The sequence below is a fragment of the Saccopteryx leptura genome, chromosome 3 (genome assembly GCF_036850995.1).
Source record: "Saccopteryx leptura isolate mSacLep1 chromosome 3, mSacLep1_pri_phased_curated, whole genome shotgun sequence".
Classification (NCBI taxonomy): domain Eukaryota; kingdom Metazoa; phylum Chordata; class Mammalia; order Chiroptera; family Emballonuridae; genus Saccopteryx; species Saccopteryx leptura.
The window spans coordinates 6,948,303-7,092,481 of NC_089505.1; the positions used below are offsets into that span (position 1 = coordinate 6,948,303).

The following is a 144,179-nucleotide window of genomic DNA, read 5'->3' on the forward strand; positions in this document are numbered from 1 at the left end:
TCTTTTTCTGTAATTTCAGGTGTAATCTCATCTTCTGTTTCTATTACGATTTCATATTCTGGAAAAAGGAAGTTGTGGTCTGGAACTGTATTGTCGAAATTATCTGAAAAAAAAAAGGGTAAATAGCATCATTAGTAATAATTTAGTTTTGTACATGGTCTAATAATGTCCAATTTAAAAAATAGATTCCATTTAGTAACTGTTCCCCCTAGTAAATTAATATATAGAGCTTCAGCATCTTAGGTTATAGTTCATAAATTAAATGCCTCCTATAGGATATAACTATTATAAGTGAGCAAGATCTAACAGTTCTTATATACAGGTGTAGCTACCAAACTTTTGAAAGGTATTATTGCTTTTCTAATTTTAACTTTTCTTCTTAAAATAAAACATCTGGGTTGATGCTATGAAACTGAGTTGTAGATTAAAAAAAAAAAAAAAAAATGATGTACTGGCCCTGCCCAGTTGGCTCAGAGGTAGAGCATCGGCCCAGCATGTGGAAGTCCCAGATTCGATTTCCTGCCAGGGCACACAGGAGAAGTGCCCATCTGCTTCTCCACCCTTTTCCCTCTCCTTTCTCTCTCTCTCTTCCCCTCCCGAAGCCCAGGCTCCATGGGAGCAAAGTTGGCCTGGGCGCTGAGGATGGCTCCATGGCCTCCACCTCAAGTGCTAGAATGGCTCTGGTTGCAGCGGAGCAACGGCCTAGATGGGCAGAGCATCACCCCCTGGTGAGCATGCGGGGTGGATTCTATTCAGGCGCATGCGGGAGTCTTTCTGTCTGCACTCTCCCCATCCCCCAACCCCCGGCTTCTCACTTCAAAAAAATACAAAAAAGGGAAAAAGTACTCAGCTCTGACTGGTTGGCTCAGTGGATAGAACATCGGCCCTGTTTATGGACATTCCGGGTTCGATTCTCCATCAGGGCACAAGAGAGAAGTGACCATCTGCTTCTCTCTCCTGTCTCTCCCTCTTCCCCTCCCGCAACCAGTGGCTCCATTAGTTCAAGCATAGCTGGGCAGAGGATAGCTCCATTGGTACAGAGGGGAGCCTCAGGCACTAAAACTAGCTTGGTTGATTGGAGCACTGGCCCCAGACTGGATCCAGGTGAGGGTACAAGTGGGAGTCTCACTATCCCCCTCCTCTCATTTAAAAAAAATAAAAACAGAGAAATAAGATGGACTCACCTGACTGTCTACAAGCCTGCTTATGTCCTGCTCTCCAGTCCATTGTCTGGTGCTCCTTACTGCAGTAATGCACCTGGTGACAGCCAGAGCAGATCTTGGGGCCTAAGCAACCACAAACCCTGCACAGATGAGCCCCAGACTTGAGCTGCAGGCGCACAGATTCACCTGTCTCGGGAGGAGGATCCTCAGAAGGTGGCTCATGGGAGTAAAAGTTGTTTTTCCTGGGTAGTTGATTTCTAAAAACTAAGAAAAAAGAGAAGGAGCGATATGTCAATTCAAATATTTGAATCTCCATTCCACAAAGGACTGAAAAAACTTTAGTCTCTTTAAAAAAAATAGAAGGGCCCTGGCCGGTTGGCTCAGTGGTAGAGCGTCGGCCTGGTGTGCAGGAGTCCCGGGTTCGATTCCTGGCCAGGGCACACAGGAGAAGCGCCCATCTGCTTCTCCACCCCTCCCCCTCTCCTTCCTCTCTGTCTCTCTCTTCCCCTCCTGCAGCGGAGGCTCCATTGGTGCCAAGTTTGCCCGGGCGCTGAGGATGGCTCTGTGGCCTCTGCCTCAGGTGCTAGAGTGGCTCTGGTCGCAACAGAGCATCACCCCAGATGGGCAGAGCATCAACCCCTGGTGGACGTGCGGGGTGGATCCCGGTCAGGCGCATGCAGGAGTCTGTCTGACTGCCTCCCCGTTTCCAGCTTCAGAAAAATACAAAAACAAAAATAATAAATAAAATAATAAAACATAGAAGGCAGTTTTTTGCTATCAGTGAGTGAGCTTATTTTCTGAAAGAAAACTTTTTAAAAAATGGGAAAGAAAATCTTGAGACCCACAACCTGCTGTAGCAAAACCAGCTAGAGTATATGGACATTCTCCACGCCAAAGTTCAAAATTAAAGGAGTCTTTCATTCCAAGGCGGTGACCTCGCAGAGACCGAGGTCAGTCAAATCATGCGGCCCCTAACAGTTAGCTTTTAAATACAGAATTACAAACTGATTGGGGTACAGGGAGGAAGGGAAGCTTAGCAGTACAACAAAGCGATGAAACAAAGTCTTTTACAATGTTTATCTATAAGATTAGTTCAGGGAGAAACATTCTGGGAACGTCTGCAACCTCGCAGAACTAGCCCAAGGCCACAGCCTGGGAAAGCGGCCTCAAGGCCAGGGGCAGGCCGAGTCATTTCTGCCGAAAGTCTCTGTTTCAGAGAGAGTGCATTCTGCGGCTTTATCTCAAACCGAGTTCGCTCTTCAAGCTTGTCTGAACAAGTCATTCAAGCAGTTTTCCGAAACCGACCATTTCTAACGAGCGAACAGAAGCACCAGCACCGAGTGCCCAGCCGGGAGGAAGAGGCCGGAGGGTGCGCGGTGACGGGGACGCCCCTCTGTCCCGCGCCGGGCGGGCCAGGCGGCCGCACTCACCGCGGAGGCCCGCGCAGCACGGCGGCGCGCGGCAGCAGAAGAGGAACAGGCCCCGGTGGAAGGCGTCGGCGCGGCCGGGCAGGGGCGCGTACAGCTGGAGCACGAAAGCCAGCGGGCGGCCGCACAGCGCGCACGCCAACTTCGAGGGCCCGGGCAGCCCGGCCTCGCCCAGCCACGCCGGCCGCCCGCCCACCTTGCTGGGGAACTGCTCGCTGCGCAGCCGCCACGGCGGCGCTGCCTCCACGAAGCCCAGCTCCGCCAGCGCGGTGCGCTCGGCCGCCATGCCGCGAGGCGGACTGCCGCACCCCGCCGCCAGCCGGAAGAAGGGCGACGCGTAGGCCCGCCTGCCAGAGGCGATTGGACAAGAAGGGCATGAGGCGTGGCCAGCTTCCGGTCTCGTGACCGGGGCGGGGTGCGCGTCTCCACGCACCCCAGTGTGCTGGTTCTGAGCAGGTGGGAGCCTCAGGACATGGAACTGATGCAGAACGCCGGTTCTGTGAGGCTGTGCGCCGGGCCGCGGGTGCGGCCGGGACAGCTACTGAAAGCTTCCGTGATATTCGCCTTGCGAATGTTAGGAATGGGAGGAGGACAAGAGCGCGGTTAAGACGGGTTGCGGACGACACTCGCCATGGCAGGGGAAGGAGGGGTTAGGTCTTAGAGTCAAAGGGTAAAGGTGAGGGTTCAGAGCTAAGGGCAGGCCTTTAGGGGTAGGGGTTAGTGGTTAAGAGTTATGGTTGGGGGCAGGAGTCCTGGTCAGGTGGCCCAGTTGGTTACATCGGTCTCCCAATGTGCTGAGGTTGTGGGTTCCATCCAGGGTCAGGGTACATGCAAGAACCAACCAATGACAGCATGAACCAGTGGAACAACAAATAGATGTCTCCCTCCCTCCCTCCCTCTCTCTCTCTCTCTCTCTCTCTCTCTCTCTCAAATCAATAGGTGAAAAAAAAATTGTTTTAAGTTGGGTCACACTTTGGTGTCAAGGGCTCTCAGGTCCTGCGAGGCTTCCTCCTGCTGTCTTGCTCTTGGCTGCCTGTTGGTCACATAAGTGTGTAAATATGATATGTTGCTTCCTTATACTTTGCATTGGTTGTGGGGGACAGGCTGTAAGCAGGCAGGGTCATTATAGCTTAAGGCTTAGTTTTAAGACTAAGCCAGTGACCTTTCCCACCCTTTTAATAGTAAGATCTTTTCAAAACTAAGCTTTTCCCCACGCCCTTGATTGTTGCATGATGTTGGGTGGTGCACTCTTAGGAGGAATCCCATTATACCTCAGATAAGTGACTTTGTATCAGAGACTTCTTGTTTGTATATTGGACTAAAGTTTTTTTATTTCTACACTGTAAAATGGGTCAGAGGAGCCCATGCAGGAGGAGAACAGAGAAAGGCCACGTGGAGGAGAGGAGGAGCAGCCAAGATGGTGGAGTGCTAGAGGAGAAGCCGGTTTGTGCAGAGCTTGTGCAAAGAGAAGGAGATGGGAAACAGGTGAATAAGGCTGGTGAGGTACAAACCTTTGATTTTAAGAAGCTCGGATAAGTCAGTGGCTTTGGAAGCCCTGAAAGGGAAGTGTTTTCCCACTGTGTGTATTCCTTGCCTGCTGGGTGCAAGCTAGGATTAAAGCTAATGGTCCATCAGTTCTTGGCTCTGTTGTTTCATTACCGTCTGTCCGAATCAAATGCAAACCTGCACGGGCCAGGCGTCTATGATGGTGGCTGTGGCTACTGGCTTTACACTGCCTCATAGAGTGGGTTGTTGATGGGGAAACCCAGAATTGTGTCTCTGCAGCTGCAGGAGTCTCTCATTTCTGGGGCTGTTCCCACTGTGGTCAGAGTTGGTGAGTCAGGAGCTCCAGGCCACATAATGTGGGAGCATGAAACTGCCTCTTCTGCCTGCCCCGCTGTCTCTTCATCTCTCTGGGCTTCATTTTGCATATCTTGAGGGAAAAGAAACCAGAAGAATGTAGAAGAGGGATCCTGCCATGTCTGGGGTCTTACGGTCTACCCCGTGACCTCATTGTTCAGGACTGAGGGAACAAGGGCAGGTAGAGAAGTTTAAAAAAAATAACAAACCACAGCTGTGTACCTTGGTTATCAGTTCCTTGAAATGAACTTGCAGCTCCAGAGAGAAGAAGAATAAGTCAAGGAGACACCCTCAGACCTCCTCTCTTACCCCCTCACCTCCCAGGAAATGAAAGTCATGTAGGCCTACAAACAAGAAAGCCATAGGAATCAGGCATTTGTCATGTGAAAGCTAAAGCTGTAAACGTATATAAGATGTAAGAAATCTAACTTCAGGAAACTCGTGTTTTGTTGCCTCTTTTGGGTTCACGCTGCTCCACCAGCTAAATAAATCCTACTTCCTTCATCAACTTGTCTGGGCGTCTTTGTCCTCCTTTGATTCCTGCTACAATCTGTGAATGGGGTTAAGTTGTGGAACATGTTTCATGCCATTAAGGTGAGACATCCAAAACCAATGAACTTGTGTTCTGAACCTGAGTTATTGGCAACTACAGTCATTTGTATGGGAGGAGAGATTTACCATTTTTTCTGGTTCTTCTCAGGATTAAGAAAACGTGACCAAACTCCCAACAGAACCCACAGGCCCCTCCTGGCTATTGTCATCCTGGTATCTCAGATGGGTTGGTTCGGATGCTTTGGACTCTGTTCCAGTGTTCAAGTGTTTGCAATTCTGCAGGGTCTCTATGGCTTGCTCTGGAGTACATTACAAAGTATTGCACATAGTAGGTGTTATATATATGAATCAGTTAGCTTTTGCCATGTAACAAATCATTCCCAAACAAACTGTGGAAACAACAGGCATCTCTCTAGCTCTTTTGGCAGCAAGGAGGGAAAGGAGGAATATGGGTTAGTATGTGTGAGGTCCGTTGGTAATGAAGGAGAGTCACGTGGGGAACCAGGCCTAGGAACATTGGCTAGAACCGCCCACACCCATGCCCGCCAAAACAAATCTCCCAGGAACACTTTGAAAAAGAACAACTGTCCGTCAGCCAATGAAATTTTGCCATGTCATATCAACCCAACCACCCTACCCACGCTATAAATTACCCCCAAACGGGAGGCAGTATGACTTCTCTGGCCCCCGTCTGTTGGACCAGAGAACCTCGTCTGGGAAGCGCTCTACTTTTGCTATTCCACACTTGGTGGCTATGCCCTTCTTTCTTCCTCAGCGGGGAAAATACCTTACAGTATGGACTGGGTGGATCTCAGGGCTGGCTTGTCCCCATTGGCCTCCCTTACAGGTTTGGCAATTGGCTTGCTCTCACCTGGAGAGTTGATGGAGGGGAGTAAGCCATGTGTCTGTCATCTTCCAGCAGGAAGGTCCAGTTGGCACAGTGTCACTTCTGCCACATGCTATTGGCCAAAGTCACATGGCCAGGACAGATTCAGGGTGGGAAGGAGCTACTTGCAATAGTGGGCTTTTTCCCCCCTAGTGGGCTGGTGTCCCAGTAGAGCCCGAGCTGTATCTCGATCAGGCGTCCCGGATTCAAATTCCCCACATCGGAGGAAAGACATGATTGACCCACAAGTCAGTTGTAAGAATCACGCAGTTTATTACAAATCCTTTTGGTGTTCCTGGGTACAGCTTAAGGGGACCCCGTCGGCATGCTCCTCTCCACTGTCCTTGGTCAGAGCAGCGTGGAGTCAGTTCACGTTCCATGTTGGAGTCTGGGTGACTACCGCAGCAGGGGGCCCTCAGCTTTAGTACCTTTTTTGGCCAGTGCCTTCTAACAGGTGTCAATCTACAAGATTACCATGTCAACCCACCTTCTAACAGGAGTGCAGGACGGTGATGGGCAGGATGGAAGGTGCTGGGCCAGATGGCGCAGGGTGAAAGGCAAGGGGCGGTGCAGATGGCAGGGCAGTGCCGGCTTGGGGCGTGGACTCTGAGGAGCAGGGTCATTGGGGAGGGGTAAACTGCGTTGGGCGGGGACCTTGAGGGCAGGAGACCGCCCTGTGGGGGTCAATCCCTGGAAAGGTGCTCCAGCCTCGCCTTAGACAGGAGCTTCCTCCCCGGAGAGGGGCTAACTCCCTGGAGAGGGTCTCAACCCCTAGGGTTTAGTGACCTTCCAAGTGAGGGAGCCCTCCCTCTGTAGAGTGGCTCTGGTTCCATGGAGGGGTGGCCCCTCCCTGCAGATGTTTAGTGAGGGGAGGGAGCCTCCCCCCACCCCCAGGTCTCCCTTGTGAATTTAAGCAACGTCCAAACTTGTAGAATGTTTATGAGTTTATTTGAGCCAAACTGGCGACAGTTGCTAGTAATCCGAGTCTCAGCAGATTGAAAAATTGACCTGGGGCCCTGGCCGGTTGGCTCAGCGGTAGAGCGTTGGCCTGGCTTGCAGGGGACCCGGGTTCGATTCCCGGCCAGGGCACATAGGAGAGGCACCCATTTGCTTCTCCACCCCCTCCCTCCTTCCTCTCTGTCTCTCTCTTCCCCTCCTGCAGCCGAGGCTTCATTGGAGCAAAAGATGGCCCAGGCTCTGGGGATGGCTCCTTGGCCTCTGCCCCAGGCACTGGAGTGGCTCTGGTCGCTGTAGAGCAACGCCCCAGAGGGGCAGAGCATCGCCCCCTGGTGGGCAGAACCTCGCCCCTGGTGGGCATGCCGGGTGGATCCCGGTCGGGCTCATGCGGGAGTCTGTCTGACTGTCTCTCCCCGTTTCCAGCTTCAGAAAAATACAAAAAAAGAAAAAGAAAAAAAGAAAAATTGACCTGGAAAATGGAATTTTGTCCCATATTTTGTACATCAGAATCAAAGCAGACAAAAGGAGGTTACATGAAAGTGATTGCTGATAGATTAGTAAATCTGAGAACAAGAATGCAAAGCAGGAAAATCTGTGGGACTGGTTAAGTGTAAAAATGAATATAATAAAATTTCTTTTACGTGGGCAGTAATAAGATAGCTAACAATGACCATGATAATAATAACAATGGGGGTGGTTGGCTTCTGTTCTGGTGATATGCTTGCTCTGAGGGCTGCAGGAAAATATTACCCTTACATTTCAAAGGTGTGCTATTGTTAGGTAGGATAGACAGGCATTGGGGCAGAAAAACAGGAGGAGGAACAAAGGGGGTTTTATCTCACCTACTGAAGGAGGGGGGTCAGCAGTTATACGGTCTGCCAGAACAAAATCCCCAGATATCCAAATGGCCTTGAAACGCTGTACGTTACAGTATTAGCAAAAAGGAAACCTGGAAGTTACAGTTAAAAAATATATGATCTCTCGCCTGACCTGTGGTGGCGCAGTGGATAAAGCGTCCACTTGGAAATGCTGAGGTTGCCGGTTCGAAACCCTGGGCTTGCCTGGTCAAGGCACATATGGGAGTTGATGCTTCCAGCTCCTCCCCTCATCTCTCTCTCTCTGTCTCTCCCTCTCCTCTCTAAAATGAATAAATAAAAAATTAAAAATATATATATGATCTCTAAGATGGCAACAGGTAGAGGTGCTCAGACTAGCTGAGTTGCCCACTTGTGCCTTCTGCCAAGTGCACAGCTTTGCTTAATAAACTGCTTGCCCTGGCCGGTTGGCTCAGCGGTAGAGCGTCGGCCTAGTGTGCGGAGGACCCGGGTTCGATTCCCGGCCAGGGCACACAGGAGAAGTGCCCATTTGCTTCTCCACCCCTCTGCCGCGCCTTCCTCTCTGTCTCTCTCTTCCCCTCCCGCAGCCAAGGCTCCATTGGAGCAAAAATGGCCCGGGCGCTGGGGATGGCTCTCTGGCCTCTACCTCAGGCACTAGAGTGGCTCTGGTTGCAACATGGCAACGCCCAGGATGGGCAGAGCATCGCCCCCTGGTGGGCAGAGCATCGCCCCATGGTGGGCGTGCCGGGTGGATCCCGGTCGGGTGCATGCGGGAGTCTGTCTGACTGTCTCTCCCTGTTTCCAGCTTCAGAAAATGCAAAAAAAAATAAATAAATAAACTGCTTGCTTGGTGTAAAGCCGGTAGCCACGGACACCATCACAGCCGCCTGGCCCATGTAGATTCGCATTTGATATGGACAGACGGTAATGAAACAACGAAGCCAAGAACTGGTAGCCCATCATCTTTATCCTGGCTTGCACTCAGCGGGCAAGAAATACAGTGAGAAAACACTTCCCTTTCCATTCAGGGCTCCCAAAGCCACTGACTTATTCGAGTTTCCTAAAATCAAAGGTTTCTACCTCACCAGCCTTATTCACCTCTGTTCCCCATCTCCTTCTCTCTGCACAAACTGGCTTCTCCTTCAGCACTCCGCCATCTTAGCTGCTTCTCCTCTCCTCCACATGGCCTTTCTCTGCTCTCCTCTAGCATGGGCTTCTCCTAGAACGTAATCACCCTTCCCCAGAACAACGTGATCTCTCTTCCTTTTAAAACTTTTTGGCGCGCCCTGGCCGGTTGGCTCAGTGGTAGAGCATTGGCCTGGCATGCAGGAGACCCAGGTTCAATTCCCAGCCAGGGCACACAGGAGAAGCTCCCATCTGCTTCTCCACCCCTCCCCCTCTCCTTCCTCTCTGTCTCTCTCTTCCCCTCCTGCAGCCAAGGCTCCATTGGAGCAAAGTCGGCCCCAGCGCTGAGGACGGCTCCATGGCCTCTGCCTCAGATGCTAGAATGGCTCTGGTTGCCACAGAGCATCGCCCCCTGGTGGGCATGCCAGGTGGATCCCGGTCAGGCACATGCAGGAGTCTGTCTGACTGCCTCCCCGTTTCCAACTTCAGAAAAATACCAAAAAAAAACAAACCTTTTGATGCGAAAGCCCTCCCCCAACACACATTAACATAATCACGCCCATCCCAAGCAAGGAGGGCAACTAATATTATCACCTGAGTGATGGGTTTCCACGTGGGCAGCACCATCTTTTTTTTTTTTTAAGATTTTTTTTTAATTTTATTTATTCATTTTAGAGAGGAGAGAGAGGGAGAGAGAGAGAGAGAGGGAGAGAGAGAGGAGAGAGAGACAGAGAGAGAAGGTGGAGAGGAGCTGGAAGCATCAACTCCCATATGTGCCTTGACCAGGCAAGCCCAGGGTTTCGAACCGGCGACCTCAGCATTTCCAGGTCGAGGCTTTATTCACTGCGCCACCACAGGTCAGGCGGCAGCACCATCTTTAACAAAGTGAGCATAATATATTTTATCTGCCCAACACTTGGCTTGGACACTGCACCCTGTCTCTCGCCTGAGTTCTTTCTCACCTGAGAAGCCCCCTTGGACCTGTGTTTTCTCTGGTGTCATTATCAGGTACGTTATTGTAGATGCAAAACACAACAGACCGGCCCAATTAAAGTAAGCCTTTGACCTTTGTTAGAGAAAAATACCTCCCTAGGAAATGACTACCCACCATGAACTGCTTTTAGTTAGAAAGTTTTAATTTCAGACCATCCTGTGTGGTTATTTTAGGTCTCTGAGTTAGTAAGGCCACCATGCAAGCCTCCCTGGAGCTTGTCAGGTTCATCTGTGGCCCCTTTTTTGTCCACATCCTCCTCAGAGAGACGCTGGCTTCCTAGAGAAGTGCTCCCCTGTCCCTGTAGAGCCCAAGCTTTACCTCGATCAGGCATCCTGATTCAACTTTGCATGCAGTGAGACACTCCTGCCTAACAGAAGGGCTGGCAGCCTCTTTGAGACTATTCTTGAGGGGGCTATGAGGGTTCTACTTATTGGTACTAAGACCAATGATCACCAGAGGAAAGACACAATCAACACACAAGTGAGTTGTAAGAATCACACAGGCAGTTTATTACTCACAGATCCTATGTCATGCCTGGGTATAGCTTAATGGGGCCCCATCAGCATGCTAGTTTCAGCTATCCTTGGTTAGAGCGGCCAGTGTGGAGATTGTCCACATTCAACGTTGGATTCTGGGCGAATAAATGCAGCTGGGGGCCCCTTGGCTTTAGCACCCTTTCTGGCATACACCTTCTAACAGGTGTTAATCTCCAGGATTATCACATCAAGGCACTTTTGGGGATTTCCTCACAGGGAGCTCTTTTTAATGGGATTCTATGTAATTACCACATCAAGCCACTTTTAGGGAGTTCCTTGCAGGGAGCTCTTTTTATCTATATATAATTTCACACACACACACTAAGTGGATCCTGCGAAAAGGGCATGATCTTGTCTATCATATCCCTATACACTAGATTAGCTCCCACCCAGGGGGTGTAGCCTTATTCCCTTGCTTTAGTGGCTTTTAATATTATATCCAAACATTTCTATATATCTTCTATAGTTTCTATATTTCTATATATTTAATCACTATAATATTATATTACTGTAACATTCTACCACTTGATCCTGGTGAGCTATAAGCTTTCTAGCATCTGGTGCCTGTCCAGTAATGTTTGTTGTGTTCATATTGGCAGGAAGGTACATATTGGTGGGAAAGAGAGGGAAGAGAGTTGGACACTGTATTTTTTTTTTTATCTGAAGCTGGAAACAGGGAGAGACGGTCAGACAGACTCCCACATGCGCCCGACCGGGATCCACCCAGCACGCCCACCAGGGGGCGATGCTCTGCCCACCAGGGGGCGATGCTCTGTCAAGACCAGAGCCACTCCAGTGCCTGGGGAGCCTCGCTGCGGGAGGGGAAGAGAGAGACAGAGAGGAAGGAGAGGGGGAGGGGTGGAGAAGCAGATGGGCACCTCTCCTGTGTGCCCTGGCCGGGAATCGAACCCAGGACTTCTACACGCCAGGCCGACGCTCTACCACTGAGCCAACCAGCCAGGGCCGGACACTGTATTTTATGAAACTCGGAATGCCTGCTCCAGTGAGAAGCCTCAAGGTTCCATTTAGTCTAATCTGATAGAAGGCTCCAGTATTCATAGCCTTGATGGTGTATTAGAATAAACCATTCGCAAATCCTGTTTCTCATTCATTTGCAAATGCCTTTCTCTTCTTTGACCCCTCCCCTCCCCTCACAGGCAACTGGGCCTTTCTTCCCTCGTTTCCTCCCCTCTCCTCAGAGCTCTAATCTTTTTGACTCCTCTGACCACGTGACACCACCACAAGCACTTCAACCTCCTCCTCCTCCTGCAGATTCTGACCCTCCTTCTTTTCCATCCAGCTGTTCACACTGTCCATCCGTCTGCTTCCTCTCTTCCTCCCCTCTATGCTGACAACTCCCTGGCATCTCGAAAAGCTTAAAAAATTGCCTGACCAGGTGGTGGTGCAGTGGATAGAGCGTCAGACTGAGATGCAGAGGACTCAGGTTTGAGACCCCGAGGTCGCCAGCTTGAGTGTGGACTCATCTGGTTTGAGCAAAAAGCTCACCACCTTGGACCCAAGGTCGCTGGCTCGAGCAAGGGGTTACTCCATCTGCTGAAGGCTCGCGGTCAAGGCACATATGAGAAAGCAATCAATGAACAACTGATGTCTCACAACAAAAAACTGATGACTGATGCTTCTCCTCTCTCTCCATTCCTGTCTGTCCCTGTCTATCCCTCTCTCTGACTCTCTCTCTTTGTCCCTGTAAAAAAAAAAAAAGAAAATCTTAAAAAGGTAGAGTTGTTTATTAAGCTGTGTAAGTAATCTCTTTTGTCTCTTTGTCAGAAAATATCTCTAATATAATTTTTTTTTAATTTATTTATTTTTTACAGAGACAGTGAGAGAGAGTGAGTCAGAGAGAGGAATAGACAGGGACAGACAGACAGGAAAGGAGAGAGATGAGAAGCAACAATCATTAGTTTTTCATTGCACGTTGCAACACCTTAGTTGTTCATTGATTGCTTTCTCATATGTGCCTTGACCGTGGACCTTCAGCAGACCGAGTAGTAACCCCTTGCTTGAGCCAGCGACCTTGGGTCCAAGCTGGTGAGCTTTTTGCTCAAACTAGATGAGCCCACACTCAAGCTGGCGACCTCAAGGTCTCAAACCTGGGTCCTCCACATCCCAGTCCGATGCTCTATCCACTGCGCCACCACCTGGTCAGGCATCTAATATAATTTTAAGAAGTTTTATTTATTTATTTTTTATTTTATTTTTTTGTATTTTTCTTAATTTGGAAATGGGGAGGCAGTCAGACAGACTCCCATATGTGCCCGACCAGGATTCACCCAGCATGCCCACCAGGGGGCGATGCTCTGCCCATCTGAGGCGTTGCTCTGTTGCATCCAGAGCCACTCTAGCGCCTGAGGCAGAGGCCACAGAGCCATCCTCAGTGCCCGGGCCAACTTTGCTCCAATGGAGCCTTGGCTGCAGGAGGGGAAGAGAAAGACAGAGAGGAAGGAGAGGGGGAGGGGTGGAGAAGCAGATGGGCGCTTCTCCTGTGTGCCCTGGCCAGAAATCGAACCCGGGACTCCCACACACGAGGCCGATGCTCTACCACTGAGCCAACCGGCCAGGGCCTAATATAGTTTTAATTGAAACAAGTAAAGCATGCTTATTTAAATTTCTTAATTTATAATTTGTATGTAAAATTTTTGTTTAATGTGTAACTGTCTGTTTCTAAGACCTTAAACCAATAATTGCCCACCTCTTAAATCAAGGCTTACTCATCCCCATGGACTCTCCCTGCAATACCCCCATCCTTCCTGTTCAAAAACCTTCAGGAGCTTATCGCCTCGTACAAGACTTATGGCTAATCAATGAGGCGGTAGTTCCTCTCCATCCAGTAGCCCCTAATCTCTACAAGTTACTGTCACACATTTCCTCAAACACACTCACTTCATGCTCCTAGACCTCAAGAATGCCTTCTTTACCATTCCTCTAGACCTGGACTCTTGGACTGACCCGGACAAAATGCAGCCCAGCAACTTACGTGGACTGTCTTACCCCAGGAGTTCAGAAACAGCCCACACCTGTTTGGACAGGCACTAGCTCAGGATTTAGCAGCGTGCAATCTGGAAACTAGTACTCTCTTACAATATGTAAATAAACTACTCCTCTGCAGCCCCTCCCTGCCTGCCTCAAGGAGACACACCACCACCCTTCTTAACTTTCTCGCCATGAAAGGATATCACATCTTTTCTGCTAAGGCTCAACTTCGCTCTTAGTCTGTAGTCTATCTGGGCATTGCCTTAACCCCCACCACCTGAGGTCTCACCCTAGATCGAACTCAGACTGTCTGCAGTCTCCAACCACCTACCACCACAGATCAAATCCTTTCTCTCCTTGGTCCAATAGGCTTCTTTAGACACTGGATTCCCAATTTTTTTCTCTTAGTCAAACCCCTCAATGAGATCTCCTGAGCATGGCTTTTAAGGTTTATAATAACCAAGAGGAACAGGAAAAGGCAGACAGCCCAAAAGAGATCAGGCAAAATACCAGATCTTGGTGGCTGCTCTTAAAGTCTCCAATGCCCCTAATGGGCCTCATAAGACTCCACCAGACTCCTGCTTCAAGTGTGGAAAAGAAGGTCATTGGGCACAAAGCCTGTCCAGCTTCTCAGCCCCGCCAAGGCCTTGTCCTCACTGTGGGAAGAGGGACACTGGAAGGTAGACTGCCCCCTCGCTCCTCTGGGGGGGGGGGTCAGTCTCTTCAAGCCCTACCCCAGCCACCTGTGACCTATCACCATCAAAGAGCCTAGGGTAGCCATCCAAGTAGCAGGTAAGCCAATCTCATTTCTTATAGACACAGGGGCCACTTACTCTGCCTTGCCCAAATACTCGGGTCCTGCTCGTCCCTTAAAGATTTCTGCTGTGGGTGTTGATGGTCTTATTTCCTCCCTATTGGCCACAGATCCACTGCCTTGTCTGATACATGGCGTCTTCTTTGCACATTCTTTTCTCCTCCTGCCTCGATACTCTATGCCTATTTTAGGCCGGGACCTACTCTCCAAATTCAGAGTCTCTCTCTCTCCTTTCACCTCCCAGCCTCAGAGTCGGCCGTGTTACTGCTTCTCGGTCAGCCAGATTCGCCCAATTCTGTTATAAATTTACCTCTATCACTGTTGGGCAGATAAAATGTATTATGCTCACTTTGTTAAAAATAGGCGCTGCCCACGTGAGGCTGTCGCCCAGGTGATATTAATATGTGTTGAGAATCCTTGTAGCCTGGGGCTTGGTTTTGGGATTAAGCCTTTCCCACCCTTTTTGATGTGAGGTGGTACAATCCAATCATGCCTCAGAGAAGTGACTTTGTATTAGAGACTTCCCTATTTTGTATATTGGATTAAAGGTTTGGATTTCTACACTATAAAATGGGGGCAGAACAGGAGCTTGCTCTCTTGGTTCCTGAGATTAGGCATTAGAGGAGACAGCAGAGAACAGAGAACAGAGAAAGGCCACGTGGAAGAGGCCAGGAGAAGCAGCCAAGATGGCGGAGTGTTGAGTGAGAAGCCAGTTTGTGCAGAGTTTGTGCAGGGAGAAGGAAGGAGATGGGGAACAGAGGTGAATAAGTCTGGTGAGATAGAAACCTTTGATTCTAGGAAACTCGGATAAGTCAGTAGCTTTGTGAGCACTGAATGTGAGTGGGTTTTGGAGCCCAGTGTGTGTTTTTACTTGCCTGCCGGGTGCAAGCTAGAATTAAAGCTAATGGCCCACCAGTTCTTGGCTCCGTTGTTTCTTTGCCGACTGTCCGAATCCAATGCGAACCTGCATGGGCCAGGCGGCTGCTGTGATGGTGGCCCTGGCTGCTGGCTTTACAGTGAGGAATGTTGATGGGAGGGGGTAAGATGTCCAGACAAATAACCTCCAGAGAAACAAGTGACTAGGACGCTGCCAGGTGGGGGAGGGGAGGAGGGGAGACAGTGGGGGAAGGAGTGCAGCTCTGGTGGGAGGTGAGAGAAGGGCCCAGGCTGGGCCAGGTGAGGGGTGTAGTGTAGGCGGAGGTGGAAGCCGGGCCGGACCGCATCACTTCGGGGCTGGAGAAACCCGGGGTGAGAAGGGAAAGGGCTGTGGCCTGTGTTTGGAAGGAGGATGGGGCTGCTGTGAGGGGCGCTATGAAGAGGTGGGTAAGGGAGGGGGGGTGCGTGCCTATGGTAGAGTAAGGTGCAATAAGAGAGGACTGAGGCTTTCAGAACAGAGAGCCTGGGTGCGACGAGGTCATGGAGAGAGAGAGAGAAAGAAAGAGAGAGAGAGAGAGAGAGAGAGAGAGAGAGAGAGGGAGGGAGAAAGCGCCGGAGGAAGGGGAATGGCATGAGAGCCACAACCGTGGGGCTGCCCAGTGATGTGTCTGGGCTCCCGTTTCCTCCGCAGAGAGGAAGAGACTGCAGGGTCCAGCAGCATCAGTCGCCGCCAATTCCAGTAGCCAGGCCTTCAGCTTTTTTTTTAAAAAAAAAAAACATGTTTATTGATGAGAGAGAGAGAGATTTGTTGTTCCATTTACATAAGCATTTACTGGTCGCCGCAGTTGGAGGACTCGGATGTGACATGACAGGACCCCCCAGTCTCGGGTGGGACCCCTGACCCCAATCACAGGGTCAGATCTGATGTGTCAGGGCTCCGTACCACACATCAGACCCCTGGCCACACTCAGAGGGGGCAGAGCCGATGTGACCGGACTCTCCACGCTGTCTGACTGTGAGCGGAACCCCACGCACACTCTGGTGCATGCCGCCAGGAACGCTCTTCTCTGCTGCCATCTAGTGTGCACCTTGGGAACAGCGCCCGTTTACCGAGCATCTGCCGTTGTCATGTTGCAGGGACACAGTGAATGTCCAAGGCACCTCCCATCACCCCCAGCTCTGGATGTCTGTGTCTCCATAATGGTAGGAACTAAAGCACATGGGAGAAAGCTCATCACTCTGTCAGGTGGGACTCTTCTTCACAGAGACAAAATCCAAAGCTCACATGACCCCCTCCAGGTGGGGCCCCTCACCACAGTCAGAAGACCCAGTACTGCCATACCATGACTCCTGTGGTAGGACCCCCTTCTTACATCACAGGGTCCAGAGCCAATGTGACCAAACTCAGACCCTCTACTCTCTCAGTTGTGACCCTTTCACAATGTCAAATGATGCAGATGTGATTCAGAGAGTCATGAGTTTTCTGTATTGAGTCCCGGCTGATCCTTACATTGTAAGGATCTGGTTGAGATCCTGCATCTGTCGTGTGGAAACTTGGGTTCGTTGTCTGGCTCCATGTCTGGAGATTGGCTGTGGGGTCTCAGTTACAGATGTGGATTCAGTCTGCAGCATCTGTGGTTGAATCTGTGTGGAGCAGTGTGGCATCTGTGTGGGGCCCATGCACAGCTCTACCCATAAGATGTAATGCGGGGCATCTGGTGTCCAAGTTCTTGTGTCAGTCTCTGGTGTCTGGCATTTGGGTTCCAGGGTCTGACTTGGGTCTGGAGAACAGTGTTTGGTTTGGTGCCTGGGGCCCAGGGTCCTACTTTTGGTTTAGGGGTCTATTGTTTGGATGGAGGGAATGTAGGGCCTATGTCTGGGGTCCTGAGTTTATCTGTGGCCTCTGTCTGGTGTCTGTCAGTAACGGTTGTTGTGTTTTCATAGACAGGTAGCTGGCTATTGGTGGAGAAAGACAGGTAAGGAACTTGCACATTATATTTTATAAATCTAGGAAAGCCTGTTTTAGGAAGAAGCTTCAACATTTTATTTAGCTTAAGCTTAATCAGCACAACTGGCTTCTTCTTCAGCATTCACCATCTTGGCTGCTTCTCCTCTCCTCCACGTGGCCTTTATCTACTCTCCTCTGTGCTCTCCTCTCTAATGCTAATCTCAGGAAATGAGAGGGAGCAAGCTCCCGGTCTGCCCCACTTTATAGTGTAGAAACCAAAACCTTTAATTCAATATACAAACAAGGAAGTCTCTGATGCAAAGTCACTTATCTGAGGCATAATTGGATTCCTCAGGAGAGTGCACCACCCCACATCAAAAAGGGTGGGAAAGGCTTAGTTCCAAAACCAAGCCCCAGGCTACAAGGATCCTACCTGCCCACAGCCTGCCCCCAGCACACATTAATATAATCACGCCCATCCCAAGCAAGAAGGGCAACCAATACCATCACCTGGGTGACGGCCTTCCATGTGGGCACCGCCATCTTTAACAAAGTGAGCTTAATATATTTTATCTGCCCAACACTGGACCATCAGGTTTTGTGCAGGTTTTCCTAAAAACATAAAAAACTTGAAAAAAGTACAATATTCAACAGAAGGCTGCAAGGAGTACTTGGATTGCTCGATTTGTCCAGGATACTGTGAGTGCGCACTCTTCTGGCCCATCTGGGACCATTGGTTCTGGAATTTGAACTGAGTTAGAATCAGTCTTTAGTTCAAATATCTGTGAAATGGAGATAACAATTGTCCCTGTCTCATTCGGCAAATGGGAGCAATAGATAAGGTGTGAGGCATGTGAGGGTCTTAAAGTAGGAATTATCAACAGGTCTGGATTCTCATTTAATGCTGTGGGCAATGCCGTTGTCTAATTTTTTCCCTTTTTTTTTTTTCTTGAATCCAGATAGGGGAAGGGAGAGAGAGAGAGAGAGTACAGCATCAATCTGTTCCTGTATGTGCTCCAGCCAAGGATTGAACCAGCCACCTCTGCATCTTGGCACAATGCTCCAATCAACCGGGCCATCCAGCCAGGGTGGATGCTGCTCTGTTTTGCACATATTTGGATCAACATCACAGTGGCCCTGTCTAGGAAAAAAACCCACAACTATGTTTTTTGTGTTTTTTTTTCCATCTGTTGAAACAATATCATTTTTATTGCACTAGGAAATTTGTATCAAGTGGTAGGTTAAGATTTTTTTTTAAGTAAGAATTTAATGTGCTTGCAGACCCCAAACCAAATACTCCTGCAGTTAATTCTCATTCAGAGCTAATCAGGCATACCCCGTCAGCCCACAGGCAGTGACCCATGTGTACTTGAGTTAACCTTAAAATACTCCCTAGTGTAAAGCCAGTGGCCACGGCCACTATCACAGCCACCTGGCCTATGCAGGTTCGCATTGGATTCAGACAGTCGGTAAAGAAACAACGGAGCCAAGAACTGGTGGGCCATTAGCTTTAATTCTAGCTTTCACCCGGCGGGCAAGTAAAAACACACACTGGGCTCCAAAACCCACTCACATTCAGTGCTCACAAAGCAACTGACTTATCCGAGTTTCCTAGAATCAATTGTTTCTAGCTCACCACACTTATTCACCTCTGTTCCCCATCTCCTTCCTTCTCTCTGCACAAACTCTGCACTAACTGGCTTCTCACTCAACACTCCGCCATCTTGGCTGCTTCTCCTCTCCTCCACGTGGCCTTTCTCTGCTCTCTGCTCTCTAATGCTAATCTCAGGAACTAAGGAGAGCAAGCTCCTATTCTGCCCCTATTTTATAGTGTAGAAATCCAAACCTTTAATTCAATATACACAGTAGGGAATTCTCTAATACAAAGTCACCTATCTGAGTCAAGATGGGATTGTACCACCCCACATCAAAGAGGGTGGGAAAGGCTTAATCCCAAAACCAAGGCTATAAGGCTTCTACCTGCCCACAGCCCGCCTCGAACACATTAATATCACCTGGGTGACGGCCTCCACGTGGGCAGCGCCATCTTTAACAAAGTGAACATAATATATTTTATCTGCCCAACACCTGGCTTCACACCTACGTTTAATCTGAGGCAATACGAGGGAGCTCTGTACTATAGACAAGCCTCTGGCCACAGGTTAAGAAGCTGACTTTGAACCTCAGCTCTGTAGCCTACCGTAAATCCTGAACCTCTCCGAGCTGAGCTTCGATATAAGAAGAGGGACTTCATAACTCATGTTCTAAGTTTTGATATGGCAACCCCAAAATGCACTGTCTAGGGACCTGGTGCCGAGTGGACCTCAACAGCTACGAGGGAAAGTATGCATGAGTGAGCGGTCAGCTGAGTGCTCTGGGGCCTGAGCCTCGCAGGCTGTGTAACGAGCACCGTGAGCTTAGCGGACCTAAGAGGGGACCTTGGGGCCTGTGCTTCCCTGGGCCTGGGTGGCTTCCCCTGTGCCGACCCAGCCGGCCAGGTCATAGGGCGGTGGAAGAACCAAAGGCAAAAAGGCTTAGTAATCTGTGGACTCGATATAAATATAAGGTAATGTTATGTCATTTCAGAAACAAGATCACCCGAGACACGTCTCCGGTGATATGTAGATATGCACACGCGTCCCCTGTGCTCCTGCCTGTCCTCCCACACGGCCACTCCCTCTGCCCCCCACCCCCGTGGCCCGTCTCCCACTCCCTCTGCCCCCCCCGTGGCCCGTCTCCCACTCCCTCTGCCCCCCACCCCCGTGGCCCGTCTCCCACTCCCTCTGCCCCCCACCCCCGTGGCCCATCTCCCACTCCCTCTGCCCCCCACCCCCGTGGCCCATCTCCCACTCCCTCTGCCCCCCACCCCCACCCCCGTGGCCCGTCTCCCACTCCCTCTGCCCCCCACCCCCACCCCCGTGGCCCGTCTCCCACTCCCTCTGCCCCCCACCCCCACCCCCGTGGCCCGTCTCCCACTCCCTCTGCCCCCCACCCCCCCACCCCCGTGGCCCGTCTCCCACTCCCTCTGCCCCCCCACCCCCGTGGCCCGTCTCCCACTCCCTCTGCCCCCCACCCCGTGGCCAGTCTCCCACTCCCTCTGCCCCCCACCCCCGTGGCCACCCACCCCCGTGGCCATCTCCCACTCCCTCTGCCCCCCACCCCCCCCCCCCCGTGGCCCGTCTCCCACTCCCTCTGCCCCCCACCCCCCACCTCCGTGGCCCGTCTCCCACTCCCTCTGCCCCCCACCCCCCACCGCCGTGGCCCGTCTCCCACTCCCTCTGCCCCCCACCCCCCGGTGGCCCGTCTCCCACTCCCTCTGCCCCCCAACCCCCACCCCCGTGGCCCGTCTCCCACTCCCTCTGCCCCCCACCCCCGTGGCCCGTCTCCCACTCCCTCTGCCCCCCCACCCCCGTGGCCCGTCTCCCACTCCCTCTGCCCCCCACCCCCGTGGCCCGTCTCCCACTCCCTCTGCCCCCCCCCCCCCCCCCCGTGGCCCGTCTCCCACTCCCTCTGCCCCCCACCCCCGTGGCCCGTCTCCCACTCCCTCTGCCCCCCCCACCCTCACCCCCGTGGCCCGTCTCCCACTCCCTCTGCCCCCCAACCCCCCCCCCCCCCGTGGCCCGTCTCCCACTCCCTCTGCCCCCCACCCCCACCCCCGTGGCCCGTCTCCCACTCCCTCTGCCCCCCACCCCCGTGGCCCATCTCCCACTCCCTCTGCCCCCCACCCCCACCCCCGTGGCCCGTCTCCCACTCCCTCTGCCCCCCACCCCCACCCCCGTGGCCCGTCTCCCACTCCCTCTGCCCCCCACCCCCGTGGCCCGTCTCCCACTACCTCTTCCCCCCCCCCCCGTGGCCCATCTCCCACTCCCTCTGCCCCCCCACCCCCCGTGGCCCGTCTCCCACTCCCTCTGCCCCCCACCCCCCACCCCCGTGGCCCGTCTCCCACTCCCTCTGCCCCCCCACCCCCGTGGCCCGTCTCCCACTCCCTCTGCCCCCCCACCCCCGTGGCCCGTCTCCCACTCCCTCTGCCCCCCCACCCCCGTGGCCCGTCTCCCACTCCCTCTGCCCCCCACCCCCGTGGCCCGTCTCCCACTCCCTCTGCCCCCCACCCCCGTGGCCCGTCTCCCACTCCCTCTGCCCCCCAACCCCCACCCCCGTGGCCCGTCCCCCACTCCCTCTGCCCCCCACCCCCGTGGCCCGTCTCCCACTCCCTCTGCCCCCCCACCCCCGTGGCCCGTCTCCCACTCCCTCTGCCCCCCACCCCCGTGGCCCGTCTCCCACTCCCTCTGCCCCCCCACCCCCACCCCCGTGGCCCGTCTCCCACTCCCTCTGCCCCCCACCCCCCACCCCCCCCGTGGCCCGTCTCCCACTCCCTCTGCCCCCCACCCCCACCCCCGTGGCCCGTCTCCCACTCCCTCTGCCCCCCACCCCCACCCCATGGCCCGTCTCCCACTCCCTCTGCCCCCCACCCCCGTGGCCCGTCTCCCACTACCTCTTCCCCCCCACCCCCGTGGCCCGTCTCCCACTCCCTCTGCCCCCCCACCCCCGAGGCCCGTCTCCCACTACCTCTTCCCCCCCATCCCCGTGGCCCATCTCCCACTCCCTCTGCCCCCCCACCCCCGTGGCCCATCTCCCACTCCCTCTGCCCCCCCCCCCCCACCCCCGTGGCCCGTCTCCCACTCCCTCTGCCCCCCACCCCCCACCCCCGTGGCCCGTCTCCCACTCCCTCTGCCCCCCACCCCGTGGCCCGTCTCCCCCTCCCTCTGCCCCCCACCCCCGTGGCCCGTCTCCCACTCCCTCTGCCCCCCCACCCCCGTGGCCCGTCTCCCACTCCCTCTGCCCCCCACCCCTGTGGCCCGTCTCCCACTCCCTCTGCCCCCCCACCCCCACCCCCGTGGCCCGTCTCCCACTCCCTCTGCCCCCCACCCCCACCCCCGTGGCCCGTCTCCCACTCCCTCTGCCCCCCACCCCCACCCCCGTGGCCCGTCTCCCACTCCCTCTGCCCCCCACCCCCGTGGGCCGTCTCCCACTCCCTCTGCCCCCCCACCCCCGTGGCCCGTCTCCCACTCCCTCTGCCCCCCACCACCGTGGCCCGTCTCCCACTCCCTCTGCCCCCCCACCCCCGAGGCCCGTCTCCCACTCCCTCTGCCCCCCCACCCCCGTGGCCCGTCTCCCACTCCCTCTGCCCCCCCCACCCCCGTGGCCCGTCTCCCACTCCCTCTGCCCCCCCCACCCCCGTGGCCCGTCTCCCACTCCCTCTGCCCCCCCACCCCCGTGGCCCGTCTCCCACTCCCTCTGCCCCCCCACCCCCGTGGCCCGTCTCCCACTCCCTCTGCCCCCCACCCCCGTGGCCCGTCTCCCACTCCCTCTGCCCCCCACCCCCCACCCCCGTGGCCCGTCTCCCACTCCCTCTGCCCCCCCACCCCCGTGGCCCATCTCCCACTCCCTCTGCCCCCCCACCCCCGTGGCCCGTCTCCCACTCCCTCTGCCCCCCACCCCCGTGGCCCGTCTCCCACTCCCTCTGCCCCCCCACCCCCGTGGCCCATCTCCCACTCCCTCTGCCCCCCCACCCCCGTGGCCCGTCTCCCACTCCCTCTGCCCCCCACCCCCGTGGCCCGTCTCCCACTCCCTCTTCCCCCCCCACCCCCGTGGCCCGTCTCCCACTCCCCTGGCCAGGGAATCCCACTCTCTTGCTTGGAGTCTCATCGCCAAAGAGTGTTTCTCAGAAGAGAGAGCCAGGTTCTTCCCGAAGATTCCACGGGCCTCAGTTTGAGGAACATCCCGATAGCTGCTCAGTGGTGCTGATTTAAGTCAGAAAGGGGCACAGCCATCCTGAAAATGGGTTTATGTGGCCTGCACAGTGCTACTGAAAAGTAAAATATGTGCTGACATTTAGAAAGCTGAAAGCTTCACAGTTCCTCATGAAATATGAAAAGATCTAGCAACACTGGGCCCATCTTCAGCTCAGCAGGAGTGGGCCCAGGCCAAGGAGGAGCTGCCCTCCGGTCAGCAGTGTCTCTGGCTGGGCCTGACTCAGCCTGTCATCATTGATCACAACTATGTTTTTGCTGCCACCTCGTGTGCATCTTGAAATCAACAGCTAGGTAAAAGTCACCAGAAAGTTTTTTTCCTCTGCTGCGATCTGGGTGCATGTAACCAAAAACCTGTCAACCTACTTCTGCATCACCGATGTGTCTTTTCCCCTTTTTTCACTTTGAATTTTTTTGCATGCTTCTGTTTTAGGCATGGCATGGGGCAGAAATGACGAGAGGCATGGAAAGGAGGCACGCGGATGGCCTGAGGTGCAGACAGCGTGGGGTAGGGTTCATGAGGTGGGGCAAGGACATCCCGGGGCAGGGGACTGGGCATGAATGTGGAGGGAGGGACCGGCTAGGGGCGGGCGCATGGTGAAAACTACGTGAGTTGGGGAATGAGCGGGATGGGGCGGGGCAGGATGTGAGACTGGGCGGGGTGCGGGGCGGGCATGGTGTGGGGCATGGATTGCGAGGGTCGGGAATGGTGGGAAGTGGGGCAGACGTCGCAGAGCTGCACAGGGGCAGGGTGGATGGCGATGCGATGAAGAGGCAAGTGGGGCACCGCGGGACAGGGTAGACAGCGAGGGATGGGGGCGGTGCAAGGCAGGGACGGCTTAGGGCATGGACTTCGAGGGCAGGACACTTCCCTATGGCCTGGAAAGGCGCTGCAGCCTCGTCTTAGACAAGAGCTTCCTCCCTGGAGAGGGGGTATGTCCCTGGAGAGGGTCTCCGTTTTTGGATTTGGTGACCATCCAAGTAAGGAGCCCTTCTTCCATGGAGGGGCAACATCTCCCTGGAGATGTTTAGTGAGGAAAGGGATTCTCTCCCTCCCCGTCTTCCTTGTCAACTTAAGCAACGTCCAGACCTGTAGAATATTTATGAGTTTATTTTAGACAAACTCACAACAGTTGCTGGTAATCAAAGTCTCAGTGGATTAAAAATATCTGGAAAATGGTGTTTTGCCCCATATTTTGTGATACATACATGAATTTACCAGAACTTCCAACTGCCCTTGGGTTCTTCCACCTGGCTGCCTGACCTCACCCTTACTTACTGGACAATCGCCCCTGAGGCAGAAGAGTTCTGGGAAGCTGAAACCATAAAACTGCCAAAGGGAACATACCAGAACTTCTGACTCAGTACTTGCTCAAGGCTTTTCCAAACCCTATAAAATTTGCCTCATAGTCTGTACCAGTGCCCTTCTCCCTGGAGTAGTGCCCAGCAGGGTTTCTTTCCTTCTATAAAGCCTGTTTCTCTGGTCTTTTCAGACTCTGATAGATTCTTATATTTGGTGCCAAAACGTGGGAATGGGTAGTGGTTTCCTGGACGATCCCTCTTTGCCATCCAAACTTACAATCAGAGAAGCAATGGGCAGTGGCAGCTCATCCCAGGCTTACTCTCTGATTCTGTTTGGACATGTAATTGTAGGTTGATTGGCCGGCAATCTGACCATGTCCTGAACCCTTGCTGGACAAGAAGGTAAGGAGTTTTCTTCCTTCCCCTTTCCCAGTCGGCTTATCTTTTCCACAAAAATTTGCTCTGGTCAGATGGTTTTCTCTGACATGCCTCAGCTTTTGAGGGATTGGACTTTCACTCTCAGTAGACTGCTGAGAAAGACTAGGCGCCTAGCCGAACCTCTCCACTCTTTCTCTCTCTTGGAGTTCCCTGACAGGTGGTGACAACCTCTTTAAGGTTGGGACTGAGACAAAAAGTGGGGATGCCCCCTCTTGCTCACCTGTCTCCACTACGGCATCTTCAGGTCATGTGTTTTGGGAAAGTGAGAGAAAAATGGTTCCAGTGTAGGATCCAGTGTAGGCTATGTGAGGCAGAAATGGGCAGAAAACACTGTGAGGTGCAGAATTAGATTGTTGATGGTAAAAAAAAAAAAAGTAGTCTTTTCTAGGTGAAAAATAGAAATATGGTCTGAAGAGATATCTGCATTTTTTAGTTTGTTTCTCTTTTCTTTGTTTTCTGCCTTTCTGTTGAGGGAAATGCACTAGGCATGTTGCAGGTCTATCACAGCTTTTTCCATTAAATTTTTACATTTTTTACATTGATTTGAGAAAGAGAGAGAAACATAAAATTATTTCTTGGTCACTTCTCTTAGGTGCTGAGACCTGCGACAAAACCCAAAACCTTGGCACACAGGGGGACACTCCATGCACTGAGCCATCTGTTGGGGCACCATAGTTTTTTAAAATTATTCTCTTTCAGTAGATAAAATTATTTTAGAATTCTAATTACCATGTATGTTACAGGTTATTTAAAATTGAATTTTATAAGTGTAAGTAAAAGAACTTCCTGGTTTATCTGCTAATAAGGATTTCAAGGTCAGCGGTCATAAGAGGTGGAAACAGGTTATATAATTTCACATCTTTAAAGTTTGTTGTCACTTGCTTTATAGTGCAATATGGTCCCTTTTAAATGTGTCCTCAGTCTGTGTCACTGCTGTTAGGCCATGTGCATTTTTGGAATAACACCTTGGTGGCGGTAAGGAGAAACAGGGGTGGGTACAGTGCATTATCTGTCATTGGTTGTATTGCAGGAATCAAGGCAAGAAAAACCACCAGACAACTTGATGAAGGAAGTAGAATTTATTTAGCTTGTGGAGCAGCATGATCCCCAAAGAGGAAACCAAACGTGTGCTCCTCAAAGTTAGATTTCTTACATCTTATATACCTTTTACAGAATACAAATATTCATGCAAGGAGCTTGTGATCCCATTGTCTAGAGGTACATGTCACTCTCATGACTCTAGGATGAGAGGGTGAATTTAGGTGGAATCAGAGGATAAGTGTTGGAATTTTTAATTAAGGTATGTAAACATGGTTTCTTAAATGCTTTTGAGAAAAGAAAAAGGGGTTTTCAGATAAGTTCTATCTTTCTTGCTCTGTAGCAAGTGGTCCCAGGCACCTTTTCAGAGAACTATAGAAAGTAGTTAATCTCGAACTGTCTGACTCAGTTACTCCTGCAGGCTCTCTTCTCTTGCATTCTTGTTTTTTTCTTCTCAGTGAAGAGGGGGCCTGCCCCTCCTTCCTCAGTTGATGCACTTACCTGCTTATGTTAAGTAAGTTTTCTCTCTACTAGTTTTTTTTTGTGTGTGTGGTAATCTATTGGTTCTGAAAGAGGTGTTTTCTATCTTTAAATGAGTTGGATGAAATCCATGGTTATGCCCTGGCCAGGAAGCTTAGTTAGTTAGAGCGTCATTCTGATACACCAAAGTTACCGGCTGAATCCTTAGTCAGGGGACATCTAAGAATTAATGAATGCATGAGAACATTGGTACTGTCATATTTAAACTTTAGCAGTTCTAACAGATGTGAGTGCCATAATATAGTAGTCTGAATTTGCCATTTTCTAATCATATATCAGGCAGAGCTTATTTTTTACAAGGTTAGGTACTTGGTCTTGTCGAAATATGAAACATGAAAACTGAAAGTTTTTAAGTTTATCTAAGCCAAAATGACTCCAAATGTTTGGAAGAAAGATCTCCAATCCTGCAGACTGATCGTGTAGCAATTTCTATTTTATTTATTTTTAACATTTATTTTAGAGAGTGTAGATAGAGAAAAGGGGGGAAAGAAAGCATCAACACTCATATATACCTTGATCTGGAGAGTTTAGTCATTTATTTATTTTATCTATGTTAGAGTGTGGAGACAGAAAAGCAATTTTTATTTTAGAGAGATGGAGAAAGGGACAGATAGTGACAAACAGGAAGAAAATGAGATAAGAAGCATTAATTCTTTGTTAGAGCACCTTAGTTGTTTATTGATTGCTCTCTCTTATGTGCCTTGAACAGGAGACTAAAGCAGAACAAGTGACTTTTTGCTCATGACAGCAACATTGAACTTCAAGACAGTGACCATAATGTCATGTCTATGATTCCATGCTCAGGTATGCAACCCAGCACTCAAGCTGGTAAGCCTGTGCTCATGCCAGCAACCTTGGTGTTTTAGACCTGGGTCATTTCCATCCCATTCCAATGCTCTATGCACTGCACCACTGCTTGGTTAGGCACCGTTCCCATTTTATAGATTAAAAAACAGGCACAGAGAAGTTGAGAATCTTGCCTTAGGTTGCAGAGCTGGTGAAGGCAGAGCCAAGATTGAAACCCACTATGGAATGATCTAGACTCCATGTGGTGTATACCATGAGAGTCTCACCCTGAAGAAACAGTGAGGAGAGAGTGAGGGAGACTAGCTGCCCAGCCTGAGCCGGGGACACAGACATGCACATGCACATATTTCTTCCTGGTTTTCACCAGAGACTACAGAGGTCAGAGAAAACCCGGACAGGAGCCAAGAAAACCCAAGAGAGGAGGGTGGTGAGCCTACTAGGAGAGAAGCCTCCACTTCTCTGGAGTGAAGAAAATCACTTTCCCTGGTGAGTCTGTCTCAAATCCCTCTCCCTGAGAAGTAACCTATCTAAGTTGACTTCAGATTTCTACGTTTTTTAGGGGTTGAGTTTCTGTGCTTGACAGTGTGAGTTCTCTATGGCCCTCTGGGAACTCTTTGCTTTCAATGATGGGGAGGGAAAGAATGAGGTATATGGGCATCATAGTTTTATGAAGATAAGATTTATTAGAACAGGAGGCAAAAGACCAGGAGAATATGGGTGTTGACATTCCCATATCACTTGAGGAACTATTTGTCCAGCTCATCTTTTGTCATGAAAGTGAAGGTGTTTAACTAGTTATTTCTGTACTAATTACAATCTAATGAGGGTAAGGGGTCAGTAAACTTCCTATGAAGTCCCCTCAGAGCTGGAGTATGACCTGTGTAAGAGCTATGAATGTGGAGACACAATTTATTGCTAATGATTTACTCACTTTCCTTGCAAACAAAGAGCTTCTCCCTTGAGTGTATTCTCTGGTGCCTTAGGAGAGCTGACTTCTTTAAAAATCCTCGCTCACACTCCCTGCAAACATAGGGCTTCTCCCCTGAGTGTATTCTCTGGTGTGTGATGAGATCTGACTTTTGTGTAAAGCGTCGTTCACACTCCCTGCAAACATAGGGCTTCTCCCCTGAGTGTGTTCTCTGGTGTGTGAGGAGATGTATCTTCTGTGAAAAGCGTTGCTCACACTCCCTGCAAACATAGGGCTTCTCCCCTGAGTGTATCCTCTGGTGTCTGAAGAGACTTGATTTCTGTGAAAATCCTTGCTCACACTCCCTGCAAACATAGGGCTTCTCCCCTGAGTGTGTCCTCTGGTGTATTAGGAGAACTGAATTTCGTGTAAAGCCTCGTCCGCACTCCCTGCAAACATAGGGCTTCTCCCCTGAGTGTATTCTCTGGTGCCTTAGGAGAGTTGACTTCTTTGAAAATCCTCGCTCACACTCCCTGCAAACATAGGGCTTCTCCCCTGAGTGTGTTCTCTGGTGTGTGATGAGATCTGACTTTTCTGTAAAGCATCGCTTACACTCCCTGCAAACATAGGGTTTCTCCCCTGAGTGTATCTTCTGATGTCTGAAGAGACTTGACTTCTGTGTAAAGGGTCGCTCACACTCCTTGCAAACATAGGGCTTCTCCCCCGAGTGTGTTCTCTGGTGTGTAAAGAGATGTGACTTTCGTGTAAAACCTCGTTCACACTCCCTGCAAACGTAGGGCTTCTCCCCTGAGTGTGTTCTCTGCTGTGTTAGATGTGACTTCAGGGAAAAGAGTTGTTCACACTCCCTGCAAACATTGGGCTTCTTCCATGAGTGTGTCCTCTGGTGTCTGAAGAGGTCTGACATTTTTGTAAAGCCTCGCTCACACTCCCTGCATACATAGTTCTTCTCCCCTGAGTGTGTTCTCTGGTTTTTGAGGAGATGTGACCCATTATCAAAGCCTTGCTGACAATCTCCATGCTTGATAGCTTCATTTGTCGACATTACTACTCTCATAGACAGTTTTTCTGTGTCCACTGAATTCCTGTTCTGGCCTCTGCTCAGTGCTTTCTGTATCATTCTCTCTTGCTCACTAGAGCTTCCCATGTGTCCTTTGGGAGGTTTGACAAAGGCCCTTGAAATCCTCCTTGGCCTGTTTCTTTTAAGCAAATGTTTGTACTTCTCTTTGACCTTTTGACCTTCAGCTTTGCCATCCTCATTGTGTGTATCAGTATGTTGCTGCTGCTGATTTTCATCCTCTGGGTAGGGATCCTTTGATTGGAGGTGTTTTCTTATAGATGTTCCTGGTAGAATATCAGAGGGGTGATTGCGTCCCACATGTTGACTGAGAAATTCCTGACTGGAGAAGGCCAGAGAGAAGGAAGAACATGGGTGTATCTCTGGCTGTGGTTCTGCAGAAAGAGAAAATTTTGGTCAGGACAGATGTTTATAAGGCTGCCTGGGTCATATGTTTTGTTTAGACCTGTCCCACGAGTCATTATTATGAAGTTGACAATGTAATCTCTGTCTCCCACAAAGTGTTTTTTTACAGTCTGTTTTCTCTTTTCATGTTTATGTACTATATCTTCTTTAGAAATTCAGAAAGCCAATATCAAGGGTCCTTTCTATGCATTGCTAGATGAGGGACTGTCAAGTAGCATCAGGGGCTGTTTCACCTCTCATATGGGTGGACCAATGCTGATGTTTCCTATATACATGTAGCTTTTAGCACAGTTCTTTATAGAGACCACTGACCCCAACTAGAAATTGCTTCCATCATAGTTTCTGACATATGATATATTGACAATATGTTTTTCCTCAAGCTTCACATCAAATATTTATACTTGATTTTATTCAGTATCAGCCCATTTTATATACAATGGAAAGTTTTTTTTCAAAATATTTTTCTAGCCATACTTTTTAAAAATTGATTTCTTTTTGAGGACAAAAAGAGGAGGAGGAAGAAGAAGAATAAGAGGAAGAGGAGAAGAAGAAAAAAAAAGACAAAAAAAGAGAAAGAGAGGCATTTATTCATTGTTCTACCTAGACATGTAGTCATTGGTCATTTCTTTTTTTCTTTTCTTTTTTTTAAATTTTTATTTATTCATTTTAGAAAGGAGAGAGAGAGGGGAGAGAGAGAGAGAGAGAGAGAGAGAAGTGGGGGAGGAGCAGGAAGCATCAACTCCCATATGTGCCTTGACCAGGCAAGCCCAGAGTTTTGAACCGGTGACCTCAGCATTTCCAGGTCGATGCTTTATCCACTGCGCCACCACAGGTCAGGCCTCATTGGTCATTTCTTGTATGTGCCCTGACCTGGGCTCAACCTTGGTATTACAGGTTGGAGCTCTAACCAACTGAGCTAACCAGCCAGGTTTCCCAATCATACTTCTTACATGCCTGACTTCCATCCCTCTCCAGCTAATCCATAATCCTCTCTCACTTGGAGAGAAAGTAATCTCTGAGAGGATTCCCACTGAACTGTATTCTCCAAAAATTAACAAAGCAAAACTTAAAGAATAAGCCACCCTATAGCCAAGAACAGCACCATCATCCCACCTCACTCAGGAAGGTTTCCAGTATCTCAGCTCAGATCACAGCACTGCATTGCAGACTTCTGGGCATCTATTGGACCTCTGCTCTTACCCTATATGCTAGAAAGAGTTGACCCTCAGAAAACAGGCCCATGCTAGTTTTCCCAGAGGATAGAGTGTTGGCCCAGCATGTGGACATCCCAGGTTCAAAATCCGGTCAGGGCACAAATGAAAAGTAACTATCTGCTTCTCTTCCCCTTCTCTTTCTCTTCCCCTACCACAGCCAGTGGCTTGATTGGTTCGATCACCAGCTTGATAGTTTAGTTGGTTCAAGTGTTGAACTCAGGCGCTGAGGATAACTCAGCTAGTCTGAGCATGGACCTCAGACTTGGGTTGCTGGGTGGATCCTGGTTGGGGCACATTAAGGAATCTATCTTCCTTCCTCTCACTTAAAAGAATTAAAATTTTAAAATTTTTTCTATCATCATAGAAAATTAAGGTTAGTGCTGTGATAAAAGGCTATCATGGCCTGACCAGGTGGTGGTGCAGTGGATAGAGCACTGGACTGGGATGTGGAAGGACCCAGGTTCGAGACTCCGAGGTCGCCAGCTTGAGCACGGGCTCATCTGGCTTGAGCATAAAGCTCACCAGCCTGGACCCAGGGTCGCTGGCTCCAGCAAGGGGTTACTCGGTCTGCTGAAGGCCCGCGGTCAAGGCACATATGCGAAAGCAATCAATGAACAACTAAGAAGTCACAACGCACAACGAAAAACTGATTGATGCTTCTCATCTCTCCGTTCCTGTCTGTCTATCCCTCTCTCTGACTCTCTCTGTCTCTGTAAATAAATAAATAAATTTAAAAAAAAAAGGCTATCATGTTCCTTGCTTATTGGTTATTGGCAGTTTTTTATTTCACCTGGTGCTTGGGGAATGGCAGGATCAGTGAACAAACAGAATCAAAAGGGCTTAGGAAATGTATGGCTTGTCAAGCAATATTTGTCCTAGAGAGACTTGAAGATGGCAACAAAGTAGGCAAATGCACAGACTCCCAGCTCACACCATCAAACTGGATTACAAATTAAGATCAGTGTGAAAAACCAAATCTGGACTACAAGAACAGCTCTAAAAACTAAGGAGCAAAGAAGAAGCCACACTGTGCCTGGTAGGGAGTACCAAGGAAGGGTGAGTCTCCTCTGCTTAAGGGAACAAAGGGATTGTGAGGCTGAGAGCACAGAAGGGTTCTCATTCCAAGGAAAAGAGTAGCAAATATAGCTCACAGCCACTTGCCTGGGACCTGGGAATGAGGTGTGTTGAAAGGGCTGGCTTATCTTCCAAAAGGAAAGGGGGGAGAGTGACAGACAGTGACTGGCAGAGGAATGCATGGGAGGACCTGAGAAGCTGACTCATCCAGTGCTGGAGTAGGCCATAGCTTGGGGAGAGGTTTATCCTTCCACATAACACAAAACAAGTGGTTCTGGGTCACCCATCTCAAAATATCTCTCCAGCTCCAATCAACGCAAGAAGACAAAGCTGAAAACAAGAAGTGGGGAGGAGGGGCAGTAACCCAGATCTCCATGGAGATCTGAGATACACCTTCCCTACTGAATCTGAGAAAACATCCTGACCTCAGAGAGAGTAACTGGCAGATCAGGCCTTCAGAGTCTCAGGTTACATCCACCCCATTCCTGGATACAGTTTCAAATAAGCCCCATGCTGAGATCAGTAAACAAGACTACCACTGAGATAACTCAGAAGAAAACAAACAAATCAAGACTTCAAAATGGCTCGACTAGAAAAGCCAAACCTGACAGTGGATTACAAATGACAGCTGATAACAACCCAAGAAGACCTAGGAATAACACAAATAAAAGTCGGAGGCAGACAACACCAAACCTAGACTCAAACAGCCCTACAAACAACACACCCAAACCCACAGGCATAATGAGAAAACAGAAAAGTGCAATCCAAGTAAAACCACAAGAGAAATATCCAGAAAAGAAACTGTGATATGGAAATAACCGAACTGTTGGATACAGAGTTTAGAATAATGATTGTTAGGATGCTAGGAATCTTAGAACAACATGGATGGTCATTACAAACATCTAAAGAAGAGATACCAAGTATAAAACAGGACATATAAACATTTTTAAAAAATCAGTTGGAGGTGACATATACAATATCAGAAATAAAGACCACAATAAAAGGAATTAAAAGCAGAATGGATGAAGCTGAGGATCGATTCAGCAAGTTAGAAAACATGATAAATAAAGGCATAGAAGCAGAGCAGAAAAGAGACTCAAAAAGTCTGAGGTAACTCTAAGAGAGCTCTGTGATAACATGAAGAGAAATAACATCCGCATTATAGGGGTTCATAAAGAAGAAGAGAAAGAAGGGATAGAAACTGTATTCAACAAAGTCATAGCTGAAAATCTCCCTAAATTGACACAAGGAAAAATTTCACAAGTTCAAGAAGCACAGAGAACTCCATTAAAGAGAAACCCAAAAAGATCTACACCAAGACACATCATAATTAAAATACCAAAGCTAAGCGATAAAGAGAAAATATTAAAAGCTGCTAGAGAAAAAAAGACTATAACCTACAAAAGAGCCCCCATAAGAATGACATCCAGCTTCTCAACAGAAATATTTCAGGCCAGAAGGGAATGGCAAGAAATATTCAAAGTAATGCAGAACAAGAGAATACAACCAAGACTACTTTATCCAACAAGACTATCATTTAAAATTGAAGAAGAAATAAAAAGCTTCCCAGACCAAAAAAGAAAACAAACAAAAAAAAACCTCAAGGAATTTATTACAACCAAACCAGTGCTGCAGGAAATGTTAAGGGGTCTGTTGTAAACAGATCAAAGTGGGAAAAAAATATAGCAAAGAAGAATACAGTTTTAAAGAATAAAATGGCAATAAACAACTACATAGCAATAATAACCTTAAATGAAGAAGGATTAAATGATTCAATCAAAAGACATAGGATAGCTGCATGGATAAGAAAACAGGACCCGTACATATGTTGTCTACAGAGACACACCTTAAAACAAAAGATGCACATAGACTGAAGGTAAAAGGATAAAAAAAATATTTCATGCAAATGGAAATGAAAAAAAAAACCGGGGTAGCAAAACTAATATTAGACAAAATGGACTTTAAAACAAAGACTATAGTAAGAGATGAAGAAAGTCACTACATAATGATAAAGGGAGCAATCCAACAGGAAGATATAACCATAATAAATATCTATGCATCTAATATAGGAGCACCTAAGTATATAAAGCAGACTTTGATGGATATAAAGGGGGAGATCAACCGCAATGCTATAATAGTAGGAGATTTCAATAACCCACTAACATCACTAGATAGATCCTCAAGAAAGAAAATTAACAAAGAAACAGCAGACTTAAAGGACACACTAGATCAACTTGATTTAATAGATATCTTTAGAACCTTTCACCCTAAGGCAGCAGAATATACATTTTTTTCAAGTGCTCATGGTACATTCTCTAAGATAGACCACATGTTAGGACACAAAAGCAGTCTCAACAAATTTAACAAGACTGAAATCATATCAAGCATTTTCTCTGATCACAATGGCATGAAACTAGAAATCAACCACAACAGAAAAACTGAAAAATACTCAAACACATGGAAACTAAATAGCATGTTATTAAGTAACGAATGGGTTAACAATGAAATCAAAGAAGAAATAAAAAAATTCCTAGAAACAAATGATAATGAGCAAACAACAACTCAAAATTTATGGGACACAGCCAAAGCAGTCCTGAGAGGGAAGTTCATAGCACTACAGGCATTCCTTAAGAAGCTTGCAAAAGCTCAAATAAACAACCTTACCCTTCATCTGAAAGAACTAGAAAAAGAACAGCAAGTAAGGCCCAGAGGTAGTAAAAGGAAGAAAATAATAAAGATCAGAGCAGAAATAAATGACATAGAAGCTACAGAAACAATATAGAGGATCAATGAAACCAAGAGCTGGTTCTTTGAAAGGATAAACAAGATCAATGAACCTTTAACAAGACTCACCAAGAAAGGAAGAGAGAAAACTCAAATAAATAAAATTAGAAATGAGAGTGGAGAAATAACAACTGACACAACAGAAATACAAAATATTGTAAGGAAACACTATGAAGAACTGTATGCCAAAATATTAAACCACCTAGGTAAAATGGACAAATTCCTTGAAACATATAATCTTCTAAAAATCAATCTGGAAGAATCAGAAAACCTAAAAACACTGATTACAACAAGAGATCAAAATAGTTATCAAACAGCTCCAAAAAAACAAAACTCCTGGGCCTGATGGCTTCACTGGTGAATTTTACCAAATATTCAAAGAAAAATTAACTCCTATCCTTCTCAAGCTATTTAAAAAAATTCAGGAGGAAGAAACACTTTTAAGTTTCTTTTATGAGGCGAGCATAATTCTGATTCCAAAACCAGGCAAAGACAACACAAAGAAAGAAAATTATAGGCCAATAACTTTGATGAATTCAGATGCTAAAATCCTCAACAAAATATTAGCAAACCAGATCCAGCAATAATGAAAAAAATCATACATCATGATCAAGGGGGATTTATTCTGGGGAGGCAAGGATGGTACAACATTCTTAAATCAATTAATGTGATTCACCACATTAAAAAAAGGAAGGAGAAAAACCACATGATAATTTCAATCAATGCAGAAAAACCATTTGATAAAATCCAGCACCCATTTATGATCAAAACTCTTAGCAAAGTGGGAATACAGGGAACATACCTCAATATGATAAAGGCCATTTCTGATAAACCCACAGCCAACATTATAATTAATGGATAAAAATTAAAAGCAATTCCCCTAAAATCAGGAACAAGGCAGGGGTGCCCCCTTTCACCACTCTTATTCAACATAGTCCTGGAAGTCCTAGCTACAGTAATCAGACAAGAAGAAGAAATAAAAGGCATCCAAATTGGAAAAGAAATAACACTATCATTATTGGGAGATGATATGATACTGTATATAGAAAACCCTAAAGTCTCAGTCAAAAAACGACTGGACCTAATAAACAAATTCCACAAGGTGGCAGGATATAAAATTAATACACAGAAGTCAGAGGTATTTTTATACATGAACAATAAACTGTCACAAAGAGAAATTAAGGAAACAATCCCCTTCAATATTCTAACCAAAAAACTAAAGTACCTAGGAGTAAATTTAACCAAGGAGGTTAAAGACTTGTACTCAGAAAATTATAAAACATTGATAAAAGAAATCAAGAAAGACACAAACAAGTGGAAGCATATACTGTGCTCATGGTTAGGAAGAATAAACATAATTAAAATGTCTATATTACCCAAAGCAATTTATAAATTCAATGCAATACCAATTAAAATACCAATGACATACTTCAAAGATATAGAACACATATTCCAAAAATTTATATGGTACCAAAAAAGAACACGAATAGCCTCAGCAATCTTGAAAAAGAAGAATAAGTGGGAGGTATCACACTTTCTGATATCAAGTTATACTACAAGGCCATTGTACCTAAAACAGCTTGATACTGGCATAAGAACAGCCATATAGATCAATGGAAGAGAACAGAGAACTCAAAAATAAACCCACATTTTTTATGGACAATTGATATTTGACAAAGGAGGTAAGAGCATACAGTGGAGTAAAGACAGTCTCTTTAACAAATGGTATTGGGAAAACTGGAGAGCTACCTGCAAAAAAATGAAACTAGAACACCAACTTACACCATTCACAAAAATAAACTCAAAATGAATAAAGGATTTAAATGTAAATTGTGAAACCATAAGTATCCTAGAAGAAAACTTAGGCAGTAAGCTCACCGATATCTATCGTAGCAATATCATTGCTGATTTATCTCCACAGGCAAATAAAATAAAAGACAGGATAAACAAATGAGGCTTTATCAAACTAAAAAGCTTTTGCACAGCTAAAGACAATATGAACAGAATAAAAAGACAAACCACATAATGGGAGAACATATTTGACAATACATCTGATAAGGGGTTAATAACCAAAATTTATAAAGAACTTGTAAAACTCAACACCAGAAAGACAAACATTATCCAATCAAAAAATGGGCACAAGAAATAAATATACACTTTTCCAAAGAGGACATACAGATGGCCAATAGACAAATAAAAGAAATGTTCAACATCACTAATCATTAAAAAAATGCAAATTAAAACCACAATGAGATACCACTTCACACCAGTCAGAATGGCGCTCATCAACAAAACAACACATGATAGGTGCTGGCAAAGATATGGAGAAAGGGGCACCCTCCTGCACTGCTGGTGGGAATGCAGACTGGTGCAGCTACTGTGGAAAAAAACAGTATGGAGATTCCTCAAAAAATTAGAAATGGAACTGCCCTTTGACCTAGCCATCCCACTTATAAGAATATATCCCAAGTACACCATATCACCGACTAAAAAAAAAAAAAAATGCACCCCCATGTTTATGGCAGCATTGTTCAGAATATCAAAGAGCTGGAAACAGCCCAAGTGTCCATCAGTGTATGAGTGGATTAAAAAGCTGTGGTACATATACACAATGGAATACTATGGGGTTATGGAAATGAAGGAAATATTACCTTTTGCAACAATATGGAGGGACCTGGAAACTATTTTGTTGAGTGAAATAAGCCAGGCAGAGAAAGAAAAATATCATATGACCTCACTCATTTGAGGAATCCAAAGAATAATGAGAACTGAGGAACAGAATTGAGACAGAGGAGGGATCAAAGGGACCAGAGGAAAAGAGGACAGAGGGAAAGGGAATGATAGGATGGGATAAACCTGAACAGAAGGGGGAGGGTGCTGTAGGGAGGGGGGGGAAGGAGATGTTGAGGGGAATGGGGGAGGGGAGATGCATTCAGGGTCACCCTAGAATCTATGTAAACACAATTAATTAAATTAAAATAAAAAGAAAAAAATTTAAAAAACTAAAAAATATAAAAATTTCTCCTAAGTATCAAAGGCATATGAAATGAATCCTTAATTTCTGAATCATCTGATTCAAAATCTTACTGACTTTAGAGTATACCATGAACATTTCTAAGGTGAGTTCTCTTTTTTCTTTCCATTTTGAAGAATGGTTGTGCCCACCTCTAGCTGCTGAGAGCTCTCTCTTCTGCTTGCTTCCATAGTTGATGCCCAGCTTCTGGCCATACTTGTCACCATCCCAGACTAGCAGCTCACAGTCTGTCTTGATGACCTGGCAGGTTTGATAGAAAATCTGCCTGCGATACTGAAAGGCCACCAGGTTCTGCTCTTCATCATCCCGGGCACAGTTCACATACCTGGGATTGAGGCAGGTGAGAGAAAAGAAACACACAGATGATGAGTTTCTATTACCTCTCAGATCCATGTCCAGCTCTGAACCTGACACTCGGGCTCTGATGTCACCCACTCCCACAGTGCTCCCGGAGAACCTTCTGTTCAATGTCACCTGTCATACTACTTTCTATCTTCAGGTCCTGCTTACGGTGCTCATTCTGCCTAATACCATTTTCCAAAGCCAATATTAGATGTATCCTCCACCCTGATTGGCCATAAAACCCAGTGAACTCTAACTTCTCTAAACTAACTCAGGTCCTGTTTATATCACAGAACTTGATACTTGATGTAGGACTCTGTGTCTAGATTAGTTCACATCATTCAATACTCAGCCTAAGTTCATCTTTTTTGAGAGGCCATTCTCCATTCTTCTCACATTTTATTTAGGTAGAATTTCATGCCTCACCCAGGTTCCCAAAAACACCTGGAGGTCCCCCTGCACCACCAAAGTGAGAAATGTGGAGGCAGATAGACAAACTCCTGCATGCGCCCAACCGGGATCCACCTGGAATGTCCACCAGGGGGAGATACTCAGCCCATCTCAGCATTGTGCCGCTGCAACTGAAGCCACTCTAGCACCTGAGGCAGAGGCCATGGAGCCATCCTCAGTGCTCAGCCCAACATTGCTCCAATATAGCCTTGGCTATGGGAGGGGAAGAGAGAGATAGAGATGAAGGAGAGGAGGAAAGGTAGAGAAGCAGATGAGCACTTCTGTGTGCCCTGGCTGGGAAACAAACCCTGGACTTCCATGATTGGGCTGATGCTCTACCGCTGAGCCAACTGATCAGAACTTGGAGGTCTCTTTATCTTAGCAAAATCATTCAGAACTATAATAGCTTATTTACATTCTGTAGCCTCTGATAAAAGAGCCCCTAGGAAAGTGGCAAATAATCATTGCTCTGCAGGCTTCAGAACTCAGTTCTAGTTAGAAGTGAGGCTGGGATAATTTGCTGCCCTCACAGTTTTGGGCTATATCCTTGGTTTAGGTATCCTGGCACTGTGCACTTCTCAAAAAATAGGAAAATTATAGATAAACTTTTTAAAATCAATTGTTTTACTCTGTCTGCAATTCATCCTCCATAAGAAGATGGGTTATTGGCCCTGGCCGGTTGGCTCAGCGGTAGAGCGTCGGCCTAGCGTGCAGAGGACCCAGGTTCGATTCCCGGCCAGGGCACACAGGAGAAGCGCCCATTTGCTTCTCCACCCCTCTGCCGCGCCTTCCTCTCTGTCTCTCTCTTCCCCTCCCGCAGCCGAGGCTCCATTGGAGCAAAAATGGCCCGGGCGCTGGGGATGGCTCTGTGGCCTCTGCTTCAGGCGCTAGAGTGGCTCTGGTCGCAACATGGAGACGCCCAGGATGGGCAGAGCATCGCCCCCTGGTGGGCGTGCCGGGTGGATCCCGGTCGGGCGCATGCAGGAGTCTGTCTGACTTGTCTCTCCCTGTTTCCAGCTTTAGAAAAATGCAAAAAAAAAAAAAAAAAAAAAAAAAAAGAAGATGGGTTATATAAACTGTTTTAATAATGAATACCTTCCTCTAAACTGGAATATAGTAAAGACTTGCTTAAATAATGTTTATTAGATCAATTAAAGTGTAATCCAGGATCTCAAAAATTTTTTCCAGTGCCTAAATTTTGTCTAGCATAGAGATTTATATTTTGAGGACATATGCTATATTTTTATCTCTTTTTTCATCTAAATACTTCTTGCTTTGAAAGAGCAAGAGAAAAAAAGAGGAACAGAGAATTGAGGGAGACCACTGAGGGAGGCATGATGAGAAGGAAAGATGTATGGGCCTGAGAGGGATGAGTGTTCTCCATGACTCCCTGAAACTTCTTGGCCTTACCTCATCCAGTTGGCCCAGGATTCATCCTTCTCATCCACATACTCATGGCAGTTTCTCCCTTTGGTGATCTGCATTTCAGGAAGAAAATATAAAGGCTTTTTTTGCATGTGGAGGTAATTTCTCTACTGTCAACAAAGCTCTTTCAGCTTGCATGCATTGCCACTTGTGACCACATGATACTTTCTTTACTCATTACATCTGAGTTGACCTGTCCACTTAGGGTTGCAAGGAGGCATTCCTTTGTGTCTGTACCACATTGCTCCCACTTAACCTGTGATCCTCAACAGGAGCTCCATGGTCTACAAAGTCCACTCAGCACCCAGAGCTAACCATATTGTCTCCATCCATGTCCTAGTATGTAGAAAGACAGGTCCCACCAAGCCATGGGAGGGATGTGGGAAGTCCCAAGACAGGGGAAGAGGTAAATACTTCTTACCTGCCAGCAGTATCCATTGTTGCCTGCCTCTTCATCTTCTGTGATCTGGCCCTTATAAGGGCCAAAGTGCAGACCCACTGGCAGAGCAGATGCCTCATTCCACACTCCAAGCCCAGCTTCAGGAATGCCCGATGGTCTGATTCTCAACCCAGGGGGCAGAGTGAGGGCTGCGTGGTTCAGATGCCCCTTATCCACTGCACTGTCTTTTACAAATGTAGGAGGCCCGTGCACGTCATAACTGTCAATGAAGAAGTTCTGATACTTCTCACAATCTAGGGGTGAGAGCAACAGGGATTAGGGAAGGTTTAGTGCATGTTCTTGGACATACAGAGCTTCAGAGAGAGTGCAGGCACTCACATCGAGCCTCAATTCTGTAGTGCAGATCCATAGGGTAACAGAATTCTCTAATGACCAAATGACCAGATGAAATTATTGTATGAACAGATAACATGCTTTGTAAAGGTCACTTACAGAGGTAGTCATTGTCCTGGGGCTCGCTGACCTCTTGGTACACTTGGCCTTTTCTTTCTCGTAGGCTATACATCTTTACTTCAGTCTCCTTTCTCCTGAGTTCTAAGTTGGAGAAGAGTGAGTTTGGCAGAGTTTGGAGTGTTAGTCCCTACTTTGTCAAAAAACACATAATGTCCTCCCATCAAATTATCACCCGTCCTTCTTTAAACTTTGGTATTTTCCTTTGCCAACTCTTGGCTGAGAAAGTCTCTATAATAGTAAACCTCTACACTGACTACAGATGGTCAATTCAATCTTTGTTTCAAGATCTTCCCATTATGAGGTTTAATTTCCCAACTTTTAGTTATTCATAAAATATATATTTAGGTCACAGTATACATAAGGTATTGAGGAAAGGCCTAGCATACAACACCAACAGGGTATGGTCACTGGTATCAGGGGTGTATTTATTGGACAACATGAAAGTGTCAGTTTTTTATATTGAATTTAAGCCCTAGACTGTGGCTCAGTGGATAGAGTGTTAGCCCATTGTATGTCCCAGGTATGATTCCATTCAGGGTACATAGGAGAAGCCACCATCTCCTTCACCCCTCACTCTCCCACTTCTCTCCTTCTTTCTTTTCTGCAGCCAGCAGCTCAATTGGTTCTAGCATTGGCCCTGGGCACTGAGGATGGCTCAGTTAGCTGGAGCACATCATTCTGAGGTGCTAAAAACCAGCTCAGTATTAGAAAATTGTGGTTGCCTGGTGATCCTGGTAAGAGTGCATATGGGAGACAGCCTCACTATCTCCCCTCATCTTACCTAAAATGTAAACAAATACATATGCAAATAAATAAATTGAATTCAACACATTCAAAGAATATATGCACATATCTTTACCTTAAACATTAGTATTCAAGAGCTCAGAGAATTTGTAAGATTTGCCCAAATCTCCACTGTTAAATTCACTCTGAATTTAGTAGAGTTTATATCCAGGCCTATCCAAAGTCCACCCCACATACCTAGGTCATACTTATTAGCCTTTCTAAAGGACTCAGAGGAACTGAAATCTACAAATGATTTTCTCTTACCCAATTTTTAACTAGAGTGTTTTCCAGACACATTGAAGAGATGGCTGACACAGGGCCTGATACAATGGTCCCTGGCTCACAACCCCAGCTGCCTTAATCACCACGTTTAATCCTTTCCCATGTGCAATGTGGCCGGCACTGCCCAGGCAGCCCTGTTCTGGAGCACTGCTCATCGGCCAGACCTTCCTCCTCTTGTGATGACAAGTGCTCTGAATGAGTTATTTCTCATGTGCTAATTTTATACTTCTATACCATCCCTGCTCATTAACACATCCTATATATCTGTTGGAATCCATGGGAGTCTGAAAAGACCAGTGTAGCAGGCTTTATTGAAAGGAAGAAAGGAACACTGTTGGGCACTTCTCCATGGAGAAGGGCACCAGTACAGACTAGGGGGCAAATTTTTATAGTGTTTGGGAGAGCCTGAGGAGGTACTGAGCCAGAAGTTCTGGTATTTCCCCTCCTGTGGATTTACGGTTTCAGCTTTCTGGAACACTCCTCCTTAGGGTGCTTGACCAGCTTCCTGGAACTCTTCTGCCTCAGGGGCAATTATCCAGTAAATAAGGGTGAGGTCAGGAAGTCAGGTGGAACAACCAAAGGGCAGTTGGAATTTCTGATAAATTCATATATCTATCAGTATCATATTTACAAACTTATTTGACTGACAGTATACAAAAAGCAATGAATAGAAAAAAAAACACAACTACATTGAATAATTTTCTTGTGGCATATGGCTATTAAAATGAATTGCTGGGGTAACTCTTTATCAATAAACATAAATAGCCTAATTATTGGCACAAAGTAATGGATTCAAATTCAGACACATAATATATATGACAAAGGTTTCTCTTTACATGAAAGAAAAAATTATGATATTGTTGTAAGGTACCAAAAAGCAGCAAAATTAATATTGCTATTCTAGGCAGAAAAGGTCAGGCTTTCCTGTCCTTTCTTTGGAAAATGGAGGAAAAAGAATATAGATGTCTCCTGACTTACAAAGATGACTAGGGTCATTTGTTTTTAAGTTCTCTAAAAGGATTAAGGTTATCTGAAGAACTCCCTTTCGCTTTCAATAAGAGGCAAAATTAACATACCACCCTACACTGATCTTAGCTCTCCCTCCCTTCCTGGAATCCTGAAATTAAAGTGTACTTCTAGGCAAAGAAGAGGAGATAGATACTGAAAGGATTTGTGAATGTCTTTGTATTACCTTGAAAGTTTTAACATTTTCTGTAAATCCCCTAGACAAATGTTATAATCTTGTTAATGACTGTGTCATGCCCCCTCCCCAACCTGTATGTGGTCAAAGTGTATATAACCAGCCTCTGAAATGTACTTGGGGCTCAAGATTTGGGACTGCTATGCCCCGTGTCAGCCATATGTGGCCGGCATGTTTAGCAAATCTCCTTCAATAAAATTCTTCAAAATTCATCTGGACGGGGTGTCTCTACATCAGCGTTTCTCAACCTGTGGGTCACCTAAAGCCATTGGAAAACACATAATGCATATCAGGTATTTACATTCTGAATCATAACTGTAGCAAAATTACAGTTATGAAGTAGCCACCCAAATTATATTTTGGATTGGGGTCACCGCAACATGAAGAACTGTATTGCGGGGTCACGGCATTAGAAAGGTTGAAAACCACTGCTCTACATAAACTCAATAGAGTGAGGTACGGTGCCTTTCAGAATCTGGGGTAGGGTACTTTGTAACATATCATAACTGGTATCAAAACAACCATATGAGAAAACAAATGGCACCCCTACATCCTGACATCCACTGAAAGTACTTCCTTCTGGAAGTTAATAGCTACCCACACCTAATAGAAAACCCTAGAGCTGCCTACAACATAAGGCAGTGTAAGGCCAGCGGCCATGGCCAGGGCCAATGTAAGGCCAGGAATCACGGCCACGGCTGCCACTATCAAAGCAGCCGCCTGGCTCATGCAGGTTCACATTGGATTCGGACAGTCGGTAAAGAAACAACGGAGCCACAAACTGATAGGCCATTTTCTTTAATTCTAGCTTGCACCCGGCGGGCAAGTGAAAACACACACTGGGCTCCAAAACCCACTCACATTCAGTGCTCACAAAGCCACTGACTTATCCCAGTTTCCTAGAATCAAAGGTTTCTAGCTCACCAGCCTTATTCTCCTCAGTTCCCCATCTCCTTCCTTATCCCAGATACAAACTCTACACAAACTGGCATCTCAATCAGCACTCCGCCATCTTGACTGCTTCTCCTGGCCACATGGCCTCTTTCTGCTCTCTGCTCTGGTCTCTGCTCTCTCATGCTAATCATCCCAGGAACCAAGAGAGCAAGCTCTTGTTCTGCCCCCATTTTATAGTGTAGATTCAATACCTTTAATCCAATATACAAAATAGGGAAGTCTCTAATACAAAGTCACTTTCTGAGGCACGATTGGATTGTACCACCCCATATCAAAAAGGGTAGAAAAGGCTTAATCCCAAAACCAAGCCCCAGGCTACAAGGATTCCGCCTGCTCACAGAGACACACATTAATATCACCTGGGCAACGGCCTCCACGTGGGCAGCGCAACTTTAACAAAGTGAGCATAATACATTTTATCTGCCCAACAGCCACCATCAGAGCAGCCCAGCCCATGCAGGTTCGCATTGGATTCGGACAGTCGGTAAAGAAACAGCGGAGCCAAAAACTGATGGGCCATAGTCTTTAATTCTAGCTTGCACCCGGTGGGCAAGTAAAAATACACACTGGGCTCCAAAACCCACTCACCTTCAGTGCTCAAAAAGCCACTGACTTATCCGAGTTTCCTAGAATCAAAGGTTTCTAGCTCACCAGACTTATTCTCCTCAGTTCCCCATCTCCTTCCTTATCCCAGATACAAACTCTACACAAACTGGCATCTCACTCAGCACTCCGCCATCTTGGCTGCTTCTCCTGGCCTCCTTCACGTGGCCTCTTTCTGCTCTCTGCTCTGCTGTCTCCTCTAATCATCCCAGGAACCAAGAGGGCAAACTCTCGTTCTGTCCCCATTTTATAGTGTAGAAATCCAAACCCTTAATCCAATATACAAAATAGGGAAGTCTCTAATACAAAGTCACTTTCTGAGGCATGATTGGATTGTACCACTCCACATCAAAACGGGTGGGAGAGGCTTAATCCCAAAACCAAGCCCCAGGCTACAATGATCCTGCCTGCCCCCAACACACATTAATATCACCTGGGCAACGGCATCTTTAACAAAGTGAGCATAATACATTTTATCCGCCCAACACCAAGCCCCAGGCTACAAGGATTCTGCCTGCCCACTGCCTGCCCACCGCCTGCCCCCAACACACATTAATATCACCTGGGCAACGGCCTCCACGTGGGCAGCGTCATCTTTAACAAAGTGAGCATAATACATTTTATCTGCCCAACAGGCAGCAAGACATTAAGAGAACTAAAAATAACCACCAAAAATATTTGGGTATGTAAAGCCAGTATCCAGGGCCACCATCACAATAACCTGGCCCATGCAGGTTTGCATTGGATTCGGACAGTCGGTAAAGAAACAACAAAGCCAAGAACTGGTGGGCCATTACGTTTAATCCTAGCTTGCACCCGGTGGGCAAGTGAAAACACACACTGGGCTCCAAAACCCACTCACATTCAGTGCTCACAAAGCTACTGACTTATCCAAGTTTCCTGAAACAAAGGTTTCTAGCTCACCAGACTTATTCACCTCTGTTCCCCATCTCCTTCCTTCTCTCTGCACAAACTCTGCACAAACTAGCTTCTCACTCAACACTCTGCCATTTTTGCTGCTTCTCCTGGCCTCCTCCACGTGGCCTTTCCCTGCTCTCTGCTCTGCTCTCTCCTCTAATGCTAATAATCCCAGGAACCAAGAGAGCAAGCTCCTATTCTGCCCCTATTTTATAGTGTAGAAATCCAAACCTTTAATCCAACATACAAAATAGGAAAGTCTCTAATACAAAGTCACTTCTCTGAGGTATGATAGGATTGTACCACCCCACATTAAAAAGGGTGGGAAAGGCTTAATCCCAAAACCAAGCCCCAGGCTACAAGAATTCTGCCTGCCCACAGCCCACAGCCCACAGAGACAAACATTAATATCACCTGGGCAACGGCCTCCACGTGGGAAGTGCCATCTTTAACAAAGTGAGCATAATACATTTTATCTGCCCAACAGGACTTATCCGAATTTCCTAGAATCAAAGGTTTCTAGCTCAACAGACCTATTCACCTCTGTTCCCCATCTCCTTCCTTCTCCCTGCACAAACTCTGCCATTTTGGCTGCTTCTCCTGGCCTCCTCCATGTGGACTCTCTCTGCTCTCTAATGCTAATCTCAGGAATCAAGAGCACAAGCTCTTGTTTTGCCCCCATTTTATAGTGTAGAAATCAAAACCTTTAATCCAATATACAAAATAGGGAAGTCTCTAACACAAAGTCATTTATCTGAGACATGATGGGATTGTACCACCCCACATTAAAAAGGGTGGGAAAGGCTTAATTCCAAAACCAAGCCCCAGGCTACAAGAATTCTGTTTGCCCACAGCCCACCCCTAAAGCACATTAATATCACCTGGGTGACAGGCTTCCATGTGGGCAGCGCCATCTTTAACAAAGTGAGCATAATATATTTTATCTGCCCAACATCCACAATACTCCAAATATTCAAAACTATCATGCTTACAAGAATGCTTGCCACTTTTTAAAAACTGACCCTACTGGATGATAAACCACCTTCCTACACATTTCAATGAACTAAAAAAAGTGCCATGAACTGCACTAAGGCACCAGAGAACTGTAAAACTTAGTATTGACAATGCCATTTTAAAGGGAAAAGTCAGTCTTTCTGTCCAGTTCTTTCTTTGGAAAATGGAAGAAAAAGAATATAGAAGTCTCCTGACTTACAAGGATGACTAGGGTCATTTGGTTTTAAGTTCTCTGAAATAATTAAGGTTATCTGAGGAGCTCCCTTTTGCTTTCAATAAGAGACAAAATTTACATACCACCCTACACTAATTTTTAGCTCTCCCTCCCTTCCTGTAATCCTGAGAGTGACATGTACCTCTAGGCAAAGGAGGAGAGATAGACACAAATGATTTGTGAATGTCTTTGATTGTATTACCTTGAAAGTTTTAATGTTAATCTTGTTAATGTAATGTAAATCTTGTTAATGATTGTGTCATGCTGTCACGTTCCCAAACCTGTATGTGGTCAAAGGGTATATAACCAGCCTCTGAGATGTACTTGAGGCACATGATTTGGGACTGCTATGCCCCGAGTCAACCATATGTGACCAGCATATTTAACAAATCTCCTCCTACAATAAAATTCTTCAAAATTTATCTGGACTGGGTGTCTCTACGTAAACCCAATGGAGTAAGGTACAGTGCCTTTCAGAATCTGGGGTATGGTGCTTTATAACATTACTTTCTTTACAGCTCTTCTAACCCTCCATCTAGAACCCTGTAAGAAAGTTATCTGTATGGCCAGTAGGCACGGCCATCATCACAGCCACCTGGCCCATGCAGGTTCGCATTTGATTTGGACAGACAGTAATGAAACAATGGAGCCAAGAACTGGTGGGTCATCAACTTTAATCCTAGCTTGCACCCAGATGGGCAAGTAAAAACACACACTGAGCTCCAAAAACCCACTCATTCAGTGCTCACAAAGCTATTGACTTATTCGAGTTTTCTAAAATCAAAGGTTTCTAGCTCACCAGACTTACTCACCTCTGTTCCCCATCTCCCTTTCTCTGCACAAACTGGCTTCTCACTCAGCACTCCACCATCTCGGCTGCTTCTTTTGGCCTCCTCCACGTGGCCTCTCTCTGCTCTCTTGTCTGCTTTCTCCTCTAATACTAATCTCAGGAACCGAGAGAACAAGCTCACGGTCTGCCCCAGTTTATAGTGTAGAAATCCAAAACCTTTAATCCAATATACAAACAAGAAAGTCTCTGATACAAAGTCACTTATCTGAGACATAATGGGATTCCTCATAAGAGTGCACCACCCTACATCATGCAATCAGTCAAAGGTGTGGGGAAAAGCTTAGTCTTAAAACTAAGCCTTAGAGCTGTAATGACCTGGCCTGCTTACAGCCTGTCCCCCACACACAATACAAACTATAAGTGAGCAAACATGTACATTATATTTACAAACTTATTTGACCAACATTATCATTACATAGACATGTTATCAAATGAATGAACATTAAATTAAAAAATACATAGAGTGGCTCTGATTGCGGCAGAGCGATGCCCCAGATGGGCAGAGCATTGCCCCCTGGTGGGCATGCCGGGTGGATCCCGGTCGGGTGCATGTGGGAGTCTGTCTGACTGCCTCCCCGTTTCCAGCTTCGGAAAAGTGCAAAAAAAATATATATAATTTAAAAATACAAAATTTAATCAATGATAGCCTTATAAAATAATTTCAAATGAACAATGATGAAAATACTACCTCCAAGGCCAGATTGCTCAAAGCTTCCAGGGCTGTGCTTTCTGACAAAGGTGAATATGCCCTGGGGCCATATTCAGCCAAGAGGGTGCCGTTTAATATTATCAAGAGCATGGGGATCTGGCTGGATGTTAATTCTGGGCTGTGAATAGAAGGAACACCTCCTCACAAGCACCTACAATGCAGAGGACGTTCCCCAGGACACACAGTGATCCTGCCCCAAAGCTCAATAGTACTCAGAAGACAAACCCTACCCCACAAGAAACAGGATGAAGAGTGACATACAATACAAACAGCAGGTCATTCTGCTGATCTTACACGGGGAGCAGAAGCGTATTCCCTACAAACAGTCCGGGAGCTCTTCTCTTCTGGCGGCCGGCTGCACCTCCTCCCTGAACCTCTAGCTCGCTCGCATCCCCTCTGTCCCGTCCCCCACCCCGTTATCCCCAGGCCCCAGGGATACACTCACGTTTATCCGAGCTCTGCACCGCCCGACCCGTGAACTGCGGCCCCCTGCCCGGAAACCTCACACCTCACGTCCACGGCCTTGCTGCCTCTTCCGCTGCGCCTGGTCTCCAACCTGCTCGGGGCTCAATTTCCCTCGGCCCAGCCCCGCCCCGCATCTACGCCGGGCCCCACCTCTCACCTCCCTGCTGATTCTGCCTTAGGCCTCGCGACAGGCCCAACAGCGAACACACAACTTCAGTTTTCAATGGTTCATTTACATGAAAACAGCCATGAACCTGGTACACTCGTTCACTTTTACTTTAGCAAAATAAATTCATTGTCACTTCATAAAACTAAAAACTGCCATTGAAAACGCCTTCTTTAGAGAATATAAACAGGAATCACAACATAGGAGACATTCTGAAATGCAATAACCCTAAAGGGACACGATGATTGCAAGGGAAATGGTAGAAAAACTGCGTGGTGGGGTGAATAAAGGGTGACGGTCATTCCAAGGAAAATACTACAAGAATTAATAAATATAAATGCAACAATTAATTCCTTCTCACAGTCACAGCGAAAACTTATTGTGAAACCCTCCTATATTAGGAAAACCTTATACAAATAGATATTATACAACTGTTGTTATGATTGAGGGCAAAAATCATCACTGCAAACAGTAGCGCTTCCTATCGATAAGCTTTAGTCACTCGGTGATTCCAACTTTTCCTGTACTTAATATAAACTCAATAACATAAACTCCCACTTACAGCACAGTTACAAAAAAAAAAAAAAGAAAAACTATCATTGAAATATATTCAACACATCTCTCATTCAGAGACAGATCATCACTCCTTCAAAAGTGATAGACACCCTGCTTCAAAAAAATCAGTACGGACTGACCTGTGGTGGCGCAGTGGATAAAGTGTCAACCTGGAAATGCTGAGGTCGCCGGTTTGAAACCCTGGGCTTGCTTGGTCAAGGCAAGGGAGTTGCCTTGGGAGTTGACGCGTCCAGCTTTTCCCCCCTTTCTCTCTCTCTCTCTTTCTCTCTCTCTCTGTCTCCTCTCTAAAATGAATAAATAAAAATTGAAAAAAAAAGTTAAAAAAAATTTGGGGCTTGCCCGGTCAAGGCACATATGGGAGTTGATGCTTCCTGCTCCTCCCCCCTTCTCTCTCTCTCTCTCTCTCTCTCTCTCTCTCTCTCTCTCTTCTAAAATGAATAAATAAATAAAAATTAAAAAAAATCAGTAAGGACAGAACAAACCTTATGTCAGTGCTGGTCAACCTGGTCCTTTCCGCCCACTAGTGGGCATTCCAGCTTTCATGGTGGGTGGTAGTAAGTTGTTTTATAAAGATTTATTCTGCCAAACTTAGTGAAAATCTGACATAAAGTATTTGGTAAATAATTATTATTATATGCTTTAACTTGCTGTAACTCTGCTTTATAAATTTTATAAAATAAAGTTACTTCCCTATTTTATAAATCACCATTACTGTGGAACCGGTGGGCGGTTAGAAAATTTTACTGCTAACAGAGATACAAAAGTGGGCAGTAGGTATAAAAAGGTTGACTACCTCTGCCTTATGTGCACTCCGCCTTAGTAGAGGATCCGCTCTACAGCGCACCTGCGCTAGGATGTCATTCCCGCGATGCCCACACGAGGGCGCCAGGCTATCGCGCTGGCGGCATGTTTGAGAAGAACCGCATTAGACTAGACACAGAGGTATCACCATAGAAACGGTGTATCGTGGCCTGACCTGTGGTGGCGCAGTGGATAAAGCGTTGACTTGGAAATGCTGAGGTCTCTGGTTCAAAACCCTGGGCTTGCCTGGTCAAGGCACATATGGGAGTTGATGCTTCCTGCTCCTCCCCCCCCCCTTATCTATAATAAATAAATAAAATCTTTAAAAAAAAAAAAAGAAAGAAAGAAACGGTGTATCTTCCCCTCCTGGCTGTTCCTCTAGAAATCCGCAACAAAAAAGTAACTACAGAGCTCTTCTCGCTACAAGTTACCAAATGCAGTTCTCAATAACACACAAAATAAATTAAACTGGCAGTCACAATGCCACTGGAACTGAAACATAATAAAAAACACTGCGCAAAATACACAGTCTTCACTGCACAGATGAGCAAGAAAAAAACCCTGATGGTCCCCCACTTTCTCACTTTCCTTCAGAACCTATGTTACCACATCGAATGCACCTCATCTTCACGTCGCCTCGACGACTGCCTCCCTCAGAGCCTGGGTGGCGATCCCCACGCCCCTTCCCACCGCTGGTCCGGACTGCCCAGTTCTGAGCCCGCCCCGCACCTCTCTTCTCCCCGCCGCCACCTCCCGCCTCCTTCATGCGCTCATCGGGCCTCGGGGACTCTCTACGCCCCTCCTCGTTCTTCTAGGTTTCAGGGACCCATCAAAATAGAAAAAACCAGGGACTTTATAAAATTAAAATCCACTACTTAAAAAAAACTATTCACACAATAAAAACACAAGCCAGAAATGGAAAGAACATCTTTACTCACCATGTACCTGATGAAACATTTCTGTTCCATAAACCGACAAAACCACAATGCATTTCTGATCAATACTCACATAGCACTCTAAAACAAATAGCCCCACTGAAAATGAATTCGTATCTAAACAGACTCCAGGCGGAGGAACACAGTGTGGACAAGAAAGCCTTCAGTGGAATGAGACCTCCTCCTGATCCGATAGAAATTTACGAATTGAACAGGTCGAGGTGGGAACTCACAACCCTGGCAGATCACTTCTTTACCGAAAGGCTTCTCTTTGCCATCACTGAGCTGTGTCTGGCCACTCTGTGCATCAATAGGATCATACCTTTGACCTGCCCCTGACAGTCCCCTCCTGCAAAACGGTGACAGCACAAACTCTTTTCTACTTGCTCATCCTGTCTGGCTCTGGCTCTCAGGCCCTCGTGGAATCTCCCCTCCTTTCTTTAATTTCACATGCATTAAAGAAATTACCTCTCTCTCTACCCTCTAAAATAAATAAAACAAAAGAACAAACAAAAAATAATTAAAATAAAAAGACTGGTCAAAACACAAATGGGAGTTGATGCTTTCTGCTCTTCCCCCCTTCTCTCTCTTCTCTCTCTCTCCACTCTCCAAAATGTTTTTTTAAATAAAGAAACAAATTTTAAAAATTGTTACAATGAGAGCCTCTGCAAGATTGGAGATCTGTTGCAGTAATATAATGTTATAGTAATTAAATATATAGAAATATAAAAAATATGGAAGATATATGAAAGTAATTAAGATATAATATTAGAAATAAGAAAATTAAATAAAGTTATGCCATCTGGAGAGGAATTAATATAGTGTGTGTAGATGTGATAAACAGACTCTGACTTTCAAGCAGGGCCCAGTTAGTGTGTGTATGAAGTTATACATAGATAAGAAGTGGCTTGATGTCATAACTTTGTAAGTTAACTGTTGTAGTAATATAATGTTATAGTAATTAAATATATAGAAATATAAAAAAACAAAAATATGGAAGATATATAAAAGTAATTAAAAATAATATTTAAAATAATTAAGAAAATTAAATAATTTTATTTAATTAATATAGTGGGTGCAAATGTGATAAACAGACTGACTTTCAAGCAGGGCCCAGTTAGTGTGTGTGTGAAGTCATACTTAGATAAGTGGCCTGGTGTCATACCTCTGTAATGTGATAAACAGACTCTGACTTTCCAGCAGGGCCCAGTTAGTGTGTGTGTGAACTTATACATAGATAAGAAGTGGCTTGGTATCATAACTTTGTAAGTTAATGTAAATAACATCTTAAAAAGTGGTTTGATGTAAACATTATAGTAGATTAACATAAAAAGAGTTCCCTGCAAGGAACTCCCAAAATGGTGGTATGAGGTAATAATCCTGTAGATCAGGGGTCCCCAAACTACGGCCCCCGGGCCACATGCGACCCCCTGAGGCCATTTATCCGGCCCCCTCCGCACTTCTGGAAGGGTACCTCTTTCATTGGTGGTCAGTGAGAGGAGCATAGTTCCCATTGAAATATTGGTCAGTTTGTTGATTTAAATTTACTTGTTTTTTATTTTAAATATTGTATTTGTTCCTGTTTTGTTTTTTTTACTTTAAAATAAGATATGTGCAGTGTGCATAGGAATTTGTTCATAGTTTTTTTTTATAGTCAGGCCCTCCAACGGTCTGAGGGACAGTGAACTGGCCCCTTGTGTAAAAAGTTTGGGGACCCCTGCTGTAGATTGACACCTGTTAGAAGGCATTGGCCAGAAAAGGTACTAAAGCTGAGGGCCCCCTGCTGCAGTAGTCGCCCAGACTCCAACGTTGATGTGGACTGTCTTCATGCCACTCTGAGCTCTCACCAAAGCCAGCCAAGAGGAGCACGCCGACGGGGCCCCCTTAAGCTGTACCCAGGCATGCCAAAAGGATTTGTGAGTAATAAATTGCCTGTGTGATTATTGCAACTAACTCAGTACAGAGCTGTTTTTAGATCCTGAGGTGACAGCGCTGGGGCCACGCTCCACTGCCTGAGGGGGCAAAGGGAAGAGGGAGAGGAGAGGAAAGAGGAGAGAGGTGGGGGGAGAAGCAGATGGTCCTTTCTCCCTGTGCCCTGACCCAGAATGGAACCTGGGTTGTCCATACTCCGGGCAGACAGTTCATCCACTGCGTGAACTGTCCAGGGCTATCTATGATTTTTGTTCATTAAACTTTAGGTCTTCAATTCTGGTTGGTCCTGGCACTTTGCAACTGGCTGCGTCCCTGAAAGATAATGAACGAACGAGGGCCGTGAAGGGTGTGGAGGCCAGAGGTGCACGGGGAGGACCCGAGAGGCGGGGAGAGGCGAGGTGTGAGCAGGCGGACTCAGGTGCAGTGCAGTCCGGACGCTCGGTGAGAAAGAGGCCCGGGACCACAGCTCGGGTTCCAGGTGTTGCCATTGTCCAGGCCGCGTGAAGGTGAGGTGCACGGAGTTACTCACGTAGGTGGTGAAGAAAAGTGAAAAAGTGATATAGCGTCAGGTTTTCTTCTTTGCTCATGGGTTCAGGTAAGACTTAGAATTTCCTGTACGTTTTGGTGCACGGTGTTAATTACGTTTCAGTTGCAATTATATTGTAAGTGCCCTTGTTATTCGTCTTGGGGTTTATTTAAAAGTATTTGACAACTTGCAAGTAGACGGACTGTGCAGTTACTTTTTATTGCGGATTTCTAAAGGAACCGTAAGGAGAGGAAGATACGTAGTTTCTATGTGTCACCGCAGGTGTGGAGCAGAACGCAGTCGGCCTTTACAGCCGCCGTCCACGCGATGGCCTCGCGCCCTCGTGTGGGCATCTCGGGGAATGACACCTTAGTGCAGGTGCGCAGAGAAGGTTCAGCAGAGCGGGTCCCCTACGAAGGAGGAATCCACTTTGCGTTCACGTTAGTGTTTTCTCTCCTTACAGATAATTTTGAAGGAGATGGGGCGGGGGGTCTTCTCGTCTCTGAAGGAGAGAGGTGTGATTCATCTATTTCCATGATAATTTTTTCTGTTTTTCTTGCAGTTCTGCTGTGTGTCATTGGGAGCTTCTGTTTCCGAGTTTGTGTGCAGTGCGTGGAGAGCAGAAACTCCCGCGTCCATCCACCTCAGCGTTAGGAAGCGCTGGTCTTTGCAGTCATGGGTTTTGCCCTCTGCCGTACTAAGTGTTGTATAATGTCCATTTGTATGACATTCGCATAACACAGGTGGGTTCCAGAGTAGGTTTACAGTGATGAATAGAAGCAGGAATTGTCCTATTCCTATTTATTAATTACTGTAATATTTTTCATAGAAAGCCCGTCAACCTTTATTCCCCCCTCCCCATAGAAATGTTCCCACTGTTTCCCTTGGAATCTGCGTGTTCCCTGAGGGTTTTTGCATTTCAGAATGTCTCCCTTGTGGTGGTACGAGTTTTGATTTTGAAAAGGTGTCTTTTCTATTGTAGTTTTAAATTTTATGAAGTGTAAATGAATTTATTTTGCTAAGGTAAACGTGGACGAGTGTCCCTGGTTCCTGAGTGTTTTTCATGTGAATGAGGCAGAAAAAACTAAAGTCAGGTGTGGGCGGCGGGGCGCGTCCCCCAGAGGCTGACCAGCCAGAGATGAGAAGCGGGGTCAAGAGAAAGGTACCGGGTTGGACCGGAGGAAAATGGGGCCCAGACCCGAGGTGGATACTTTGCACGGGAAGAGGGAGGATGTCAGGTGGATGTGAGGCCAGGTGCTGCCAGGCAGGGGCCGTTCTCTCTGGGTCACAGGTGTAGAGGTGAGAGGATCAGCGACCCCGGGGATGTCAGGAGGGGCGGAGGGGACACGAGGGCGGGGTTGGGGGAGGAGATGTAACTGGGCGGAAGGAGCAGAGAAGAATCTCCGGACGGCTTGTGGGGCACACGTTCCACTCCGTGTAAGTGAGCACTTCCAGTGCGAGCACTTTTCTATTTCAGTGTAGACAGTGTTGAGAAAACAATGGAATTCTTTTTCTAAAAAGATTTTAATTACTGATTTTAGAGAGAGGAGAGAGAGGAGCGGGGAAACATTCATCCGCTGTAGTCGCCCAGGATGTGCTTTGATCAGTCAAGTCTGCTGTTTCCAAGGCGACGCCAGCATTCCAGGTCGATGCTTCATTAACTGCACCACCCCAGGTCAGGCTAATTATTGTTATCATTAATGTTAATATTATTATTACTATCATGTAGCTATTATTAAAGAGCATGAAAATACTGTGTGTCTTTGGGTAGCATTTTATAATTTCATTAGTATAGATCATCGCTGTTCTTGTGAAGCAGATTCCCAGGCATTTTACCTGTTTTGCTGTTAATCGGGGCTGAAGAAATATATTATTCACTCAAGAGAGTTTTTGTATAAGTGGAGTATTTATGTATGACTGTTATTTCTCCTCCAGTAGTAAAATTTTCTGTTTGTAATAAATGTTGGGTGAGTGCCATGAGTCATGCAGGTACATAAGCTAGTATGTAGTCATTATGATCAGTATGTTGATGTAGGTGTAAGTCATGTGAAAGTTGCCAGAGTTTGAAAGGTAAGAGTTGAAGTGAGGTCATGCCAGGAGTTGGCAAAAAATATTTAGTTTTCTGAGTTAAAAGTACACTGATGAGTCAGTAAAATAGTACCATCCATCATAGCATTTGAAAGGAGTGTAGGTCTGGGATGCACGCTGTGGTAGTAATGCTAAGTATAGTTAGTCATTACCCGTGCTCCATGGAGGGCGATGTTTCCCAACGTGGGGCCCATGCCCCACAGGGGGGCAATTCGATAGTTAAGGGGGGCAATTTGAAAATGGACTCGACACGACTTTAACTCTTTCGCCCCGGGCCATTTAAATGCAATGCTAGATATCGGTGCCAAATTTAACCAAAAATGCAATTCTTAAATAATTGCGGTAAATAATTATTAAGTATAATTTCATTTGACGAGACCAAAATATCAACTGGGTGATTGGCGTCGTCAAGTAAACTTCGTCCTGGGTTCACCGCAGAGCGTGCCGTCTGCCACGGGGAACCCTGGACGTTTTAAAAACTCGCTAAACAACGCAGTTATTCTCATCTAATTGGCCCATCGCAACTTCTGTAGTGTTTCACATCATTCAGTTGGTGTTAATTTGAAATAAGTGTCAGTCAAAACTGTTGTAAAAGCTCGTTGATTTAATAAATATACATATATATATTGTATAGATATAATTGGTAAGTATTTGATTTTATTTTTATCAATATTAAACTCTTTATTAAGTACTTCTTGCATCGGGGCTAGAAAGCACTAATATTTTATAAATATTATTGGGGCTATAATAGTGCATGCACGACAATTTTAATTTTAGAAGCATAACTTTCCAGAAAATTTTGTCAAGTGGAAAAAATATAGATACCTTTTGATTTGTGGTGGTAGTGTAGTAAATGTGTTATATACATTTAAATAAATATGAATTTTTAGTATACATTTACTCTATGTCACATTGAATATATTTTAACACATATTTTAATATTAGTTTTTAATTGATCTTATTTTTATTATAACCCATAGAAAAATGAGTGGTGCAAGCAAGAAAAAAACTCGTCAATATTCAGAGGAATATTTAAAATTTGGGTTCATACCTGCTGTTCACGATGAGCGGATTCCTTTTTGTCTTTTATGCCAGCAATGCTTGACCAACGAATCAATGAAACAAGGTCGTCTTGAGGCGCATTTGAAGGCGAAACATAGTGCTCATATTAATTCAGATTTGAGTTACTTTAAAACTTTAAAGAAAAATTTTGAAAAAAGAACAACATTAAAGTCTCTATTTACTGCTCATACTTCAACTAATAATCGTGTTCTTGAGGCTAGTTATCAAATTTCTTTATTCATCGCTAAAACTGGAGAAAATCACACTATAGGAGAGAATTTAATAAAACCATCAATATCAGCATTTCTTAAAACGGTTCTTGAAAAAGATGACAAAGATGTAAAAGCTATGCCACTCAGCAACAATTCTGTTAACAGAAGAATAGACGAAATGAGTGAGGATATTGAAAAACAACTTATTGAAAAGCTGAAAACAAGAAAATTCTCCTTGCAAATGGATGAATCAACTTTGAGAGACAGTGAGGCAGTATTGATAACTTACGTAAGATATATTGATAAAGGACATTTTGCTGAAGAAATGTTGTTCTGTAAAAGATTAGAAAGCACCACTACCTCCAAAGATATATATAATAAGCTAAAAAACTACTTAGATGTCAATGATATACCAATGAAAAATATAACATCTTGTGCTGCAGATGGTGCTCCCAATATGATGGGCAAGAAAAATGGCTGCTTAAAATTGATGAAAGATGCGAATCCAGAAATGATTCTTGTGCATTGTGTTATTCATAGGGAAAACTTGGTAGCTAAAAACATCTCGCCTGTTCTGAATGAAGTATTACATACAGTAATAAAGTGTGTTAATGCTATTAAAGCTAGTGCCAAATGTGAGCGTCTTTTCAAGCTATTTTGTGAAGAACAAAATGAAGACCATGTGAGACTTTTACTTCATACTGAAGTCAGATGGCTATCTAAAGGAAACTGTTTGAAAAGATTTATGGAACTGTTTGATACTCTTAGTGATTTTTTAAGCGACAAACCTGAAATGAAGTATCTGTTAACAATAGATGGTAAAGCATTTGTGAGTTATTTAGCCGATATCTTTGAAAAACTAAATATATTAAATAAGCAACTTCAAGGAACAAATAAAACTCTTGTCAATGCAAAAGCAAAGATATTTGGTTTCATTACCAATATTGAGTTATGTCAGAAACATATTAACAACAAAAACTTTAAACAGTTTCATTGGCTCCAAAAGTGTGAAGTAACTGATACCGCTTTACTTGTTATTGTCAATCATTTGAATATTCTATCAGCTGATTTAAAAGAAAGATTTTCTGATTTAAAACAAATTGATTTCCCAACATGGATGATGCAGCCAATGTTAGTGGATTTGTCTGATATATCAAATATGCAGTATCAAGAAGAACTCGCAGAATTGCAAAATAATGAGTCAGTTAAAGCTTTATTTAATATCAAAGGAGCGATGGCATGGCTTTGTGAGGAAACAGAAATCAAATACCCAAATTCAACCAAATGTGCAAGAAAACTATTGCTACCATTTCCATCTTAATTTTTAGCTGAATGTGGATTTAGTGCTGTAAATGATTTACTGGTAAAAAAAAGAAATTGGCTGGATATAACACAACGTGGAGACTTGAGACTAAAGCTAACCAAATTGGAACCTAATATAAAATCTCTGTGCAGCAAGCATCAAGCGCAAGGATCACACTAAATTAAAATAATAAATTAATATAGAAAAATCTGTATTAAAATTATTTGGAATTTAAATTTGTTTTTCATTATATGTTTTGAAATTTTACTTACTGTGTTTTGTTAACAATTTCATAGTGATTTCTTCCTAGAACCTATCATTTATGTTTATTAAGTGAACAAATCAATTTTTTAATGTTAAAAATTATGTATGTTACATGGGGGGGGGACATAAAAATTTTAGAAAGGTTAAGGTGGGGCATGGCACAAAAAAGGTTGGGAAACACTGTTCTAAAGGGATATCTGTATTTTTTAGTTTGTTTCTCTTTGTTTTCTGCCTTTCTGTTGAAAGAAATGCACTAGGTATGTTGCAGTTCTATCATAGCTTTTTCCATTAAATTTTTACATTTTTTTACATTGATTTGAGAAAGAGAGGGAGAAGCATAAAATCATTCCTTGGTCACTTCTCTTAGGTGCTGAGACCTGTGACAAAACTTAAAACCTTGGCACACAAGGGGGACACTCCATGCACTGAGCCATCTGGTCAGGGCACCATATGTTTTTGAAAATTATTCTCTTGCAGTAGATAAAATTATTTTAGAATTCTAATTACCATGTATGTTACAGGTTATTTAAAATTGAATTTTATAAGTGTAAGTAAAAGGACTTCCTGGTTTATCTGTTAATAAGGTTTTCAAGGTCAGCTGTCATGTGAGATGGAAACAGATTATATAATTTCAAATCTTTAAAGTGTTGTCACTTGCTTTATAGTGCAATATGGTCCCTTTTCACTATGTCCTCAGTCTGTGTCTCTGCTGTTAGGTCATGTGCATCTTGGGAACAACACCTTGGTGGCAGTCAGGAGGAACAGGGGTGGGTACAGTGCAATTTCTGTCAGTGGTTGTATTGCAGGAATCAAGGCAGGACAAAAATGCCCAGACAACTTGATGAAGAAGCTAGGGTTTATTTAGCTTGTGGAGCAGCATGATCCCCAAAGAGGAAACCAAACATGTGCTCCACAAAGTTAGATTTCTAACATCTTATATACCTTTTACAGAATACAAGTATTCATGCAAGGCGCTGGTGATCCCTTTGTCTAGAGGTACATGTCACTCTCATGACTCCAGAATGGGAGGGTGAATTTAGGTGGAAACAGAGGATAAGTGTTGGAATTTTTAATTAAGGTATGTAAACATGGTTTCTTAAAAGCTTTTGAAAAAAGAAAAAGGGGTTTTCAGATAAGTTCTATCTTTTTTGCTCTGTGTAGCAAGTGGGCCCAGGCACCTTTACAGAGAACTATAGAAAGTAGTTAATCTAGAACTGTCTGACTCGGTTACCCATGCAGGCTCCCTTCTCTTGCATTCTTCTTGATATTTTCTGAGGGGAAGGGATATGCCCCTTTCCTCAGTTGATCCACTTACCTGCTTATGTTAAGTAAGTTTTCTATCTCTACTTACTGGTTTTCTTCTTTAATGGTAATCTATTGATTGTGAAAGAGGTATTTTCTATCTTCAAATGAGAGAGTTGGATAAAATCCATGGTTATGTCCTGGCCAGGAAGCTTAGTTAGTTAGTGCGTCATTCTGATACATCAAAGTAATAGGCTGAATGCTTAGTCAGGGGACATCTAAGAATTAATGAATGCATGAGAACATTGGTACTGTCATATTTGAACTTTAGCAGTTCTAACAGATGTGAGTGCCATAATATAGTAGTCTGAATTTGCCATTTTCTAATAATGTATCAGACAGAGCTTATTTTTACAAGGTTAGGTACTTAGTCTTGTCGAAATAAGAAACTTGAAAACTGGGAGTTTTTAAGAAGTTTATCTGAGCCAAAATGACTCCAAACATTTGGAATGACGATCTCCAATCCTGCAGCCTGATTGTGTAGCAATTTATATTTCATTTAATTATTTTAGACAGTGGAGGTGAGAAAAAGAGAGAGAGAGAGAAGAGGGTGGAGCAGAAAGCATCAACTTTCATATATGCCTTTATCTGGAAAATCAAATCTTTTTATTTATTTATTTTACTCATGTTAGAGTGTGAAAACAGAGAAGCAAATTTTTTTTAGAGACGGAGGAAGGAACAGATAGTGACAAACAGGAAAGAATGAGATGAGAAGCGTTCATTCTTTCTTAGAGCACCTTAGTTGTTCATTGATTGCTCTCATATGTGCCTTGAGCAGAAAGCTAAAGCACAAGTGACTCCTTGCTTAAGCCAGCAATGTTGGGCTTCAAGCCAGTGACCAGGGGTCATGTCTATAATTCCACTCAAGCATGCAACCCCACACTCAAGCTAGTGATCCTGTAATCAAGCTAGTAACCTTGGCGTTTTGAACTTGGGTCATCTCCATCCCATTCCAATTCTCTATGCAATGCACCACTGGTTGGTCAGGCACTATTTCCACTGTATAGATTAAGAAACAGGCACAGAGAAGTTGAGAATCTTTTCTTTGGTCACAAAGCTGGTGAAGGCAGAGCTGAGAATCAAACCCACTATGCAATGATCTAGGACCCATGTGGTATACACCATGAGATTCTCAACCTAAAGAAACAGTGAGGAGAGAGTGAGGGAGACTAGCTGCTCAGTCTGAGCCAGGCAGGCACAGGGACATGCACATGCTCATACTCCTTCCTCGTTTTCACCACTGAGATGAGAGGTCAGAGAAAACCAGGACAGGAGCTAAGAAAAGCCAAGGGAGGAGGGTGGTGAGCCTACTAGGAGAGAAGGCTCCACTTTCCAGGAGTAAAGGAAATCCCTTTCCCTGGTGAGTCTGTCTCAAATCCCTCTCCCTGGGCAGTAACCTATATAAATTGACTCCAGATTTCCACGTTTTTAGGGGTTGAGTTTCTGTGCCTGACAGTGTGAGTTTTCTGTGGCCCTGTGGGAACTCTCTGCTTTCAGGGATGAGGAGGGGAAGAATGAGTTATGTGGTCATTATAGTTTTATGGAAATGAGATTTATTAGAACAGGAGGTGAAAGACCAGGAGGATATTTGTGTTGACATTCCCATATCACTTGAGGAACTCTTTATCGAGATCATCTCTTGTTATGAAAGTGAAGAAGTTGTTTAACCAGTTACTTCTGTACTAATTATAATCTTAGAAGGGTAAGGAATCAGTAAACTTCCTATGAAGTCCCCTCAGAGCTGGTATATGACCTGTGTAACAGCTATGGCTGTGGAGATGCAATTAAATGCTAATGACTCACTCACTCTCCTTGCAAACAGAGGGCTTCTCCCTTGAGTATGTCCTCTGGTGTGTGAACAGATATGATTTTTGTGTAAAGCCTTCCTCTCACTCCCAGCAAACATAGTGTTTCCCCCTGAGTATGTCCTCTGGTGTATTAGGAGATCTGACTTTCGTGTAAAGCCTTGTTTACACTCCCTACAAATATAGGGCTTCTGCCCTGAGTGTGTTCCTGGTGTCTGAGGAGACTTGACTTCCTTGAAAACCCTCACTTACACTCCCTGTAAATGTAGGGCTTCTTCGTGAGAGTGTCCTCTGATGTGTGAAGAGATGTGACTTTTCTGTAAAGCCTTAATCACACTCCCTGCAAACATAGGGTTTCTCTCCTGAGTGTGTCCTCTGGTGTATTAGGAGACCAGACTTTTGTGTAAGCCTCGTTCACACTCCCTGCAAATATAGGGCTTCTCCCCTGAGTGTGTTCTCTGGTGTCTGAGGAGAGTTGATTTTAGTGAAAAGCCTCGCTCACACTCCCTGCAAACATAGGGCTTCTCCCCTGAGTGTGTTCTCTGGTGTGTGAGGAGATGTGACTTCTGTGAAAAGCCTCGCTCACACTCCCTGCAAACATAGGGCTTCTCCCCTGAGTGTGTTCTCTGGTGTCTGAGGAGATATAACTTCTGTGAAAAGCCTCGCTCACACTCCCTGCAAACATAGGGCTTCTCCCCTGAGTGTGTTCTTTGGTGTCTGAGGAGATTTGACTTCCGTGCAAAGCCTCGCTCACACTCCCTGCAAACATAGGGCTTCTCCCCTGAGTGTGTTCTCTGGTGTGTGAGGAGATTTGACTTCTGTGAAAAGCCTCGCTCACACTCCCTGCAAACATAGGGCTTCTCCCCTGAGTGTGTTCTCTGGTGTGTGAGGAGATGTGACTTCTGTGAAAAGCCTCGCTCACACTCCCTGCAAACATAGGGCTTCTCCACTGAGTGTATTCTCTGGTGTTTTAGGAGATCTGACTTTTGTGTAAAGCCTCGTTCACACTCACTACAAATATAGTTCTTTTTCCCTGAGTGTGTTCTCTGGTTTTTGAGATGTGACCCATCATCAAAGCCTTGTAGACACTCTCCATACTTGACAGCTTCATTTCTTGACATTACTAATTTCATAGACAATTTTTCTGTGTCCACTGAATTCACATTCTGGCCTCTGCTAGGTGCTTCCTGTATCATTCTCTCTTGCTCACTAGAGCTTCCCATGTGTCCTTTGGGAGGTTTCAAAAAGGCCCTTGAAATACTCTTCTGGCTCCTCCTTTTAATCAAATGTTTGGACTTTTCTTTGACCTTTTGACCTTCAGCTTTGTCATCCCCGCTGTGTGTATCAGTATGTTGCTGCTGATGATTTGGATCCTCTGGGTAGGGATCCTTTGATTGCAGGTGTTTTTTTGTAGATGTTTCTGGGAGAATATCAGAGGGGTGATTGTGACCCACATGTTGGCTGAGAAATTTCAGACTGGAGAAGGCCAGAGAGAAGAAAGAACATGGTTGTATCTCTGGCTGTGATTCTGCTGAAAAAAAAAATTTTGGTCAAGACAAATGTTGACAAGTCTGCCTGGGTCATATGTTTTGTTAAGACGTGCCCATGAGTCATTCGTATAGGGTTGACATTGTAATATCTGTCTCCCACAAAGTGTGTTTTTACAGTCTCTTTTCTCTTTTAATTTTTATGTACCATATCTTCTTTAGAAATCCACAAAGTCAATATCAATGGTACTTTCTATGCATTTCCAGATGAGGGACTCTCAACTAGCATTAGGGGCTGTTTCACTCCTTGTAGGGGTGTAACAATGCTGATGTTTCTTATATACATGTAGCTTTTAACACAGTTGTTTATAAAGACCATTGGCCCCAACTAGGAATTGCTTCCATCTTAGTTTCCAACAGATGGTAAACTGACAATATAGCCTTCCTCAAGCTTCACATCAAATATTCATACTTGATTTTATTCAGTGTCAGCCCATTTCATATACAATGGGGAGTCCTTTTTCAAAATATTTCCCCAACCATACTTTTTAAAAATTGACTGATTTTTGAGGACAAAAAGAGAAGAAAGAAGAGGAGAAAAAAAAGAGAGAGAAGCATTTATTCATTGTTCTACCTAGACAGGCAGTCATTTGTCATTTCTTGTATGTGCCCTGACCCAGGCTCAACATTGGTATTATAGGTTGGAGCTCTAACCAACTGAGCTAAGCAGCCAGAGTCCCCAATCATAATTCTTACATGCCTGACTCCCATCCCTCTCCAGCTAATCCATAATCCTCTCTCTTTTGGAGATAAAGTAATCTTTGAGAGGATTCCCACTGAAGTGTATTCTCCAAAAATTAACAGAGCAAATTTTAAAAAATAAGCCACCCTATAGCCGAGAACAGCATCTTTTTTTTTTAAGTTTTTATTTATTTATTTATTTTTTAAATCTTTGTTTTTTAATTTTATTTTATTTTTTATTTTTTATTCATTTTAGAAAGGAGAGAGAGAGAGAGAAGGGGGGAGGAGCAGGAAGCATCAACTCCCATATGTGCCTTGACCAGGCAAGCCCAGGGTTTCGAACCGGCGACCTCAGCATTTCCAGGTCGACGCTTTAAAGAACAGCATCATCATCCCACCTCACTCAGGAAGGTTTCCAGCATCTTAGCTCAGACCACAGAACTGCATTCCAGGCTTCTGGGCATCTATTGGACCTCTGCTCTTACCCTATATGCTAGACACAGGTGGCCCTCAGAAAACAGACCCATGCCAGTTTTCCCAGTGGATAGAGTGTTGGCCTGGCATGTGGATGTCCTAGGTTTGAACCCTGGTCAGGGCACACATGAAAAGTGACTATCTGCTTCTCTTCCCTTCCATCTCCCTCTTCTCTCTCTCTTCCCCTCCCACAGCCAGTGGTTTGATCATCAGTTTGATAGTTCTGTTGGTTCAATTGTTGACCTCAGGCGCTGAGAACAACTCAGCTAGTCTGAGCATGGACCTCAGATTGGGAGTTCTGGGTGGATCCTGGTTGGGGTACATGAAGGAATCTGTCTATCTCCCTTTTCCTCACTTAAAAAACCTTAAATTTTTAAAATTTTTTCCATCATCATAGAAGTTTATGGTTAGTGCTGTGTTAAAAGGCTATCATATTTTTTTGCTTATTGGTGAATGGCAGTTTCTTATTTTACCTGGTGCCTGGGGAATGGCAGGATCAGTTAACAAATAAACAGTATCAAAAGGGCTTAGGAAATCATTGGCTTGTTAAGAAATATTTGTCCTAGAGAGACCTGAAAATGGCAACGGAGTAGGCAGATGCACAGACTCCCAGCTCACACCACCAAACTGAATTACAAATTAATTGCGGAAAAATCAGTGTGAAAAACCAACTGTGGGCTACAAGAACAGCTCTCAAAAACCAAGGAGTAAAGGAGAAGCCACATTGAGCCTGGTAGGGAGAGCCAGGGAGAGGTGAGTCTCCCTTGCTAAAAGGAACAAAGGAGTTGTGAGGCTGAGAGCCCAGAAGAGCTCTCATTCCAAGGAAAAGAGTAGTAAATATCACTCACAGCCACTTGCCTGGGGACCTGGGAACAAAGTATGTTGAAAGGGCTGGCTTATCCTCCAAAAGAAAAGGGGAGAGAGAGAGACAGACGGTGAGGGACAGAGGAATGCATGGGAGAACCTGAGAAGCTGACTCATCCAGTGCTGGAGGAGGCCATAGCTGGGGGAGGGGTTGATCCTTCCACATAATACAAGACAAGTGGTTCCAGGTCACCCATCTCAAGATATCTCTCCAGCTCCAATGAGCACAAGAACACACAGCTGAAAACAAGAAGTGGGGAGGAGGGGTAGTAACTCAGGTCTCCATGGAGATCTGAGATAAAACTCCCCCTAATGAATCAGAAAAAACACCCTGTCACCAGAGAGATTAACTGGCACATCAGGTCCTCAGAGTCTCAGGTTACACCCACCACATTCCTAGATAGAGTTTCAAATAAGCCCCCTGCTGAGATCAGTAAACAAGACTACACCTGAGAAGAAATTAAACAAATCAAGACCTCAAAGCAGCTAATAACAAGCCAAGAAGACCTAGAAATAACACAAATGAAAATTGGAGGCAGACGACACCAAACCTAGACTCAACCAGCCCTACAAACAACACACCCCAATACACAGACATAATGAGAAGACAGAGAAGTGCAATGCAAATGAAACCACAAGAGAAATCTCCAGAAAAGAAACTGAGTGATATGGAAATAAACAACTGCCGGATACAGAGTATAGAATAATAAATGTTAGGATACTTAGGGATCTTAGAACAACAATGGATGGTCATTATGAACACCTAAATAAAAAGATAGCAAGAATAAAAAAGGACATTGAAATATTAAAAAAGAATAAGTCGGAGGTGACAAATACAATATCAGAAATGAAGACCACAAGAGAAGGAATTAAAAGCAGGATGAATAAAGCTGAAGATTGAATCAGCGAGTTGAAGGACAAGATGAACAAATGCATGGAAGCAGAACAGAAAAAAAAAGAGAGACTCAAAAATGTCTGAGAAAACTCTAAGAGAGCTCTGTGACAACATGAAGAGAAATAACATCCACATCATAGGGGTGCCTGAAGAAGAGAAAGTACAAGGGATAGAAACTTTATTCAATCAAAAAAAAGCTGAAAACCTCCCTAAACTGATGCAAGAAAAAATCTCACAAGGTCAAGAAGCAAAAAGAACTCCATTAAAGAGACACCCAAAAAGACCTACACCAAGACATATCATAATTAAAATGCCAAAGCTATGCTATAAAGAGTAAATATTAAAAGCTGCTTGAGAAAAGAAGGCTATCACCTACAAAGGAGCCCCCATAAGGATGACACTCGACTTCTCAACAGCAACATTTGAGGCCAGAAAAGAATGGCAAGAAATATTCAAAGTAATACAGAACAAGAGCTTACAACCAAACTACTTTATCCAGCAAGGCTATCATTTAAAGTTGAAGGAGAAATAAAAAGCTTCCCAGACCAGCCTGACCAGGCGGTGGCGCAGTAGATGGAGCATCGGACTGGGATGCAGAGGAATCAGGTTCGAGACCCCGAGGTAGGCAGCTTGAGCGCGGACTCATCTGGTTTGAGCAAAAAGCCCACCAGCTTGAACTCAAGGTCGCTGGCTCCAGCAAGGGGTTACTTGGTCTGCTGAAGGCCCACGGTCAAGGCACGTATGAGAAAGCAATCAATGAACAACTAGGGTGTTGCAACGCGCAATGACAAACTAATGATTGATGCTTCTCATCTCTCTCCATTCCTATCTGTCTGTCCCTGTCTGTCCCTCTCTCTGACTCAATCTCTGTCTCTGTAAAAAAAAAATTAAAAAAAAGAAAAAAGCTTCCCAGACCAAAAAAAACCCCAAAAACAAACAAACAAAAAACAAACCTCAAGGAATTTATTACAACCAAACCAAAGCTGCAGAAAATGTTAAGGGGTTTGTTTTAAACAGATCAAAGTGGGAAAAGAATATAGCAAAAGAGGAATACAGCTTTAAAGAATAAAATGGCAATAAACAACTATATATCAATAATATCCTTAAATGTAAATGGATTAAATGATCCAATCAAAAGACATAGGGTAGCTGCTTGGATAAGAAAACAGGACCTGTACATATACTATCTACAAGAGACACACCTTAAAACAAAAGATGCACATAGACTGAAAGTAAAAGGATTAAAAAATATTTCATGCAAATGGAAATGAAAATAAAGCTGGGGTAGCAATACTTATATCAGACAAAATGGACTTTAAAACAAAGAATATAGTGAGCGATAAAGAAGGTCACTACATAATGATAAAGGGAGCAATCCAACAGAAAGATATAATGATCATAAATATCTACGCACCTAATATAGGAGCACCTAAATATATAAAGCAGACTTTGATGAATATAAAGGGCAAGATCAATAGCAATGCTATAATAGTAGGAGATTTCAATACCCCACTAACATCACTAGATAGATCCTCAAGGAAGAAAATTAACAAAGAAACAGCAGACTTAAAAGACACACTAGATCAACTTGATTTAATAGATATCTTTAGAACCTTTCACCCTAAGGCAGCAGAATATACATTCTTTTCAAATCCTCATGGTATATTCTCTAAGATAGGCCACATGTTAGGACACAAAAGCAGTCTCAACAAATTTAAGAAGATTGAAATCATATCAACCGTTTTCTATGACCAAAATGGCATGAAACCTAAAATCAACCACAACAGAAAAACTGAAAAATATTCAAACACATGGAAACTAAATACCATGTTATTAAATGACAAATGGGTTAACAATTAAATCTACAAAGAAATAAAAAAAATTCCTAGAAACAAATGATAATGAGCAAACAACAACTCAAAATTTATGGGACACAGCAAAAGCAGTCCTGAGAGGGAAGTTCAAAGCAGTACAGGCATTCCTTAAGAATCTTGAAATAGCTCAAAGAAACAATAACCCTTCATCTAAAGAACTAGAAAGAAAAACAGCAAGTAAGGCCCAGAGGTAGAAGAATAGAAAATAATAATGATCAGAGCAGAAATAAATGACATAGAAGCTAAAGAAACAATATGGAAGACCAATGAACAAAGAACTGGTTCTTTGAAAGGGTAAACAATATTGATGAACCTTTAACAAGACTCACCAAGAAAAAAAAAGAGCCTGACCAGGCAGTGGCGCAGTGAATAGAGAGTTGGACTGGGATGCAGAGGACCCAGGTTTGAAACTCCAAGGTCGCCAGATTGAGCGCAGGCTCATCTGGTTTGAGCAAAAGCTCACCAGCTTCAACCCAAGGTCACTGGCTTGAGCCAAAGGTTACTCAGTCTGCTGAAGACCCCGCAGTCAAGGCACATTAATAAACTGAAAAAGCAATTAATAAACAACTAGAATGTTGTGATGTGCAACATAAAACTAATGTTTGATGCTTCTCATCTCTCCATTCCTGTCTATCTGTCCCTGACTATACCTCTTTTTGACTCTCTCTTTGTCTCTGTTAAAAAAAAGGAAAAAAAAAGAGAGGACTCAAATAAATGAGAAATGAGAGTGGAGAAATAACCGAAACAACAGAAATAAAAAATATTGTAAGAAAATACTATGAAGAACTGTATGCCAAAATATTATACAACCTAGGTGAAATGGACAAATTACTTGAAACATATAATCTTCCAAAAATCAATCTGGAAGAATCAAAAAACCTAAACAGACCAATTACAACAAAAGAGATTAAAACTGCTATCAAAGAGCTCCCAAAAAACAAAACTCCTGGGCCCGATGGCTTCATATGTAAATTATAGCAAATATTCAAAAAAGAACTAACTCCTATCTTTCTTAAGCTATTTCAAAAATTCAGGAGGAAGAAACACTTCCAAGTTTTTTTTATGAGGTGAGCATAATTCTGATTACAAAACCAGGCAAAGACAACACAAAGAAAAAAAATTATAGGCCAATAACTCTGATGAATTTAGATGCTAAAATTTTCAACAAAATATTAGCAAACCAGATCCAGCAATACTGAAAAAAATCATACAACATGATTAAGTGGGATTTATTCTGGGGAGGCAAGGATGGTACAACATTCTTAAATCAATTAATGTGATTCACCACATAAAAAAATGAAGGAGAAAAACCACATGATAATTTCAACAAATGCAGAAAATGCATTTGATAAAATCCAGCACTGATTTATGATCAAAACTCTTAGCAAAGTGGAAATACAGGAAACATACCTCAACATGACAAACCCACAGCCAACATTATAATTAATGGACAAAAATTAAAAGCAATTCTTGTAAGACAGGAACAAGGCAGGGGTGCCCTCTTTCACCACTCTTATTCAACACAGTACTGGAAGTTTTAGCTACAGCAATCTGACAAAAGGAAATAAAAAGCATCCAAGTTGGAAAAAAAGTAACAGTATCATTATTAGCAGATGATATGATACTGTATACAGAAAACCCTAAAGTCTTTGTCAAAAAACAACTGGACTTAATAAATAAATTCAGCAAAGTGCCAGGATATAAAATTAATAAATAAAAATCGGAGGTATTTTTATACACAATGAACTGTCAGAAAGAGAAATTAAGAAATCAATCACCTTCACTATATTAACCAAAAAAATAAAGTACCTAGGAGTAAATTTAACCAAGGAGGTTAAACACTTGTACTTGAAAAATTATGAACATTGATAAAAGAAATCAAGGAAGACACAAAGAAGTGGAAGCATATACTGTGCTCATGGTTAGGAAGAATAAACATAATTAAAATGTCTCTATTACCCAAAGCAATTTATAAATTCAATGCAATACCAATTAAAATACCAATGACATACTTCAAAGATATAGAACACATATTCCAAAAATTTATATGGAACCAAAAAGATCATGAATAGTCTCAGCAATCTTGAAAAAGAAGAACAATGTGGGAGGTTATCACACTTCCTAATATCAAGTTATACTACAAGGCCGTTGTACACAAAACAGCTTGGTACTGGCATAAGAACAGCCATATAGATCAATAGAACAGAACAGAGAACCCAGAAATAAACCCATATCTTTATGGACAATTGATATTTGACAAAGAAAGTAAGAGCATACAGTGGAGTAAAGACAGTCTCTTTAACAAATGGTGTTGGGAAAATTGGACAGCTACTTGCAAAAAAATGAAACTAGACCATCAACATACACCATGCACAAAAAGTAACTCAAAATGAATAAAGGACTTAAATGTAAATTGTGAAACCGTAAGTATCCTAGAAGAAAACTTAGTAAGCTCACCGACATCTATCATAGCAATATCTTTGCTGATTTATCTCCACAGGCAAATGAAATAAAAGACAGGATAAACAAATGGGACTATATCAAACTAAAAAGCTTTTGCACAGTTAAAGACAATATGAACAGAATAAAAGACAAACCACACAATGGGAGAACATATTTGACAATACATCTGATAAGGGATTAATAACCAAAATTTATAAAGAACTTGTAAAACTCAACACCAGGAAGACAAACATTATCCACTCAAAAACTGGGCACAAGAAATGAATAGATAATTCTCCAAAGAGGACACACAGATGGCCAAGAGACAAATGAAAAAATGTTCAACATCACTAATCATTAGAGAAATGCAAATTAAAACCACAATGAGATACCACCTCACACCAGTCAGAATGGTGCTCATGAACGAAACAACACATGATAGGTGCTGGTGCAGATATGGAAAAAGGGGCACCCCTCCTTCACTGCTGGTGGGAATGCAGACTGGTGCAGCCACTGTGGAAAACAGTATGGAGATTCCTCAAAAAATTAGAAATGGAACTGCCCTTTGACCCAGCCATCCCACTTATAGGAATATATCCCAAGGACACCATATCACCGACTGAAAAAAAGAAATGCACCCCCATGTTTATGGCAGCATTGTTCACAATATCAAAGATCTGGAAACAGCCCAAGTGTCCACAAGTGGACGAGGGGATTAAAAAGCTGTGGTACATATACACAATGGAATACTATGGGGTATGAAAAAAAAGAAAACATTACCTTTTGCAACAATATGGAGGGACCAGGAAACTATTATATTGAGTGAAATAAGCCAGGCAGAGAAAAAAAATATCATATGACCTCACTCTTTTGAGGAATCCAAGGAATAATGAAAACTGAGGAACAAAATTGAGACAGAAAAAGAATCAGAGGGACCAGAGGAAAAGAGGACAGAGGATAAGGGGATGATAGGATGGGATAAACCTGAAGGGAAGGGGGGAGGGTGCATTAGGGAGGGGGACAAGAGAGATGTTGAGGGGAATGGGGAGAGGGGGGATGCATTCGGGGTGACCCTAGAATCTATGTAAGCACAATTAATTAAATTAAAAAAATAAAGAAGAAAAAAAAATTTTTAAGTAAAAATATAAAGATTTTTCTTAAGAGTCAAAGGCATATGAAATGAGTCCTTAATTTCTGAAACATCTAATTCAAAATCTTACTGACTTTAGTGTACCATGAACATTTCGAAGGTGAGTTCTCTCTTTTTCTTCCATTTTTTTTCCATTTTGAAGAATGATTGTGCTCACCTCTATCTCCTGAGAGCTCTCTCTTCTGCTTGCTTCCGCACTTAATGCCCAGCTTCTGGCCATACTCATCACCATACCAGTTTAGCAACTCACAGTCTGACCTGATGACCTGGCAGTTTTGGTAGAAAATCTGCCTGTGATACTGAAAGGCCACCAGTTTCTGCTCTTCATCATCCCGGGCACAGTTCACATACCTGGGATTGAGGCAGGTGAAAGAAAAGAAACCCACAAGTGATAAGTTTCTACTACCTCTCAGATCCATGTCCAGCTCTGCACCTGACACTCGGGCTCTGATGTCACCCACTCCCACAGTGCTCCTGGAGAACCTTCTGTTCAATGTCTGAGCCTGTCACAATGTCACATGAATTCCTATCTCCAAGTCTTGCTTACGATGATCATCCTGCCTAATACCATTTTCCAAAGCCAATTCCAGATGTAACCTCCACCCTGATTGGCTATAAAACCCAGTGACCTCTAGCTTCTCTAAACTAACTCAGGTCCTGTTTATATCACAGAACTTGCTACTTGATGTTGGACTTAGTGTCTAGATTAGTTCACATCATTCAATACTCAATGCAAGTTCATCTTTTTTTGAGAGGCCTTTCTCCATTCTCACATTTTATTTAGGTAGCATTTGATGCCACATGCAGGTTCCCAAAAAAACATGGAGGTCTCCCTGCCCCACTGAAGTGAGAAATGGGGAGGCGGACAAACTCCTGCATGCGCCCAACAGGGATCCACCTGGAATGCCCACCAGGGGGCGATACTCAGCCCATCTCAGCATTGTGCTGCTGCAACTGAGGTCACTCTAGCAACTGAGGCAGAGGCCATGGAGCCATCCTCATTGCTCAGGCCAACATTGCTCCAATATAGCCTTGGCTATGGGAGGGGAAGAGAGAGATAGAGATGAAGGAGAGGAGGAAGGATAGAGAAGCAGATGAGCACTTCTGTGTGCCCTGGCTGGGAATCAAACACTGGACTTTTATGATTGAGCTGATGCTCTACCGCTGAGCCAACTGACCAGGACTTGGAGGTTTCTTTATCTTAGCAAAATCATAAAGAACAATAATAGCTTATTCACATTCTGTAGCCTCTGATAAAAGAGCCCCTAGGATAGTGGTTAATGATCATTGCTCTGCAGGCTTCAGAACTCATTTCTTGTTAGAAGTGAGGCTGGGGTGGCGCAGTGGATAAAGCGTCGCCCTGGAAATGCTGAGGTCGCCGGTTCGAAACCCTGGGCTTGCCTGGTCAAGGTACATATGGGAGTTGATGCTTCCCAGTTTCTCCCCCCTTCCCTCTCTTTGTCTCTCTCTCCTCTCTCTCTCTCTGTCTCTCTCCTCTCTAAAAATGAATTAAAAAAATTTAAAAAAAAAGAAGTGAGGCTGGGATAATTTGCTTCCCTCACAGTTCTAGGCTATGCTTGGTTTAGGTATCCTGGCACTGTGCACTTCTCAAAAAATAGGAAAATTATAGTTAAACATTTCTAAAATCAATTGTTTTACTCTGTCTGCAATTCGTCCTCCATAAGATGGGTTATATGATCTGTTTTAAAAATGAGTACCTTCCTCTAAACTGAAACATAGTAAGGACTTGCTTAAATAATGTTTATTAGATCAATTAAAGTGTAATCCAGGACCTCAAAATTTTTTTCCACTGCCTAAATTTTGTCTAGCATAGAGATGTATAGTTTGAGAACATATGTTATATTTTATCTCTTTTTTTCCTCTAAATACCTCTTGTTTTGAAAGAGTACTGAATGGAGAAAAAAGAGGAACAGAGGATTGAGGGAGACCACTGAGGGAGGCATGATGAGAAGGAAAGATGTATGGGCCTGAGAGGGATGAGTGTTCTCCGTGACTCCCCGAAACTTCTTGGCCTTACCTCATCCGGTTAGCCCAGGATTCATCCTTCCCATCCACATACTCATGGCAGTTTCTCCCTTTGGTGATCTGCATTTCAGGAAGAAAATATGAAGCCTTTTTTTTGAGTGAGGAGGTAATAGAAGAATTATTTTACTCTACTGTCAACAAAGCTCTATTAGCTTGCATGCATTACCAATTGTGACCGTGTGATATTTTTCTTGCTTATCACATCTGAGTGGACCAGTCCACTCAGGGCTGGGAGGAGGTATTTCATTGTGTCTGTACCACTGTGCTCCCACTTAACCTGTGATTTTCAACAGGAGCTCCATGGTCTGCAAAGTCCACTCAGCACCCAGAGCTAACCAGATTGTCTCTATTTATGTCCTAGCATGAAAAAGCACAGATTCCACCAAGCCATGGGAGGGATGTGGGAAGCCACAAGACAGGGGAAGAGGTAAATACTTCTCACCTGCCAGGAGTATCCGTTGTTGCCTGCCTCTTCATCTTCTGTGATCTGGCCCTTATAAGGGCCAAAGTACAGACCCACTGGCAGAGCAGATGCCTCATTCCACACTCCAAGACCAGCCTCAGGGATGCCCGATGGTCTGATTCTCAACCCAGGGGGCAGAGTGAGGGCTGCATGGTTCGGATGCCCCTTATCCACTGCACTGTCTTTTACAAATGTAGGGGGTCTATGCATGGCAGAGCTGTCAATGAAGAAGTTCTGACACTCCTCACAATCTGGGGGTGAGAGCAACAGGGATTAGGGAAGGTGTAGTGCATGCTCCTGAACATATAGAGCTTCAGAGAGAGCCCAGGCACTCACATCATTGAACCCAATTTTGTAGTGCAAGTCCCTAGGGGAACAGAATGCTCTGAGGGCCAAATGACCAGATAAAATTATTGTATAAAGATCTAACATGCTTTCTGAGGGTCACGTACAGAGGTAGTCATCTACCTAGGGCTTGCTGACCTTTTGGTACACATGGCCTTTTCTTTCTCGTAGGCTATACAGTTTTACTTCAGTCTTCTTTCTCCTGAGTTCCAAATTGGAGAAGAGTGAGTTTGGTGGAATCTGGAGTTTTAGTCCCTGTTTTGTCAGAAAACACACAGACTCCTCCCATCAAATTATCAGCTGTCCTTTTATATACTCTGGTATTTTCCTTTGTCAACTATTGGCTCAGAGACCCTCTATAATAGTAAGCCTCTACACTGACTACAGATGACCAATTCAATTTTTGTTTCTAGATCTTCCTATTATGAGGTTTAACTTCTCAAATTTTAGTTATTCATAAAATATTTATTAAGGGCACAGTATATGTAAGGTATTGAGGAAAGGCTTGGTATACAACACCAACCGCATATGGTTACTATTATCAGAGATGTATATTGGACAACGTGTATCTGTTAATTATTTTACATTGAATTTAAGCCCTAACCAGTGGCTCAGTGGATAGAGCATCAGCCCAGTGTATGTCCCGGGTTTGATTTTAGTCATGGTACATATAAGAAGTGACTACCTCCTTCTCCACCCCTTTCTCTCCCCCTTCTTTCCTTCTTCCTTTCCTGAAGCCAGTGGCCCAATTGGTTCAAGCATTGGCCCTGGGCACTGAGGATGGCTCGGTTAGCCAGAGCACATTATCCTGAGCTAAAAACAGCTCAATACTTGAGAATTGGGGTTGCCGGGTAGATCCTGGTAAGAGTGCATATGGGAGTCAGCCTCACTATCTCCTTTCGTCTTACCTAAAAAATAAATACATACACAAAGAAATAAATTGAATATTGTCAAAGAATATATGAATGTATCTTCACCTTACACATTAGCATTCAAGAGCTCAGAGAATTTGTAAGATTTGCCCAAAGCTCCAGTGCTAAATTCACTCAGTTTAGTAGAGCTTAAATCCAGGCCTATCCAAAGTCCACCCCACATACCTAGGCCATAATTATTAGCCTTTCTAGAGGACTCAGAGGAACTGAAATCTACAAATGATTTTCTCTTATCCAATTTTCATCTAGAGTGTTGTCCAGAAGAGGGTCTTGCTTCTCCAGGATGGACTGTGATGCTGAGGACCCAGGTTTGAAACCCCCGAGGCTGCCAGCTTCAGTGGGGTCTAATCCAGCTTTACTGCAGGCTCACCAGCTTGAGCACAGGATCATAAACATGACCCCATGTTTTCTGGCTCAAGTCTATTGTAGCTGGCTTGAGCAAGGGGTCCCACACTGACCTGTAGTCCCCCAGTCAAGGAACATATGAGAAAGAAAGAAATGACAACTAAGGAACTGCAGTAAAGAATTGATTCTTCTCATCTCTCTCCCTTTCAGCCAGTCTATTCCTGTCTGTCCCTCCCTCTCTATCTCTCACTAAAATAAAAAAGAAAAAGAAAGAAATTGGCCGTTTATGTCAAAAATATAATAAAGGTCACTTAACTAGACAAAAAGTCCATTTCTTTAACATTACACTTTCTCCTGTCTTCTTTTTTTAAATATTTTTAAAATTTTGCCTGACCTGTGGTGGCACAGTGAATAAAGCAGTAACCTGAAATAATGAGGTCAACAATTCATAACCCAAGGCTTGCCTGGTCAAGACACATACAAGATGCAACTACAAAAAGTTGACACTTCCTGTCTGCCTCCCCCTTCTCTCTTTCTCATGCCTCTCTCTAAAATCAGTAAAATACTTTTTATTGATTTGAGAGAGAGAGGAGGGAAGAGTGTGAGAGAGAAACATTGATTTGTTGTTCCACTCAGTTATGCATTTAGTGGTTGATTATTCTTTCTTTTTTCTTTTCTTTTTTTTAGCTAGAGAGACAGGAAGGGAGAGGGATGAGAAGCATCAACTCATAGCTGCGGTACCTTAGTTGTTCATTGATTGCTTTTTCATATGTGCCTTGACCAGGGAACTCTAGCTGAGTCAGTGACTTCTTGCTCAAACCAGCAACCTTGGGCTCAAACCAGTGACCATGGGGTTACATCCATGTCCCCATGCTCAAGCTAGCAACCCCTCAGTCAAGCCGGCAACCTTGGGGTTTGGAACCTGGGTCCTCATTGTCCCAGGTTGATGCTCTATGCTTTGTGCTACCACCTGGTCGGGCTTCAATGGTTGATTCTTATATGGGCCTTGACTGGACATCAAACCCACAACCTTGGTGTATGGGGACGACTCTATCGAATTAAGCAACTTGGCCAGGAGGGCTCCTTTCTGTCTTCTTGTTTCAGAGTGGCCTTGTCCAGTCTAATGGTACAATGACCACCTTGCCTCTTTTCCTTCTTATTCTTCCACCCTTACACATTTGGCCATCCTTGCCCTTCCTTAATCATCAGAGTCTGGTCAGCACCAAACAGTCTTGGGAACACAGCCTCAGGTCTGTGGACCACAGAAACCATTTGGGTCAAGTTAGAGATCACATATGGACTTCAGCTGTGTTTAAATGCTAGACCCATGAAAGTGGAAGGACCTTACTGATCACACCCGCATGAAACCAGACACACTGAAGAGATGGCTGATACAGGGCCTGATACAATGGGTCCCTACCCTGGCCCACAACCCCAGCTGCCTAAATCACCATGATTAATCCTTTCTTGTCTGCAATGTGGCCGGCAATACCCTGACAGCCCTGTCCTGGAGCGCTGCTCATTGGCAAGACCTGCCTCCTCCTCTTGTGATGACAAGTGTTCTGAATGAGTTATTTCTTATGTGCTTTTATACTTTTATACCATTCCTGCTCATAAACACATCTATAAATATATGCAATTACACATGGAGGCAGTGTAGCAAATCGCCCCTTATTGCACAATATACTGTTTGCATCTCGCTCCTTTGCTAAATGCAAGCTCTGTCCCTTGTTAGCTGCTAAGAGGAGGGGACCTGACCCTGGGTCAGTTTCTAAAGGGCAGCACCATGCCTGTGGCCCCTCACCTCGCTGCCTCCGAGTCCATTCTTCATGCGAGTCCTCAGTGTCCTCCACCGCGGGTCTGGTGACCTGCCGGCGGTGAACCATGGAAGCGGTCCGAGGGGCTCTGAGGCCTGGGGAGAAACAAAATTGTGGTCCCCAAAGCGAAGCGCTTGAAGGAGCAGCCCCGACACAGACCGGCCCGTGTGCCGCCCGCGGTTCCCGCCTGGTTCTAGCGCGGTTCCCGCGCCTCGTCACCTGTGCGCAGCAGCGCGTCCTGGTTCCTCTCCACGTTGGGACAGCACGCCTTCTCCAAGTCACCCAAGGCAGCCACCCCTCCCGGGAAAAGTAGGCGCGGAAGTCCCTGAAGACGTCGGTTGCCAGGGGAGACGCAGCCACGTGACCCCGGGCAGCCGCTGACGGAACCGCCCCTCGCCCTGCTGGGTCCGGTCCAGGCTTGCCCCAGCCCACTGCCCAGTGCTCACCTGCGGCTAGGCCCACGCCTTGCTCGCCACTCCCTCGGCGCCGCCCCTCGGGCCCCCATTCATGTCCATGCTCCAGGCACCCCGCACGTCCAGCCCCGACGTGCCTGCACGGGAGACAGCGCTGAGGCTGACTGCTTGGCCCACGGGCGCGCTCTTGCGCGCGTGCGTGCTCCCGGTGGGGTGTCTCGAGAGGGGACATGTGGGTCCAGCCCCAAGGGCTCAAGGACGGGCCAGGCTGGGGACTCCAGCCAAGTCAGTGACCCCCCCCTTGCTCAAGCCAGCGACTTCGGCTTTAAGGCAGCGACCTTTGAGGTCAACCAGCAACCATGGGGTCATGTCTATGATCCCGCGCTCAAGCTGTTGCGTCCGTGCTCAAGCGGGATGAGCTTATTACATTTTCTTGTTGTTCAAGTGCTCTCTTTGTTGTAAGAGACTAATATTGCAAATTAATATTGATATTCTAGGAAGAAAAGTTCAGGCTTTTCTGTTCTTTCCTTTAAAAATGGAGGAAAAGGGATGTAAAAGTCTCCTGACTTACAAGGACGACTAGGGTCATTTGGTTTTAAAATCTCTGAAAGAATTAAGGTTAACTAAAAAACTTCTCTTTCAATAGGAGGCTGAATTTTCATACCACCTTGCATTGATTGTAGTTCCTCCCTTTCCTGGGATCTTGAGAGTAAAATACCTCTAGGCTAGTGAGGGAAGAGGAACCCTGAAAGATTTGCAAATGTCTTTGATTGTGTTACCTTGAGAGTCTTAATGTTTCTGTATATCCCCTAGACAAATGTTTTACTCTTGTTAATAATTGTGCCATAATGTCATGCTCTCCCCCACCCGCATGTGATCAAGGGTATATAAGCAGCTTCTGAACTATTATGGGGGGCTGCACAATTTGGGCCTCATGCCTCATGTCAGCCATATGCAGCTGGCATATTTAAAATTTTCTCCTTTAATAAAACTCTTCAAAATTCATCTGGACTGGGTGTCTCTACATGGACTTGATGAAGTGAGGTACAGTGCCTTTCAGAACCTGGGGTGCAGTACTTTATAACATCTTGAGTCCTCTATTCTACTCTCAAGTTTATTGAACATCGTTATGACTGTTTGCTTTGAATTCTTTATCTGTCCAATTACTCATCTCCATTTCAAAACAATATTTCTCCGGAGTTTTTTTCTTGTTCCTTTATTGAGGGTATATATTCTTCTGTCTCCTCATATTGTTTGACTTCCTGCTTTTGTTCCTTTGAATAGAATGAAATAGTCATCTCACCCAGTCTTGAAAATGTTGTCTTTGTTACATTGTGTGTTGAATAGTTTCAGCCTGCGGATTGTAGTTGGGGGAGGTGCGTGCAGTGCCTGTCACTGGCCTGAAAGAGTGGGTTCTGAATGGGCCGCCTGGGGTGTGTGAGCTTTTTTGTCCTTTTAATCTGGGAGGGCTGCCTGGTGTAAAAGGGGCTGCATGGTGTGTGCTGTGTGTCCTGTTTTAATTATCTGTTGTCAGAGCATGGTCTGCGCTGAGTTACCTGATTGCTTTCTTGTATCTCACCCCCCATTAGATTCACCTTTGTCCTGGTGGGGTAGCCTGGGTGCACACAAAGACTTAATTTGTTCATTCTTCACCTTCTTGGGGCTTGGCAGCCCTGTGCACATGCACAGCATTGCCCCTCTCCTCACTCCACACTGGGCTGCAAGGTTTTGCTAGCTTTGTACTTTCTTTGGGTAGAGCAGCCTGACCAGTGCGAGCAGCAGCGCCCCCAATCTCTGCACTTTCTCTGATCATGAAGTCCTGTGTGCAGAATATATACCATTTGCTGGCTCCCCATTTTCCAGGAAGGGTAATGCCAGTAGTGACCCAGTATCTCTGCACTTTCTCTGGGTCAAATAGTCCTGCAGTTGGTATCAGAGTATTTTGCTAGCTCTGCACTCTTTCTAGGTGGGGGAGCCCCACATGCACAGGCACCTCAGTGGGCGAAGTGTTGCCTTGCCATACCTACCTGCTGGGTAGATATCTGTGAAGAGGAGCTCTCTTTACACAAGCTACTCTGCCCTCATGATTCTGTTGTATGTCGCTCCAGGTGTTGTAAAGTATCCATACCTCAGTTTCACGGGTTTACGTAGAAACACCAAGTCCAGATAAATTTTAAGGACTTTTATTAGTGGAGGAGATTTATTAAATATGCCGGCTGTATATGACTAAAATGGGGCATTTGCAGACCCAAATCATGTGCACCAGGCCCAGCTCTTGCGGCAGGTTATAAACCTTTCACACACACACGCAGGTTGGCAGGAAAAAGAGGAGGATGGGACACAATTCATTAGTAAGCTTATAGCTTTTGTCTATAGAATTTATAAAAACATTTCTATATATCAAAACTTATAAGGTAACACAATAGCAAAAATGTTATTCTAAATATTAAAAAATATTTCTAAATTTTTTAGTGTTTATTTGCCATTTTTTTTTGTTTAGCAATATATATGTTAATTATACCTTTTCAGGAGGGGAGGGGTGGTTTCCCTGGTGCCAGGTGATTAATGCCTGCAAATGGCTCATCAGATAGGAAAAGGTTTTCTCAATCTCGCTCTTCCTGCACCTGGCTAGCCATTTACCTGCTTCCTCACAGGTGTGGGGGAAGGGAGGGAATCCAAATCTCTTTTCCTCTTTATTTACAATACAATGCTATTGGCCATCCTGAGTTGGTGCAAATCACACAAGTATAAAAATTATTTTTACAAAATGTCTCTGTATGCCTAGCCCAAATTATTAAAATGCCCTTTAAGCTTCTTAGTAGAAAGGAGTTTCCTACACAGTATGTTTCTGCAGACCAGGAAACTTTCATATTTCCTCCCCCTCCCTTCCTCAAAGGAAGGACAGGACAGGAAAGCCTGACCTTTCCTCCTAAAATATTAATATTAATTTTGCAGTTTTTTGGTACCTTGCTACTGTTAATCCAAATTCGGAGGGACCCGAAACATGGAAGAAAGGAACAAGATCCATCGTTTACACATCAAAGCTTTATTGTCTAGCTTGGCCAAGCGGCGGCAACTCCAACAGAAATCTGAGGGAGAGCGCGCCGGCCCTTTGTTCTACTTAGTTTTTATAGTTTTGTAAGTGGGAAGTACAGAAGCAAAAATTGCAATTAGGAGCCCCTTACCGCTATTGGTTATATATGTCCTTTAACATGATAGGACCACGTTCAATTTGCAAACCATACATCATTTTGGAGAAAACAAAATTTACAAATCAACACAATGGTAGAAAGATGTCTCTTTACATATTAAAAGCTTTCCTATATTATCTAGTGTTTATCTGCTATCTCTCTGTCCAGAGTCACACACGCATTTACATAGGAGAGGTAGTTTCGGTGGGGACAAATGCCCGCAAATGGCTCATTGCTATAAGGAAAGGTTTATTTTGGCTTTTCTCTTACTGCACCTGGCTAGCCATTCACCCCTTTCCCCACAGGTGTGGTGGAATGTCTGGGAATCCATGTTTTCCTCCCCTTGCATTTACAATACAATGCCAAGGGCCATCCTGGTTATGCCAATCACACAGTACACAGACTATTCTCACAATTTCTCTGCACACCTTAACCCAAATTAATAAAATGTTCTCCAAGCCTCCTAAAATATTAATATTAATTCTGTAGCCTTTGGTACTTTACAACACCTGCAGGTGAAATGGCTCAGTGGCTCCTCACTACACAGGAGGGATGGCTGGGGGTGTGCTGCAGTGCCCTGTGGGTGGCCATAGAGCCTGGATGGAGCTCCTGTCTTCTATCCACGTGCCCAGGAGATGTAAACAGTGGCACTCACTGGTCTCTTTGGTCTTAAATTGTTCCTTTACCTCCTGCAGAGCTCTCATGGTTCCTCAGTCTTTTCTATGCTCTCTCTCTCTCTCTCTCTGTCTCTCACTCACTTGTTAAGCAGAAGCTTTTTAATTCTTTCTCAGTTGTCTTTCAGGAGGAATTGTTCTAAGTAAAGAGGTACATTGGATAGGATTTTGGGAGGGTGCAAGCTCAGCGTCCACATGTGTCACCATCTTGGACCCACTGGAGAGTTCTTAAATAAAGTCTGATATTGGCTGCAGCAACAGGCTTCTGCTCTGATATGCTCTTATTCCTCATATTCAAATGCCTATACAATTTTTGAGACATTGATTTTCCCTCTGATTTCAATTAGTTGTTGGATCCAGGAGGAGTAGTGTATTTTCACCTTGTTTAGCCTTTTTTGTTGTAAAGTACCCAATCCACAATTTCTTGGTTTTTCATTACCAAGTCCAGATAAATTTTGAAGAGTTTTATTAAAGAAGGAAATTTATTAAATATGCCAGCAGCATATAGCTTACACAGGGCAGCAGTCCCAAATAATGTGCATCTATAACCATGATGGCGAACCGTTTTTAAAAACCACCCACTTTTGCAGTGCTGGCCAACCTGGTCCCTCCCGCCCACTAGTGGGCATCCCAGCTTTTATGGTGGGCCAATCACGATGCCATTTGGTTGCTCTGCTACCACCCATCACAAAAGCTTGGATGCCCACTAATAGCCAGGAGGGACCAGGTTGACCAGCACTGCAAAAGTAGGCAGTTTTTATAAAAAGGTTTGCCATCACAGGTCTATAATATTCTAGGGGGTGGTTATATACCATTAAGTATACATGGGCGTGGAAAAAGCCTGACATCATGGCATAAGCTTATATATAACCTTTGTTTTCTCCTATACAGGTTTGGAAAAAAGATGAAGAAGGGGTGGAACACAATTCATTAGCAAGTTTATAACATCTGTCTATGGGATTCATAAAAAGAAGCTTCTACACATTAAAACTTACAAGGCAACACAATGGTAAAAATGTCACTTTACATATTAAAACACATTCCTATATTTTTTATTGTTCATTTGCTATTCTTTTGTCAAAAGATACAGACATTAACTACACGCTTTCAGGAGGAGAGAGGTAGTATCCATGGGGACAAATACCTGTAAATGGCCCATTAATATAAGAAACAGTTTAGTTTAATTTTTCTCTTCCTACCCCTGGCTAGCTATTCACTCACTTTCTTATAGGTGTGGGGGGAGGTCAGAGAATCCAGATCTCCTCCCCTCTCCATTTACAATACAATGCTATTGACCATCCTGGTATGAGGTTAATCACACAAGTACAGAGATCATTTACAAAATCTCTCAGCATGCCTAGTCCAAATTAATAGAATGTTTTTTAAGCTTCCTACAATATTAATATTAATTCTGTAGCTTTTGGTACCTTACAGCAATCCCTACTGGTTTTATTTTCTAAGTCAAATCCTTGACTTAATTTACTGAAGAGCATGAAGCTGTTGTGTAGAAGATATTAACTTATAACATGTAATAGATATTTAACAAACAGCATTAATAGCAATACAGTTCACTAAAAAAACAGATATTTCTGATTGATTTCCTACAAATTGTACAAACATTTTGCAACTTACATAAAATTAATTGGGTTTTATAACAATTTACTTTTAGTCAGAACTTTTTACCTTTGGTGACAATTAAGTTGACTTTCTTTTTTTTATATGCTTTTAAATAAGAAAATGTACTTTATAAATAACAGATACACACACACACACACATATATATATATATATATATATATATATATATATATATATATACACACACACACATAATAGAGAATGTAAAGAAATAAACTGGTTTATAAAGTGTATTTACCTACAAGGTCAGGTGAAGATGCTGGCGAAGAGGAAGGATAATTAGCATAACAGTGGCCCTTCCCAAGCAGGAAGGTAATTAGCAATTTCATAGACAGCTGCCCAGCACCATTTTTAACAATAAAAGTGAGCAAATTCAGAAAATACAAAAACTCATTTGCCCAACCATTGTCATTTTCTTCACTGACTTTTGGCTTATTCACCACACTTTCCTCACTTTCACTTAGAGGCCATTTCAACAAAAACTTTTCCATGGAATTTGTTTCTTCCTCCCTTTCAGAAGGTATGGCAGGCCATCTAGTGGAGGATGGCTGTAAAGCCAGTGGCCAGGGCCACTATCACAGCAGCCGCCTGGCCCATGCAGCTTTGCATTGGATTTGGACAGTTGGTAAAGAAACAACGGAGCCAAAAACTGGTGGGCCATCATCTTTAATCCTAGGTTGCACCCGGTGGGCAAGTAAAAACACAAACTGGGCTCCAAAACTCACTCCCATTCAGTGCTCACAAAGCTACTGACTTATCCGAGTTTCCTAGAATCAAAGGTTTCTAGCTCACCAGATTATTCACCTCTGTTCCCCATCTCCTTCCTTCTCCCTGCACAAACTCTGCACAAACTGGCCTCTCACTCAACACTCCACCATCTTGGCTGCTTCTCCTGGCCTCCTCCACGTGGCCTCTTTCTGCTCTCCTCTCTGCTCTCTTCTCTAATGCTAATCTCAGGAACCAAAAGCTAAGTTGACTTTCTTTTTACCCTAGCTTTCCTTTTCCCAAAGTCTGATTAAAAGGAAGTTCTTAGTAAGTTTCTTCATGCAGTCACCATATACAAACCAACCAGCTTCAGCTTTGTGGTTGGAATAGGGCATGCCATCTTTCTACCTTAGCAGCAGTGGGAGTGGTCAGGATCACAGTGTGTGCACCTGTCCTCATGGGAGTCAGTCCTTGGGTGTTGTACTTGATCTCCTTGTAATGCTGGAAGTTACTATTGGACAGTCTTTTGAGCAGTTTGCTGAGTAACTTGTAAATCCTACAAGTACTTAGGGAAGGGGTGGTTACATTTCTTTTACTATTTGATTCATGCATTTTATTTTTTCTGAACCTTTGGGTACCTGTGGGCACAATGTAACTTCAAATTAGTTTCTAATTAATAATGGGTTCTTTTCCTACTAGCTTTGAGACTGTAGACACAAATGTACATCCAATACTAGAATTGGCAAGCTAAACATGGAAAGAACCATATATAGCAATTTCCTAACAATTGTCAATTATTTTATCAAAGTCTATTTTTAAATGTTTACCTGGAAAAATTCTTTTTCTGTTTGTAAGATCTTTTTCTAATTGGTATTGGATAAAACATTGGCAATAATGTTTCCAAGACTCTTCTGGTTTAAGGTGGCATCTTTCTATTTATTTGAATCCTATGTCCAGATTTTCAGGCAGACTGGAAAAATATAAAATAAACAATAAAATTAAAATAGGTAATGTTAACAAATACTATAACAATTGTCTTAATACAGGGGTCCCCAAACTACGGCCTGCGGGCCACATGCGGCCCCCTGAGGCCATTTATCCGGCCTCCACCGCACTTCCGGAAGGGGCACCTCTTTCATTGGTGGTCAGTGAGAGGAGCATAGTTCCCATTGAAATGCTGGTCAGTTTGTTGATTTAAATTTACTTGTTCTTTATTTTAAATATTGTATTTGTTCCCGTTTTGTTTTTTTACTTTAAAATAAGATATGTGCAGTGTGCATAAGGATTTGTTCATAGTTTTTTTTTATAGTCTGGCCCTCCAACAGTCTGAGGGACAGTGAACTGGCCCCTTGTGTAAAAAGTTTGGGGACCCCTGTCTTAATACAATAAAGTGATTAAAGCCTATTAGATTTTTAAACAAAGCAGAGTTCTAACTAATATAACAGGATCCAAAATAAAATTCTTACAGTCACAAATGTTATTAACACATTAACGTAATTTCACTAAATCTATGTTGACACCATTGCTGCTTTATATTATTTACAAATAAACCTAATTTCTATTTTAGTCTGAGGAACGTCCTAAAGAGCATGAGTAATAGATATTCGGGAAAAGTCTACAAAGCACTGGAACTGAGGTCACATTTCTACATTTTGCAGCTAGAGTCTAAGTCCTAATGATTATTGTTTCTGGTTAGAATTAGGAGCAGGTCCCAGCCTACAGTAGGCATGGGGAATTAAGACAAGTGGAATAAAGGGGACACTATACATTAAACAAAGTGACAGAAATTAGACTGTTAGTACCTACAGTAGAGATATTTGAGGGATAAATAAAACTTAACTATTCAGGCAAGGCATAGTAAATGGTCCTCATGTTTACAAGAAATGAGGTCAGTTTTACCTGCTACTTGGAAGAAATACCTTAGGCTCATAAACAGTGTTGTGAGATGGGGCCAATAGCTTTCGGCTCCTCTTAGACTTCTGTGGCAACTCCTAGCATGCTGGGCAAGGTCAGGTCACAGGTAGCTGGATTGGGGCTAAAAGAGACTAAACCCACCCTCCATGGAGCAAGGAGGCAGCTTAACTTCTCATGTCCCTTTTTCTTTCAGCAGAGGCATGTCCCCCGGTGGGGTTGAGAAGCCTGGCAGGCCTCAGTTTAATGACCTTCCTTTCCTTTTGAATCAGGGCCCTGATGGAATTTTATGAAGCCCTTTTGGGGCATTGGAGCCTTTAAGGGTATATGCCAGAAGCTGGTATTTTCCTGATCTCTTTTGAGCTCCACTTGCCTTTTCTGTCTCCTTCCTTGGCCATTATAGACCTTAAAAGTCATGCTCAGAAGATTGCGCTGAGGGGCTTGAGGGCTCATTTCTGTCTATTATATATATATAACCTGGGTCTTTTGCATTCCAGTCTGATGCTCTATCCACTGCGCCACCACCTTGTCAGGCAAAATTACATATACTTCTAACATGAAAAATACTTTTTTTTTACACAATAGTGGGGGAACAGTAAGTTACCACTCCTAACCTAGTGGTTGGAAAACCTATTAGTTAATAGAGCCAATTACTAACAGTATAATAACTGAATTTTTATTTAAGAGCCAAATTTTAAATTTAAACTATGTATGTAGGCACCTTCCCTATAGAGGCAGCACCCACAGTTGGCACTCCATTGGAGAGCTATTCCTAAAACGGCAAAAAGGCCTATGTGGCCTTCGAGCTCTTTGCAAAAGGCAGTTTGCCGACCAGGATTCTTAGGAGAGGAGGAAAGAAGGAGGCATCCGACATGCCTGCCCCTCTTTGCACTTCCCGAGGGCTGACTGAACCCTAGCCTGGCCAAGCGCAGGATGGCAGCAGCGGTGAGGCTCCGGGCTCATTCCCAAAGTGGCGCCCATCTTTCTCAGGGCTCCCGTTCCCTTCTCCTTCACTTGTGGGATTAGGGACACGATTTCCATTTCCACGTGAGAGGTGGCATGGATGGGCGGGCGTTTGGAACCAGCATTTCCAAAAACCAAGCCGACTTTCATTTCCTCCCCTGGGCAGCTTTTTAGCTTTATTTCTTACAAAAAAAGCAGCAATTAAAAACACAATTTTTATAAATTTACCTATATAACAGTGGGCTGCTTTAGCCTATATGAGTTTTCCAATTTTTTTCCTCAATTCCCTTAAAATTCTTTTTACAATTTTTACTACTTTGGCTAATGCAGTGGGTCTCCCTTATGAACTCCATGACTTCTACGTAACTGAGAGACTTGGAGAGACTCCAACATCTCCTTGGCCCTGTGGGAGAGTGTTGGAATTTTTCTCTAATTTTTTACACCAGTGGAGGGCAACAAGCTACTATCCCAACCCATGGAGGGGTTATTTCTAATAATTTTATTCCCTATAATCGTATTACTCATGATTTTATTACTCCTTCTGGAGCTCAATTTAATTTAAGAAACTGCCAATTAACTAGCAAGGTTCACACCTATGGTTTAACTTCTAAATGCTTTTCTCTCCTTTAACATTTTTTAAAGCAAAGTTCTAATTTTTAATACTATTCCTACCCTGTATTTTTCAAATGGGAAAAACCTCTTTTGGTCAGTAGGTGATATTTGAAACTAGTTTCCATTCTATATTTTTAGTCACCTTACCCTTACTTTATTGCCTTTCTCCGTCGCTCAGCACAGAGCAAGCTGAACCCTAGCCTAACCATGCGTTTGGAGGCAGTGGTGGGGCTCGCCTCTTGGAGCTAGGCCTTCTGCCTGGGTGCACTGTGGTGGTGAGGGCAGGAGCGTGGCTAGGGGAGAAGGAGGCATGTCCATTTTCGCCTCTCCACAGCAGCGTCCCCACTCCATCATTCCACTCACAACGCGTTCCTCCTTGGTTTTTCTATTACTCAAACTGCCTATTTGTTAGTCTTTCAGCTCTAGAGTTTGGATAAACACTTTCAATTTGTGGGCTTTGCTTTACTTTCTTCCCCGTGGCTGCTTGTAATATGGGACATTTATTTTTCCAGTGGCCCTCTTCCTTACAATAAGCGCATTGATGCTTTTCTTGCTGAGTCCTATTTTTTCTCAATTTTTTTCTTCTCTATTTTGCTTCTTTGGGGTTTCCTCATTCTTAGAAGAGTTTGTCTCTTGAAGTGCTGCTACTATTCCCTTAGTTATTCTTTTATCCTGTTTCAAACTCAAATCTGGCCTGACTAGGAAGACGTGGCACCCTCTTTGTATGGAGCAAGATTTTAGCCATTGAGGTGGATTTATTGTTAAATTTAGCCATTGATCAATATATGGAAACTGAATGGGACCGCCTGGATTTCCAGTTACTATAATATATTCCAGACTGCCTTTACTATCTGGGGCCAATTGATGGCCATTCAAACCTGAAACTAGGCCATTCTGATTCACAGAGAGTGTGAAGCCTTTTCTTGGACCATTTAATTTTATATTCACACTTGTCTTCATAAGCTTCTTGAAAGTGCTTTAAAGGATAAACTAATGGGGTCTTTTGTGAACTGGCCCCTCCTCCCATATTTAATAGCCAAGGCCACCAATTACAGAATTAAAACTACTTCAGAAGAATCCAGAAATTAGTGCACTAATAAAACAAGAAAGATAAGACAGATAATTAGCTAGCACCCAGAATAAAGGGTGTTTGACTACAGAGGTATTAATTATTACACAAGACAAGGGGAAGAACCCAACAGAAGAGAATTATTTCGTTCAGAGGAGAAAGCTAACTGGGCCCCTGAAGCTAATTTGAGAACAATGATTCACCACTTAAGATTGCTTTTTAGTCAGAAACTTCCAATTTTGACACAAAAGACCTAAACCAGGCCTTAAAACAAATACATTTAGACATTAAACAAAAGACTTACACACACACACACACACACACACACACACACAAGCGTGCCTTCATAAATGAGGGAAGGGCTCCCTCTTGTGGCCTCTCAGGACTTTACTTTTTTTGTGGTATGCAGGCCAGAAGGACTTTAGACTTAAAGTCAGGAATTTTAGACAAAAGTAAGAAAAAGAAAGACAGATCTCAACAAACACAGAGAAATCTATGGAAGATCAGGGCAAGATCAATCCAGGTTAGCTCAGCCTCCACTGATTCAGTGCAATGCAAGACTGACTAATCCTGGATGGACTCAAAATCCATCATGTCCTTCCAGAGATAGAAACAATTGTCCCCACTTTTGGCATTTTACTGAGAGCCCAACTAGATACCTCCAGAAGTCCTGTGCAGGATGAAGTTCCTACTAATACCTCTCTTAGAGAAACTGACGTATCTGAAGGCTCGCTGCAGAACTGGTGGACCTGATCCACTCAGTTCCCATTAATGTCCATCTAAAGTACCAGCAGATATTCCTGAGAGCCTGAAGCAGGAACCAATTCTCAACAATCATCCCTCCAAATTATAACCAGATGTTCCCCAGCCAAACCCAAAGCAGGACCACTAAAACTCCCCACTGACGTCTTGGTCTTAGAGAGTGTACTGCGAACATATGACCATGTCTAATATATTCCACTGTACCCCAAAACAGAAAGAATATAAACTAGTTAAAATACCAAAGTAATTTTGGTTTTTTGTTTTTTAATTTTTTTATTTTATTTATTCATTTTTAAAGAGGAGAGAGAGACAGAGAGAGAGAAGGGGGGAGGAGCTGGAAGCATTAACTCCCATATGTGCCCTGATCAGGCAAGCCCAGGGTTACGAACCAGCGACCTCAGCATTTCCAGGTCGACACTTTATCCACTGCGCCACCACAGGTCAGACCACCAAAGTAATTTTGAAGGCCCTACCTACTCCACTGGAGTTCCACATCTCCGAAGTCACAATTCAGTAAAGCCTCAAATCCACTCTACCTACTTCTAGTGCAAAACAGAAAAGCTAAAGCAAGAGTTCAGAGGAAAGTCAGAAAATTCAGTAAAGCAAAAAGAGTTGCTTCACCTACCTCCTCAAGTTCTCTGCCAAATTATCCAAATTGTTGAATTTGGGAACCGAGAGGCGTCTACAGGAGAACTGTCCAGACCCCACAGAAAGACCGGGAGCCCTGAAAACACTTCATGTGGCACCTCTCCTTGAGATTCAAGCAGGAATGGGCAGCCTCCTACAGAGACCAGCCTATTTGAGGTGCCTCTACCAGGTGACGTAAAACACCCTTGGTCTCACGTGGGAACCAAATGTTGTAAAGTACCCAATCCACAATTCCACGGGTTTTCATAGAGACACCAAATCCAGATAAATTTTGAGAAGTTTTATTAAAGGAGAAAATTTCTTAAATATGTTGGCCACATATAGCTTACACAGGGCAGCAGTCCCAAATTGTGTGCATCTATAAGATATATATTATAGGGGCTGGTTATATACCCTTAATTATACATGGGCAGGGGAAAAGCCTGACATTTCGGCATAAGCTTATAACCTTTGCTTTCTCCTATACAAGTTTGGGAAAACAATGAGTGGGAGAATGGGACACAATTCATTAGCAAGTTTATAACATCTGTCTATAGGATTCATAAAAAGAAGCTTCTACACATTAAAACTTACAAGGCAACACAATGGTAAAAATGTCACTTTACATATTAAAAGATATGCCTGTATTTTTTAGTGTTCATTTGCTATTCCTTTGTCCAAAGATACATACATTACTTACACGCTTTTAGAAGGGGAGAGGTAATTTCCATGGGGACAAATGCCTGTAAATGGTCCATTAATATAAGGAAAGGTTTACTTTAATTTTTCTCTTTCTACACCTGGCTAGCTATTCACTTGCTTCTTTATAGGTGTGCAGGAAGGTCAGAGAGTCCAAATCTCCCCCCCTCTGCATTTACAATACAGTGCTATCGGCCATCCTGGTATGATGCTAATCGCAAAAGTACAAAGATCGCCTGACCTGTGGTGGCGCAGTGGATCAAGCATTGACCTGGAACGCTGAGGTCACGGGTTCGAAACCCTGGGCTTGCCTGGTCAAGGCACGTATGGGAGTTGATGCTTTCTGCTCCTCCCCCGCCTCCTCTCTCTCTCTCTCTCTCTCTCTTCTCTAAAATGAATAAATAAATAAAAATAATTTTAAAAAAAAGTACAAAGATCATTTACAAAATCTCTCTGCACGCCTAGCCCAAATTAATAAAATGTTCTTTAAGCTTCCTAAAATATTAATATATATTAATTCTGTAGCTTTTGGTACCTTACAACATTTTCTCCTGTGAGGATGGGCATGATAACTGCCAAGCCTCTTACTTGTAAGACCAGAAACCAGAAGTCTTGCATTAGTCACCTTTTATCTCTTGGCTTCTTGTTCCCTATTTATAAAATAATAGGATCAGATCACTCCGTGGTGCCAAAATTCTCCTCTAGCTCCAGCATTCTGTTCATTCCATAAGCACTGACTTGCATGAATGACAGTGCCAATTTATGACATTTGCTATCATTCTACAGGTAGACCTGCAGGTAAACAATGAGGCACATTTTTTTGAGTCCTCCCTTGATTACTTTTATTAAACCCAGGAATTTCAGGAGTCCAAGAAATTCAACTTTGGGAAGCTAGTAAGTTCCATGTATTCTTTAATGCTCTAAAAATATTTTCTGAATGCTTGGTAAATGTAAAGAACTTTGATTGTAAACTTGGGATCTCGAAGAATGTGAATGTGTATAATTGTAATGAATCTCTCTCTTTCCTCTCCCATATTTTTTCTCTTTAGCTATGATTTGTTTTTCTCTTTATTTCTTCCTTTCTTTTTCTTTCTTTCAATGGATTTCTCTATTACCCTTCTTTTAATCTTGTTTTCTTTCTTTCCTTCCTGCCATGCTTTCATAAAGCCTTTGAAAGTGCCCATCATATACCAGGACCTGTGCTAAGAACTCATGTTCCTGCATTCAATGACTTCCCATTCTACTATTTTTACTTCTGTCTTTTTAACTTTTTTTATTTAAATCTCTTTAGTTTATTATAAAATATGATGTGCTTTGATTTGTCAACTATATTTAATTTTAACAATTTTTTATTATAAAAATGTATCCTTATTGCAGAAATGCTAGAAAAAATTATAAGAAAAACAAAAAACCCCAAATTTCCCATATAGAGATATTTACTGTTAATACAACATTTTCATCCCATAGTCTCTGTGTACCTATAATATTTCTCTATCTATATGTACCAAGGTAGAATGGGTGTGTGTACATCTGTGTGCATAGATATGCATTGCACATGAGCATATCTCTCTGTGTCAATGTGTGTCTGTCATTTGTGTATACCTGTATATGTACACTGATAGATAAATGATTTACAACTGCCCTTTTGCTGTTCTGCTTGGCTGCCTGACCCCACCCTTAATTATTAGACAATCGCCTCTGGGACAATGGAATTCCATGAGGTGGTCAATCACCCCAAAGAGGAGTATTCCAGCAAGCCAAACATACCAGCACACCCTTGCTCGAGGTTATCCCCAAACCTAGAAAGTTTTACCTCAGTCTGTTTTGGGGGCCCTTCTTCCTGGAAAAGTGCCCTGGCAGGTCTTTCTCCTCTAATAAAGCCTGCACATCTGGTGTTCGAGTGCTGTCTCATCCTTACATATACAAATGACTATTTATTCACTTATCCAATAAATACTTATTGTACTTTTGTTATGTGCTGGGCACTGTGCTCAACACTGGTTGTCTATAGTGAATGAGACAGACTCACTTTCTGTCTTTATGAATACTACGCTGTCATGGGGTAGACAGAGGAATGAAAAATATACAAAAATAATATAATTATCAGTTGTGACAAGCACTGATTTGGCAGTGCAATGTCTTTGGTTCAGTTTTGATTGATCATGGTGAGGTCCAATATCTCAGTTTCTCAGAAAGCTAAGCAGAGGCCTAAGTCTCAGTCCTTTAGCAATGTGTGTTCTTGTGTATAAAACTGAGAAAATTTACAAGTGATGAAACAAATACCCTGGGAGGTGTTCTGTGACCAAAAGAACCTAGCTTGTAAGTGGTGACCCTGGCTCGGATAACTTCTGGTTGCCCCCAGCTTAGGGGGTCTCTCAGTCTGGACTGCTACCATGGCACAAGAAAAAGTGCACATTAGGAAAGAGGCAACTTTGTGCTAAACTATTGGAAATAGTGTTTATGCCCCTGACTGTCTAGAGCAAAGTAAAGACTTTTGGTGTTGTCACCACAGCAGACTAGATTATTATTTTATTTTTTAAAATTACCTTAGGTTTTTTCTAGTACTTTTATTTTCCCCAAAGACAATGGCATTCTCTCACCAGAGAGCTCAGTATGTTAGAGCATCACACCCATACAGTAACGTCATAGGTTTGATCCTGGGTCAGGGCACATACAGAAACAGATTGATGTTTCTGACTATCTGTCAGTCTCCCCCCTTCTTTTCTCTAACATTAATAATTAAATTTTTTTTTAAAAATGTAAAAAATGACAATGGCTTTTTTGTTTTTGTTGCAGCTTAAATTGTATGGAGGAATGAATTATTTTTTTCAAAATATCATCCCAAGAGGAAAAAAACTGGTAAGGTTGTAAAGTACCATATTTGCCCATATATAAGGTGCCTCCATATATAAAATACACCTTAATTTTGAGGCCCAAATTTTGAGAAAAAGATAACAAGTGTGAATAAGCAGAAAATGCAAATAAAAAACCTGCAAGCACTGTATAAGATGTACCCACTCTTTAGAACCCAAATTTTTCAAAAAAGAATCAGTCTTATACATGGGGAAATATGGTATACACCCTCGAGGTGTCTCTGTGAACATTTCTTTCTTTTACTTTCTCTGATTTAATTTACTATCCTGGTTCTTAATATGGGTGAAAAGGCTGTGTATTTTCCATTTTTTTCCCTAAAATATAATCATCACTACATTTTTCCATAGGTTTTCTTATGTAGTTTTAATTTTCATTAATTTTAAAGTATTTCTTAGCTTGAATTGTTGATTTTGAGGGGGGTTTATCTAGGAGTAAATTTCTTAACTTAAAAAAGTAAGGGTTTTCTAGTTAGTTTCTATTACTGATTTCTAGATTAAGTGTAATGACAAGAAGAAACATGCTTTATAGCATTTCAATGGTTTGAAGGTGGTTGAAACTTGCTTGAAAGAACATACAGTATGATCTCTGGTAAATGTTTTCCAAGCGCGCTTCTCTGCTGCCACCTCGTGTGCATCTTGAGAATAACACCCAGGTAAAAGTCACCAGAAAGTTTTTTTCTCTGCTGCTATCTGGGTGCATGAAGCCAGAAACTGTCAACCTACTTCTGCATCACTGACGTGTCTTTTCCCATTTATTCACGTTGAATTTCTTTGCACTCTTCTGTTTTAGGCATGGTATGGGGCAGAAATGATGAGAGGTGGGGAAACGAGGCTCACCAATGGCCTGAGGCGCAGACAGCATGGGGTGGGGCACACAACATAAGGCAAGGACTGCGCAGGGGGCAGGGGACTTGGCTTGGCTGCGAAGGACAAGACAGGCTAGGGGCTGGCGCGTGGTAGAGACTTTGTGGGTTGTGGAATGCGCAGATTGGGGCGGGGCAGGATGTGGGACTGGGCGGGTCATGAGGCGGGCATGGTGTGGGGCATAAATTGCGAGGGGCAGTGATGGCAAAAAGTGGGGTGGATGTCGCGGAACTGCACGGGGCAGGGTGGACGGCAATGCAATGATGAGGCAGGTGGGACACTGCAGGGCATGGTAGACAGCGAGGAGCGGGGGCATTGCAAGGCTGGGACGGCGCAGGGCCTGGACTTCGAGGGCAGGACACTTCCCTGTGGCAAGTCAGTCCCTGGAAAGGAACTGCAGCCTCTCCTAGGAGCTTCCTCCCTGGAGAGGGGGTAACTCCCTGGAGAGGGTCTCCGTTTTTGGATTTGGTGACCATCCGAATGAGGGGCCGTCCCTTTGTAGAGTGGCTCTTCTTCCATGGAGAAGCGACATCTCCCTGGAGATGTTTAGTGAGGAGAGGGAGCCCCCCCAGGTCTCCTTTGTCAACTTAAGCAATGTACAGACCTGTAGAATATTTATGAGTTTATTTTAGCCAAACTCATGACAATTGCTAGTAATCAAAGTCTCAGCGGATTGAAAAAGTGATATGGAAAATGGCATTTTGCCCCGTATTTTGTGATAGATATATGAATTTACCAGAACTTCCAACTACCCTTTGGTTGTTTCTCCTGGCTGCCTGACCTCACCCTTACATACTAAACAATCGCCCCTGAGGCAGAAGAGTTCCAGGAAGCCGAAATCATAAAACCGCTGAAGGGAACATACCAGAACTTCTGACTCAGTACTTGCTCAAGGCTCTTCCAAAACCTATAAAATTCACCTCATAGTCTGTACCAGTTCCCTTCTCCCCAGAGTAGTGCATGGCAGGGTTCCTCTCTTTCTTTCAATAAAGCCTGTCTTTTTTGACTCTGGTCTTTTCAGACTCCAATGGATTCTTATATTTGGCGCTGAAACCCAGGATGGGGTACTGGTTTCCTGGACGAACCCTCTTTGCTGTCCAAACTTACAATCAGAGAAGCAATGGGTAGTGGCAGCTCATCCAAGGCTTACTCTCTGATTCTGTTTAAACGTCTAATAGTAGGTTGATTGGCCAACAATCTGACCATGTCCCGAACCCCTGCTGGACCAGAAGGTAAGGAGTTTTTTTTTTTTTTTTTAATTTTAATTTTATTTTATTTATTCATTTTTAGAGAGGAGAGAGAGAGAGAAGGGGGGGAGGAGATGGAAGCATCAACTCCCACATGTGCCTTGACCAGGCAAGCCCAGGGTTTCGAACCGGCGACCTCAGCATTTCCAGGTCCACGCTTTATCCACTGCGCCACCACAGGTCAGGCAGGTAAGGAGTTTTATTTCTTCCCCTTCCCTGGTCAGCTTATCTTTTCCACAAAAATTTTCATTGGTCAGACGGATTTCTCTGACATGCCTCAGCTTTTAAGGGGATTGACTTTCACTCTCAGTAGACTGCTCAGAAAGACTAGGTGCCTAGCCAAACCTCTCCACTCTCTCTCTCTCTTGGAGCTCCCTGACAGGTGGTGACGACCTCTATCAGGGAAGATTCCCCCACACGGAGATTTTCTTCTATTGGGACAGTGAAAAAAGGTGGGTATACCACCTCTTGCTCACCTTTCTCCATTATAAGCTATTCATTCAGAGTCTAAGCCTTCTGACCAGACTTCTCTAAGATGTCTCAAAAAACCTCACTAAATTGGGCCTCACTGACCTTAAGCCAAAAAAAACCCTCATTTTTTTTCTGTAACACAGCGTGTCCCCAATACAAATTAGACAATGACTCCTATTGGCCTGAAAATGGGACATTCAATTACAATATTCTATGAGATCTTGACAACTTCCACCACTGGACTGGGAAGGCCTCAGAAATTCCTTACATGCAGGCTTTCTTCTCCCTTCGCTCCTGTCCTTAATCTCTGTGCCGCATGTTCTACACGCAGGCCGTATTTGGCCAGAGAAACCCCACCTAAAGCCTGCGCTCCTAATCTTTTCTTCTCCATGGACTCCCAACTCTCTCCTCCTCCTGTCTGACCCTAGGGAGATCCCCTCTTTTGGGACTCCTCTCTGGTCCCTCTGCAGACCTCTGCCACTGGAGTCTCTTCCCTCCAGAAAGCCCCATCTTTTTGCAGACTCCTGTTTCTTATTCACTTGCAAATACCAATCCCTCTTTCACCTCCCCTGCTGGCCAGAAGCCCCTCCTTTCTCCACTGTGTTTTTAAACCCCTACTCTCTTCTTACAGATGGGCGGCTCTGTCTCTTTTTCTTGTTTGACCCATTCTCCCTTCCCCACCGACTTCGGCTGCATCTTACACATTCTCCCACCCCAAGGGCTTTGGCTGTCTCTCCCCCCTCCCCACCAGCTTTGGCTGCATCTTACCCATTCACCCCTCCTCACAGGCACCTATGCCTTCCTCCACCTCGTCTTCTCCCCTCTCCTCAGAGCTCTAAATCTTTTTGACTCCTCTGACTATGTGGTGCCACCACCAGCACTTTAATCTCCTCCCTTTCCTCCTGCAAATTCTGACCCTCCTTCTTTCCATCCAGCTGTTCATGCTGTCCATTCGTCTGCTTTCTCTCTTCCTCCCCTCTATGCTGAGAACTCCTTGTCATCTCAAAAACCTAAAAAGGCAGAGAGTTGTCTATTAAGCTGTGTGAAGAAGTAATCTGTTTGTCTTTCTTTCTTTCTTTTTTTTTTTTTGTATTTTTCTGAAGCTGGAAACGGGGAGAGGCAGTCAGACAGACTCCCGCATGCGCCCGACTGGGATCCACCCAGCACGCCCACCAGGGGGCGATGCTCTGTCCCTCCGGGGCATCGCTCTGCCGCGACCAGAGCCACTCTAGCACCTGGGGCGGAGGCCAAGGAGCCATCCCCAGCGCCCGGGCCATCTTTGCTCCAATGGAGCCTGGGCTGCGGGAGGGGAAGAGAGAGACAGAGAGGAAGGAGAGGGGGAGGGGTGGAGAAGCAGATGGGCGCTTCTCCTGTGCCCTGGCCGGGAATCGAACCTGGGACTTCTGCACGCCAGGCCGACGCTCTACCACTGAGCCAACCGGCCAGGGCCCTGTTTGTCTTTTTGTCAGAAAATATCTCTAGTATAATTTCAAATTATTTAATTAATTAATTAATTATTTTTTTACAGAGACAGGGAGTGAGTCAGAGAGAGGGATAGACAGCGACAAACAGATAGGAATGGAGAGAGATGAGAAGTATCAATCATTAGTTTTCCATCACGCGTTGCAACACCCTACTTGTTGATTGATTTCATTGATTGCTTTCTCACATGTGCCTTGACCATGGGCCTTCAGCAGACTGAGCAACCCCCTGCTGGAGCCAGCGACCTTGGGTTCAAGATGGTGGGCTTTTGCTCAAACCAGATGAGCCTGCGCTCAAACTGGCAAACTTAGGGTCTCAAACCTGGGTCCTCTGCATCCCAGTCCGACGCTGTATCCACTGCTCCACCTCCTGGTCAGGTTCAGTAGTATAATTTTAATTGAAACAAGTAAAGCATGCTTGTTTAAATTTCTTCATTTATAATTTATATGTGAAGTCTTTGTTTAATGTGTAACTGTGTCTGTTTCTTAGGCCTTAAACCAATAATTACCCACCTCTTAAACCAAGGCTTACTCATCCCCATGGACTCTCCCTGCAATACCCCCACCACCTGCAGTCACACATTAGATCGAACTCAGACCCTTCGTAGTCTCCAACCACCTACCACTGCAAATCAAATCCTTTCTTTCCTCAGTGTAATAGGCTTCTTTAAACACTGGATTCTCAATTTTGCTCTCTTAGTCAAGCCCCTCAGTAAGATCATCTGAGCATGGCTTTTAAGGTCTATAATGGCCAAGGGAGTAACAGAAAAGGCAAATAAGTCCCAAAAGATGTCAGTAAATACCAGCTTTTGGCATATGATGTTAAAGGCTCCAGCACCCTAAAGGGCTTCATAGGATTCCATCAAGATTCTGCTTCAAGAGTGGAAAGAAAGGTCATTGAACTGAAGCCTGCCTAGCTTCCCGGCCCCAAGATGGGACACATCTTTGTGTGGAAAGAGGTACACTAAAAGGTAAGCTGCCCCCTTGTTCCATGGAGGGAAGGTTCAGTCTCTTCTAGCCCTGCTCCCGCTACCTATGACCTGAACTTGTCCAGCATGCTGGGAATTACCACTGAAGGCCCAAGGATGTTGTTCATGAGCCTAAGGTATTTCTTCCAAGTAGCAGATAAACTGATCTCATTTTTTTGTAAACACAAGGGCCATCTACTATGCTTTGCCTAAATATTTGAGTTTTCTTTATCCCTCAAAGATCTCTACTGTGGGTATTGACAGTCTGGTTTTGTTCCTTTTTTTAATGTATAGTATCTCCTTTATTCCTCTTGTCTCACGGCCCCATGCCTATTTTAGCTGGGACCCGCTGCTAATTCCAGCTAGAAGCAGTAGTCACTAGGAGTTAAACTGTAGCTGCATAGTGTAGAAATGTAACCACCCTTTCCCTAAGTACTTGCAGGATTTATAGGTTACTCAGCAGGCTGTTAAAAGACTGTCCAAGAGGCGCTTCCAGCATTACATCACACAAGGACTGACTTTCACATGGACAGGTCCACACACCATGATCCTGAAAACTCCCACTGCTGCTAAAGTAGAAAAACAACATGCCTTACTCCAACCAGAAACCAGAAGCTGGTTGGTCTACATATGGCGAATATATGAAGAAACTAAGGACTCTTTTAATCAGACTTTGGGAAAAGGGAAACTATAGTAAAAAAAAAAAAAAGCCAACTTAATTGTCACAAAAGGTTAAAAATGTTTAAATCAAAGTTCTAACTAGAAAGGAATTGTATGGTTTTGATAATAGAAGGTATAAGGTATGAAAATAGTTTTGAAAGAGAAAGCAAATTGTTATGAAAACCAGTTATTTCTGAATAAGAAAGTTTATGAAAGTTGAAGGTTTATATAAGTTGTAGAAGATTTGTGCAGGTTGTAGAAAGTTTGTACCGAGAAAAAAGAGTTTGAACAGTCAGAAATCTGGTTTTCAAAGAATGTTTAATTAGTCACCCCAGTTAACAATCCTCTAATCTCCCCACTTATTGGGATAGCTCTTTCCTCCACCCTGACCATCTGGAGCTCAGAAACAAAGAAACCAAACCAAACCCTTGTCCTTCTATTCTCTATTCACCTTTCAGCCTGCCTCACCCAATCAGGGACTTTCTACTTGTGTGGGACCAACACCTATATGTGTCTTCCTACTAATTGGACAGAAACCTGTACCCTAATCTATCTCACCCCAATTATCAACCTAATGCCACCCCAAGAGCCTCTTCCAATTCCTAGTACACTACCCATCAATCTAAGGACCAAATGAGCTATACAGGTGATTCCTCCTCTTGTTGATTTAAGAATTTCTATAAAAAATATGTTTAGGGGCAGGGGGACTGGTCACTACCTTGTCTTATTCCCTCTCTCTCTCTCTCTCTCTCTCTGAAGCCCAGTGAATTCATAAAAGACAAACCACGTCATGGAATTAGTGGTTTCACAAAACCTGGGTGTCTTGACTGTTGCCTTTTATTGGTCCACTCATTCTCCTGTTTACTTTCCTAATTTTGGACACTGCTTCTTACGTTTGTTCACTACTTTCTTGCAGAACCACATGCAGACCTTCACCAATCAGAAAATTGGAAAAATCTATCTAACCCTACACACCAACCCTGAAACTTGCCTTCATGAAACAGAAAAATCTGAAACCCTATATCAGCAAACCTATAAATTAACCCCTACTTTGAACAATGGTAGAAAACCACTTGTTCTCGTTGCTAGCACTAATTATAGCACCAATCCTAATTTTGTGCCTAATTTTAATTCTTGCGCCTTTTCTTTATCAAGTTTTGCAGATATCTACAATCTCCAGAATTACCTACAATCAAATGCTTTTACAACCCCTACTCCAACTGCCCCAGGGAGAGGTCCATGATGGACATCCTTGACTGGAGCAAGAAGTAGCTCCAGAAGATAGCCGGTCTGGGAAAAACCTCCTTCTTGAACCTCATACCCTCTTCTTCCTTCCACCTCATTCCTTTTTATCATGCCACAGAGTTGAGAAATGATAGATATATAAATTTAACAAAACTTCCAACTGCCCTTTGGTTGTTTTGCCTGGCTGGCTGACCTCACCCTTACTTACTGGACAATCATCCCTGAGGCAGAAAAGTTCCAGGATGCTGGCCAACCACCTCAAGGAGAAGCATTCCATGAAGCCAAACCATAAAACCGCAGAAGGGAATATACCAGAACTTCTGACTCAGTACTTGCTCAAGGCTCTCTCAAACCCTATAAAATTCCCCTCATAGTCTGGTACCAGTGTGCTTCTCCCCAAAAAAGTGCCTGGAATGGTTGCTTTCTTCCTTTCAATAAAGCCTGTTACTCTGGTCTTTTCTGAATTCTTATATTTTGTACATCAGAATCGAAGTTGAAAATGGGGATTACATAAAATTGATTGGTGATAGATTAGGGAGACTGAGAATGAGAATGCAAGAGTTGGAAATCTGTGGCAGAGATTAAAAGTAAAAATGTATATACTGAAATTTTTTTTTATGTGGGCAGGAATAAGATAGCTAACAAGAAATGTGATAATAACAACAATGGGGGTGGCTGGCTTCTGCTCTGCTGATATGCTTGCTCTCAAGAATGCAGAAAAAATTACCCTTATATTTCAAAGACATGCTATTGTTAGATAGGATAGACAGGCATCAGGGCAGGAAAAGGGGAGGGAAAACAGAGGGGGTTTTATCTCACCCACTGAAGGAAGAGGGGGTCAGCAATCACACTGTCTGCCAGAACAAAATCAGCAAATATCCAAACGGCCTTGAAATACTGTATGTTAGTCAGAGTATCAGTGAAAGGCAACCTTGGAAGTTAAAAAGTATATGGACTCTAAGACCCCAACAGGTAGCAGAGCTCAGACGAGCTGAGTTGCCCACTTGTGTCTTGTGCAAAGTGCACAGCTTTGCTTAAGAAACTGCTTGCTTTGCTTGAACACTGCAACCTATTTCCTGCCTGAATTCTTTCTCACCTGAGAAGGCCTCTTGGACCTGAGTTTTCTCTGGTGCCATTATCAGGTACATTATTGTAGATGCAAAAGACAATAGACAGGCTCACATAAAGTAAGCCTTTGACCTTTGTTAGAGAAAAATACCTCTCTATACATGACTACCCACCACAAACTGCTTGCTTTTAGTTAGAAAGTTTTAATTTCAGACCATCCTGTGTGGTTATTTGATGTGAGTTTGTAAGGCTGCTATGCAAGCCTCCCCTGAGCTTGTCAGGTTCAGCATGTGGCCCCTTTTTTTGTCCACATCCTCCTCAGAGAGACGCTGGCTTCCTAGAGAAGTGCTCCCCTGTCACAGTAGATTCCAAGCTTTACATAGATCAGGGATCCCTGATTTGACTTCCCCATGAAGTGTGACACTCTTGCTTAACAGCAGGGCAGGGAGCCTCTTTGAGACTAATCTTGAGGGGGCTATGCAGATTCTACTTATTGGTACTGAGACCAATCACCACCCGAGAAAAGACATGACCAACACAAGTTAATTGTAAGAATTACACAGGCAGTTCATTACTCACAGATCATATGGCATACCTGTGTACAGCTTACTGGGGCACCATCAGCGTGCTTGTCAACTGTCCTTGTTTAGAGCAGCCAGCATGGAGACTCCACATTCAATGTTGGAGTCTGTACGACTAACTGTAGCTGGGGACTCATTGGCTTTAGTACCCTTTCTGGCATACACCTTCTAACAGGTGTTAATCTCTGGATTATCATATCAAGCCACTTTTTCGGATTTCCTTGCAGAGAGCTTTTTTTTGTTAATCTACAGAATAGTCACATTAAGCCACGTTTAGAGAGTTTCTTGCAGAGAGCTCTTTTTATCTCTATATAAATTCACACACACATACTAACTGGGCCCTGAGCTAAGGGCATGGTCTAGCCTATCATATCCCTATACACTAGATTAGCTCCCACCCAGAGGGTGTAGGTTATTCACTTATCTTAGTAGCTTTTAATATTATATTCTAACATTTTTATATATCTTCTATACTTTCTATATTTCTATGTATTTATTTACTATAACATTATATTACTGTAACATTCTCCCCCTTGATCCTTGTGAGCTAAAATTTTTTCTGAATTCTTATGCTTATTCAGTAATGCTTGTGTTTGTGTTGGCAGGAAGGTAGATATGGATGGGGAAAGAGAGAGAAGAGAGTTGGACACTATATTTTATGGAACTTGGAATGCCTGCTCTAGGGAGAAGCCTCAAGGTTCCATTTAGTCTAATCTGATAGAAGGCTCCAGTATTCATAGGCCTCATGGCACATTAGAGGAAACCATTGTGTCCTGAGAAGTCCATTGTCCCCTTAGCCCTCTGGTACAGGTTTGGGAGGGGTTTCCCCAAGGCACTGCCACCAGGTGTTTTGGGGAAGCAAGAGGGAAATGGTTGCATTGTAGGAGAGGCACCATGGGAGTCAAAAGTGGGTGGAAAACTCTGGGAGGTACAGACCTGAGATGGTTTACAGCAAGAAAAAAAGTTTGTCCCAGACAAAAAATACAAACATGGTCCTAAAAGAGATCTGGGCTTTTTGTTAATTTGTTTGTTTGCCATTTCTTCTACCTTTCTCCTGAGTGAAAAGTGTGAGGCACATTGCAGATTTATTACTCAATTTTTCCTAGAATTTTAATTATTACATTGATTTGAGAGAGAGAGAGAGAGAGAGAAGCATGCTCATTGCTCCACTTAGTTGTTCCATTTAGTTAGGTGCTCATTGGTTGTTTCTTTTAAGTGCCAACAATGGGGCTCACACCTGTCACCTTGGTGTTTGGTACAATGCCTTATACACTGAGCTACATGGCCAGTGCCCTATAGGCTTTTTTTAATGTAGAATTTTAATCTTTCATTTGAAGTTATTTTATATTTCCAATTGTGATGTGTTTGGGGGGGTTATTTAGAAAATATAATTTATTCCTTAAAGCATAAGGAGCTCATGTGTCTCTTTTATTAATATTTTTAGCCAGACCAGGCAGTGGCACAGTGGATACAGAATCATACTAAAATGCAGAGGACCCAGGTTTTAAACCCTGAGGTCTCAAGCTTGAGTGCAGGCTCATCTGGCTTGAGCAGGAGTTTAGCAGCTTGAGTGCAGGGTCACTGGCTTGAGTGTGGAATTATAGACATGACCCCATGGTTGCTGGCTTGAGCCCAATGGTCACTGGCTTGAAGCCCAAGGTCTCTGGCTTGAGAAACGGGTCACTCGCTTTGATGTAGGCCCCCATTCAAGGCCCATAAGGGAAAGCGATCAATGAACAACTAAAAAGCTGCAATGATGAATTGATGCTTCTTATCTCTCTCCCTTTCTGCCTGCCTGTTCCTCTCTGTCTCTCTCTCAACCTATATTTTAGGTTAATGGCCCTGAAAACCAAACACACATTTTATATTTTTTTAAACCTGAAAGCTGGTTGGATATTGCTTTCTGTTGCTTTGTGGTCCCTCTTCAATATGTTTGAAGTGTGCTACTCTGTTGTCACTCTGTGCCCATGGCAGTTTTAGAAGAGAACTTAAGTACAATCACCTTTGTGTTAACATGAAGACTCCAAGGAACAGCTTGTTGACATCTTACCTTATTTCTTGAGTTTAATAGGTTTTGTGTTTCCCAACAAAAATAATCTGTCAGGTTTGTTACATGTTCTCAAATTAGCTGCATGTTATCCATGACATATATTTTTATGAACTGAGAAGCAGGGGGGAGGCAGACAGATAGACTCCTGCATGTGCCCAACCAGGATCCAACCGGCATGCCCACTGGGGGCCAATGCTCTGCTCATCTGGGACATTGCTCGGCTGCAACCAGAGCCATTCTAGTGCCTTAACTGGAGGCCATGGAGCTGTCCTCAGAAGCCAGGCCATCTCTGCTCCAATGGAGCCTTGGCTGCAAGAGGGGAAGAGACAGATAGTGAGGAAGGATAAGGAAAGGGTGGAGAAGGAGATGGGCATTTCTCCTGTGTGTCCTCACTGGAAATTGAATCCAGGATTTCCACATGCCCACTCAACACTCTCCTTCTGAGCCAACTGGCTAAGGTCTGTCCATGTAACCTTTAAGAATCCAAGATTCTGGCCTGACGAGGTGGTGGCACACTGGATAGAGTGTTGAACTGGGATTATGAGGACCCAGGTTTGAGACCCTGAGGTTGCCACCTGAGCGCGGGCTCATCTGGTTTGAGCAAAGCTCACTAGCTTGGACCAAAGGTTGCCTGCTCGAGCAAGGGGTCACTTGCTCTGCTGAAGGCCTACGGTCAAGGCACATATGAGAAAGCAATCAATGAACAACTAAGGCGTCACAATGAAAAAACTGATGATTGATGCTTCTCATCTCTCTCCATTCCTGTCTGTCTGTCCCTGTCTGTCTCTCTCTCTCTGACTCTGTCTATAAAAAAAAAGGTAAAAAAAAAAAAATCCAAGACTCTGGCCTGACCTGTGGTGGCACAGTGTAATAGAGTATAGATTTTCAACATTGAAGTTGCTGGTTTAAAACTCTAGGGTTGCCGGGTAAAGGCACACATGGGAGGCAACTACTCTGAGGTAATGCTTTCTACATTCCTCCCTTTCTCCCTGTCTCCTCACATTTCTCTATAATCAATCTATAACATTTTCCCCCAAAATCTAAAATTCTGTTAGTAAGGTTTTTGAAATGTCCTATATATGCAATATAACCTCATTGTCTTTTATTCTTGGGAATGTGAATTTCCCTTGAGCATGTATTATATGTTTAATATCTCTTGTCCATCTCATTATTTCACCTGATTATTAGCCCAGCTGCTCGAACTTTCAAAGTATGAGGATATTTTTAAATTTCATTGCCCACAGTCAATGAGTTGTCCTGTGACATGAATGGCTGGGGCAGTAACTCCTGGAAAGTCCTGTGCAGCTGAGATCATGGACATGTGTCAGCTACGGGTAAGCATTGTTTCTGTTTCCTCTGTCAGTTACTCGGTTTATTTTTGGGGGTTTGGTAGAATGTGGTAGTGCTGTGAGTTATGTTCTCTCTTCTACATTTACATTGGTAGTGAAATATATATTTTAGCTTCCTTGTTGAACTTAGGGAGCTATGAGATTTCCTTTATGGAATACTGGCTGTGTTTGCATTGTAAGTATCAGATTCAGCTCCTGCATCTGTCATGCAGCAAGTGGGCTCAGGCACTTGGTTCCATGTCTGAAGTTTGGTTATGGGGTCTTGGTTACACATCAGGAGTCTGTCTCCAGGGTCTGTGGCCAAATCTGTATTCTGTTGTGCATCCAGGGTCTGAGGTCCCTTTCCTGTAGCCTCATATCTGAGTTTTAGTGTGGGGCCCACGAGGAGCTACAGTTCTAGGTCATGATGTATAAACTCCGAGTCTAAGACACTGTGTCAGTTTCTGGCATTGGTGTTTTCTAGTCTCAGTTGGTTCTGTGGACCAGTTTTTGAAGTTCAATGCCAAGTATTCTTTTTGGTTTGGAAGTCGGTCCAGTGCTCAGCTTCAGTCTTCTAGAGTCCTTGGGGTCCTGATTCTGTCTAAGGTCTCTCTGTTCAGTAATGGTTGTTATGTTCACATTAGCAGGAAAGAAAATACTGACGGGGAAAGACAGCAAGGCAAATTGGAGATTCTATTCTATAAAACAGAATATGTGGGCTCTGGACACTTGGCTCAGTGGTAGAGCATCGGCTCTATGTCTGAAAGTCCTGCATTTGATTCCCAGCCAGGGAACACAGGAGAAGTGCCCATCTGCTTCTCCACCTTTCCCCCCCTTTTTTTCTCACTATCTCTCTCTTCCCCTACAACAGAAGAGGCTCCACTGGAGCAAAATTGGCCTGAGTGCTGAGGATGGCTCCTGTTGCAATGGTGCAATGCCCCAGATGAGCAGAGCATCACCCCCTAGTGGCATTGTTATGTGGATCCTGGTCGGTGGCATATGAGAGTCTGTTTCTCTGCCTCCCCGTTTTCACATCAGAAACATAAAAAATATATATATACAGACAAAAAATGGAATTGGTGTTTCAGGGAGAAGCCTCAGGGTTTTAGTTAGTCTAATCTCACAAAAGGCTCCAGTATTCATAGGCTTGATGGTACATTAGAGGAATCCATTGTATCCTGAAAAGTCCATTGTCCCCTCAGCCCTCTGTCTCAGGTTTGGGAGGAGTTTTCTTAAGGCACTGCCGGCCAGCTGAGAGGGGAAGAAAGGTAAAAAAGCTTCCATTGTAGGAGAGGCACTACGTAAAAAAATGGGTGGGAAACACTGAGGTTCAGAATCCAGCGTGTTTACGGTCAAGAAATGTTACTTCTCCCAGCTGAAGAATAGAAACATGGTCCTAATAGAAATCTGGGACTTTTGTTTGTCATTTTATTCTGCCCTTCTGCTGAGAGAAACACAGTGACCACAATGTGGATTCATCACTCTACTTTTTATTGGTTTTCCAAATTTATCCTTTCATTTGAGACACAGAGAGAGAAGCATTCAATCATTGCTCCACTTAGTTGTTCCATTTAGTTATGTGCTGATTGGTTGCACCCTTTAGGTGACGACAGTGGGGCTCACACCATTAACTTTAGTATTTGGGAAAATGGCATCTGCACTGAGCTACATGGCCAGTGCCCCATAGGGTTATTTTTAATGTAGTATTTTAATTATTATTCAATTGAAGATATTTTAAATTTCCAATTGTGATGCATTTGATGTGTTATTCAGAAAATGTTATTTATACCTTAAATTATAAGGAGCTCATAGGTCTGTGTCATTAATGTTTCTTAGGTTCATGGCCATGACAGCAAGACATACACTGTATGTTCTTTCAAACTATGAAGCTTGTTTTCTGTTGCTTTGTGGTCTCTTTAAATATGTGTGAAGTGTGCTTCTCTGTCACCTTGTGCACATGCCAGTTTCAGAAGAGAACTTAAGTACAAGTACCTTAGTGTGAGACATGAAGACTGCAAGAAGCAGCTTCTTGACCCTACTTGTGTTTAATAAGTTTTGGGGTTTCCCAACAAAAAGTAATCTGTGAGATGTGTCACATGTTCTCAAATTAGCTGCATGTTATCCATGTCACCTTTGTGAATATAAGATTCTGGCCTGACCTGTGGTGGTGCAGTGGATAGAGCATCGAATGCTGGGGTTGCCAGTTTTAAACTCGAGGCTTGCTGGGTCAAGGCACTTATGAGAGGCAACTGCTCTGAGGTGATGTTTCCACTTCTTTTTGTTTTCTGTCTGTCTGTCTGTCTGTCTGTCTCTCTCTCTCTCTGTTCTTTCTTTTCTTTAAGATCAATGAATACATTTTTTCCCAAAAATATTACATTCTGTCATTCAGTTTTTTGAAGTGTTCTTTTGCTGGGGTCCAGCCCCGGGGGGAATCCAGGGGTCCCACAGGAAGAGACGGCGTTGGCAAAATCGAGTGAGAGAGCCGAATTCTTTTCTTTCTCTTTATTCTCTAGCTAGCATTTACTGCCAGGCATCTCTGCCAAATGCTGGTCTAGCTCTCTTTTTATACACACACACTAAGTTACAATTACATGGTATTAATCATTGCTTTTGTTTCACTATGGTTACATATTTCCAGATAACAGTTAATTTATATCTATAAGCTACAAATCAGGTGGTAAATCATTCAAAGTACAATTATACAATAACTTGAATAGCGATAACAACATCGGTACAAACTTCTAAAAGATTAGTACTAATTTATAACTCTACTTTACTGTTGTTGTGAGTCAAGGGCACAGAGAGAGATTAGCAGACGAAATCATTAAGGACTAGCAAAGGACCACCGCTTGCTCAGGCAAATGGCCCTGAGTTCATGTAGTGTCCTAACTTTTCTCACAAGACTTCAAAAGGCTTGCTCACTAAGAAATTGACATAACATCAAGAGTAGCTTTTACTTAAAGATATATAGAGTGCACTTGCAAGATAGCTTAGTAGCAACATAATTTCAGAAGACATTAATTGCTATTGCTTCTATGGATTCCCCCACATTCCTCTCATTATCTTAAGAAAAAAAAATCTTGGGAAGTATACAAACCTCATGAGAGTGTCTCACTGAGAAAGCCCAGCAACTGCCTTCAGTCATAAAACAAGTCTCTTAGCAAAACATTCTTTTCTTGCTGACTGCGTTCCCATCCCAGGCCACGCAATGGGCCATTCCACTACTCCTTTCCTAAGATTCTATTGTCTAGTCAAATTTTATTTATTTACTATATTCACACACTAGTTAAGTTCTAACTATATTCTTCTCAGAGTGTTCCACCATCTGCAGGTCAGGTAAGCAAGAAGAAAGGAAAGTTTCTCTACTCTATCACATGAAAAGGCTAGGGAGGAAAAATGATGAATTAAGTGAAGGCCAAAAGGTGCTCTGTGCACAGCCACTGCCTTCTACCCATTCACAAGTCACAATCTATTCTTTCTAACATGATTAAGAAGAAATTCTCCTACAAACTTAACCCTTTACGAGGGATATCATAGCCAGCCTCTTATGTTTATGAGCCCAGTTCAAGGGGCTTACAGGCTTTTCTGTGGAACTCACACCCTCTGTCTCATTTCCAAAGAAATTACTATGAATCTACAGGGAAAGCATGGTACTATTATCCCTGTGCCATAAATAATAGCACACACCCAGAAAAGGGGGGATATAAGGCCAGATTAATTCAAAAAGTCAAAGGGGGAAGTATCGTTGTGCCTTTCCTTTGCGGTGACTTTGTCAACCCGCAGCCATTGGTCTTCACTGCAGTGACTTTGTCAACCAGCAGCCATTGGTCTTCTCTGCTGTGACTTTGTCAATCAGCAGTTTTTGATCTTCTTCTGCTGTGACCTTGTCAGCCAGCAGTTGTGGGTCTTCTCCTGCTGTGACCTTGTCAGCCAGCAGTCATTGATCGGCTCCTGACATTCTTTTTTTGTTGTTGTTGTTGTTTTTTTTTACAAAGACAGAGAGAGAGTCAGAGAGAGGAATAGATAGGAACAGACAGACAGAAACGGAGAGAGATGAGAAGCATCAATCATCAGTTTTTTGTTGTGATACCTTAGTTGTTCATTGATTGCTTTCTCATATGTGCCTTGACCATGGGACTTCAGCAGACTGAGTAACATCTTGCTCAAGCCAGCAACCTTTGTACCAAGCTGGTGAGCTTTGCTCAAACCAGATGAGCTTGTGCTCAAGCTTACAACTTCAGGTTCTCAAACCTGGGTCCTTTGCATCCCAGTCTGATGCTCTATCCACTGCACCACCACCTGGTCAGGTATTTTGCAGTTTTCTATACACCCAGTATAAGCTCATTGTCTTATATTCTTGGGAATGTGAGTTTCCCTTGAGCATGTATTATATATTTAATATCTCTTGTCCATCTCATTATTTCACCTGATGATTAGCCCAGCTGCTAGAACTTTCAAAGTATGAGGATATTTTTAAATTTCATCACCCACAGTGTCAATGAGTTAGCCTGTGGCATGAATGGCTGGGGCACAAAGTCTTGGGGAGTCCTGCAGCTGAGATCATGGACATGTGTCGGCTAAGGGTAAGCATTATTACTGTTCCCTCCATCTGTTACTTGGTTTATTTTTTGGAAGTTTGGTAGAATGTGGTAGGGCTGCTAGTGACGTTTCTGTATTCTACATTTACACTGGTAATGAAATACATTTTGAAGCTCACTGCTTGGACTTACGAAGTCATGAGATGTCTTTTATGAAGTCCTGCCTCGTTTGCATTGTGAGTATTAGGTTCAGCTCCTGTATCTGTCATTTTGCAGGTGGGGTTTGTTGTTTGGCTCCTTGTCTGAAGTTTGGTTATAGGGTTGTGTACAGATCAGGAGTCTGTCTCCAAGGTTTGTTGTTGAATCTGTATTCTGCTGTGCACCTGGGGACCACTTGCATGTAGCCTCATTTCCGAGTTCCAGTGTGGGGCCACAAGCAACTCCAGTTCTAGGACATGATGTATGAACTCTGGTGTTCAAGGTGCCGTGTCAGTTTCTGGCATTGTTGTGTCCTAGTCTCGGTTCGGTCTGTAGAGCAGTGTTTGGTGTTCGGTGCCGAGTCTCCTTTTTGATTAGGCGGTTGGTCCATTGCTCAGTTTGTGTTGTCTATGGTCCATGGGGCCCTGACTTGTCTAAGGACTCTGGTGTCTGTTCAGTAATGATGTTGTATGGGGAAACAGAGCAAAACTAATGGGAGATTCTATTCTAGAAAACTTAGGATACTGCTCCAGGGAGAAGTCTCAAGGTTCCATTTAGTCATATTTGATAGAAGGCTCCAATATTTGTAGGCTTGGTGGCACATTAGAGTACTCCATTGTGTTCTGAGATGTCCATCATTCCATCAACCCTCTGCTTCAGGTTTGGGAGATTTTCCAAGGCACTGCTGGTTATGTTTTGGGAAAGTGATAGAAAAATGTTTCCAGTGTAGGAGAGGCACTATGGGAGGCAGAAATGGGCAGGAAACACTGTGAGGTGCAGAATTAGATTGTTGATGTTAAAAAAAGTAGTCTTTTCTAGGTGAAAAATAGAAATATAGTTCAAAGAGATATCTGCATTTTTTAGTTTTTTTTTCTTTTCTTTGTTTTCTGCCTTTCTGTTGAGAGAAATGCACTAGGCATGTTGCAGGTCTATCACAGCTTTTTCCATTAAATTTTTAATTTTTTACATTGATTTGAGAGAGAGAAGCATAAAATTATTTCTTGGTCACTTTTATTAGGTGCTGAGATCTGTGACAAAACCCAAAACCTTGTCACACAGTGGGGACACTCCATGCACTGAGCCATCTGTTCAGGGCACCAGTTTTTTTTTAAATTATTCTTTTTCAGTAGATAAAATTATTTTAGAATTCTAATTACCATGTATGTTACAGGTTATTTAAAATTGTATTTTATAGTGTAAGTAAAAGGACTTCCTGGTTTATCTGTTAATAAGGATGTCAAGTTCAGCTGTCATGAGAGGTGGAAACAGGTTATATAATTTCAAATCTTGAAAGTTTGTTGTCACTTGCTTTATAGTGCAATATGGTTCCTTTTAAATGTGTCCTCAGTCTGTGTCTTTGCTGTATTTTTGGAACACCACCTTGGTGGTGGTAAGGAGAAACAGGGGTGGGTACAGTGCATTATCTGTCATTGGTTGTATTGCAGGAATCAAGGCAAGACAAAAACGCTCTGAAAAATGATGAAGGAAGTAGAATTTATTTAGCTGGTGGAGCAGCATGATCCCCAAAGAGGAAATCAAACATGTGCTCCACAAAGTTAGATTCCTTACATTTAATATACCTTTAACAGAATACAAATATTCATGCAAGGGGCTGGTGATCCCTTTGTCTAGAGGTACATGTCACTCTCATGACTCCAGGATGAGAGGGTGAATTTAGGTGGAATCAGAGGATAAGTGTTGGAATTTTTAATTAAGTTATGTAAACATGGTTTCTTAAAAGCTTTGGAGAAAAGAAAAAGGGGTTTTCAGATAAGTTCTATCTTCCTTGCTCTGTGTAGCAAGTGGTCCCAGGCACCTTTTCAGAGAACTATAGAAAGTATTTAGTCTAGAACTGTCTGACTCAGTTACCCATGCAGGCTCTCTTCCCTTGCATTCTTGTTTTTTTCTCCTCAGTGAAGAGGGGGCCTGCACCTCCTTCCTCAGTTGATCCACTTACCTGCTTGTGTTAACTAAGTTTTCTCTCTACTGGTTTTCTTTTTCTGTGGTAATCTACTGGTTCTGAAAAAGGTATTTTCCATCTTTAAATGAGAGAGTTGGATGAAATCCATGGTTATGCCCTGGCCAGGAAGATTAGTTAGAGTGTCATTCTAATACACCAAAGTTATAGGCTGAATCCATAGCCTGGGACATCTAAGAATTAATGAATACATGAGAACATTCGTACTGTCATAAATTTAAACTTTAGCAGTTCTAACAGATGTGAGTGCCATAATATAGTAGTCTGAATTTGCCATTTTCTAATCATTTATCAGGCAGAGCTTATTTTTACAAGGTTAGGTTCTTGGTCTTGTCAAATAAGAAACATGAAAACTGGGAGTTTTTAAGGAGTTTATCTGAGCCAAAATGACTTCAAATGTTTGGAATGAAGATCTCCAATCCTGCAGACTGATCGTGTAGCAATTTTATTTTATTTATTTTTAACATTTATTTTAGAGAGTGGAGATAGAGAGAAGGGGGACGAGCAAAAAGCATCAACTTCCATATATGCCTTAATCTGGAGAGTTTATTCATTTTACTTTATTTTTTAAAAAGATTTTATTTTATTCATTTTAGAGAGGAGAAAGAGAGAGAGAGAGAGATAAGGGGGAGGAGCAGGAAGCATCAACTCCCATCTGTGCCTTGACCAGGCAAGCCCAGGATTTTGAACCAGCAATCTCAGTAATCCAGGTTGATGCTTTATCCACTGTGCCACCACAGGTCAAGCCTAGTCATTTTATTTTATTTTATTCATGTTAGAGTGTGGAGACAGAAAAACAAAAATTATTTTAGAGAGACAGAGAAAGGGACAGATAGTGACAAACAGGAAGGAAATGAGATAAGAAGCATTAATTCTTTGTTAGAGCACCTTAGTTGTTCATTGATTGCTCTCTCATATGTGCCTTGAGCAGGAGACTAAAGCACAAGTGACTCCTTGCTCAAGCCAGCAACATTGAACTTCAAGACAGTGACCATAAGATCATATCTATGACTCCACGCTCAAGCATGCAACCCTGCACTCAAGCTAGTGAACCTGTGCTCAAGCCAGCAACCTTGGCGTTTTGAATCTGGGTCATCTTCATCCCATTCCAATGCTCTATGCACTGCACCACTGCTTGCTCAGGCACCATTTCCATTTTATAAATTAAAAAACAGGCAAAGAGTTGAGAATCTTGCCTTAGGTTGCAAAGCTGGTGAAGGCAGAGCCGAGATTGAAACCCACTATGGAATGATCTAGACTCCATGTGGTGTATACCATGAGATTCTCACCCTAAAGAAACAGTGAGGAGAGAGTGAGGGACACTAGCTGCCCAGTCTGAGCCAGGGACACAGACATGCACATGCACATATTTCTTCCTGGTTTTCACCAGAGACTACAGAGCTCAGAGGAAACCAGGACAGGAGCCAAGAAAAGCCAAGAGAGGAGGGTGGTGAGCCTACTAGGAGAGAAGCCTCCACTTTCCTGGAGTGAAGGAAATCACTTTCCCTGGTGAGTCTGTCTCAAATCCCTCTCCCTGGGAAGTAACCTATGTAAATTGACTCCAGATTTCCATGTTTTTAGGGGTTGAGTTTCTGTGCTTGACAGTGTGAGTTCTCTGTGGCCCTCTGGGAACTCTGCTTTCAGTGATGGGGAGGGGAAGAATGAGGTATGTGGGCATCATAGTTTTATGAAGATTTATTAGAACAGGAGAATATTGGTGTTGGCATTCCCATATCACTTGAAGAACTATTTGTCGAGCTCACTTTTTGTCATGAAAGAAGTTGTTTAGTTACTTCTATACTAATTAAAATCTTATGAGAATAAGGGGTCAGTAAACTTCCTATGAAGTCCTCTCAGAGCTGGGTTATGACCTGTGTAAGAGCTATGATTGTGGAGATACAATTTAATGCTAATGATTCACTCACTCTCCTTGTAAACAAAGGGCTTCTCCCTTGAGTATGTCCTCTGGAGTTTGAGGAGAGTTGACTTCTGTGAAAACCTCGCTCACACTCACTGCAATCATAGCACTTCTACACTGAGTGTGTTCTATGGTGTCTGAGGAGATGTGACTTCTGTGAAAAGCATTGATTACATTTCCTGCAAACATAGGGCTTCTCCCCTGAGTGTATTCTCTGGTGTCTTAGATCTGACTTTTGTGTAAAGCCTTGTTCACACTCCCTGCAAACATAGGGCTTCTCCCCTGAGTGTGTTCTCTGGTGCTTGATGAGATATGACTTTTTGGTAAAGCCTCGTTCACACTCCCTGCAAACATAGGGCTTCTCCCCTGAGTGTGTTCTCTGGTGCTTGATGAGATTTGACTTTTGGGTAAAGCCTCGTTCACACTCCCTGCAAACATAGGGCTTCTCCCCTGAGTGTGTTCTCTGGTGCTTGATGAGATATGACTTTTCGGTAAAGCCTCGCTCACACTTTGTGCAAACATAGGGCTTCTCCCCTGAATGTGTTCTCTGGTGTGTGAGGAGATATGCCTTCCTTGAAAAGCCTCGATTACACTCCCTGCAAACATAGGGCTTCTCCCCTGAGTGTGTTCTCTGGTGTGTGAGGAGGGTTGATTTCAGTGAAAAGCATCGCTCACACACCCTGCAAATATAGGGCTTCTCTCCTGAGTGTGTCCTCAGGTGTCTTAGAAGAACAGATTTCCATGTAAAGCGTCGCTCACACTCCCTGCAAACATATGGCTTCTCTCCTGAGTGTATTCTCTGGTGTGAGAGGAGAGTTGATTTCAGTGAAAAGCCTCGCTCACACTCCCTGCAAACATACGGCTTCTCTTCTAAGTGTGTTCTCTGGTGTAAGAGGAGATTTGATTTCAGTGAAAAGCCTCGTTCACACTCCCTGCAAACATAGGGCTTCTCCCCTGAGTGTATCCTCTGGTGTGAGAGGAGAGTTGATTTCAGTGAAAAGCCTCGCTCACACTCCCTGCAAACATAGGGCTTCTCCCCTGAGTGTGTTCTCTGGTGTGTGAGGAGATTTGACTTTTGTGTAAAGCCTCGCTCACACTCCTTGCATACATAGGGTTTCTCCCCTGAGTGTGTTCTCTGGTGTATTAGGAGATATGACTTCTGTGAAAAGCCTCGCTCACACTCCCTGCAAACATAGGGCTTCTCCCCTGAGTGTGTTCTTTGGTGTCTGAAGAGAGTTGACTTCTGTAAAAATCCTCGCTCACACTCCTTGCAAACATAGGGGTTCTCCCCAGAGTGTGTTCTCTGCTGTGTGAGAAGATGTGACTTCAGTGAAAAGACTTGTTCACACTCCCTGCAAACATTGGGCTTCTTCCCTGAGTGTGTCCTCTGGTGTCTGAGGAGGTCTGACTTTTTTGAAAAGGCTCGCTCACACTGCCTGCAAACATAGTTCTTCTCACCTGAGTGTGTTCTCTGATTTTTGAGTAGATGTGACCCATCATCAAAGCCTTGCAGACAATCTCCATACTTGATAGCTTCATTTGTCGACATTACTACTCTCATAGACAGTTTTTCTGTGTCCACTGAATTCACTTTCTGGCCTCTGCTTGGTGCTTTCTGTATCATTCTCTCTTGCTCACTAGAGCTTCCCATGTGTTCTTTTGGAGGTTTGAAAAAGGCCCTTGAAATCCTCAGCCTGTTTCTTTTAATCAAATGTTTGGACTTTTCTTTGACCTTTTGACCTTTAGCTTTGTCATTCCCATTGTGTGTATCAGTATGAGGCTGCTGCTGATTTTCATCCTCTGGGTAGGGATCTTTTGATTGGAGGTGTTTTCTTGTAGATGTTCCAATGAGAATATCAGAGGGGTGATTGCATCCCACATGTTGACTGAGAAAGTTATGACTGGAGAAGGCAAGAGAGAAGGAAGCACATGGGTGTATCTCTGGCTGTGGTTCTGCTGAAAGAGAAAATTTTAGTCAGGACAGATGTTGAAAAAGGCTGCCTGGGTCATATGTTTTGTTAAGACCTGTCCCAGGAGTCATTCTTGTGGGGTTGACAATGTATTCTCTCTCTCCCCCACAAAGTTTTTTTTTTACAATCTCTTTTCTCTTTTGCTTTTTATGTAGTATATCTTCTTTAGAAATACAGAAAGCCCATGCCAAGGTTTTTTTCTATGCATTGCCAGATGAGGGACTATCAAGTAGCATCAGAGGCTCTTTCACCCCTCGTATGGTGGAACAATGCTGACATTTCCTATATACATGTAGCTTTTAACAGAGTTCTTTATAAAGACCACTGACTCCAACTAGGAATTGCTTCCATCATAGTTTTTGACAAATGAAAAACTAACAATATGTCCTTCCTCAAGCTTCACATCAAATATTCATACTTGATTTTATTCAATGTCAGCCCATTTCATATACAATGAAAAGTTCTTTTTCAAAATATTTCCCCAACCATACTTTTTAAAAATTGATTCATTTTTGAGCAGAAAAGCAGGAGGAGGAAGAAGAAAAAGAGGAGGAAGAGGAGAAAGAGGAAAATAAAGAAGAAAAAAGAGAGAGAGGCATTTATTCATTGTTCTACCTAGACATGCAGTCATTGGTCATTTCTCGTATGTGCTGTGACACAGGCTCAACCTTGGTATTACAGGTTGCAGCTCTAACCAACTGAGCTAACTAGCCAGGAACCACAATCATACTTCTTGCATGCCTGACTTCTATCCCTCTCCAGCTAATCCATAATCCTCTCTCTCTTGGAGATAAAGTAATCTCTGAGAGGATTCCCACTGAACTGTATTCTTTAAAAATTAACAAAGCAAATCTTAAAGAATAAGCCACCCTATAGGCAAGAACAGCACCATCATCCCACCTCACTCAGGAAAGTTTCCAGTATCTCAGCTCGGATCACAGCACTGCATTCCAGGCTTCTGGGCATCTATTGAACCTCTGCTCTTACCCTATATGCTATACAGAGGTGGCCCTCAGATAACAGGCCAATGCTTGTTTTCCCAGTGGATAGAGAGTTGGCCTGGCATGTGGACATCCCAGGTTTGAACTCTGGTCAGTGCACACATGAAAAGTGACTATCTGCTTCTCTTACCCTCCATCTCCCCTTTCTCTCTCTCTTTCCCTCCCACAGCCAGTGGCTTGATTGGTTCAATCATCAGCTCGATAGTTCAGTTGGTTCAAGTGTTGACCTCAGGTGCTGAGGATAACTCAGCTAGTCTGAGCATGGACCTCAGACTGGGGTAGCTGGGTGGATCCTGGTTGGGGCACATTAAGAAATCTATCGTCCTTCCTCTCACTTAAAAAATTAAATTTCTTAAATTTCTTCCATCTTCATAGAAAGTTATGGTTAGTGCTGTGTTAAAAATCTATGATATTTCTTGCTTATTGGTGAATGGCAGTTTCTTATTTCACCTGGTGCCTGGAGAATGGCAGGAGCAGTGAACAAACAGTATCAAAAGGGCTTAGGAAATCGTTGGCTTGTCAAGAAATATTTGTCCTAGAGAGACCTGAAGATGGCAGCGGAGTAGGCAGATGCACAGACTCCCAGATCACACCACCAAACTAGATTACAAATTAATGTAGGAACAGTCAGAGTGAAAAACTAAATCTGGACAACAAGAACAGTTTCAAATCAGCTCCTTGCTGAGATCAGAAAACAAGACTACCACCGAGATAACTCAGAAAAAAACAAACAAATCAAGACTTCAAATCGGCTCAACTAGAAAAGCCAAACCTGACAGTGGATTACAAACAACAGCTGATAACAACCCAAGAAGACCTAAAAATAACACAAATAAAAAGGTTTGGTGAAGGCAGACAACACCAAACCTAGACTCAACCAGCTCTACAAACAACATACCCAAACACACAGACATAATGAGAAGACAGAAAAGTGCAATCCAAATGAAACCACAAGAGAAATCTCCAGAAAAGAAACTGAGTGATATGGAAATAAACAAACTGCCAGATACAGAGTTTAGAATAATGATTGTTAGGATGCTTAGGGATCTTAGAACAACAATGGATGGTCATTATGAACACCTAAATAAAGAGATAGCAAGTATAAATAAAACATTGAAATATTAAAAAAGAATCAGTCATAGGTGACAAATACAATATCAGAAATGAAGACCACAATAGAAGGAATTAAAAGTAGGATGGATGAAGCTGAGGATTGAATCAGCAAGTTAGAAAACATGATAAATAAAGGCACAAAAGCAGAGCAGAAAACAAAAAGAGACTCAAAAAGTCTGAGGTAACTCTAAGAGAGCTCTGTAATAACATGAAGAGAAATAACATTTGCATCATAGGGGTTCCTAAAGAAGAAGAGAAAGAACGAGGGATAGAAACTTTATTCAATCAAGTCATAGCTGAAAACCTCCCTAAATTGATGCAAGCAAGAATTTCACAAGTTTAAGAAGCACAGAGAACTCCATTAAAGAGAAACCCCAAAAGACCTACACCAAGCCACATCATAATTAAAATGCCAAAGCTAAGCGATAAAGAGAAAATATTAAAAGCTGCTAAAGAAAAGAAGGCTATCACCTACAAAGGAGCCCCCAAAACAATGACATCAGAATTCTCAACAGAAACATTTGAGGCCAAAAGGGCATGGCAAAAAATATTCAAAGTAATGCAGAACAAGAGCCTACAACCAAAACTACTTTATCCAGCAAGGCTATCACTTAAAATTGAAGGAGAAATAAAAAGCTTCCCAGACAAAAAACAAACAAACAAAAAACAAAATAAATTAGGCCCTGGCTGGATGGCTCACTTGGCTGCAGCATTGTCTTGCAATGCAGAGGTGGCTGGTTCGGTCCTTATCTGGGGAACATACAGAAACAGATTGATTCTTATGTCTTCCCCTTACCCCCCTTCCTGTCTCTGAATTCAATAAAAATAAAAGATTAAAAAAATAGAAAAAAAATTTAAAAAAAAGCAACAGAGAACATTTAATAAAAATTAGGAATTCATTACAAACAAACCAATGCTGCAGGAAATGTTAAGGGGTTTGTTGTAAACAGATAAAAGTGGGAAAAGAATATAGCAAAGAAGAAATACAGCTTTAAAGAATAAAATGGCAATAAACAACTACATATCAATAATAACCTTAAATGTAAATGGATTAAATGATCCAATCAAAAGACATAGGATAGCTGCATGGAAAAGAAAACAGGAACTGTACATATGCTGTCTACAAGAGACACGCCTTAGCCCCCTGGTGGGCATGCCGTGTGGATCCCGGTTGGGCGCATGCAGGAGTCTGTCTGACTGCCTCCCGGTTTCCAACTACAAAAAACAACAACAACAACAACAAAGAGACACACCTTAAAACAAAAGATGCACATAGACTGAAGGTAAAAGGATGAAAAAAAATATTTCATGCAAATGAAAATGAAAAAAAAAAAACTGCGGTAGCAATACTAATATCAGACAAAATGGACTTTAAAACAAAGACTATAGTAAGAGATGAAGAAATTCACTACATAATAATAAAGGGAGCGATCAAACAGGAAGATATAACCATCATAAATATCTATGCACCTAATATAGGAGCACCTAAATATGTAAAGCAGACTTTGATGAATATAAAGGGCGAGATCAACAGCAATGCTATAATAGTAGGAGATTTCAATACCCCACTAACATCACTAGATAGATCCTCAAGAAAGAAAAGTAACAAAGAAACAGCAGACTTAAAGGACACACTAGATCAACTTGATTTAATAGATGTTTTTAGAACCTTTCACCCTAAGGCAGCAGAATATACATTCTTTTCAAGTGCTCATGGTACATTCTCTAAGATAGACTACAGGTTAAGAAACAAAAGCAGTCTCAACAAATTTAAAAAAATTGAAATGATATCAAGCATTTTCTCTGATCACAATGGCATAAAACTAGAAATCAACCACAACAGAAAAACTGAAAAATACTCAAACACATGGAAACAAAATAGCATGTTATTAAATAATGAATGGAATAACAATGAATTCAAAGAAGAAATTTAAAAAATTCCTAGAAACAAATGATAATGAGTAAACAACAACTCAAAATTTATGAGACACAGCAAAAGCAGTCCTGAGAGGGAAGTTCATAGCACTACAGGCATTCCTTAAGAAGCTTGCAAAAGCTCAAATAAACAACCTAACCCTTCATCTAAAAGAACTAGAAAAAGAACAGCAAGTAAGGCCCAGAGGTAGTAGAAGGAAGAAAATAATAAAGATCGGAGCAGAAATAAATGACATAGAAGCTAAAGAAACAATATGGAGGATGAATGAAACCAAGAGCTGGTTTTTTGAAAGGGTAAACAAGATTGATGAACCCTTAACAAGACTCACCAAAAAACAAAGAGAGAAAACTCAAATAAATAAAGTTAGAAATGAGAGCGGAGAAATAATAACCGAAACAACCGAAACACAAAATATTGTAAAAAAACACGATGAAGAACTGTATGCCAAAATATTAAACAATCTAGGTAAAATGGACAAATTCCTTGAAACATATAATCTTCCAAAAATCAATCTGGAAGAATCAGAAAACCTAAAAAGACCGATTACAACAAAAGAGATCAAAACACTTATCACAAAGCTCCCAAAAAACAATACTCCTGGGCCCGATGGCTTCACTGGTGAATTCTTCCAAATATTCAAAGAAGAACTAACTCCTATCCTTCTCAAGCTATTTCAAAAAATTCAGGAGGAAGAAACACTTCCAAGTTTCTTTTATGAGGTGAGCATAATTCTGATTCCAAAACCAGGCAAAGACAACAAAAGAAAGAAAATTATAGGCCAATAACCCTGATGAATTTAGATGCTAAAATCCTCAACAAAATATTAGCTAACCAGATCCAGCAATACTGAAAAAAATCATACATCATGATCAAGTGGGATTTATTCTGGGGAGGCAAGGATTGTACAACATTCTTAAATCAATTAATGTGATTCACCACATAAAAAAAAGGAAGGAGAAAAACCACATGATAATTTCAATCAATGCAGAAAAAGCATTTGATAAAATTCAGCACCCATTTATGATCAAAACTCTTAGCAAAGTGGGAATACAGGGAACATACCTCAACATGATAAAGGCCATCTGTGATAAACCCACAGCCAACATTCTAATTAATGGACAAAAATTAAAAGCAATTTCCCTAAAATCAGGAACAAGGCAGGGGTACCCCCTTTCACCACTCTTATTCAACATAGTACTGTAAGTCCTAGCTACAGCAATCAGACAAGAAGAAGAAATAAAGGCATCAAAATTGGAAAAAAAGAAGTAACACTATCATTATTTGCAGATGATATAAAACTGTATATAGAAAACCCTATAGTCTCAGTCAAAAAATGACTGGACCTAATAAATGAATTCAGCAAGGTGGCAGGATATAAAATTAATACACAGAAATCAGAGGTATTTTTATACACAAACAATAAACTGTCAGAAAGAGAAATTACGGAAACAATCCCCTTCACTATTGTAACCAAAAAACGAAAGTACCTAGGAGTAAATTTAACCAAGGAGGTTAAAGACTTGTACACAGAAAATTATAAAACATTAATAACAGAAAACAAGGAAGACACAAACAAGTGGAAGCATATACTGTGCTCATGGTTAGGAAGAATAAACATAATTAAAATGTCTATATTACCCAAAGCAATTTATAAATTCAATGCAATACCAATTAAAATACAAATAACATACTTCAAAGATATAAACACATATTCCAAAATTTTATATGGAACCAAAAGAGAACACAAATAGCCTCAGCAATCTTGAAAAAGAAGAATAAAGTGGGAGGTATCACACTTCCTGATATCAAGTTATATTACAAATCCATTGTACTCAAAACAGCGTGGTACTGGCATAAGAACAGCCATATAGATCAATGGAAGAGAACAGAGAACCCAAAAATAAATGCATATTTTTATGGACAATTGATATTTGACAAAGGAGGTAAGAGCATACAGTGGAGTAAAGACAGTCTCTTTAACAAATGGTGTTGGGAAAACTGGACAGCTACCTGTAAAAAAATGAAACTGGACCACCAACTTACACCATATACAAAAATAAACTCAAAATGGATAAAGGACTTAAATGTAAATCGTGAAACCATAAGTATTTTACAAGAAAACTTAGGCAGTAAGCTCACTGACATCTATCGTTACAGTATCTTTGCTGATTTATCTCCACAGGCAAATGAAATAAAAGATAGGATAAAGAAATGGGACTATATCAAACTAAAAAGCTTTTGCACAACTAAAGACAATATGAACAGAATAAAAGACAAACCACACAATGGGAGAACATATTCAACAATACATCTGATAAGGGATTAATGACCAAAATTTATAAAGAACTTGTAAAACCCAACACCAGGAAGACAAACATTATCCAATCCAAAAATGGGCACAAGAAATGAACAGACACTTCTCCAAAGAGGACATACAGATGGCCAATAGACAAATTAAAAAAATGTTCAACATCACTAATCATTAGAGAAATGCAAATTAAAACCACAATGAGATACCACCTCACACCAGTCAGAATGGTGCTCATTAACGAAACAACACATGATAGGTGCTGGCACAGATATGGAAAAAAGGGCACCCCTCCTTCACTGCTGGTGGGAATGCAGACTGGTGCAGCCACTGTGGAAAACAGTATGGAGATTCCTCAAAAAATTAGAAATGGAACTGCCCTTTGACCCAGCCATCCCACTTATAGGAATATATTCCAAGGACACCATATCACCGACTGAAAAAAAAGAAATGCACCCCCATGTTTATGGCAGCATTGTTCACAATATCGAAGATCTGGAAACAGCCCAAGTGTCCATCAGTGTATGAGTGGATTAAAAAGTGGTACATACAATGGAATACTATGGGGCTATGAAAAAGAAGGAAATAATACCTTTTTTTTTTTTTTTTTTTACAGAGGCAGAGATAGACAGGGACAGACAGGAATGGAGAGAGATGAGAAGCATCAATCATTAGTTTTTCGTTGCGTGTTGCGACTTCTTAGTTGTTCATTGATTGTTTTCTCATATGTGCCTTGACCGTGGGCCTTCAGCAGACCGAGTAACCCCTCGCTGGAGCCAGCAACCTTGGGTCCAAGCTGGTGAGCTTTTTTGCTCAAGCCAGATGAGCCCGCGCTCAAGCTGGCGACCTCGAGGTCTCGAACCTGGGTCCTTCCGCATCCTAGTCCGATGCTCTATCCACTGCGCCACCACCTGGGTCAGGCCTTTTTTTTTTTTTTTTTTACCTTTTCAACAATATGGAGGGACCTGGAAACTATTGTGTTGAGTAAAATAAGCCAGACAGAGAAAGAAAAATATCATATGACCTCACTCATTTGAGGAATCTAAGGAATAATGTGAACTGAGGAACGGAATAGAGACAGAGGTGGGATCAAAGGGACCAGAGGAAAAGAGGACAGAGGGAAAGGGGATAATAGGATGGGATAAACCTGAACAGAAGGGGGAGGGCACTTTAGGGAGGGAGCAAGGAAGATGTTGAGGGGAATAGGAGGAGGGGAGATGCATTTGGGGTGACCCTAGTATCTATGTAAACAAAAAATGGCCTTTTAGTTGTATAGCCAAAGACATTTAGTATCTTCTGGTTCCTTAACATGTCGTACCATTTTATAAGAGGAATATTATTTTTTTTAATTGTTTGGCAAAACTTTTGACAAAATACCGTCTAAAGCAGCTGCAGCTTATAAAGATAATGTCAGACTTGATAAACTGGACACCTTGCAGCAGGATTACCCCAACTATAGTGTCAGGATTTTAGTGGTACCAGAGCCCTTTATGTGCTACACATAATTTGTATAAAGTTTTATATGTGCAAATTGGGTACATAAACAGTTCTCCATTTTTCTAAGGGAATGCAATAAATGTAGCATCGTGAATAAATATAACTTTTATAATCCTTTAAAAAACCACACTTAATTAAATTTAAAAAAATAAAGAAGAAAAAAAATCTTTTTAAGTAAAAAATATAAAAATTTCTCCTAAGAATCAAAGGCATAGGAAATGAATCCTTAATTTCTGAATCATCTGATTCAAAATCTTACTGACTTTAGAGTGTACCATGAACAGTTCTAAGGTGAGTTCTCTTTTTTCTTTCCATTTTGAAGAATGGTTGTGCCCACCTCTAGCTGCTAAGAGCTCTCTCTTCTGCTTGCTTCTGTAGTTGATGCCCAGCTTCTGGCCATACTCGTCACCATACCAGACTAGCAGCTCACAGTCTGGCTTGATGACCTGGCAGGTTCGGTAGAAAATCTGCCTGCGATACTGAAAGGCCACCAGGTTCTGCTCTTCATCATCCCGGGCACAGTTCACATACCTGGGATTGAGGCAGGTGAAAGAAAAGAAACACACAGGCGATGAGTTCCTATTACCTCTCAGATCCATGTCCAGCTCTGCACCTGACATTTGGGCTCTGATGTCACCCACTCCCACAGTGCTCCCGGAGAACCTTCTGTTCAATGTCTGTGCCTCTCTCAATGTCATACAGGGGTCTCCAAACTTTTTACACAGAGGGCCAGTTTACTGTCCCTCAGACCATTGGAGGGCTGCCAAATACAGTGGTCCTCTCACTGACCACCAATGAAAGAGGTGCCCCTTCCAGAAGTGCAGTGGGGGCTGGATAAATGGCCTCAGGGGGCCGCATTGCGGCCTGTGGGCCGTAGTTTGGGGACACCTGTATCTCCAGGTCCTGCTTACAATGATCATCCTGCCTAATACCATTTTCCAAAGCCAATTCCAGATGTAACCTCCACCCTGATTGGCCAAAAAACCCAGTGACCTCTAGCTTCTCTAAACTAACTCAGGTCCTGTTTATATCACAGAACTTGCTACTTGATGTTGAATTCTGTGTCTAGATTAGTTCACATCATTCAATACTCAGTGCAAGTTCATCTTTTTTTGAGAGGCTTTTCTCCATTCTCCTCACATTATATTTAGGTACCATTTGATGCCTCACCCAGGTTCCCAAAAAAACTGGAGGTCTCCCTGCCCCACTGAAGTGAGAAATGGGGAGGCAGAAAGACAAACTCCTGCATGCGCCCAACCGGGATCCACCTGGAATGCCCACCAGGGAACGATACTCAGCCCATCTCAGCACTGTGCAACTGCAACTGAAGCCATTCTAGCACCTGAGGCAGAGGCCATGGAGCCATCCTCCGTGCTCAGGCCAACATTGCTCCAATATAGCCTTGGCTATGGGAGGGGAAGAGAGAGATAGACATGAAGGAGAGGAGGAAGGGTAGAGAAGCAGATGAGCACTTCTGTGTGCCCTGGCTGGGAATCAAACCCTGGACTTCCATGATCGAGCTGATGCTGTACTGCTGAGCCAACATATCAGGACTTGGAGGTTTCTTTATCTTAGCAAAATCATAAAGAACAATAATAGCTTATTCACATTCTGTAGCCTCTGATAAAAGAGCCCCTAGGATAGTGGTTAATGATCATTGCTCTGCAGGCTTCAGAACTCATTTCTAGTTAGAAATAAGATTGGGATAGTTTGCTTCCCTCACAGTTTTAGGCTATCCTTGGTTTAGGTATCCTGGCACTGTGTACTTCTCAAAAAATAGGAAAATTAGGCCCTGGCCGGTTGGCTCAGCGGTAGAGCGTCGGCCTAGCGTGTGGAGGACCCGGGTTCGATTCTCGGCCAGGGCACACAGGAGAAGCGCCCATTTCCTTCTCCACCCCTCCGCTGCGCTTTCCTCTCTGTCTCTCTCTTCCCCTCCCGCAGCCAAGGCTCAATTGGAGCAAAGATGGCCCGGGCGCTGGGGATGGCTCTGTGGCCTCTGCCTCAGGCGCTAGAGTGGCTCTGGTTGCAACATGGCGACACCCAGGATGGGCAGAGCATCGCCCCCTGGTGGGCAGAGCGTAGCCCCTGGTGGGCGTGCTGGGTGGATCCCGGTCGGGCGCATGCGGGAGTCTGTCTGACTGTCTCTCCCTGTTTCCAGCTTCAGAAAAATGAAAAAAAAAAAAAGGAAAATTACAGTTAAACATTTCTAAAATCAATTGTTTCACTCTGTCTGCAATTTGTACTACATAAGAAGATGGGTTATATGATCTGTTTTAATAATGAATACCTTCCTCTAAACTGGAATATAGTAAGGACTTGCTAAAATAATGTTTATTAGATCAATTAAAGTGTTATCCAGGCCCTCAAAATTTTTTTCCAGTGCCTAAATTTTGTCTAGCATAGAGATTTATATTTTGAGGACATATGCTATATTTTTATTGCGTTTTTTTCTCTAAATACCTTTTTCCTTGAAAGAGCACTGAATGGAGAAAAAAGAGGAACAGAGGATTGAGGGAGACCACTGAGGGAGGCATGAGGAGAAGGAAAGATGTATGGGCCTGAGAGGGATGAGTGTTCTCCATGAATCCCAGAAACTTCTTGGCCTTACCTCATCCAGTTGGCGCAGAATTCATCCTTTGCATTCACATACTCATGACAGTTTCTCCCTTTGGTGATCTGCATTTTAGGAAGAAAATATAAAGGCTTTTTTTGCATGTGGAGGTATTTTCTCTACTGTCAACAAAGCTCTTTCAGCTTGCATGCATTGCCACTTGTGACGACGTGATATTTTCCTTACTCATCACATCTGAGTTGACCTGTCTACTCAGGGCTGGGAGGAGGCTTTCCTTTGTGTCTGTACCACTTTGCTCCCACTTAACCTGTGATCCTCAACAGGAGCTCCATGGTCTACAAAGTCCACTCAGCACCCAGAGCTAACCATATTGTCTCCATCCATGTCCTAGCATGTAAAAGGTCAGGTCCCACCAAGCTATGGGAGGGATGTGGGAAGCCACAAGACAGGGGAAGAGGTAAATACTCACCTGCCAGGAGTATCCGTTGTTGCCTGCCTCTTCATCTTCTGTGATCTGGCCCTTATAAGGGCCAAAGTGCAGACCCACTGGCAGAGCAGATGCCTCATTCCACACTCCAAGCCCAGCTTCAGGGATGCCCGATGGTCTGATTCTCAACCCAGGAGGCAGAGTGAGGGCTGCATGGTTTGGATGCCCCTTTTTTACTGCACTGTCTTTTACAAATGTAGGGGGCCCATGCACGTCACAACTGTCAATGAAGAAGTTCTGACAATTCTCACAATCTGGGGGTGAGAGCAACAGGGATTAGGGAAGGTGTAGTGCATGTTCCTGGATGTATAGAGCTTCAGAGAGAGCCCAGGCACTCACATCATTGAGCCTCAATTCTGTAGTGCAGATCCATAGGGGAATGGAATTCTCTAATGGCCAAATGACCAATGAAATTATTGTATGAAGAGATAACATGCTTTGTGAGGGTAACTTACAGAGGTAGTCATCATCCTGGGGCTCGGTGACCTCATGGTACACATGGCCTTTTCTTTCTCGTAGGCTATACATCTTTACTTCAGTCTCCTTTCTCCTGAGTTCTAAGTTGGAGAAGAGTGAGTTTGGTGGAGTCTAGAGTGTTAGTCCCTACTTTGTCAAAAAACACATAATCTCCTCCCATCAAATTGTCACCTGTCCTTCTATACACTTTGGTATTTTCCTTTGCCAACTCTTGGCTGAGAAAGTCTCTATAATAGTAAACCTCTACACTGACTACAGATGGTCATTTCAATCTTTGTTTCTAGATCTTCCCATTATGAGGTTTAATTTCCCAACTTTTAGTTATTCATAAAATATATATTTAGGGCACAGTATATGTAAGGTATTGAGGAAAGGCCTAGTATACAACACCAACAGGGTGTGGTTGCTATTATCAGGGGTGTATTTATTGGACAACATGTGTCATTTTTTTGTTTTCCGTTTTTTTAAAGAGACAGAAAGAAAGAGTCAGAGAGAGGGATAGACAGGGACAGACAGACAGGAACGGAAAGATGAGAAGCATCAATCATTAGTTTTTCATTGCACATTGCAACACCTTAATTGTTCATTGATTGCCTTCTTATACGTGCCTTGACCGCGGGCCTTCAGCAGACCAAGTAACCCCTTGCTCGAGCCAGCGACCTTGGGCTCAAGCTGGTGAATTTTGCTCAAACCAGATGAGCCCTCGCTCAAGCTGGTGACCTCAGGGTCTCAAACCTGGGTCTTCCACATCCCAGTCAGATGCTCTATCCACTGCGCCACCACCCAGTCAGGCGTAAGTGTTAGTTTTTTTACATTGAATTTAAGCCCTAGTCAGTGGCTCAGTGGATAGTGTTGGCCCATTGTATGTCCTGGCTGTGATTCCATTCAGGGTACATAGGAGAAGCCACCATCTCCTCCACCCCTCACTCTCCCACTTCTCTCCTTCTTTCTTTTCTGCAGCCAGCAGCTCAATTGGTTCTAGCATTGGCCCTGGGCACTGAGGATGGCTCGGTTAGCTGGAGCACATCATCCTGAGGTGCTAAAAACCAGCTCAGTATTCGAAAATTGTGGCTGCCAGGTAGATCCTGGTAAGAGTGCATATGGGAGACAGCCTCACTATCTCCCCTCATCTTACCTAAAATATAAACAAATACATATGCAAATAAATAAATTGAATTGAGCACTTTCAAAGAATATATGCACGTATCCTCACCTTACACATTAGTATTCAAGAGCTCAGAGAATTTGTAAGATTTGCCCAAATCTCCAGTGCTAAATTCACTCTGAATTTAGTAGAGATTATATCCAGGCCTATCCAAAGTCCACCCCACATACCTAGGTCATACTTATTAGCCTTTCTAAAGGACTCAGAGGAACTGAAATCTACAAATGATTTTCTCTTACCCAATTTTTAACTAGAGTGTTTTCCAGACACATTGAAGAGATGGCTGACACAGGGCCTGATACAATGGTCCCTGGCTCACAACCCCAGCTGCCTTAATCACCAGGATTAATCCCTTCCCATGTGCAATGTGGCCGGCACTGCCCAGACAGCCCTGTCCTGGAGCACTGCTCATCGGCCAGACCTTCCTCATTGTCTTGTGATGACAAGTGCTCTGAATGAGTTATTTCTTACGTGCTTTTATACTTCTCTACGTTCCTGCTCATTAACAGATCTATAAATATGTGTAATTATTTACACATGGAAGCAGTGTAGCAAATCGCCCCTTACTACAAAATGCACTGTTTGCATCGCGCTTGTTTGGTAAACACAATCTCTGTCCCTCCTTAGCTGTTGAGACACCGGGTCCTGACCACCCGTCAGTTTCAAAAGGGCAGCGCCATGCCTGTGGCCCCTCACCTCGCTGCATCGGAGTCCATTCTTCATGCGAGTCCTCAGTGTCCTCCGCCGGGGTTTTGGTGTCCTGCCAGCGGTGAACCATGAAAGAGGTTCGAAGGGCTCTGAGGCCTGGGGAGAAACAAAATCGTGGTCCCCAAAGCGAAGTGTTTGAAGGAGCAGTCCCCACCAAGGTGGGCCTTCCTGCCGCCCGCGGATCCCACACCCTGGTTCCAGCGCCCCGTCACCTGTGCGCAGCAGCGAGTCCTGGTTCCTCTCCACGTTGGGGCAGCGCACCTTCTCCCAGTCACCCATGGCGGCCACCCCTCCGGGAGAAGGAAGCGCGGATGTCCCTGAAGGCTTTGGGGGCCTGGGTGGAGACGCGGCCACGTGACTCCCAGCAGCAGCCGGCGGGAACCGCCGCTGGCCCCCGCTGGGTCCAGGCTTCCCCGCCTCCCGCAGTGCTCTGCCGCTCCCTCAGCGCCCCCCCCCCCCCCCCCCCCCGCAAAATCCCGTCTCCGTCCCTGCTCCGGCCACCCCGCAGGCTCAGCCCCGACGTGCCTGAGCGGGAGACGGTGCTGAGGCTGCCTGCTTTGCCCACGGGCGCGCATTCGCGCGGGTGTGTGCTTGCGCTGGAGTGTCCGAGAGGGAAAACGTGGGGCCAGCTTCAGGGAAGCAAGGACCGGCCAGGCCAGGACTCCAGCCAAGTCAGTGACCTCCTTGCTCAAGCCAGCCACTTGGGCTTTAAGCCAGTGACCTTTGGGCTCAACCAAAAACCCCTGGGTCATGTCTATGATCCCACGCTCAAGCTGGTGAGCCTGCGCTCAAGCCGGATGAGCTTATTACATTTTCCTGTTGTTCAAGCGCTCTCTTGAGTTCCTCTATTCTACTCTCAAGTTTATCGAACATCGTTATGACTGTTTGCTTTGAATTCTTTATCTGTCCAATTACCCATCTCCATTTAATTAGGACATTTCTTCTGAGTTTTTTTCTTCTTCCTTTATTAGGGGTATATATTCTTGTGTCTCCCCATTTTGTTTGACTTTCTGGTTTTGTTCCTTTGAGTAGAATGAAATAGTCATCTCTCCCAGTCTTGAAAATGTTGTCTTTGTTACATTGTGTGTTGAATAGTTTCAGCCTGCCGGTTGTGGTTGGGGGAGGTGCATGCAGTGCCTGTCCTGTCACCTGACCTGAGTGAGTTCTAAATGGGCCGCCTGGGGTGTGTGAGCCTCCTTGCCCATTTAATCTGGGCAGGGCTGCCTGGTGTAAAAGGGGCTGCATGGTGTGTGCTTTGCGTGTTCTGTTTTAATTATCTGTTGTCAGAGCATGGTCTGTGCTGGGTTACCTGATTGCTTTCTTGTATCTCACCCCCCATTAGATCCACCCTTTGTCCTGGTGGGGTAGCCTGGGTGCACACACAGCCTTAATTTGTTCATTCCTCACCTTCTCGGGCCTTGGCAGCCCTGTGCACATGCACAGCATTGCCCCCCTTCACTCCACACTGGGCCACAAGGTTTTGCTAGCTTTGTGCTTTCTTTGGGTAGAGCAGCCCAACCAGTGCGAGCAACAGCGGCCCCCAATTTTTGCACTTTCTCTGATCAGGCAGTCCTGTGTGCAGACCATAGCCCATTTGCTGGCTCCCCATTTTCCAGGGGGGGTAATACCAGTAGTAACCCACTATTTCTGCATTTTCTCTGGGTCGTATAGTCCTGCAGCTGGTACTAGAGTACTTTGCTAGCTCTGCACTCTCTGTAGAAGGGGGAGGCCCACATGCACATGCAGCTCATTGGGTGAAATGTCGCCCTGCCATACCTACCTGCTGGGTCGATATCTGGGAAGAGCAGCTCTCTTTGCACAAGCTAAGCTACCCTCCTTATTCTGTTGTATTTAGCTCCAGGAGGGTGGCTGGGGATGTGCTGCAGCGCCCTGCAGGTGGCCATAGAGCCTGGATGGAGTTCCTGTCTTCTATTCACATGCTTGTGAGGTGTAAACAGTGGTGCTCACTGGTCTCTTAGGTCCTGAGCTGTTTCTTCACCTCCTGCAGAGCTCATGTTAATCCAAATTTGGAGGGACCCGAAATATGGAAGACAGGAGCAAAGTCCGTCGTTTACACATTAAAGTTTTATTGTCTAGCTTGGCCAAGCACAGAAATCTGACGGAGAGCGCGCCGGCCCTTTGTTCTACTTAGTTTTTATAGTTTTGTAAGTGGGAAGTACAGAAGCAAAAATTGCAATTAGGAGCCCCTTACTGTTATTGGTTATAGTCATATGTCCTTTAACATGATAGGACCACGTTCAATTTGCAAACCATACATCATTTTGGAGAAAACAAAATTTACAAGTCAACACAATGGTAGAAAGATATCTCTTTACATATTAAAAGGCCTTCCTATATTTTCTAGTGTTCATCCGCCATCTCTCTGTCCAGAGTCAGAGGTATTAACCACATGCATTTACATAAGAGAGGTAGTTTCCGTGGGGACAAATGCCCGCAAATGGCTCATAGTTATAAGAAAAGGTTTATTTTGGCTTTTCCCTTCCTGCACCTGGCTAGCCATTCACTCCTTTCCCCACAGGTGTGGTGGAATGTCAGGGAATCTATGCTTCCTTCCCTTTTCATTTACAATACAATGGCAAGAGCCATCCTAGTTATGCTAATCACACAGCACAGAGACTATTCTCACAATTTCTCTTAACCCAAATTAATAAAATGTTCACCAAGCCTCCTAAAATATTAATATTAATTCTGTAGCCTTTGGTACTTTACAACACCTGTGGGTGAAATGGCTCAGTGGCTCCTCACTCACATGGTTCCTCAGCCTTCTCTATGCATTCTCTCTCTCTAGCTTGTTGTGCAGAAGGTGTTTAATTGTTCCTCAGTTGTCTTTCAGGAGGAATTGTTCTAAGTAAAGTGGTAAATTGGATGGGTTTTGGGGAGTGTGCAAGTTCAGCGTCCACATGTGCCACCATCTTGGACCCACTGGAGAGTTCTTAAATAAAGTCTGATATTGGCTGCAGCTACAGGCTTCTGCTCTGATATGCTCTTATTCCTCATGGTCAAATGTCTATACAATTATTGAGACATTGGTTTTCCCTCTGAATTCAATTCTTTGTTGAATCCAGGAGGAGTAGTTTATTTTCACCTTGTTTAGCTTTTTTCTCCTGTGAGGATGGGCATGATAACTTCCAGCTTCTTACTTGTAAAACCAGAAACAGGAAGTCTTGTGTTAATTGCTTTTTATCTCTTGGCTTCCTGTTTCCTATTTGTAAAATAAAGGGATCAGATTACTCTGTGGTGCCTAAAGTCTCTTAATAGCTCCAGCATTCTGTTCATTCCATAAGCCCAGACTTGCATGAAAGACAGTGCCAATTTGTGACAGTTGGTACCGTTCTACAGGTAGACCTGTAGTTGAGCAGAGAGGCACATTATTTTTAAGTTGTCTCTTGATTATGTTTATCAAATCCAGGAAGTTCAGGAGTCTAAGAAATTCAACATTGTGGAGCCTGTAATTTCCATTTATTCTTTAATGCTGTAAAAATATTTTCTGAATGCTTGGTAAATGCTGAGAACTTTTATCATAAACTTAACATCTCAAAGAATATGAATGTGTATAATTGTGATGAATCTCTCTCTTTTCTCCCCCATTTTTTCTCTCTAGCTATGATTTGTTTTTCTCTTTATTTCTTCCTCTCTTCCTCTTTCCCTCCCTGGATTTCTCTATCACCCTTCTTTTCATCTTGTTTTCCATCTCTCCTTCCTCCCGTGCCCTTAAAGCCTTTCAAAGTGCCCATCATATATGTTGGGCAGATAAAATGTATTATGCTCACTTTGTTAAAGAGGCCGTTGCCCAGATGATATTAATGTGTGTTGAGAATACTTGTAACCTTGGGCTTGGTTTTGAGATTAAGCCTTTTGCACCCATTTTGATGTGGGGTGGTACAATCCAATCGTGCCTCAGAGAAGTGACTGTATTGGAGACTTTCCTATTTTGTATATTGGATTAAGGGTTTGGATTTCTACACTATAAAATAGGGACGGAGCAGGACCTTGGGCTCTTGGTTCCTGAGGTTAGCATGAGAGAGCAGAGAGAGTAGAGCCAGCAGCGGAAGGAGGCCACGTGGAGGAGGCCAGGGAAAGCAGCCAAGATGGCGGAGTGCTGAGTGAGATGCCAGTTTGTACAGAGTTTGTATCTGGGATAAGGAAGGAGATGGGGAACTGAGGAGAATAAGTCTGGTGAGCTAGAAACATTTGATTCTAGGAAACTCGGATAAGTCAGTGGCTTTGTGAGCACTGAATGTGATTGGGTTTTGGAGCCCAGTGTGTATTTTTACTTGCCCGCCGGGTGCAAGCTAGAATTAAAAACTATGGCCCATCAGTTCTTGGCTCCGCTGTTTCTTTACCGACTGTCCGAATCCAATGCGAACCTGCATGTGAATGGCCACGATGGCGGCTCCTGGCCTTACAATATACCAGGCACTGTGTTAGTAACTCATGTCCCTGCAGTCAGTGACTTTCCATTCTACTATTTTGTGTAATGTTACGGGGGAAATATTTGTTCACATTCTGGGGTTTATAGTCAGGACACATTGAATGAGTCAGCTCTGGAATGACCATCTCTTCTGCTGGGTTGGATGAATGTGGAACCTCCCCATCAACTTCCTCAATGGCCAGGTGAGATAGGGAGCAAGGAAAAGGTGTAGGGCTCTGAGGAAGGTAGGTTTCCCCATGTAGCCTGCTATGAGCAGGTAGTTATTGTCCTTCAGTCCCCTCCATGTGGACCTAGTGAGTGCACGGGGTGGAACAAGAGAGGAAGATGAGGAAATCCAGTCTGTAGCAGAATAGCTGTTCTTCCAGCTGTTTTGTACACTTTGGGTGGGGTCCCTCTTAGTAGACAAGGGCTCTATTTTTGTTCATATATCAGAATCCAAATGTAAAGTGAGCATGTGTTCCAGGGGATATTAGGTAAGTGGAAGGGATTGAGGTGAGAGAGAGTGGGGAACAGCTACAGGCAGCTTGTGAGGACCCAAAAAGGGTACCCAGGCTATTTATGTGGTACATGCTTCATGTCCCAAATTAGATGACCAATTTTTGTGAGCCCCTCCTATAGAGTGCAAAGCAGATTCAGAAGCACACTACTTGTGGTCCCAGTTTATTGAGCATGGTGAGGTCTAACCTCACAGGCTTCCAGGCAGCAGAGCCAAGTCCAGAGCCTAGGTGCATGTTCCAAGCTCCAGAAAGGAGAACTTTTATAAGTGATAGGAGAAAGACCCTGAGAGGTTTGTTCTCTGGATCCACATGTCTGACATCTGGTGTCCTGTGGTGAGGGGTGAGGGAAACCTGGAGGCAGACTTTCTATCCCAATTCCCAGCAACCATGGAGGAGAAGAGGGAATGTCTGGAGAAGAATGTGGCTGAACTTGTGGCAAGTTTTCCATGGAGGCTTGAGGTCAGTGTGTGAGGGCAGAGCAGATGTTTCTGCTAAGGGATGAGGAGAGACCAGAGAAGAATATTTATCTCCTCTGCATGCATCTCTTTGAGGGGGTCATGGGAAAACGGGAAGGGGAGACTGGCCAGTGAATTCTCCCTCTTTGCTCAGGCCAGGGTGTGAAGAGCACAGTGAGTCTTCAGTTCACTGGCCAGGAAAGATCGTGAGCAGGATTCTGCATCCCAGCTGCAGTAGCTTGTGTGGTGAAAGGGGTAATCTGGGGCTGAATTTCCACCCCTGCTTTAGCCAGAATGATGGGCAGGAGAGGTTTCTGTAGGAAGGGGCCAGGAGAGGCCTGGAGGAGAATTGTTTCTCCAGACTCCAGCCCAGCATCTCGTGGGCAGGTGGAGCCTCTGGAAACAGATGAGGAGAGACCTGGAGCCACTTCTTTCTTCCAGGCTCCAGCAGGTCTGTGCTGGGCAGAGAGTGTCCTGAGGTCAAGGGCAAGGAGAGACCTGGGCGTGGCTTCTCACCAGCCTGTGAGAGGTAGTGGGGTTTCTGGGGTGAGGGGTGCACTTCAGCCAGCATGAGTCCGGCCACGCCACTGCCAGGAAACCCTGCCCCAGCTGCTCAGCTCAGGTCAGGGCTCACTGGTCCTGAAGCCTCCCCCAGCCGGCCAGGTTTCAGGAGCACTTCTCAGATCACAGCCTCCCCCAGCCTCTGCCCGTCTCTCCTCTGCTTTTCCCTCCCAGCGGTGTCAGGACCTGAGATGCCCAGTGTGGATGAATCTGCGTGGGCAGATGTGGTGGCAGAAGTCGTTCGGGCTGTCAGGCCGGACAGGGCACAGGCTGCCAAGGTTCTAGGTGAGGAATGTTGATGGGAGAGGGTGGTGATGTCCAGACAAATAACCTCCAGAGAATCAAGTGACTAGGACGCTGCCAGGTGGGGGAGGGGAGGGGTGAGAGTGGGGGAAGGAGCGCAGCTCTGGTGGGAGGTGAGAGAAGGGCCCAGGCTGGGCCAGGTGAGGGGTGTAGTGTACGCGGAGGTGGAAGCAGGCGCGACCGCATCACTTCGGGGCTGGAGAAACCCGGGGTGAGAAGGGAAGGGGCTGTGGCCTGTGTTTGGAAGGAGGATGGGGCTGCTGTGAGGGGCGCTATGAAGAGGTGGGTAAGGGAGGGGGGGTGCGTGCCTATGGTAGAGTAAGGTGCAGTAAGAGAGGACTGAGGCTTTCAGAACAGAGAGCCTGGGTGCGACGAGGTCATGGAGAGAGAGAGAGAGAGAGAGAGAGAGAGAGAGAGCCTGAGGAAAGGGAATGGAATGGAAAACCACAATCGTGGAGCTGCCCGGTGATGTGTCTGGGCTCCCGTTTCCCCCGCAGAGAGGAAGAGACAGCAGGGTCCAGCAGCATCAGTCGCTGCCAATTCCAGTAGCCAGGCCTTCAGCTTTTAAAAAAAAAAAATTATTGATGAAAGAGAGAGATTTGTTCCATTTACGTACTGGTCGCTGCAGTTGACAGGACCCCCTAGTCTCAGGTGGGACCCCTGCCGCCAATCACAGGGTCAGATCTGATGTGTCAGGGCTCCATATTCCCTCAGGGTAGACCTGTTGGGCAGATAAAATATATTATGCTCACTTTGTTAAAGATGGCGCTGCCCACGAGGAGGCCGTTGCCCAGATGATATTAATGTGTGTTGGGGGCGGGCTGTGGGCAGGCAGGATCCTTGTAGCCTGGGGCTTGGTTTTGGGATTAAGCCTTTCCCACCTTTTTTGATGTGGGGTGGTAGAATCCAATCATGCCTCAGAGAAGTGACTTTGTATTAGAGACTTCCCTATTTTGTATATTGGATTAAAGGTTTTGAATCTACACTATAAAATGGGGGCAGAAAGGGAGCTTGTCCTCTTGGTTCCTGAGATTATCATTAGAGGAGCAGAGCAGAGAAGAGAGCAGAGTAAGGCCACGTGGAGGAGGCAGGAGAGGCAGCCAAGATGGAGGAGTGTTGAGTGAGAAGCCAGTTTGTGCAGGAAGGAGGAAGGAGATGGGGAAGAGAGGTGAGTCAAGTCTGGTGAGCTAGAAACCTTTGATTCTAGGAAACTCGGATAAGTCAGTAGCTTTGTGAGCACTGAATGTGAGTGGGTTTTGGAGCCCAGTGTGTGTTTTTACTTGCCCGCTGGGTGCAAGCTAGGATTAAAGCTAATGGCCCACCAGTTTTTGGCTCTGTTGTTTCTTTACCGACTGTCCGAATCCAATGCGGACCTGCATGTGAATGGCCACGATGGCGGCTCCTGGCCTTACAAGACCCCTGGCCACACTCAGAGGAGGCAGAGCCGATGCGACTGGATTCTCCACGCTGTCTGGCTGTCTGAGCTGATCCTCACGCACACTCTGGTGCATGCCGCAGGAACGCTCTTTTCTGCTGCCATCTAGTGTGCACCTTGGGAACAGCGCCCGTTTACCGAGCATCTGCCTTTGTCATGTTGCAGGGACACAGTGAATGTCCAAGGCACCTCCCATCACCCCCAGCTTTGGATGTCTGTGTCTCCATAATGGTAGGAACTAAAGCGCATGGGAGACAGCTCATCACTCTCTCAGGTGGGACTCTTCTCCATGGAGACAAAATCCAAAGCTCACATGACCCCCTCCCAGGTGGGGCCCCTCACCACAGTCAGAAGACCCAGTACTGCCATACCATGACTCCTGTGGTAAGACCCCCTTCTTACATCACAGGGTCCAGAGCCAATATGACCAAACCCAGACCCTCTACTCTCTCAGTTGTGACCCTTCCACACCGTCAAATGATGTAGAGCAGATGTGATGGGATGCCCTATGCTCTCAGGGAAAGACCTTTCCTTGCACTCACATGGATCAAAAATGATGTGATGCCCTCCTTACTCTCTCAGGGAGGGACCTCTCCTGTTGGGCAGATAAAATATATTATGCTCACTTTGTTAAAAATAGCGCTGCCCACGGGAGGCCGTCGCCCAGGTGATATTAATGTGTGTTGAGAATCCTTGTAGCCTGGGGCTTGGTTTTGGGATTAAGCCTTTCCCACCCTTTTTGATGTGGGGTGGTACAATCCAATCATGCCTCAGAGAAGTGACTTTGTATTAGAGACTTCCCTATTTTGTATATTGGATTAGAGGTTGTGAAGCTACAATATAAAATGGGGACGGAGCGGGAGCTTGCTCTCTTGGTTCCTGGGATGATTAGAGGAGAGAACAGAGCAGAGAACAAAAAGAGGCCATGTGGCCAGGAGAAGCAGCCAAGATGGCAGAGTGCTGAGTGAGATGCCAGTTTGTGCAGTTTGACGCTGGAGAAGGAAGGAGATGGGGAATTGAGGAGAAGAAGTCTGGTGAACTAGAAACCTTTGATTCTAGGAAACTCAGATAAATCAGTAGCTTTGTGAGCACTGAATGTGATTGGGTTTTGGAGCCCAGTGTGTGTTTTTACTTGCCCGCCGGGTGCAAGCTAGGATTAAAGATGAAGGCCCATCAGTTCTTGGCTCCGTTGTTTCTTTACCGACTGTCCGAATCCAATGTGAACCCGCATAGGCCAGAAGGCTGCTGGCTTTACATCTCTTCACACTCACAGGTTCCAGAGCTGATGAAAGGACTCCCCTTCTCTCTGGTGGGCTTGTTTTCTATGCTCACAGGGAACAGAACTAATGTGACAGGACTCCCTATGTCAGGCAGGACCCCTTCCACAATGACTGGACCCAGAGCTTATGGGCATGACCCCTTACTTTCACAAGGCAGAGCCTTCTTCCTGTGAGAGGACCCCCTGTTACTTTATTGTCTTGTATGAATATGAATTCACCTTGAGCATGTATTATATGTTGAGTATCTCTTGTTCATCTGACTAAGTTGATTTGATTATTACCACAGCTGTTGGGACTTACAAGGTACAAAAAAAAAAAATGCAGTTTTTTATCCCTCATCCTGTCAATGAGCTGGGCATGTGAAGATAAAGGATGAGAAACTAACTTCAGGGAAGTGCTGCAGCTGAGATGTGGACATCTGCCAGCTGGGGTTACTGTTATTTTTGTTCACTGTTAGCTGTTTTGGTTAATTTTTGTAGAGTTTGGTGGAATTATGTAGTGCTTCCTCATTTACACTGACATAAAAACACATCTGAGAAGCTAGGTGCTTGGATTCAGAGAGTCATGAGTTTTCTGTATTGAGTTCCAGCTTTGTTTACATTCTAAGAATCCGGTTGAGCTCCTGCATCTGTTGTGTGGAAGCTTGGGTCCGTTGTCTGGCTCCATGTCTGGAGTTTGGCTTTGGGGTCTCGGTTACAGATGTGGATTCAGTCTGCAGCATCTGGGGTTGAATCTGTGTGGAGCTGTGTGGCATCTGTGTGGGGCCCACACGCAGCTCTACCCATAAGATGTAATGCGGGGCATCTGGTGTCCAAGTTCTTGTGTCAGTCTCTGGTGTCTGGCATTTGGGTTCCAGGGTCTGACTTGGGTCTGGAGAACAGTGTTGGGTTTGGTGCCTGGGGCCCAGGGTCCTACTTTTGGTTTGGGGTCTATTGTTTAGGTGGTGGGAACGTAGGGTCTATGTCTGGGGTCCTGAGTCTTTCTGTGGCCTGTGTCTGGAGTCTGTCAGTAATGGTTGTTGTGTTTTCATAGACAGGTAGCTGGCTATTGGTGGAGAAAGACAGGTAAGGAACTTGCACATTATATTTTATAAATCTAGAAAAGCTTGTTTTAGGAAGAAGCTTCAACATCTTATTTAGCTTAAGCTTAATCAGCACAACTGGCTTCTTCAGCATTCACCATCTTGCCTTCTTCTCCTCTCCTCCACGTGGCCTTTATCTACTCTCCTCTGTGCTCTCCTCTCTAATGCTAACTCCCCGTCTGCCCCCCCCCTTTATAGTGTAGAAACCAAAACCTTTAATCCAGTATACAAACAAGGAAGTCTGATACAAAGTTACTTATCTGAGGCATATGGGATACCTCATGAGAGTGCACCACCCCACATCAAAAAGGATGGGAAAGGCTTAGTTCCAAAACCAAGCCCCAAGCTACAAGCCCGCCCTCAGCACACGTTAATATAATCACACCCATCCCAAGCAAGAAGGGCAACCAATACCATCACCTGGGCGATGGCCTTCCACATGGGCAGCGCCATTGTTAACAAAGTGAGCTTAATATATTTTATCTGCCCAACACTGGACCATCAGGTTTTGTGCAGGTTTTCTTAAAAACATAAAAAACTTTTAAAAAGTACAATATTCAACAGAAGGCTTCAAGGAGTAGTTGGATTGCTTGATTTGTCCAGGATACTGTGAGTGCGCACTTTTCTGGCCCATCTTGGACCATTGGTTCTGGACTTTGAACTATGTTAGAATCAGTCTTTAGTTCAAATATCTGTGAAATGGAGATAACAATCATCCCTGTCTGTTGGTCAAATAAGTATGTAAATATGATATATATGTTTGCTCGCTTGTGACTTATATTGGGTGTGGGGGACAGGCTATAAGCAGGCCAGGTTGTTGTAGCCTAAGGTTTGGTTTTAGGACTAAGCTTTTCCCCACACCCTTGACTGATTGTATGATCTGGGTGGTGCACTCTCATGAGGAATCCAATTATGCCTTGGATAAGTGACTTTGTATCAGAGACTTCCTTGTTTGTATATTGGATTAAGGGATTTTGGTTTTCTACACTATAAAGTGGGACAGACCAGGAGCTTGGACACACAGAGTTCCTGCTATCACAATTGCAGGGGCTTCCCTGATCCCTTGCCCTTCATGGGAAGAGCTGGTTTTCTGCTTTTCCCTTGTCTTCTTTTGTGGTTTGCCTGTCTTGGTGAGACACCAATAAATAGGATGGCCCACCATCCTCCGACTCCGCCATTTCTTTACCATCTGCCCGAATCCAATGGGAACCTGCATGGGCCAGGCGGCTGCTTTGATAGTGACAGCCATGGCTCCTGGCCTTACAGTCCTCAATGTGAGTCTCTGCTGTTATGTTGTGTGCACCTTGAGAACAACACTTTGGTGGTGGTCAGGAGGAACAGGGGTGGGTACAGTGCATTATCTGTCAGTGGTTATATTGCAGGAATCAAAGGACAAAAATGCCCAGACAACTTGATGAAGGAAGTAGGATTTATTTAGCTGGTGGAGCAGCGTGACCCCAAAGAGGCAACGAAACACGTGCTCCCCAAAGTTAGATTTCTTACATCTTATATACCTTTTATAGAATATAGGTTTTTCATGCAAGGGGCTCCTGATTCCTTTGTCTAGTATATGTTACTCCCATGACTCCAGGATGGGAGGGTGAATTTAGGTGGAATTAGAGGATAAGTGTTGTATTTTAAAATTAAGGTATGTAAACATTGTTTTTTTAACAGCTTTTGAGAAAAGTGAAGGGGTTTTCAGATAAGTTCTATCTTCTTTGCTCTGTGAAGCAAGTGGCTCCAGGCACCCTTTCAGAGAACTATAGGAAGTAGTTAATCTAGAACTGGCTGACTCAGTTATCCCTGCAGGCTCCTTTTCTTTGCATTTTTCTTTTTTTTTTCTTCTCAAGGAAGAGGGGGCCTGCCCCTCCTTCCTCAGTTGATCCACTTACCTGCTTATGTTAAGTAAGTTTTTTTTAATCTCTCTGTGGATTTTCTTTTTTTGTGGTAATCTATTGGTTCTGAAAGAGGTATTCTCTATCCCTAAAAGAGAGTGATAGATGAAACCCATGGTTATGCCCTGGCTGGTAACTCAGTTAGAGCGTCATTCTGATACAAGGTCGTAGGCTCAATCCTCAGTCAGGGGACATCTAAAAATTAATGAATGCATGAGAACACTGGTGCTGTCATATTTGGAGTTTAGCAGTTCTAACAGATGTGAGTGCCATACTATAGTAATCTGAATTTGCCATTTCCTAACGATATATCAGGCAGAGCTTATTTTTATAAGATTAGGTACTTGGTCCTGTCAAAATAAGAAACATGAAAACTGGGAATTTTTAAAGAGTTTATCTGAGCCAAAATGACTCCAATCATTTGGAATGAAGATCTCCAATCCTGCAGACTGACAGTGTAGCAATTTCTATTTCAATTATTTATTTAAATTTAATTTTAGAGAATGGAGAGAGAGAGAGAGAGAGAGAGAGAGAGAGAGAGAGAGAGATGGAAGAGCAGAAAGCATCAAATTCCATATATGCCTTGATCAGGCGATTCCAGTCTTTTTATTTTATTAATTTTATAGTGTGAAGAGAGGGAAGCATTTTTTTTGTGTGTGAGAGACTGAGAGAAGGACAGATAGTGACAGACAGAAAGGGAGATGAGAAGCATTACATCATTGTGGGGGCACCTTAGTTGTTTATTGATTGCTCTCTCATATGTGTCTTGACCAGGAGGCTCTAGCAGTGTGAGTGACCCCTTACTCAAGCCAGCAACCTTGAGCTTCAAGCCAGTGGCATTGGGTTATTTCTATGATTCCACGCTTAAGCCTGCAACCCCACACTCAAGCTGGTGAACCTATGCTCAAGCCAGTGACCTTGGGGTTTTGAACATGGTTCCTGTGCATCCCAGTCCAATGCTCTATGCAGTGCACCACTGCCTGGTCAGGCACCATTCCCATTTTATAGATTAAAAAACAGGCACAGAGAAGTTGAGAATCTTGCCTTAGGTTGCACAGCTGGTGAGGGCAGAGCTGAGATTCAAACCCACTATGGAATTATCTGGAGTCCATGTGGTGTACACCATGATGCTCACCCTGAAGGGACTGTGAGGAGAGAGTAAGAAAGACCAGGTGCCCAGACTGAGCCAGGCACAGGGACCTGCACATATTTCTTCCTGGTTTTCACCGAGACTACAAAGGTCAGACAAAACCGGGACAGGAGCCAAGAGAAGCCAAGAGAAGCCAAGGAAGGAGGGTGGTGAGCCTACTAGTAGAGAAGGCTCCACTTCCTGGGAGTCAAAGAAATACCTTTCCCTGGTGAGTCTGTCTCAAATCCCTATTCCTGGGCAGTAACCTAAGTAGATTGACTCCATACTTCCATGTTTCCAGGGGTTAAGATTCTGTGCTTGACAGCGTGAGTTCTCTGTGGCTCTTCTTGAGCTCTCTGGTTTCAATGACAGGGGGAATGAGGTATGTGGGCTTCATAGTTTTATGGAGTTAAGATTTACTAGAACAGGAGGACAAGAGACCATGGAGATTGGTGTTGACATTCCCATAGCACTAAAAGAACTGTGTCTTGTCATAAAAGTGAAAAACTTGTTTAACCAGTTACTTCTGTACTAATTAGTCTTGGGAGGGTAAGGGGTCAGTAGACTTGTTCTGAAGTACCCTCAGAGCTGGGGTATGACCTGTGTCACAGCTGTAGCTGCAAATTTGCAACTTAATGCTAATGACTCACTCACCCTCCTTGCAAACTGAGGGCTTCTCCCCTGTCATCTGGTGTCCATGGAGAACTAACTTCCGTGTAAATCCTCCCTCACACTCCCTGCAAACATAGGGCTTCTCCCCTGAGTGTGTTGTCTGGTGTGTGAGTTGACTTCAATGAAAAGCCTTGATCACACTCCCTGCAAACATAGGGCTTCTCCCATGAGTGTGTCACTGGTGTGTGAGAAAAGTTGACTTCTATGTAAAGCCTTGCTCGCACTCCCTGCAAACATAGGGCTTCTCCCATGAGTGTGTTCTCTGGTCTGTGAGGAGAGTTGGGCAATGAAAAGCCTCGCTCACACTCCCTGAAAACATAGAGCTTCTCCCCAGAGAGTGTCCTTTTGTGTCTGAGGAGAGTTGACTTCTTTTTTCTTTTTTACAGGGACAGAGTCAGATAGAGGGATAGACAGAGACAGACAGGAACAAAGAGAGATGAGAAGCATCAATCATCAGTTTTTTGTTGTGACACCTTAGTTGTTCATTGATTGCTTTCTCATAGGTGCCTTGACCAAAGGCCTTCAGCAGACTGAGTAACCCCCCCTTTTTTAAAAAATTTTATTTATTTATTTTTTTACAGAGACAGAAAGTGAGTCAGAGAGAGGGATAGACAGGAACAGAGAGAGATGAGAAGCGTCAATCATTAGTTTTTCATTGCACGTTGCAACACCTTAGTTCTTCATTGATTGCTTTCTCACATGTGCCTTGACCGCGGGCCTTCAGCAGACTGAGCAACCCCTTGCTGGAGCCAGCGACTTTGGGTCCAAGCTGGTGAGCCTCGCTCAAACCAGATGAGCCTGCACTCAAGCTGGCGACCTTGGGGTCTCGAACCTGGGACCTTCCGCATCCCAGTCTGACGCTCTATCCACTGTGCCACCACCAGGTCAGGCAGACCAAGTAACCCTTACTCGAGCCAGCGACATTCGGTCCAAGCTGGTGAGCTTTTTGCTCAAGCCAGATGAGCCCTCATCCCAGTCCGACACTCTATCCACTGCACCACTGCCTGGTCAGGTGAGAGTTGACTTCTGTGTAAAGCCTTGCTGACACTCCCTGCAAATATAGGGCTT

General features: G+C 44.1%; 3 protein-coding genes, 1 non-coding gene and 1 pseudogene across 8 annotated transcripts in view; all 5 read right to left on the bottom strand.

Annotated features, from left to right (window-relative positions):
* PDCD2 (programmed cell death 2) overlaps positions 1-2,920 on the bottom strand; it is an 8,607-nt gene extending 5,687 nt beyond the window's left edge. Inside the window, exons 1-3 of the mRNA XM_066372829.1 lie at positions 2,594-2,920; positions 1,185-1,427; positions 1-103 (exon numbers count right to left, since the gene is read on the bottom strand). The exon at positions 1-103 is cut by the window's left edge and continues 26 nt beyond it. Of these exons, the coding sequence (XP_066228926.1) occupies positions 1-103; positions 1,185-1,427; positions 2,594-2,876 (629 nt within the window). The 5' untranslated portion in view covers positions 2,877-2,920. The remainder of the gene's footprint in view (positions 104-1,184; positions 1,428-2,593) is intronic.
* A 9,919-nt stretch (positions 2,921-12,839) lies between these two features.
* On the bottom strand, positions 12,840-12,915 carry TRNAT-CGU (transfer RNA threonine (anticodon CGU)). Its single transcript has one exon. It is a non-coding gene; the product is annotated as a tRNA-Thr (tRNA).
* A 10,461-nt stretch (positions 12,916-23,376) lies between these two features.
* Positions 23,377-77,704, bottom strand: LOC136398112 (histone-lysine N-methyltransferase PRDM9-like). Its single transcript, XM_066372520.1, has 8 exons — positions 77,604-77,704; positions 77,372-77,479; positions 40,521-40,622; positions 40,050-40,321; positions 39,614-39,681; positions 37,543-37,736; positions 28,010-29,274; positions 23,377-23,862 (listed from the first exon to the last, which is right to left on the bottom strand). Exons 2-8 carry the CDS (start codon positions 77,451-77,453, stop codon positions 23,377-23,379), a joined length of 2,469 nt encoding a protein of 822 aa, XP_066228617.1. The 5' UTR covers positions 77,454-77,479; positions 77,604-77,704.
* A 36,411-nt stretch (positions 77,705-114,115) lies between these two features.
* LOC136398654 (histone-lysine N-methyltransferase PRDM9-like) overlaps positions 114,116-144,179 on the bottom strand; it is a 416,485-nt pseudogene continuing 386,421 nt past the window's right edge.
* Positions 140,838-144,179, bottom strand: part of LOC136398647 (histone-lysine N-methyltransferase PRDM9-like) — a 288,127-nt gene continuing 284,785 nt past the window's right edge. For all 5 annotated transcript variants that reach the window (XM_066372854.1, XM_066372856.1, XM_066372852.1 and 2 more), the window contains one exon: positions 140,838-144,179. This exon is cut by the window's right edge. In XM_066372854.1, the coding sequence (XP_066228951.1) occupies positions 144,120-144,179 (60 nt within the window). In that variant the 3' untranslated portion in view covers positions 140,838-144,119.

Bases quoted from the DNA above. Each gene is read 5' to 3' on its own strand.
- LOC136398112 (XM_066372520.1), bottom strand. From the start codon at position 77,453: ATGGTTCACCGCCGGCAGGTCACCAGACCCGCGGTGGAGGACACTGAG. The intron at 40,623-77,371 runs GTGAGGGGCCAC...TCTCCAACTTAG, and splicing joins ATGGACTCGGAGGCAGCGAG to AACTCAGGAGAAAGGAGACT. The intron at 23,863-28,009 runs GTTTGCAGGGAG...AATATTCTACAG, and splicing joins ACTCAGGGGAGAAGCCCTAT to GTCTGGACGTTGCTTAAGTT.